At 39.3% G+C, this 126,190-nt stretch overlaps 1 protein-coding gene and 1 pseudogene across 5 annotated transcripts; one reads left to right on the forward strand and one right to left on the reverse strand.

Annotated features, from left to right (window-relative positions):
- The first annotated feature begins 7,076 nt into the window (after positions 1–7,076).
- On the forward strand, positions 7,077–7,192 carry LOC115896299 (annotated as a pseudogene).
- Positions 7,193–29,913: 22,721 nt separating this feature from the next.
- Positions 29,914–121,686, reverse strand: USO1 (USO1 vesicle transport factor). 5 transcript variants are annotated; one of them, XM_010377114.2, is made up of 26 exons: positions 121,323–121,686; positions 97,118–97,204; positions 96,974–97,038; positions 89,370–89,446; positions 86,674–86,685; positions 74,887–74,987; positions 74,499–74,601; positions 74,286–74,341; positions 70,944–71,064; positions 61,844–62,022; positions 58,279–58,419; positions 54,685–54,773; positions 54,128–54,282; positions 50,833–51,044; positions 49,408–49,428; positions 44,416–44,526; positions 43,674–43,792; positions 43,335–43,516; positions 42,938–43,059; positions 39,877–40,015; positions 38,848–39,011; positions 37,566–37,652; positions 34,822–34,920; positions 33,333–33,440; positions 31,614–31,829; positions 29,914–30,918 (listed from the first exon to the last, which is right to left on the reverse strand). In XM_010377114.2, the coding sequence occupies exons 1-26, from the start codon at positions 121,386–121,388 to the stop codon at positions 30,829–30,831; spliced, it is 2,922 nt and encodes a 973-aa protein (XP_010375416.2). In that variant the 5' UTR covers positions 121,389–121,686; the 3' UTR covers positions 29,914–30,828. The 5 variants fall into 5 exon arrangements, with proteins under 5 accessions (XP_010375416.2, XP_010375417.2, XP_010375418.2 ...); XM_010377115.2 differs by lacking the exon at positions 86,674–86,685; XM_010377116.2 differs by lacking the exon at positions 49,408–49,428.
- Positions 121,687–126,190: the final 4,504 nt, after the last annotated feature.

Here is a 126,190-nt window from a genome sequence, read left to right on the forward strand (position 1 = left end):
TCTTAGCTCACTGCAAGCTCCACCCCTCCCAGGTTCACGCCATTCTCCTGCCTCAGCCTCCCGAGTAGCTGGGACTACAGGCAGTCCGCCACATTGCCTGGCTATTTTTTTTTGTATTTTTTTAGTAGAGACGGGGTTTCACCATGTTAGCCAGGATGGTCTCGATCTCCTGACCTCGTGATCCGCCCATCTTGGCCTCCCAAAGTGCTGGGATTACAGGCTTGAGCCACCGTGCCCGGCCTATCCTTTTTTTTTTGAGAAGGAGTCTCGCTCTGTCACCAGGCTGGAGTGCAGTGGTGTGATCTCAGCTCACTGCAACTTTTGCCTCCTGGGTTCAAGTGATTCTCCTGCCTCAGCCTCCTGAGTAGCTGGGACTACAGGCGGGCACCACCACATCCAGCTAATTTTTGTATTTTTAGTAGAAATGAGATTTCACCATATTGGCCATGCTGTTCTCAAACTCCTGACCTCATGATCCACCGGCCTTGGCCTCCCAAAGTGCTGGGATTACAGGCGTGAGCCCGGCACCTCCATCTTTCTGTGTGAAACCTGACCATAAAGAAATGATCTGACTTACCTTGTTTGACTGTAGGTCATAAGACCCCCATTCCAGAGAGGGTTCTGCCCCACCCCCAGCAGGAAGGAATGTATGCACACAGAGGCCAAGAAGAATCTAAACAGACAGGCCTTAGTACGTTTCCCCACTCAGTCTATTGGCATTGGATCTACGCTTTTTGTTCAATCAGATTTCTACACAGCTCTCTATACTTTGTTGAACCTAAGCATAAAAATGGACAATGTCCTCTCTATCTTTGGGTCTTCATTCTGAAGCCTTCTGTGTAAATTTGTATGCCTTTTCAGTGAATCTTCAGATGGTAAACGGGAAGTTTTCCCTTGGCCTCTGCATATCTATAGTTTTGTAAAGGAGAAACAAAAATGAATTCACAGGAAAACTAGAGTCCTAGAGAATAGAGGTGAAAAGAGACTTACTGTTCTTGTAAATCCTTCCTTTTCCACAGCCTATCATTATTTCAATTAATTCTTTTTCTTTTTTTTTTTTTGAGAAGGAGTTTCACTCTTGTTGCCCAGGCTGGAGTACAATGTTGCTATCTCGGCTCACCGCAACCTCTGCCTCCTGGGCTCAAGCGATTCTGCTGGCTCAGCCTCTTGAGTAGCTGGGATTACAGGCATGTGCCACCACGCCCAGCTAATTTCGTATTTTTAGTAGAGAGATGGGGTTTCTCCACGTTGGTCAGTCTGGTCTCGAACTCCCGACCTCAGGTGATCCGTCTGCCTCAGCTCCCAAAGTGTTGGGATTACAGGCGTGAGCCACTGCGTGCGGTCCATAGCCACTTTTAAATAGCAGAATTAAATAACCTGCTTTTCAACATAGACATCCTGGTAAAAACAAATGGGTTAATGGTGTCAACTTTCTTTATGAAATTCTAATAGAATGTCTTTTCCTACAATCAGAAACACACTTCTATTTGCTTCTATCTTTATAATTTAAATAACAAATTGAATCTGTTCCTTGCTCCACAAACCTTGTAATGGTGCTTGGCTTAAACAATGCAACTGTAACCTGAAACTGTAGCTGCTGTTTGCTATTAGGAAAAGTAGCACTTTAGGAGTTGTTTGGTATATCATAAGAACAGATTCCTAAAATTCTATTTTATTTACCCAGTAAACATGTCATTGGGCTAAAGAAGCCACCACTCAAGGGCAACAACCTCTAATTCAAAGTTTTTGCTTGAAGAACAATGTAGCAAGAGTACATGAGTAATCAGGGTAAAACCATTCTTTTTAGTTGTGAAACAAAAATTCTGAGGTAGGAGATGCCTTGTGATTTGAGAAGTGCCCCATTGTTGGAGCCATTTTTAACACAGTTTCCTTCTCTCTACTTAGGGAATAGCAACTTTATAAACTCCTCCACCCTTTTAGGAAATTTAGAAAAAGATACTTGAAAGAGAGTAAAATAGAAAGGATTGAATTCAGTGGTAAATAAAATTTAAGGGAGCCCACTGTTTTTGACTGAGCTCCTGCACTTGGCCCCAACAGACCAAACCAAAATGGAGTCACTCACGTCAAGCACCACACAATCAAACTGAAACTTTAAAAAACAGAACAATTTCCAGATAGGTAGTATTCCCAAAAACCAAAGAGATTCACAGCAACCAATTGTAATGGTCCCAGTTAACCTGAGCAGACATGGTAAGGAAGCCCCCTCTGCTTTAACCCATCAAGGAAAGTAACCTGAAGTAGTAACCTAATGTCACTTTTTGCCCTATGCTGTTTCCTTGTTCTTGCTCAAGCTACCTTATAAAAACCAACTGTTCTGCCATGCCCAAGGGAGCTCCCTCTATTTTATAAACAGGATGCTGCCTGATTCATGAATTGCTAATAAGTGTCAGTTAGTTCCTTAAATTAAATTCACTGATACTTTGTTTTTTAATGCAGTATTGTGAGAGTCCGAAGTGGGAGTAATTTTAGGCAAAGATATTCTCACATTCAAAGAAAGCTTGATCTATTCTCTCATACGATTGGCCAAATTTAAAAGATTACCTAACTGAAAGTCATGGGAAACCAAGCTCTGAATCTACTAAGTGACATAATAATGTTTTTAATATTTATAAGGTCAGAAATTAATGTCACTTTTGGCATCGTAAACACTGCTAGTGGCTGGGTGTGGTGGCTCATGCCTATAATCCCAGCACTTTGGAAGGCCAAGGAGGGTGGATCGCTTAAGCTTGGAGTTCAAGAACAGCCTAGGCAATATGGCAAAATCTTGTCTCTACAAAAAATACAAAAATTACCTGGGCGTGTGGCATGTGCCTCTAGTCCCAGCTACTCGAGAGGCTGAGGTGGGAGGATGACGGCTTGAGCCTGGGAGGTGGAGATTGCGGTGAGCCGAGATCATGCCACTGTACTCAAGTCTGTGCAACATAGTGACATCCTCTCAAAAGAAAAGAAAAAAAATAAACGTTGTTTATTTTGGTTTTGTTTTCTAATCAGTTTTCTCTTGTCAGTCATGTATAAAATGACTTTGAATTTCCTAGCATTTTGTGAAACATTTTCCACAATTTTTAATATATACTGTGAGAGTGCCCCATTTTCCTGCTCTTCTAATTATATAGATGGATGTGACCAACTTGTCTAGTAGCATGGTCTAAAAATATGCTGAATTTATTTTCCAAGTCACAGTTGCCAATACCAGATGAGTTCGTGCCTTTAAGTTATTTAAAAATACTTTACAAAATATTAAAATATATCTTCTGGCAATCTTTCTTCACAACTATTTTTTTTAAAACCTTCTAGATACTTTTACAAAATGGCAATAGACAAGAGGTGAATATTACAGCCCAATGTTCAGTGAGGCCAGTTAGAGAACTGAAGTTCAGACTAAAGTATTAATACTTTGAAGCACAAATAATTGAATTTTTTTTTTAAATAATTGAATTTTTATAGACAAAGATATTTTCCTCGGTATTTATCCAAATTTGTACACTTTTATGTCACCTGAATCTAGTAAAAATGTTTCTAACGTCTCAGGATAAAGGTTTACTTTGCCAAGCTACTGTGAGGGTAGTTAGCAAAGCTGATCAGACACTGGATTTAAGATTAGTTGTAGCTTTGCCACTTTGTCAGAGAGCAGTGGTTAAAAATGACTTTGAACTATATGGCCAGAGCAGGATTCAAATATTGGAAGTATTATCTTTGGAATTGTAATTTTTGCAATTCCTAAGTATATTGATTTTCCAGGGTTGAAGTAACCACAAACTTGGTGGCTTGAAACAATAGATGATTGTTTTGTACTTCCAGAGGCTGCAATTCAGAAATCAAGGTGTCAGCGGGGCCATGCTCCCTCCAAAGGCTCTAGGGGAGAATCCTTCCAGCCACCAGAAGCTGCAAGGAGAATCCTTTCTGCTTCTGGTGGCTCTTGAGGAGCATAACTTGTGGGAGCATAACTTCAACCCCTGCCATTTTCACTTTTTTTTTTTTCCAGAGTCTTGCTCTGTCACCCAGGCTGGAGTACAGTGGCATGATCTCTGCTCATTGCAACCTCTGCCTCCTGGGTTCAAGAAATTCTCCTGCCTCAGCCTCCCAGGTAGCTGGGATTATAGGTGCGCACCACCAAACCCGGCTAATTTTTGAATTTTTAGTAGAGATAGGGCTTCACCATGTTGGTCAAGCGGGTCTCGAATTCCTGACCTCAGATGATCCGCCTGCCTTGGCCTCCCAAAGTGCTGGGATTATAGGCATGAGCCACCATGCTAGGGCATCCCCTACCATTTTCTTATCCATTATTTTTGTTGCTATAACAGAACACTTTAGACTGGGTAATTTATAAAGAAAAGAGGCTTATTTAGCTCACAGTTCTGTAGGTTGGGAAGTTCAAGATTGGGTAGCTGCAACTGGTCAGGGTCCCATGCCACTTCAACTCATGGAAGAAAGAGGAAGGGGAAGCAGGTGTGTGCCAAAAGATCACATGGCGAGAGAGGAAACAAGAGAGAGAGTCTAGGAGGCTGAACTCACTTCTATAACAACCTGCTCTTCAGTAATTAATCCAGTCCCACAAGAATGAGAACTCACTCCACTGGGAGGGCATTAATCTATTCATGAGGGATCTGCCCCATGACCCAGACACTTCCTGTCTCCCAATACTGCCACACTGGGGATCACATTTCAACAGGAGTTTTGGCAGGGACAAACCACATCCAAACCATAGTAGCCTCCTTCTTCATATGACCGTCTCCCCTGTTTCTTTGGGTCTCAGATCGCACTCATTGGGTTAAATCCAGCATTATCTCATTTTGAGATCCTCAATTGTATCTGCAAAGACCTCTATATCCAAATAAGGTCATATTCACAGAAAGGGGAGTGAGGTAGTGCATATCTTTTGTTGTTGTTGTTGTTTGAGACAGTCTTGCTCTGTCACCCAGGCTGGAGTGCAGTGGCACAATCTCGTCTCACGGCAACATCTGCCTCCCAGGTTCAAGCGATTCTCTTGCCTCAGCCTCCCGAGTAGCTGGGATTACAGGCACCTGCCACCATGCCCGGTTAATTTTTGTACTTTTAGTAGAGAAGGAATTTCATCATGTTGGCCAGCCTAGTCTCAAACTCCTGACCTCAGGTGATCCACCTGCCTCGGCCTCCCACAGTGCTGGGATTACAGGTGTGAGCCACCGTGCCCAGCTGAGCTTGTGCATATCTTTTGGGGGGACACAATTCAACCTACTGCACTGACCAAGTTCCATGGATTATACTCACCTTTCTCATCAGTCACGTGCTTCTTGGACTTGATGGTATGCCAAGCCATAAGCTAAACATGATACATTTTCTGAGACTATCAGTTTTTTCAAAATTTTTAAGAAAAATTTAAGAAATGTAACTGCTAATTTAATGTTAATATTATAATAAATATAAATTGTGGCATAAAATCCAAAATTCACATGAAATTTTAAGACAAAATGTGAGACTCCAGCATAGCTTTTAGTTAGGCAATGACTTTTTTTTGCAAGGCCTCCAGAAGAATGAATGGCATTTACTCTTTTGCTGACAGGGTACCTCAGGGTGAAAATCTGGAATTTATCATCAGCTCTCATTATTTACAAGCAAACTAGAAATCTCTGACATGTGGTAATTTGTCATTTTATCTAGGTGGAAATTTCAATCATGTGTTGCCATAGGCTGCTTTCTAGGAACAAATTACCTACTGAGTCTTTCCAGTTGATCATATAGCTTGGGCTCCTGGGCTCAACAATATTTTTCTCTGGTTTGCACCTATTCTATGGGAGATATGATAAAATACAGAGTCATATGTGAATTTTATAATTTGCACAAGTGATTTATTCAACACATATTTATTGTTTGATTGTATGGGGATACAGGAGTGAACCCCCAAAAGAACCAATTCTTGTTCTCTCCAAACAAGTAGATAGTTATAGACATTATATATAGATATAAACAAACATAGACACAGATATGTCATAGTACAGGTCTACCACATATCTAGAATGTATGTCAAAATAGGCGGCCTCCCTGCCATCAGTGCCCCTGCTTGATCAGGATAAACATTGCCAATTGATCTTGGTGCTCTTTCCTGCAGAATCCTGTTACGGCTTCAGGAACAAAAGACAGCTGTGCTTCCTGAATACCTTTCTTCACAAGACTGGTATCAAAAACAAGAGTACTATATATTGCTTTAACCACTGATTTTGATAATGTTATGTTTAGAGCAATGCTTTTTATTTATGTTTTTTTTTCCATGAGATGCTTCGGCATCATCATTCACTTAAATTCATCCGAAAAATGAGACAGCATTAAAGGTAACTCAGTGGTTTTCAAAGGTTGCCTAAAGGCTTCACTGTGTTTACTCGATGGCAGATGTACAGCCCATCACCAATATCCATTCTCTTTTCCATGGCAGACATCGTTAAGGGAGCAGGACATCTTGCCCCACTGAGCAAAATGTGGTCTCATAATCTCAACCAAATTGCACCAGTGCACCAAGTTGTCATACAGGTAAAATCTGCTAGCCAATCCTGGCCAAGGCAAGTCATCAAAAAGACCTAGAATAAATGAATTCTGCTAAAAAACAAGCAAAAATTTCACAGTGTTACAAGAAACACACCGAAATGATCTAATCTGCCACTGAAGAAAGTAATTGGCTGTTGAAAGTCAAATGACTTTGGGAGGCTGAAGCAGGAGGGTTGTTGAGCCCAGGAGTTCAGGACCAGCTTGGGCAACATAGTGAGACCCCATCTCTACAAAAACAAAGTTTTTAAATATATAGTAAATATAAATATGCCTGGTGCAGTGGTTCATGCTTGTAATCCCAGCACTTTGGGAGGCCAAGGCAGAAGAATTGCTTGAGCTCATGGGTTTGAGACCAGACTGGGCAACATGAAAAAACCCCATCTCTACAAAAAATAGAAAAATTGGCTGCGCTTGGTGTGGTGTGCCTGTAGTCCCAGCTACTTGGGAGGCTGAGGTGGGAGGATCACCTGAGCCCAGAGGTTGAGGGTGCAGTGAGCTGTGATTGTGCCACTGCACTCCCAGTGACAGAGTGAGACCCTATCGCTTCTTGGCCTTTTGGCTAAGACCAAGTGTAGTATCTGTTCTTATCAGAGTGAGACCTTGTCTGAAAACCAATAAATAAATAAAGTCAAATATATGGCTGCAAAGACTTCAAAACTAAAAGCCATTGCTGCACACTCTAATTATAAAAATTTTCATCTAATACTCAAGGGCTTGGAAAAGATCCTAATGGTTATTTTATCTCCATTAAAGGCAATTGGATGTGCTTGTGCCCAAGTGGAGACATTTATATTTCAGGGCTTTTAAAAAATTACCATAATTTAGACATAGTCAGTAGGTACTTGGTGAGACTTTAATGCAGTAATAAATGCCAAATAGATAACCTTCTCCATCTGTACTTCCTTAATAACAGGAATAGAGTTCAGTGTGCAGATATCTGCGATACAACAATTTGCCAAGGTCATTGCCTATTCTAACATTATTTTGACAATGACTAAGACTTTTTACTCGTGTAGACATACAATTCTCTCACTTGGTAATATTAATTTAATCAGTCTGAGCAATTTCAGTTATATAAAGTAGGAAAGATAGAAAATGAAGACCAACGCCCCGTTTTTTAAAACACAAAGAATGATAAAAAATCAGATGGGTGGAATGATGACTCAATTATTATGTAATAGGCTGTACTAAAACATTCAAAAACAGTGACTCACAATGGGTCCATTTTCATCCAAGTTTCCACAAATCACTTCTTAGAATGCTTTCAAATCAATTTGAATAGAAGTAACTGCCTTTCTTAACAAAAACCAGAAAAAAAATTACCAAATTATCACAGAAGTGTAGGCATTATACAAAACTACTGAAAGTTAGAAAGAATTGTCAGGGCCAAGGGAAAATTTCCTCTTTACCTTCTGCAGGTTCTCTGAAAAATCATGGACAAGAGCCAGATTAATAGGAGAAAAGGTATATTAATATGAAAAAAGGAGAAAATTTATTATTAACATGTGCACAGGAGCCTTCAGGACCAAGACCCAAAGATACAGGGGACAGTGTCCATTTTTACGCTTACATTCAACAAAAGTATGGAACGACATGTAGAAATATGACTGGACAAAAGAGCATGATCCAATGCTACTAGACTGAGTGGAAACCCAGCAAGGGCTGTCTGTCTAGATTCTTCCTGGTTTCTCTGAGCAGCATTCCTACGTTCCTTCCTTGAATAGGGGTCTTGTGACCTATAGTCAAACGAAGTAGGTCAGATAATTTCTGTTTTTTGTTTTTTTCTTTTCTTTTTTTTTTTTTTTTGAGATGGAGTTTCGTTCTTGTTGCCCAGGCTGGAGTGCAGTGGCGCAATCTTGGCTCACTGCAACCTCCGCCTCCCCGGTTCAAGCGATTCTCTTGCCTCAGCCTCCCAAGTAGCTGGGATTACAGGCACCCACCACCACGCCTGGCTAATGTTTTGCATTTTTAGTAGAGACGGGGTTTTGCCATATTGGCCAGGCTGGTCTTGAACTCCTGACCTCAGGTGATCCGCCCACCTCAGCCTCCCAAAGTGCTGGGATTATAGGCGCAAGCCACTGCAACTGGCTAGATAATTTCTTTACGGCTAGGTTTTACACAGACAGGCAAAGTAAAGTTAAGAGTGAAAAGGTGTTCTGGTTTCTGTGACTTGTCTTGGGAAAGAGGGATTCTAGTTTCTAGCACTAGCTTTGGGGGATAATGGGACCGCGAGACAGGAGGGCAGAAGGTCAGAGAAAAATTTTTGCTTCCGAAGCTGCTGCTGAGGACTTCATTTTGGAGTAGTGTTTTCTGAGTCCCAACAGAATAAAGAAAAAGTATGGAGAATACAACTCAACGTAATTTTTTTTTTTTTTTTTTTTTTTTTTTGAGGCAGAGTCTCACTCTGTCCCCCAGGCTGGAGTGCAGTGGCGGGATCTCAGCTCACTGCAAGCTCCGCCTCCCGGGTTTACGCCATTCTCCAGCCTCAGCCTCCCGAGTAGCTGGGACTACAGGCGCCCGCCACCTCGCCCGGCTCATTTTTTATATTATTTTTAGTAGAGACGGGGTTTCACCGTGTTAGCCAGGATGGTCTCGATCTCCTGACCTCGTGATCTGCCCCTCTCGGCCTCCCAAAGTGCTGGGATTACAGGCTTGAGCCACTGCGCCCGGCCACCACAACTCAAAGTAATTTACATAAAAGAGGAAATAAGGAAAATGTTTCCATTTTTAAAATAAAAAGAATTTTTTTTTTTTTTTTTTTTTTTTTAGAGATAGGGCCTGGGTCTGTGTTGTCCAGGCTGGAGTATAGTGGCTCAATCATAGCTCACTACAGCCTCAAACTCTCGAGCTCAAGTGATCCTCCTACCTCAGCCTCCCAAGTAGCGAGGACTACAGGTGAGTCACTACACCTAGCTAGCTAATTTCTTTCTTTTTTTTTTTTTTTTTTTTTTGTAAGAGACAGGATCTTCCTATGTTGCCCAGGCTGGACTCAAACTCCTAGGCTCAAGTGATCCTCCCACTTCGGCCTCCTGAAATGCTTGGATTATAGGCATGAGCCACCATGCCTGGCCATGGCAAATATTTCTCTGCCCAGATAAATGTAAATACAGTGGAACACTTAAGGATCCTTGGTTTTGTAGTGAAGACAGGACCCAGCTACCACTGACCCCCATATTCTGTCCCTTGAGCCTTCCTCATTATGAACACATTTTCTACAAAGCTAAATATAGATAAAACATTGTTGAAGATACTGCTGCATCATTTGAAAATGAGTTCTCTAAAAACAATGGTATCTTCACAAATGGTCTATTTGTATCTTTCACACACACACACACACACACACACACACACACACACACGGGAAAAAAAACTCAAAAACAAGGAAACTCTGGAAACAAATGGGCACACTAAATACATTTATTTTTAAATTTTGATGACTACTTACATTCACTAAATCGTAATTTAGCCCATAGAAAAATTTCTCATCTAGAGGAGATCAAACAAAAATGAGCCATACAGATCCACACTACTCCTTAATTAAGATGGGAAACTGCTTATCTCCATATTAACAAAGATTAAATACCTAACTAGAAAAAAAATTTGGTTGGGCGCGGTGGCTCACGCCTATAATCTCAGCACTTTGGGAGGCCGAGGCAGACAGATCACCTGAGGTCAGAAGTTCGAGACCAGCCTGGCCAACATGGAGAAACCCCATATCTACAAAATTAGCTGGCGTGGTGGCTCATGCCTTTAATCCCAGCTACTCAGGAGGCTGAGGCAGGAGAATCGTTTGAACCCGGGAGGCGGAGGTTGCAGTGAACTGAGATCATGCCGTTGCACTCCAACCTGGGCAACAAGAGTGAAACTCCGTTTCAAAAACAACAACAACAACAACAAAAAAAAAAAAAAAAAAAAAAAAAAAAAAAGAAGGAAAAATACTTGTGATCAGAACAGATTTATCAAGAGCAGGAACTTGGTGGATAATATGAGAAAAATTTTAGTCTATTACTATAAATTGCACAAAATGCCCATGTTAATTGCCTGCTTTTAAAGGGCATTCCTTTGAATATTTTGGAAGGTAAAGGCAATTTGAAGGAAACTTCTTCTGGATAAATAATGTTCCATAAAAGTCACACATAAAACCAAGCAATCATGTGCCTTTGGATTTCATAACAAAGACAGGAACAAACCACGAGAGCCCCCTCTCCTTTTTTTGAGGGCTCATCATTATAATTCATGGGAGTGGTTGGGAGATATCATCCTAGATCATTCTACATGATGGTTGGTGAGGTTTCACACATTATTAGCTGTCTTGAAGGGATGCTCCACTAAAAGTCATTCCATGTAGTTAAAGTCTTATCATTTTTAAAGTCTCAGACTTCATATCCCTACTTCTGTTAAATTCGCAATAACTCAAAGCAGGTAACAAGATCTTTGAAACAATAGGACAGAAGCTCTCAAAATTTTAATTTGACTGTGGAGGGTTGAGAATATACTACCCCAAAATATGGCACCCTGGCATACTGAATATTTTAAGCTGAGGGATTTGAGAAATGGCAGGTGCTGGAAGGACTCTCTGAGCTTCCTTTGAAACAGCTTACAAGACCCTCATGTGATAGGTGTCCTCCCGATATCTGCAGAAAAGGAGCATCCTTATCTTCAAAGATGGAAGACTGCTGAGAGGAACCCAAACGAATGTGCCTTGCCCCAGTTTACCACTCTTAGCTCATACCCCTTTTGGTCCTATCACATTTTCCCACGATTTTTCACTCTTCATCAAGCTCGAGTTTCACCATTTCTTTGGGTCTCCATTTCCTTGCGAAGGCTCCCACAACATGTCAATTTTGTATTAAATCAATTTGCATACTTTTCTACTTATTAGTCTATCTTTATTCAGTCTAATTTACTGGGGCCTCAGCCAATGAATTTAAGATGGATAGAAGGAACATAATTTTTTCCTCCCCTACAATTGTGAACACGTAAATAGAATTCATTTATTCGGCCAATGTTTATGGAGTGCCCACTATATACCAAGCATTGATTGAGGTCCTGGGAATTCAGTGGTAAGAAAGACAATCTTCCTGCCCTCATAGCACTTACATTCATTCCTGTGGGTGTAGAGACACAAATAAATAAATAATCAAATATTTTTAGAGAGTAATTAGTGTTACCAAGTGAATAAAAAAGTGGGATAGGATGGCAACTGTTGGGGGTATTGGTAGTAGGGTTGTCCTCCAGCCCCTGTCTCTCTCCCATCCCACCTTGTCTCTGCTTCATCTTACTCTGCAGACACACATTCTCTACCTCTCTCTGTACCCATGTGGTGAAGACAGCTACTCCACAGCCTCTCAGCTCACATCTTCCTGGTTAAAGAAGCCAGACCGGACTGAAAAAGAATACAGGTATGAATTCCCCTAGTCTAGTCAACTATAGCCAAGACAGAAACACTTAGAAAAGGAAAGATACAGTTTACGTACAAAGAAAGAGGGAGTTAGACTTTGGAAAAACAGACTTTTCAAATTAGAAAACAAAAACATTATATATATATATATATATGTGTGTGTGTGTGTGTGTATATATCTCTCAAGAACAGGAACTTGGTGGATAATATGAGAAAAATTTTAGTCTATTACTATAAATTGCACAAAATGCCCATGTTAATTGCCTGCTTTTAAAGGGCATTATATATATATATAATATATATATATATTTTTTTTTTTTTGACAAGGTTTCACACTGTTTTCCAGGCTGGAGTGCAGTGACATGACCATGGCTCACTGTGACCTCAAAATCCTGGGCTCAAGCAATCCTCTTGCCTCAGCCTCCTAAGCAGCCGAGACTACAGGCATGCCCCACCACACCCGGCTAATTTTTGTACTGTTAGTAGAGACAGGGTTTTGCCATGTTGGCCAGGCTGGTCTTGAACTCCTGACCTCAAGTGATCAGCCTGCCTTGGTCTCCCAAAGTGCTGGGATTACAGGCATGAGTCACCAAGACCAGCCCCAAACAAACATTTAAAGGAAAAAAACCCCTCAAAATTCCAAAGATTATAATAGTTACATTGGCCAGCTTGTGGTGGTGAAACAGCACCATTCCCACATGATTAGCATTTTCACAAAGGTTATGATGTGTCTTCAGACATTCCTTAGCAAAAATCAGGGGTAAAATTATTTTGGTTAGGGAGTTTAGGTTTACAAGAAATAAGTCAAGATTTTCTTATTTTGGAGATCGGAACTAGTCGGGTGGTTTTGGTTTATCTCAGGGTGCAAAGCTTTGTTTGTACTGAATTTGTGAAGTGCTCAATCATGTTGGAAACGGATGAAGTATCAGCTTTTGCTTCTACAAGTTATAAGGTACAAGCATAGCAGCCAGAGCCCATCCCCGCTAAAGGAAGCAGTTAAGGAGGTCCCACTGAACTGGAGAGGCTTCCAGAAGAAAGTACTTGCCACTGGCTGGACATGCTAAGCCCGGTTAAGCCTAATTACATAGCCATAGACTTCTATACTGCAGATTCCTGAGTCTCCTCCACATTTGACCACTGCTTTTCATAAAGCATTTTCATGCCTGTTCATACAGCCAATCCTCTCATAGCCTGTGAGAATAGTTAACACTTAGGAAGCACTTTCTCTATGTGCCAGAGTTAATGAACCTTTGTTAAGCACTAGGCACTGTTCTAACAATGTTATATGTCAACTGTTAATCCATTTAATTCTCATACTATTCCTATGAAGGTAAGGTATGATTATTGTCCCTGTGTTATGGATAATAAAATCGAAGTTAAGTAATTTGCCCAAAGTCATACAGTTTGAAAGTGGTGGAGTTGGAATTTGATCCAAGGTAGTCCAGTTCCACAGTCCATGCTTTCAACCATTGTCCTGAGTGGCCTCTCCAGAAACGAGTGTTATTCCAGTTTTACAGATGAAGCAAGTAAGTGGTTTGCAGAAATTATGTAACTTGCTTAAAATCACTATTAGAATTATAATGCGACCGGGTGTGCTGGCTCATGCCTGTAATCCCAGCACTTTGCGAGGCCAAGGTGGGTGTATCATGAGGTCAGGAGACCAGCCTGACCAACATGGTGAAATCCCATCTCTACTAAAAATACAAAAAAAATTAGCCAGGCGTGGTGGCACGTGCCTGTAATCCCAGCTACTCAGGAGGCTGAGGCAGGAGAATCACTTGAACCCAGCAGGCGGAGGTTGCAGTGAGCCAAGATTGCACCATTGCACTCCAGCCTGAGGGACAGAGCGAGACTCCGTCTAAAAAAAAAAAAGAATTATAATGCTGAGATTTTACATTAGTTCTTTTGACTTCCCACCAGGTTTCCTTCAATAATGACAAGAGCAATAACAAAGTTAACACTTTCTTTTTTTTTTTTTTTTGAGACGGAGTCTCGCTCTTTCGCCCGGGCTGGAGTGCAGTGGCCGGATCTCAGCTCACTGCAAGCTCCGCCTCCCGGGTTTACGCCATTCTCCTGCCTCAGCCTCCCGAGTAGCTGGGACTACAGGCGCCCGCCACCTCGCCCGGCTAGTTTTTTGTATTTTTAGTAGAGACGGGGTTTCACCGTGTTAGCCAGGATGGTCTCGATCTCCTGACCTCGTGATCCGCCCGTCTCGGCCTCCCAAAGTGCTGGGATTACAGGCTTGAGCCACCGCGCCCGGCCAAAGTTAACACTTTCATGTAAGGCTTACCATGTACTATGTACTTCACTTACATGGACTCATTTCATCCTCAGCTCTGTGGCACTGGTATTATTATAACTGCCATTTTACACGAAGAAGCTGAGGCATAGAGAGGTTAAATAACTTGTCCAGAGCCACACAGCTGGAAAATGGCAGAGGTAGGATTTGAACTCAGGTAGTCTGTTCTCAGAACCTACACTCTTAATTATGACATCACACAGCCTCTCCATGCTGTACACTTGTGTTTCTCAGGGGGAACCAGTAAGGGAAAAGAGGAAAGGGAAGGACACTAACATTTATTGGTTATGCTTCTATATCCTCTCATAGATTATATTATTGTTGACATTTTCACTGCCCCTCCATATCAGATGTGTCCTTGTGGGATTATGCTTTGCATTGATATTAGTTCAGACATGACTTGCTTTGGTGAATGACATGTGAATGGAAATCATGCCATTTCTAAGCAGAAGCTATAAATGCCGCTGTGAGATTCTGCCATCTCTCATTTGCCTCTGTCACAAGATCTGCCTTTCCCAGAGAGAAGTTGCTGCCTTTTTTTTTTTTTTTTTTTTTTTTTTTTTTTTTTTTTTTTTGAGACAAGGTTTCACTCTGTTGCCCAGACTGGAAGGTAACGGCATGATCTCTGCTCATTGCAATCTCTGCCTCCTGGGCCCAAGCGATCCTCCCACCTTAGCCTCCTAAGTAGCTGGGACCATCGGCAAGTGCCACCACTCCTGGCTAAGTTTTTATATATATATATATATATATATATATATATATATATTTTTTTTTTTTTTTTTTTTTTTTTTTTGTAGAGATGGGGGTTTTGCCATGTTGGCCAGGCTGGTCTCCAATTCCTGGGCTCAAGTGATCCACCGGCCTCACCTTCCCAAAGTGCTGGGATTACACGAATGAGGCACCACGCCCGGCCAGAAGCTGCTTCTTCAGTGTTGGTCTTGAAATGAAGATCTGGAGCAGAGCCACAGCTGGTATGCCAAGGATATGGACGTGTACAAGAAGTACCTTTGGGTAAGCCACTGAAATTTGAGACTTGTTTGTTTCTACAGCCTAACTCAGCCTAAGCAGACTTTTATGTGTATATTAAAAATTTAAGGCCGGGTGCGGTGGCTCATGTCTGTAATCCCAGCCCTTTGGGAGGCCGAGGCAGGTGGATCACTTGAGGTGAGGAGTTCGAGACCAGCCTGGTCAACATGGTGAAACCCACTCTCAGGCTGGACGCAGTGGCTCACGCCTGTAATCCCAGCACTTTGGGAGGCTGAGGCAGGCAGATCACAAGGTCAGGAGATCGAGACCATCCTGGCTAACATGGTGAAACCCTGTCTCCACTAAAAATGCAAAAAAATTAGCCGGGCGTGGCGGCAGGCACCTGTAGTCCCAGCTACTTGGGAGGCTGAGGCAGGAGAATGATGTGAACCCGGGAGGCGGAGTTTGCAGTGAGCCTAGATCATGCCACTGCACTCCAGCCTGGGCGACAGAGCAAGACTCTGTTTCAAAAAAAAAAAAAAAAAGAAATCCACTCTCTACTAAAAATACAAAAATTAGCCAGGCATGATGGCAGATACCTGTAATCCCAGCTACTCAGGAGGCTGAGGCAGAAGAATCGCTTGAACCCGGGAGGCAGAGGTTGCAGTGATCCGAGATTGTGCCACTGCACTCCAGCCTGGGCAACAGAGCTTCCATCTCAAAAAAAAAAAAAAAAAAAGATTAATAATTTTAATATTCACAGTAACCCTATTAGGTAGGTATAATTAGCTCCAGGAAGAAACTAAGATTCTTAGAAGTTTTGTAATTTGCTCAGAAATTTAAAAGTGTAGGAGCAAGGGTTTGGGTTTCCTTCTTCCTAACATAACCCTTGTTTTGTTTATGTATCTATCACTCACCCCGACAAATAAGTGTGTTTTAAGAGGTGCTGCCCACTCACCTACCAAGGCCGGGAGGGTGAGCGACTAACTGCAATTAGTCAAGGCAATCATGGTGGTCTCATTTCCTTTGACAGTAATAGGTTTGCCAGTAAATGGGTCTGTGGGCCAATTATGACCATAAAACAGGAAGATAAAAATTGAGGATTCGAATGCCAGTCGTGCTTCAAATACAATTCTGTCCCTGTCAGCACCAGTCACAGGTTTTGGTTACCAGTAAAACTCATATAACAGACTTCATTCTAATACTTCATTTTTTAACTTTACAGAGTGATACAATACAGGAATAGGGAGTGCATAGTATCTTCATGTTATCTGGAGGTTCAGAGGCTACTATGTATACATTTTCTTGGCCTCCATCACCTTCCTGGGGTGTATATAGCTCCTGAGGAAGAATGAAGTGCCTGGCTTCACTTGGTAGGCCTCTCATCAGTTGTCTGTCTGGGTGCCAGTTCATAGCTCTCCCAGTTCATGTGCAGATCCACAGATAGGGGATTTCACAGCAAACAAGGCAAGTGGTCAGCTCCGAGCACAAAGCATTCTTCAACTAGCTTAACTTGGTAGTTGCCAAGGGAACAGTGCCGTGAGAAGGCAGACCCAAGGTCACCTTCCCAGGTAGACCTAAACATTTTCAGAGATGTTAACCCTTACTGATAGGCAGTTGGCTGGAAGCTTCAAGAAAAGATTTCCAGGCCCTCAAAAAAGAGACAGAGACTATCAAGTCTCACTCCTCTGGACGTTTTTGTGTCTGAAGTTGATGCTTGGAACTACATTTTCCTGGCCCATTCAGTTTCCCACACTCCACTCTAAGACATCTATCTTTATAATTTCTCCACTTTCGTCAAACTTCTTCCCCAGTTCTTACTTTCAATGGGTATCTTGCTTCCTGTTTAAATTAGAAAATGGAAGCAATGAGATAAAATTTCGACACATTTCCACCACCACAGACCCATCAATTTCCTTTTTAATCTATATTCTCCACCTTCTGTCCTGTTACTATGGATATATTGTTTATACACCAATCCAAGGTTTCCCTTGCCACTGTGCTGTAGACCTCATCCCCAAGGACGACTCTAGCACTGTAAACACCTCCTCTTTTCTAGCCAACCATTTCCATCAGTGTATTTCCTTTAGTATTTCCTATTTTAAAATATGTCTCCCTCTTGACCCCATATTCTAATCCAATTTTTGGCTCATTTCTCAACTCTCTGTGACAGCAAGATATCTCACGGGAGTTTTCTATGCTCATTTCCAATTCTTCTAGTCTCACTTATTCTCAATTAGGTTTTCTGTTACTTGTAACCCAAGTTACCTTAAATATTATAATCTTATAAACTCAAAAATTTTCCTTTGAATACTGATTGTTACTATGACTCAAGATTATTAAACTGGGAGAAAGAGTGCTTTGATATGAGAAATTTGTCACTGAAATGACAGCATATTGTTAGCACCCTTCAAAAATGACCAAAGAGAATAAGGATATGCTCATATCGAAACTTGAACAAGGAAGATACTGCTTTGAATTTAATATCTACATAATTTTTGTCATAATCTATTCATTTACTTGTCTTAATATGAAAGTTTTGAGAGATTATGATTTAAGACAAATTAATACTGTACTTTTGTACTTTTTTGTACAAAAAATTATTTATTTTGTAATAAATACTTGCTTTGTATTTATTAACAAGAAAAATACCAATTATATAAGATTAGAAAATTTTAAAGGTATTTAGATATATGAGGTTCAGAATCCTATGATCTTTATTATATGTTTATTCTGTATCTTTATTAGATATCTAATAGCACTTCTAATCCATAAGCAATCTCAATTATATAATGTATTATCATTGATCTTAAATAAAAACAAAACCTGAAATTTTATGAGTTTTCCACTGCATGAGCATATTGAATTTTGGCAATAACATGGTGAAGTCCACAGGGTAAAACAATTACTCCACCAGTTTTTTTCTTTAGAGATGGAGAATATGAAGTGTTTATGATAAAAGTCAGAATATAAAAAAGAGCCTGAAAGGCTGCAGCAATGTAGGGAACTTTGTAAGTTGAAATTTAAACCGGAGCGTCCTTGGGAGTCAAAAAGAACAGCTGCTCAAATACAAAACTGCTTAACAACAGCACCTGTGGAAAATAAGCAGGCAACAAGTCCAAGTCTGCAATGCTACAATGTCTCCTAAAAAGCTACTAAAATATTGGACTACATTGAAAACATGAATTTTTTTTTTTTTTTTTGAGATGGAGTTTTGCTCTTGTTGCCCAGGCTGGAGTGCAACGGCACCATTGCGGCTCACTGCAACCTCCACCTCCTGGGTTCAAGTGATTCTCCTGCCTCAACCTCCTGAGTAGCTGGGATTACAGGTGCATGCCACCACACCTGGCTAATTTTTATATTTTTAGTAGAGACGGGGTTTCCATGTTGGCCAGGCTGGTCTCAAACTCCTGACCTCAGGTGATCCACCCTGCCTTGGCCTCCCAAAATGCTGGGATTACAGGCATGAGCCACTGTGCCCGGCCTGAAAACATGATTTTAATAGCCAACATTTACTGAGCACCTTACCAGCCTTGCTTCGCATGGAGTAAGTGGCTTTCAGACAAGGAAAGTATTCAGAACATGGAGGTGATTGTCTTTTCTGCTCAATCTGGGTACAATATACACAGACAGAGTTTATTCAAGAAACCACCAAGGAACACTTGAAAAAGCAGGGAAGATTGCCTAGAGAGCAGGCACAGAGGGTACCTGCTTGCTGTTTAAGACTGTAGGATCATAACAAAGCAAACTACAATCAACAAATAGAGCCACAGGAAAGTAGATTTCATCCCAACACATAAGGTAGAAATTTGTAGTGGTAAAAACTACCAAAATTGTGAAAGAGACATTAAAAAGAAAGGGGGAAGGGTGCAGTGGCTCATGGCCTTCCAACACTTTGGGAGGCTGAGGTGGGTGAATTGCTTGAGCCCAGGAGTTTGAGACCAGCCTGGGCAACATAGTGAGACTCCTGTCTCTAAAAAAAAAAATAAAAACAATTTAAAAAAGAGAACTACGTACTATGTACTACTACCTCATATGTATTTGTTATTCATTAATGCAAAATAAATTATCTCCAAACTAAGTGGCTTAAAACAACACACACCATCTCCCAGTGTCTGTGGGTCAGAAATCTGGCATGGCTCTGCTGGGACCTCTGCTTCAGGGTCTCTCACAAAGCTATAATCGAGGTGTCAGCCAGGGCTCCAGTCAGCTCATGTTCAGCTGGGGCAGGAACCGCTTCCAAGCTCAGTTAGTGGTTGTTGGGCAGGTTGAAGCTCTTTCTGAGTGGCTGAACTGAGAGCTTCAGTTCCTTGCTGACTGTTGGTGGGAGGCTGCCCCAGTTTCTTGCCAAGCGGCCCTTTCAGTTAGAGCAAGTGCTTAAGAGCCAGGAGAGAATACCAGGACGAAGAAGAAGATGGACAAATATGAGAACTTTTTAGGCATTCAGACCAAAACTGAGGTAGTTATTAAAGATGAGTCTGAGCTGTCTTGTTTGTGCAATTGGATAAAAGATGGTGCCAAATTACTGATATAAGCATAAGAGAGGACTAGATATGGGGAGGAGAGGAACATGAATTTGATTTTTAACATACGTGAGATGTCTTTCAGATACTAGAGACAACAAAGTGGAAATGAAGGTCAGAGAACTGACCTGAACATACAAATTTCTAAGAGACTAATATCTAAATTGTGGTTGACAGCTTTACACTATTACATCTCTCTATGCTGTTACATTTCTCTCTCTCTTTTTTTTTTTTTTTTAAGACAGTCTTGCTCTGTTGCTCAGGCTGGATGCAGTGGCATGATCTTGGCTCACTGCAACCTCCACCTCCCGGGTTCAAGCAATTCTTGTGCCTCAGCCTCCCCAGTGGCTGGGACTACAGGTGCACGCCACCACACCTGGCTAATTTTTGTATTTTTAGTAGAGATGGGGTTTCACCATGTTGGCCAGGCTGGCCTCAAGTGATCCGCCTGCCTTGGCCTCCCAAAGTGCTGGGATTACAGGTCTGAGCCACCACGCCTGGCCACTGTTACATTTCTTATTGACTAAATGATAGGTACTTTGACCTATTTAGTTGTCCATTTGCAAGGATCTCAGTCTGAAACTAAATAAGGTGGGTGGGGTTTCACACAAACATTTGTGTTAAACATATCAACTGTACCTCCCCAGTTCCCCCTACCCCTACATTACTTTGAAAACATCTTGAGACTAATAATTAGGGTTCAAGAAAATAAAAGTATGTGGCAACTTATGATCTCTACTTCTGGTATTCATGCCTTTGTGTGATGCCCTATCCTGACTGTGGGTAGGACCTGACTGGCTTCTAACCAATAGAATATGGCAAAAGTGATGGGCAATCTCTCCCATGATTGTGTTACATCATATGGTAGGGTGATGGATGTCACCCTGTGATCACATTACATTGTATGAGACTCAGTCTTGCTAGCTTCATGAAGCAAGTGAGCATGTTGAAGAAGCCCATTAGGCAAAGAACTAGGGGTTCGAGGGCCCTTAGTAGCTGAAGGCCCACTTCAGTCAACAGCCAGCAAAAAACCGAAGCCCTCAGTTGTACAGCTATAAGAAAATGAATTTTGCTAACAACCTCAGTGAGTTTGTGGAGCAGATTCTCTCCCAGTTGGATCTACAGATGAGTACACAACCTGGCTGATACCTTGATTGTGGCCTGTGACCAAGAGTGACATGACATACCACCTTCTGAAGTGCTGAAGGAAAAAAAAAACTTTTGCTATAGAATAGTAAATCCAGTGAAAATATCCCTCAGACATGAAGGGAAAATACTTTCCAAGACAAACAAAAGCTGAGGGATTTAATCAACACCAGACCTGTCCTACAAGAAATGCTAAAGGGAGTACTTCAGTCAGAAAGAAAAGGATGTTCATAAGCAGTAAGTAACCACCTGAAGGTTAACAGAAAAACACAGACTATTATAACACTGTAATTGTGGTGTATAAACCACTCTTATTCTAAGTAGGAAGACTAAATGATGAACCCATCAAAAATAATAACTACAACTTTCCAAGACATAGACAGTACAGTAAGATATAAACAGTAAGTTAAAAAGTGGGGGGAGGGCTGGGTGTGGTGGCTCACGCCTGTAATCCCAGCACTTTGGGAGGCCAAGGTGGGTGGATCACCTGAGGTCAGGAGTTTGAGACCAGACTGGCCAACATGGAGAAAACCTGTCTCTATTAAAAATACAAAAATTAGCCGGACAGGGTGGCGGGCACCTGTAGTCCCAGCTACTCAGGGAGGCTGAGGCAGGAAAATCACTTGAACCCAGGAGGCGGAGGTTGCAGTGAGCTGAGAATGCCTTACTGCACTCCAGCCTGGGTAACAGAGCAAGACTCTGTCTCAAAAAAAAAAAAAAAAAAAAAAAAAAAAAAAAAAAAAAATAAATAAATAAATAAATAAATAAATAAAAATAAAAAGTTGAGGGAAACAAAGGTGTAGAATTTTTTTTTTTTTTTTTTTCTTTTTTTTTTTTTTTATTATACTTTAAGTTCTAGGGTACATGTGCATAACGTGCAGGTTTGTTACATATGTATACTTATGCCATGTTGGTGTGCTGCACCCATCAACTCGTCAGCACCCATCAAGTCATCATTTATATCATGTATAACTCCCCAATGCAATCCCTCCCTCCTCCCCCCTCCCCCCTCCCCATGATAGACCCCAGTGTGTGATGTTCCCCTTCCCGAGTCCAAGTGATCTCATTGTTCAGTTCCCACCTATGAGTGAGAACATGCGGTGTTTGGTTTTCTCTTCTTGTGATAGTTTGCTAAGAATGATGGTTTCCAGCTGCATCCATGTCCCTACAAAGGACGCAAACTCATCCTTTTTTATGGCTGCATAGTATTCCATGGTGTATATGTGCCACATTTTCTTAATCCAGTCTGTCACAGATGGACATTTGGGTTGATTCCAAGTCTTTGCTATTGTGAATAGTGCCGCAATAAACATACGTGTACATGTGTCTTTGTAGTAGACTAATTTATAATCCTTTGGGTATATACCCAGTAGTGGGATGGCTGGGTCATATGGTACATCTAGTTCTAGATCCTTGAGGAATTGCCATACTGTTTTCCATAATGGTTGAACTAGTTTACAATCCCACCAACAGTGTAAAAGTGTTCCTATTTCTCCACATCCTCTCCAACACCTGTTGTTTCCTGACTTCTTAATGATTGCCATTCTAACTGGTGTGAGATGGTATCTCATTGTGGTTTTGATTTGCATTTCTCTGATGGCGAGTGACAATGAGCATTTTTTCATGTGTCTGTTGGCTGTATGAATATCTTCTTTTGAGAAATGTCTGTTCATATCCTTTCCCCACTTTTTGATGGGGTTGTTTGTTTTTTTCTCGTATATTTGTTTGAGTTCTTTGTAGATTCTGGATATTAGCCCTTTGTCAGATGAGTAGGTTGCAAAAATTTTCTCCCATTCTGTAGGTTGCCTGTTCACTCTGATGGTAGTTTCTTTTGCTGTGCAAAAGCTCTTTAGTTTAATGAGATCCCATTTGTCAATGTTTGCTTTTGCTGCCGTTGCTTTTGGTGTTTTAGACATGAAGTCCTTGCCCATGCCTATGTCCTGAATGGTACTACCTAGATTTTCTTCTAGGGTTTTTATGGTATTAGGTCTAACATTTAAGTCTCTAATCCATCTTGAATTAATCTTCGTATAAGGAGTAAGGAAAGGATCCAGTTTCAGCTTTCTACTTATGGCTAGCCAATTTTCCCAGCACCATTTATTAAATAGGGAATCCTTTCCCCATTTCTTGTTTCTCTCAGGTTTGTCAAAGATCAGATGGCTGTAGATGTGTGGTATTATTTCTGAGGACTCTGTTCTGTTCCATTGGTCTATATCTCTGTTTTGGTACCAGTACCATGCTGTTTTGGTTACTGTAGCCTTGTAGTATAGTTTGAAGTCAGGTAGCGTGACGCCTCCAGCTTTGTCCTTTTGACTTAGGATTGTCTTGGCAATGCGGGCTCTTTTTTGGTTCCATATGAACTTTAAAGCAGTTTTTTTCCAATTCTGTGAAGAAAGTCATTGGTAGCTTGATGGGGATGGCATTGAATCTATAAATAACCTTGGGGAGTATGGCCATTTTCACGATATTGATTCTTCCTATCCATGAGCATGGTATGTTCTTCCATTTGTTTGTGTCCTCTTTGATTTCACTGAGCAGTGGTTTGTAGTTCTCCTTGAAGAGGTCCTTTACATCCCTTGTAAGCTGGATTCCTAGGTATTTTATTCTCTTTGAAGCAATTGTGAATGGAAGTTCATTCCTGATTTGGCTCTCTGCTTGTCTGTTGCTGGTGTATAAGAATGCTTGTGATTTTTGCACATTAATTTTGTATCCTGAGACTTTGCTGAAGTTGCTTATCAGCTTAAGGAGATTTTGGGCTGAGACGATGGGGTTTTCTAAATATACAATCATGTCATCTGCAAACAGGGACAATTTGACTTCTTCTTTTCCTAACTGGATACCCTTGATTTCTTTCTCTTGCCTGATTGCCCTAGCCAGAACTTCCAACACTATGTTGAATAGGAGTGGTGAGAGAGGGCATCCCTGTCTTGTGCCAGTTTTCAAAGGGAATTTTTCCAGTTTTTGCCCATTCAGTATGATATTAGCTGTGGGTTTGTCATAAATAGCTCTTATTATTTTGAGGTACGTTCCATCAATACCGAATTTATTGAGCGTTTTTAGCATGAAGGGCTGTTGAATTTTGTCAAAAGCCTTTTCTGCATCTATTGAGACAATCATGTGGTTCTTGTCTTTGGTTCTGTTTATATGCTGGATTACGTTTATTGATTTGCGAATGTTGAACCAGCCTTGCATCCCAGGGATGAAGCCCACTTGATCATGGTGGATAAGCTTTTTGATGTGCTGCTGAATCCGGTTTGCCAGTATTTTATTGAGGATTTTTGCATCAATGTTCATCAGGGATATTGGTCTAAAATTCTCTTTTTTTGTTGTGTCTCTGCCAGGCTTTGGTATCAGGATGATGTTGGCCTCATAAAATGAGTTAGGGAGGATTCCCTCTTTTTCTATTGATTGGAATAGTTTCAGAAGGAATGGTACCAGCTCCTCCTTGTACCTCTGGTAGAATTCAGCTGTGAATCCATCTGGTCCTGGACTTTTTTTGGTGGGTAGGCTATTAATTGTTGCCTCAATTTCAGAGCCTGCTATTGGTCTATTCAGGGATTCAACTTCTTCCTGGTTTAGCCTTGGGAGAGTGTAAGTGTCCAGGAAATTATCCATTTCTTCTAGATTTTCTAGTTGATTTGCGTAGAGGCGTTTATAGTATTCTCTGATGGTAGTTTGTATTTCTGTGGGGTCAGTGGTGATATCCCCTTTATCATTTTTTATTGCATCTATTTGATTCCTCTCTCTTTTTTTCTTTATTAGCCTTGCTAGCGGTCTGTCAATTTTGTTGATCTTTTCAAAAAACCAACTCCTGGATTCATTGATTTTTTGGAGGGTTTTTTGTGTCTCTATCTCCTTCAGTTCTGCTCTGATCTTAGTTATTTCTTGCCTTCTGCTAGCTTTTGAATGTGATTGCTCTTGCCTCTCTAGTTCTTTTAATTGTGATGTTAGAGTGTCAATTTTAGATCTTTCCTGCTTTCTCTTGTGGGCATTTAGTGCTATAAATTTCCCTCTACACACTGCTTTAAATGTGTCCCAGAGATTCTGGTATGTTGTATCTTTGTTCTCATTGGTTTCAAAGAACATCTTTATTTCCGCTTTCATTTCGTTATGTACCCAGTAGTCATTCAGGAGCAGGTTGTTCAGTTTCCATGTAGTTGAGCGGTTTTGATTGAGTTTCTTAGTCCTGAGTTCTAGTTTGATTGCACTGTGGTCTGAGAGACAGTTTGTTATAATTTCTGTTCTTTTACATTTGCTGAGGAGTACTTTACTTCCAATTATGTGGTCAATTTTGGAATAAGTGCGATGTGGTGCTGAGAAGAATGTATATTCTGTTGATTTGGGGTGGAGAGTTCTATAGATGTCTATTAGGTCCGCTTGGTGCAGAGATGAGTTCAATTCCTGGATATCCTTGTTAACTTTCTGTCTCGTTGATCTGTCTAATGTTGACAGCGGAGTGTTGAAGTCCCCCATTATTATTGTATGGGAGTCTAAGTCTCTTTGTAAGTCTCTAAGGACTTGCTTTATGAATCTGGGTGCTCCTGTATTGGGTGCATATATATTTAGGAGAGTTAGCTCTTCCTGTTGAATTGATCCCTTTACCATTATGTAATGGCCTTCTTTGTCTCTTTTGATCTTTGATGGTTTAAAGTCTGTTTTATCAGAGACTAGGATTGCAACCCCTGCTTTTTTTGTTCTCCATTTGCTTGGTAGATCTTCCTCCATCCCTTTATTTTGAGCCTATGTATGTCTCTGCATGTGAGATGGGTCTCCTGAATACAGCAGACTGATGGGTCTTGACTCTTTATCCAGTTTGCCAGTCTGTGTCTTTTAATTGGAGCATTTAGTCCATTAACATTTAAGGTTAATATTGTTATGTGTGAACTTGATCCTGCCATTATGATATTAACTGGTTATTTTGCTCGTTAGTTGATGCAGTTTCTTCCTAGCCTCGATGGTCTTTACATTTTGCCAAGTTTTTGCGATGGCTGGTACCGGTTGTTCCTTTCCATGTTTAGGGCTTCCTTCAGGGTCTCTTGTAAGGCAGGCCTGGTGGTGACAAAATCTCTAAGCATTTGCTTATCTGTAAAGGATTTTATTTCTCCTTCACTTATGAAACTTAGTTTGGCTGGATATGAAATTCTGGGTTTAAAATTCTTTTCTTTAAGAACGTTGAATATTGGCCCCCACTCTCTTCTGGCTTGTAGAGTTTCTGCCGAGAGATCTGCTGTTAGTCTGATGGGCTTCCCTTTGTGGGTGACCCGACCTTTCTCTCTGGCTGCCCTTAAGATTTTTTCCTTCATTTCAACTTTGGTGAATCTGGCAATTATGTGTCTTGGAGTTGCTCTTCTGGAGGAGTATCTTTGTGGCGTTCTCTGTATTTCCTGAATTTGAATGTTGGCCTGCCCTACTAGGTTGGGGAAGTTCTCCTGGATGATATCCTGAAGAGTGTTTTCCAACTTGGTTCCATTTTCCCCCTCACTTTCAGGCACCCCAATCAGACGTAGATTTGGTCTTTTTACGTAATCCCATACTTCTTGCAGGCTTTGCTCATTTCTTTTTCTTCTTTTTTCTTTTGGTTTCTCTTCTCGCTTCATTTCATTCATTTGATCTTCAATCGCTGATACTCTTTCTTCCAGTTGATCGAGTCGGTTACTGAAGCTTGTGCATTTGTCACGTATTTCTCGTGTCATGGTTTTCATCTCTGTCATTTCGTTTATGATCTTCTCTGCATTAATGAGTCTAGCTGTCAATTCTTCCACTCTTTTTTCAAGATTTTTAGTTTCTTTGCGCTGGGTACGTAATTCCTCCTTTAGCTCTGATAAGTTTGATGGACTGAAGCCTTCTTCTCTCCTCTCGTCCAAGTCATTCTCTGACCAGCTTTGATCCGTTGCTGGTGATGGGCTGCGCTCCTTTGCAGGGGGAGATGCGCTCTTATTTTTTGAATTTCCAGCTTTTCTGCCCTGCTTCTTCCCCATCTTTGTGGTTTTATCTGTCTCTGGTCTTTGATGGTGGTGACGAACTGATGGGGTTTTGGTATAGGTGTCCTTCCTGTTTGATAGTTTTCCTTCTGACAGTCAGAAGGACTGTCTGTTGGTCTGTTGGAGATTGCTTGAGGTCCACTCCAGACCCTGTTTGCCTGGGTATCAGCAGCAGAGGTTGCCGAAGATAGAATATTGCTTAACAGCGAGTGTACCTGTCTGATTCTTCCTTTGGAAGTGTCCTCTCAGGGGTGTACTCCACCCTGTGAGGTGTGGGGTGTCAGACTGCCCCTAGTGGGGGATTTCTCCCAGCTAGGCTACTCAGGGGTCAGGGACACACCTGAGCAGGCAGTCTGTCCGTTCTCAGATCTCAACCTCCGCGTTGGGAGATCCGCGGCTCTCCCCAAAGCTGTCAGACAGAGTCGTTCGCGTCTGCACCGGCTCCTGCTACTTCCCCTGTTGGTCTTCAGCTGTGCGCTGTCCCCAGAGGTGGAGACTACAGAGACAGGCAGGCTTCCTTGAGCTGCTGTGAGCTCCACCCAGTTCGAGCTTCCCAGCGGCTTTGTTTACCTACTTAAGCCTCAGCAATGGCGGGCGCCCCTCCCCCAGCCTCGCTGCTGCCTTGCGGATAGATCGCGGCAGACTGCTGTGTTAGCAGTGAGGGAGGCTTCGTGGGCGTGGGACCCTCCCGGCCAGGTGTGGGATATATTCTCCTGGAATGCCTGTATGCTTACAGCGCAGTATTGGGGTGGGAGTTACCCGATTTTCCAGGTGTTGTGTGTCTCAGTTCCCCTGGCTAGGAAAACGGATCCCCTTCCCCCTTGCGCTTCCAGGTGAGGCGATGCCTCGCCCTGCTTCAGCTCTCGCTGGTCAGGCTGCAGCAGCTGACCAGCAACGATTGTCCGGCACTCCCTAGTGAGATGACCCCAGTACCTCAGTTGAAAATGCAGAAATCACCGGTCTTCTGTGTCGCTCGCGCTGGGAGTTGGAGACTGGGTGTAGAATTTTTATTAGATTTATTCTTGTGTGTTTACACTCAGAATGTAAGTTATATGAGGAAAGGGACTTTGTCTTTTTCACCGTTATGTTCCCAATGCCTATAGTTAAATGATTTAATACATTTTGCTGTACCAGTGAATATCATAGTTCTGATGAGCATCACGACACCCTTAACTGGTTGTAAGGAAACTATGAAACATTAAGGGGTTTGATTTTTGTTAGCATAATTTCAGACCAGTAACTCAACCCATTAAAATGTGGGCTGTCGCTTTACCTCTTTTAGTAACTTTGGGTAATTAGTCTTTTCTTTTGGGGGTGCTAGAGGTATAAACTACACTTGAATAAGTTTCAAATCATAAGGACAAGGTTTCATGCTTTATGATTATTGCTCCACTACTGTAGCCCTTGCTACACGGACGCCGCCTTTAATGAGAGGGCTGACCCAGAGGAAAGATATGTGCAAAAGCGAAGTGAGAAAGGAGAAAGCTGAATTTATGTCATCTGTCATGTCTGTTTGGAATGCTGTAACAAAATACCATAGATCAAGTGGCTTATAAACAAGAGAAATTTACGTATCCCAATTCTGGAGGTTGGGAAGTCCAAGATCAAGGCATTGGCAGATTTGCTGTCTGGTTAAGGCCCACTTCCTCATAGACCGCTATCTTCTCTCTCTACTTTCACATGGTGGAAGTGCAAGGTGTCTCTTCAGGGCCTCTTTCATAAGGGCACTAATCCCATTATTGAGACCTCTGTCCCCAAGACCCTATCATCTTCCAAGGGCTCCATTTCCTAATACCAACATCTTAGGGGTAAGAATCTTATCTACTGTACTAAGGACTCCAAACAGTTGGCACCTGCCATAGCTCACTGTGGTGAAGATGGAGAATGGTGGGAGCATGGGGTACGAGTGGTAATAACCTGAATGGAGACAGAGAGATCAGTTTAGGAGACTAGAAGCAATCCAGGCAAAAAAATTACAGCTGGAGTTAGGAAGATGTCCCTTTTGGCTCTGGGCTGAACTGTGCAGCTATGAGGCCTCCTGTCTTCCCTACTCCAAGCCATCCTGAGTGACTGGGTTCGGCACAGCAGCACTGATTCTGCTGATGTTTCTTAATGAAGATCTTTGGTATTCTGTATTTACAAATTCTCACTCCTGATCCATTTTTCTTTAACCGTACATTAGCCTGAAAGGTAGTCATTAACTCATGGTTCATTATGCGGTATCAACTTTAGGAAGACCTCCCCTATCTGAGCTGGTCTGGTGATAGTAATGTAGTTCTTTTTCTGATGGCAATAGTGGTGGAACGTGGGCACAGTGCAGCATTCACAAGTGCTCCGTAATATACGGTTGTCTCCTTCATCAAGACAGTGATATTCCTTCTCTTTCAAAAGTTTGTGTCCTATAATCCCAGCACTTTGGGAGATATCCCAAAGGCAGATAAATGTTATTTTCTAGCCCAGGTTATCTTGTCTTTAAGTAAACCCACTTCTTTAACAGGAACTTCATTGCCAAGAACTCCAGTGCTGGATTTAAAAACATCCAAACCCTTTTCCAACCTCTTCTACTTCTGTACTTCAAACTAACCCCCTCCAATCTTTTTTTTTTTTTTGAGATGGAGTCTCGCTCTGTCGCCCGGGCTGGAGTGCAGTGGCCGGATCTCAGCTCACTGCAAGCTCCGCCTCCCGGGTTTACGCCATTCTCCTGCCTCAGCCTCCCGAGTAGCTGGGACTACAGGCGTCCGCCACCTCGCCCAGCTAGTTTTTTGTATTTTTTAGTAGAGACGGGGTTTCACCGTGTTAGCCAGGATGGTCTCGATCTCCTGACCTCATGATCCGCCCGTCTTGGCCTCCCAAAGTGCTGGGATTACAGGCTTGAGCCACGGCGCCCGGCCACCCTCTCCAATCTTAGGGAATCATAATCATTGGTTTTAAAGAAGATTGTTTTTAACATTCAGTTATACTTGTGTACCCCTAATAAGAGAAGTTGCCTCATTTTCACTGGCCTTTTATTACGAATAAAATACTTTTAAGATGTAAAAAAACGGGAACCATGACCAAGGATTAAGTGAACGTATCTATTTTTATTATGAAACATTAAATTTTGACACATTGCCTCATTTACTTTTTTAAAATCTATTATCTGACTTACACCTATTCAGCAAAAATGCCAATAAATTATATAAATCATAGTTTGGGTCTTTTTAAAACTAGGAACATAATATGTTTTATGATAAACAATAATACGAAATCTGAGTTGTATGAACTGTTAACTTGAAATTTGTTTTAGATGTTTAGCTTAAAACAAAAAGAAAACCAATCACATTAATACATTGTTGCAAAAGTTTCTCCGGAACGCCCTCCACATCACTGTGTGTCAGCATCCTTCGGCTTCTTCACTGAGGTACGGAATGCAGCCATATGTAGGTGTCAAGGCACTCATTCTAAGCTGTCCTATCCTGCACATCTTAGCAATCACATTAGATGGAGGGCTGATGATATACACTAACTCCCAGCCCAGGCTATCTTGCTTTTAAATAAACTAATTTATTTAAAAGAAAATCATCAACTAAGGACTCAAACGCTGAATTTAGAAATAATTCCAATTCAATACACATTCAATCAAATGTGTTAGTACTTAAAAGTCACAAATTTTGCAAAGTAAACAACCAATGAACTAAGGCAAATAGCATTGCCACCACATGCCTTAAAACGGTATATTTTTGGTGTCTGAAGCTCTTTGCAAATTATATTTTGGGACAGTTCAGATGGATTTAAATAAAAGATGTATGTTCTACATAAATTTAGTTTTAAGGTTTTCAACATGGGTGGCAACATTACAAAAATATATCAATAGTCTTAATAGTGAATGTTTTCCACCTGGTTTCTAAATCTTTATTTTCCGTGGAGGTAAACCAAAGTTTAGATTCCATCTTCGAAGTTATGATATAATCTCTACCGTTCCTAGAGATTTTAAAGCTAGATATGATCTAGGTCCTTGCCAGGATCTTCACTTTCATCATCCTCATCCTCTTGGTCTCCAGATTCAAGTTCATCCTCTTCTTCAACCTAGAGGAAAAAGATGTATTTAATATTGTGAAAATCTGTTCATGTCACATTCAACATTTAACAATATATATTATTGATAATTTTTTTTTTTTTTTTTTTGAGACAGAATTTTGCTTGTCACCCAGGCTGGAGTGCAATGGTGCGACCTCAGCTCACTGCAACGTCTGCCTGCCGCGTTCAAGTGATTCTCCTGTCTCAGCCTCCCAAAGTGCTGGGATTACAGGTGTGAGCACCACGCCTGGACAAATTTTGTATTCTAGTAACTACATTAGAATATAAGCCATCTGATTTCTTTGATTTGATGCTGAAGGCTGTCATTTCTAATATGAATGAGACGTATCAGTTAACTTTGCTGATAAATGGCTACACCTCTTTACACACAAATCTGAACCAAACATGGCAAAAGATAATGACACACGTGGGTGACAACAGTCTTGTTATCAATCAAATCAATTCACTTTCTAGGCTTAAGGTCCAAAAGAAAATAGTCTATAAGTACTGAAAACTGAACCTAATCTGTGTATTAAGTAAATTCAATGAAAATAGTGAAAACAGTACAGATGGCACCACATTCATGAACCTACATATCCATTACTATAATATAGGCACAACTTTTCCATGCTACATTAAAAATCTTTTAAATGCATTACACTAAAACATAATACAAATCATTTTTGGAGACATTTTAATCTTACTGGATGACCAAGATCCTTGAGTTTATTCTTCAATGACAGTATTTTCTGATCTTGATCGGCCAAGAGCACCAAGAGATCATCCTGTTCTTTTTTAGAATCTGTAATTTCCAACTCTAGTTTGTCTTTCTCAGTTTGTAAAATGGCAATAGTACTATTAGATGAATCCAGCTGTTCTTTAATGGCAGTTCTTTCCTCAGACAGAGCTTTAATTTCATTCTAGGAAAAGAAAGGTGAAAGGCAGGAATCTAAAATTAGCACTCACTTTCCTAGAGTTTTTAACAAATAGTTTCTTTCTATGACAAATCACTGTACTTGTTCAACCTAAGGAATTTAGGGGTGGAGGTTAAGGGTATAGGAGGTTTAACACACACAGTAACATGAATTTGTTAGACTGTTCATCAAAAATGGTTATTGCCAAAAAACAGCTGAACATCCAAAAAACAGTTTTAGTTAGCTATTCCTCAAAAAACCTTTAAGAGACTTAAAAAAAGTATTACCGGCCGGGCGCGGTGGCTCAAGCCTGTAATCCCAGCACTTTGGGAGGCCGAGACGGGTGGATCACGAGGTCAGGAGATCGAGACCATCCTGGCTAACATGGTGAAACCCCGTCTCTACTAAAAATACAAAAAACTAGCCGGGCGAGGTGGCGGGCGCCTGTAGTCCCAGCTACTTCGGAGGCTGAGGCAGGAGAATGGCGTAAACCCAGGAGGCGGAGCTTGCAGTGAGCTGAGGTCCGGCCACTGCACTCCAGCCTGGGTGACAGAGCGAGACTCCGTCTCAAAAGTATTACCATTTCAGATAATCAGAGGAGTAAACAGAAATACAAAGCATTTTATAGCACAAGTCTGATTAGCACCAGAATTTTAGAACTCGAAGCTCAAGTTAAAAAAATTTTTTTATCCCAACTTCAAGCATACAATTAAATGAAAAGAAAATAGCTTCAAATAAAAATCTATGGTTTAAAAATAAAATAATTTGGCCACAATCCAAAAAGCACAATTATACATTATTTTCCTTAATGTGACCTCATTCCTTTCTTCATGTTATTTATTCTGATGTCTCTTTCATACAATAATATGCTGACAGGATTTAATGTTCCTGTGTTCCACAGCTTATGGAAAATCTACATGTGGCTTGTGAATTAGCTAAATTTGTGCTCCTTGTTTTGTTATTGTGATTAGATATTGATCTTAAAAAGAAAACACAGGCTGGGCGTGGTAGCTCATGCCTGTAATCCCAGCACTTTGGGAGGCTGAGGTGGGTGGATCACCTGAGGTCAAGAGTTTGCGACCAGCCTGGCCAACATGGCGAATCCTCGTCTCTACTAAAAGTACAAAAATTAGCTGGGTGTGGTGGCCGGTGCCTGAAATCCCAGCTACTGAGGAGGTTGAGGCAGGAGAATCGCTTGAACCTGGAAGGCAGAGGTTGTGGTGAGCCAAGATCATGCCACTGCACTCCAGTCTGGTGATAGAGCGAGACTCCATCTCAAAAAAACAAACAAACAAACAAACCCCCCCCCTCCCCGCAAAAAAACACCTGAAACAAAAAAGTCTTCATTTGTGTCATCTTAAATCATCAATATAGGAGTGAAAATATTATGAGATAAAATTACACATTATTAGCTTTCTTCATAAAACTAAGAATTTGAAAGACATATAACATTTCCTAGAGTTCATTTCATATTATACACAGTAAACAAAAGTTGCACCAAAAACAAACCTTTAACTCTTTAGTCTCTTGTAATAATGCTGACAGTCTTCCTTCTACATCAGTAGTTTTGGTGGCTATTACAGTCTGGGTCTCTCCTTGCACCTCAACTGATTTTGCCTGAAATTAGAAATGGAAAAAAAGATGTCTCTTAAACATTACAATCAACATGAACTCCCAAAGTGGTTATTTAATTTGTTTGCCATTTTGATATTTTACTTTCAATAACAGAAAATATAATTCCTCATGTATTTATGTGCAACAAAGTGCTCTCCACTGTCAGACAAGCTGTTCCCACATGGAAGAGCATCAAACCTCTTAAGAGTACGAGGAAGGCTGGGCTAAGGTGCCTCAAGGTAATTAAGCCAAGAAAAGTAATCAGCAAGTCAGCTCTAATGTAACTGTAACTCAGCATTTAATAAACACAGATTATTTTTCAAAGCCTTTCCTTCATAAATTTCCTGAAAGTCCATACTATCATCCTAGATAGGTAGATAAATTGAGCCAAATATCATTATTAGTGAAATGCAAATCTTTTCTCAAGTGCTAGAGAAGGCACTCCTGAATAGCAGTTCTTCAGTCTTTCCTTGTCTTTTTTTCTAAAATACTAGGAAGTGGGGTGTTGACACAACAAATATCTAAAAATGTGGAAATAGCTTTGGAACTGTGTAATGAGTAGAGGCTTTAAGAATTTTTGAGGTGCATGGTAGAAAAAGCCTATATCACCTTGATGAGACTGTTGGTAGAGATATGGATTAAGTGACTCTGGTGAGAGCTCAGAAAGAAAAGAGCAGAGTTGGAGAGAAGCTTCATGGTCATAGTGAGAAGAATGCTGGCAGAAATATGAATGTTAAAGGTGCTTTTGGTGAGGTCTCAGATGAAAACTAGGAACACATTACTGGGAATTGGAGGAAAGGCAATCCTTGCTATAAAGTGGCAAATAACTTGGCCAAATAGCGTTGCAGTGTTTTGTGGAAAGCAGAACTTTGTAAATAATGAATTTGGATATTTTGCTGAGGTTTCCAAGCAAAGTGTTGGAGTGCAGCCTGGTTTCTTCTTGTTGCTTAAAGTAAAATGTGAGAGAAGAGAGAATAAATTGAAGAAGGAATTGCTAAGCAAAAAAGAATCAGAATTAGAAGATTTGGAAAATTGTCAGTTTACCTATATTGCAAAAGTATGAGGAAGCATGTTCTGGAGAAAACAGTAAGCGTTTTTGAATATTTTATGACAGCAGAAAAACTGCCAGCTTGGACTGAAAGGACAGAAATAGAATGTGATACCAGCAAAATAAACTCTTAAGTACCTGAATAAACTAATCTGGTGACTGACTATAAAAGGACTGCCACCATGAATACAAAGCCGATGTTACTAAACACCGGCTAGTAAGTAATCTAAAGAGAAGATGCTATCTGATGAGCTTGTTTCTTTTTCATTGTGGCTAAGAAATAATACATCAACCTTGTGTTTATTACCTTCCAGAGGAAAAACAGAAATTACTTACAAACACTTCTGTTTTCTGTAACAGTTCCTGCTTTTCTGTCTGTAGTTTGGTGATCTCCACAGATTGTGAGTTTAACTGAGACTTTAAAGTTGCCAGTTCCTAAGAAACAAAAATAGTTGAGTCATAACATTAAATGTTATTAATTTCATCAAGGAAATATTTACAGAGACATCTAAAATATGATTTACAACTTCCTAGTTTTAATATCTAACTCTAAAGAACTATTCTTGAACTTTGGGTTCAAGATGGAAAATTCAACACATTCATTTACCTCTGCTCCCTCCTGAACCCCCATGCCAAAAAAAAAAAAATCATAAAGAGAGGAAGGGAGGGGAGAAGGAAGAAAGAAAGGAAGGATGGCAGGGAGAGAGGAGAAACCTACACAAACAAAAACATATATTGCTCTCTTATAGACGAGAGCAATATAATTGGGGAATTTGAGAAAGCCAGTAACAGTGGTAACTAACTCAGCACACCTGAGAAAGCTGAAAGCTAGGATGACCACTGAGAAAGTTAAGATAGTACCTGACTTACACTGAATGCATTAACTACCAGAAAGGTTGGGAACTGGTATCATTAGATACCTCCGGAAGTACAGATAAAAATGAGGTTAAAAACTGGAGGGCTGGTTAAAAGACTATTTAAGAAATAGATCATCAGATCCCTGTCTCAATCTTAGGCATCAGGCAACTGTTCCTCCTTTCCTAGATGAAGACTTGAGGTTTATTATGTGACTGGGCAAAACAGGACATCTTTAGGGACCACCAAACATAGATGAATGTATCAGTACTATAATGAAAACCAGGGTATTAATTGAAAGTTTTTATTAATGTTGAATTTCCAAACTTCTCACTCTCTCCTCCCTCCAAAAAAGTACAGGCAAAGAAAGGCAATTATAAAAATGGCTGTCAGCAGGAGTGATTTCTCCCCATATCCCCCAATCTCCAAGGACATTTGGTAATGTCTGGAGACACTGAGTAAGTGGTGGGACAATGGCAAGTTAAAGGCTCTTTTCTTTTGGTTCTCTTTAAAATTTCTATCATGTACATTTATGGCTTTTCTAATTAATTATTTGTTTAGTTATTAAAATGAGTTATAGTTTTCTGTATATAGTATTTTACTATATATTATAAAAAACAAAACTGTCACTTAAAAAATACATTTTTTTTAAACAATCTAAAGTTTATAAAAGTAAGTAAACTGGAGTAAGTAAAATAAAAGGCAATTTGCTTTCTATAAAAATATCTAATTAAAGTTTCACTGGGAAGCATAATTAAATAGCTTATTTTTACTTAGGATTTACAAACTAAGACTATGTATTAGTAACTTAATTCCCTTTAATTTTAATACAGTTCTAGTATCGGGAGACTTAATAAAACCAAAAGAGCATATTAACCTTCCCACACAAATAAAACATTGTGAACAAATACTGGAGACCTGAAAATCCTCAATGATAAGTGATTCCTTTTTTAAACAAAGGTCAGATATTTAGAATCTACTCTGAGGTACATGGACATTATCAAAATAAGACAAAATTTCTCTATGTTCAGTCATTTCTCTTTCAAAGCAGCCATGTCAGTGGACTAGGGCCAGTTGATTAGTGGAGGGAGAAGGAAGTCAGTCAGTCCTAGGTTAGTAAGGATGGTCACGTTTTTAGTATTGCTTGGATTTAAAAAAAAAAAAAAAAAGTATGCATTTCTTGGCCAGGCGCAGTGGCTCACACTTGTAATCCCAGCACTTTGGGAGGCCAAGGCGGGTGGACTGCCTGAAGTCTGGAGTTCAAGACCAGCCTCGCCAACATGATGAAATCCTGTCTCTACTAAAAATACAAAAAATTAGCCAGATGCAGTGGCAGGCATCCGTAATCCCAGCTACTCAGGAGGCTGAGACAGGAGAATCACTTGAACCTGAGAGGTGGAGGTTATAGTGAGCCGAGATGGTGCCACTGCACTCCAGCCTGGGCAACAAGGAGAAAGAAAGGAGAGAAAGAAGAAAAGAGAGAGAAGAAAAGAGGAGGAAAGAAAAAAACCCCAGAACCTGTTTGGGGATAATATACTCTAGAGTTTTCTTCTAATTGCTACATTATTTAATTGTAAGTGTACACAGTTCATTTCTCTTTTTTGATTCTTTTCTTGAACAGTACGTTTAAATTTTTTCATTGGATAAAAGTAAATCTGTATGATCTAGTTTAACAGGAATTTATAAATACTATAAGCAAGTAGAAAACAGTTTAATTTGCTTTTCTAGATGTTATAAATTACCGCAGAAAAAGTTTATTTTACTTTTTAGCTGGAGTCATTTAATTGAGATATACATAAGTTTACCTTTTGTTTTTCTCTTTTTCAATTCTAAAATTCAGTATTTTTTAGACAAAACAGTTTAAAAACCCCATACATTCAGTCAAGCAATTATCATAGTATATGAAAATTAGGCATAAGATTTTACATTTTCATATTTGCAAGTCATAAATTTAAATTTTTCATTGTTAGTTCACTGATAATCTATAAATAACACGGGTGAGATGCTGAGATTTTTTAAGAAGAATATCTCTGAAAAAAACACAATAAAAAGCAAAGTACCATTATTATATAAATAGAAATAGCTTCTGGATTTTCAAATGGTTGTCTTAACTTAAATTTTACTTACATCTGCTAATACAGTTCTAGATTTGTGAAACTATAGGGCTGTTATTCTAGTATAATTAAAACATGACAAAGTAGAATTGGATCAAAGTGGAAAATTACCTGTTTTAATTCTGCAACTTGTTCAGAATCTCTAGCTGAAACTATTGCTGAAGACTGTTCATTTGTGCCAGATGTCTGGGAAGATTTCTACAAATAGCACAAAAATAAGCTATAAAATATACACGGTATAAAGAGATGAGAAAGAACAAAACAGAACTGTACACATATAAACTATATCATACGTGTGCTTACCAAAAAATTCACATCAACATTTTAATTTTTATGCCCAAGATACAAATTCAACACAGCACATATTGTCTACAACTTTTTAATGGCTAAAAATCCATTTGTAGGCCAGGTGTGGTAGCTCACGCCTGTAATCCCAGCATTTTGGAAGGCCGAGGCAGGAGGATCACGTGAGGTCAGGAGTTCAAGACCAGCCTGGGCAACACGGTGAAACCCTGTCTCTACTAAAATACAAAAAATTAGCCAGGTGTGGCGGTGTGAGCCTATAATCGCAGCTACTCGGGAGGCTGAGGCAGGAGAACTGCTAGAACCCGGGAGGTGGAGGTTGCAGTGAGCAGAGATCGTGCCACTGTGCTCCAACCTGGGCAACAGAGCAAGACTCTGTCTCTAAAGAAAAAAAACAAAAAAAAATTGTAATTTATTAAATCTAAGCATTTACCTGCGTTCATATGGAGAAAGAGCATAAAAGTAGACATTTATTAAATAATTTCTATGTATTAGAAAGTATTTCACTTAAATCTCACAACAATGAACTAGACATTACCACTACCATTTTAGAGATCAGGAAGCAAGTTTAAAGAGGTTAACTAAATTGCTTAAATTCAATGAGCCAGGAAGCATTGAAGCTTAAACAGTTTGACTCCAAAGCTCATCCTGTAAAATCTTTTTTTTTTTTTTTTTGAGACAGAAAATCTCCCTCTTGTTGCCCAGGCTGGGGTGCGGTGGGGTGATCTCGGCTCACTGCAACCTCTACCTCCTGGATTTAAGAGATTCTCCTGCCTCAGCCTCCCGAGTAGCTGGGACTACAGGTGCCTGCCAGCATGCCTGGCTAATTTTTGTATTTTTAGTAGAGGCAGGGTTTCGCCATGTTGGACAGGCTAGTCTCGAACTCCTGACCTCAGGTGATCTGCCCACCTCAGCCTCCCAAAGTGCTGGGATTACAGGCGTGAGGCACTGTGCCCAGCCCATCCTGTAAAATCTTAACATATGATATTCTGGCCTAAGAGATCCAAGGAAAAAAAAGAAAGAAAAAAAAAGGCAGTATAATGAGAACCACTCCTGAACTCTTATTTTAAATTTTTAAACATTTACTTACCAAATTTTCAATCACAGAGTCCTTTTCAGTCAGCTTGCTCTGTAAAAGTTCCTGATTATTTTTTAATTCTTCTATCTCTTCTCGCAATCTACCAATTTCTTCTGGTTGAACGCCATTCATCTGAGCCCCCTCACTGTAAGAACCTTGATGCTGATTGTCTTTTCCTGTTAGACATAACATTTTAAAAGCCAATGGGAAACTTAAGCTTTTCATTTTTGAACTAGAAGATTCAAATATATAATTTTCTTAATTCAATTACTTTGGCAGCACTTTTGCAATCACATTTCATCTTTGCAGAATGGTATATTGATAAAAATAGTGAACTGATAATATTTTCTGGATTCTGGGAGAAAAAACAGCACAGCCTTGACTAAACTGCATGGCCTGGTGATCTATTATTAAGAATTACAGTAATTTTAATTCCAATTCTGTCAACTGAATATGAGAAAATAAAATCCCTTTAAAAAATCTTCACAAGCACTGTAGGATAATACTATTTACAAGCAGTGGAGCTCTTGCCATTTTCCAGGCACAACTTAAATTTTTCATTTATTACTTCATTTAGTTCTCAAACGTTATTACTATCTCCATTTTGCAGAAGAGGAAACTGAAAGATTACATCAGTCATTCTTAATCAGCTATACATTAGAATCACCCGGTGGGCTTGTACTAGTTAGTGATCCCTGGACCTAACTCCAGATTAATTAAATCAGAAACACTATTGTGGTATCAGCATCGGTATTTAAAAACAAAAAAAAGCGTCTCAGGAGATTCTAATATACAGCCATGGTTGAGAATCAATGGGCCAGATAAACAGGTAGCAAGAAGCTTGGACTTCAATCTCTAAAGGTCCAGTCTTAACTACTCTTAACTATCATGCTATTTTGCTTTAAACTCCGATTTACATTTTTTGTCACCATGATTAAGGTTAGAAGAATACTAGTCCACAAAAATAATCTTTTACTTTGTCCAGCTCTTGAGGAAAGAATGACCTGGGTGCTATCACTGTGATGGCTCAGCTACACTTACCTAGCTGTATTTTAAGAAGATTATACTGGTCTTTGTGCTGCTGGATCTGAGATACTTGCTGTGTGACTGCCGTCTGGAGCTGTTCATTTTGACATTTTAATGTGGAAACCTGCTGCTTTAATTCCTCAAGTTGCAGATCCTGTGGAACAAAACATAATTCATGTGTTTTAAATTCATACTAGTTAGCATTAAGAAGGTGAACACTTTAAAAATTAGAGGTCACATTTTGGGAGAGTATGCGAAAGTGCTCAACACTTCCAAAATGATTCAATAATTAAGCAACTTGGTGTGTTAATATATCCATCAAGGCCAATTAACATGCAGTAGAACTACAAGATTTCAAGGAAGGCTCCATTAATAAACACCATGGCACAGCTTGCAATTATAGTGGAAAATACAATGAAAAAACTCCATTTTATGGTCACAAAACCATTTAAAAATTTACATCAAACTAAGAAATTTAGTATATGTATATATACATATGCATCTATATTATTTTTAATATTAAAAGACAATGAGAAATACAGGAAATTGATAAAAGAGCTTCCAGCTTTTACCATCATAATAAAACTATAGTTGGAATTTGACGTCCTTTCATTTTCTTTTTTGTTTTGAGACGGAGTTTTGCTCTTATCGCCCAGGCTGGAGTGCAGTGACGCGATCCAGCTCACTGCAACCTCCGCCTCCTGGGTTCAAGCAATTCTCCTGCCTCAGCCTCCTGAGTAGCTGGGATTATAGGCGCCCGCCACCATGCCCAGCTAATGTTTTTGTATTTTTAGTAGAGACGGGGTTTCATCATGTTGGCCAGGCTGGTCTCAAACTCCTGACTTCAGGTGATCCACCAGTCTCAGCCTCCCAAAGTGCTGGGATTACAGGCGTGAGCCACCGTGCCCGGCTGGAATTTGATGTATTTCTTTATTTTCTTCTAATTTTTCCCCAATCCATGGTTTAAAATTTGTCATAATCGGTCTATATATAATTATGTAGCCTTTAATTTACTTAACATTCTATCATAATTTCCCCATATTGCTACACAGTCTTCAAAACATAATGTTTAATCCTCACTAATTAAGTAGATGCAATACAATTTATATTCAATGTTTTTGATGCTAAGGTTGCGTTCCATTTATCTTTTCTTTCTTTTTTTTTTGAGACAGAGTTTTGCTCTTGTTGCCCAGGCTGGAATGCAATGGTGTGATCTCAGCTCACTGCAACCTCTGCCTCCCAGGTTCAAGTGATTCTCCTACCTCAGCCTCCTGAGTAGCTGGGATTACAGGCATGTGTCACCACGCCCAGCTAATTTTTTGTATTTTTAGTAAAGACGGGGTTTCTCTATTGTTGGTCAGACTGGTCTCGACTCTCGACCTCAGGTAATCCGCCCACCTCAGCCTCCCAAAGTGCTGGGATTACCAGCATGAGGCACTGTGCTTAGCCACTGCACTCCAGCCTGGGCAATGAGAGTGAAAGTCTGTCTCAAAAAAAAAAAAAAAAAAAGAAAGAAAGAAAGAAAGAAAGAAAAGAAACATGGAAAGCAACCTTAGTGCCAAAAACACTAAATATACATTGTATTGCATCTACTTAACATTGCTTTCCATTTTTCAAAGTGACAAATTTCATTACAATAAATATTTTAGTTCATATAACTGTTTCCTGAATTTTGGAGAATTTCCTCAGGATGAACTATCAAATGTCATTCAAAGGATATAAACATTTTATCGTTCTAGATGCTTGTGGCCTAATACCAAATAGCATTTTAAATGGTAAGAATATTTAAAATGAACATTTCTAAAGGAGTTATTAGAGTAACTGTGTCAATCATTTTTTTGTTTTGCCAAATCAACTGTATTTGCAGCCCCAAGTATAGACTCTGTATCACATTCCAACAATTTGTTTTTCATTACTTGCATTGTGTTGCATTCATTTTTCACTGTTCCAAAGATATTATTACATTTTACCAACTGGAAATGACTCCATCTTTGTACCCAGGTATAGATGAAAAATCCTAATAACCATGGGTAGTTTGATGATTCAAATTTTACCATTCTAAGATTACAATTTATTGATTTACTTTCAAACTGAAAAGCTCAGAATGAATGCTAAATATACCACAACATTTTCATTCCTTCTAAAATTTTAATCTCAGTAGGTTGGGCGTGGTGGCTCACGCCTATAATCCCAGCACTTTGGGAGGCTGAGGCAAGCCGATCTCCTGAGGTCGGGAGATCAACACCAGCCAACACGGTGAAACCTCATCTCTACTAAAAATATAAAATTAGGTGGCATGGTGGCACATGCCTATAATCCCAGCTACTTGTGAGGCTGAGGCAAGAGAACTGCTTGAACCTGGGAGGCGGAGGTTGCAGTGAGCTGAGATTGCACCACTGCACTCCAGCTTGGGCGACAAGAGCAAGACTCTGTCTAAACAAAAAATAAACTAATTTCAGTAATGTAGATTGTGAGGAAGAAAATAAGATATAAACAGTTGTCAATTTAAAGGGTTCCATGTATGCCTTTATAGGGTTTATGGCACACCTGCCATAAACTGTGCACAATTAGTAGACAGGTGTGGACAGCAGTAGAAGGAAGGGGATAAATCTGTCCCACAGGGTCTGCCACTACTGTATTTTTTTATGACACTGGAATTTTAACAACATTAATAACCTCATTTTTCAGCACTTTCTAGAATTCCAATCAAGGTAAATATCATAAGAAATTAAATGAGAGTAAAAGTCAAGAAAACATTTTGAAGGAATGTTATGAAAGGTTTAGGGTACTCAACACAATGCAAGTAATGAAAGTTCACTGGTATCCTGGAAAGAAAATGTCAACTAATGATCCTGCAAATGTAGTTTCATCTTTATCCACTCATCATTATCTAATAAATCAGCTGCATGGTGCTTAGCACATATTAAGCACTCTGTTGAATACTCAGATGCTTCGAAAAATAATGAGTTTTGCTTTCTATATCCTCTTTCATTTGAAATGCCAGAAAGAAATTCTTCCTGAAAGCAGAAAGTGCCTATTGCTAATCAGAAGGTCTATACAATTCATCAGTACTTACTTGCTCTCGAATCATATTTTTGTAGTGAGTCACAATATTGTCATGCTGTTCTAATGTTTTTTTCACCTCTTCTTCTTTTTTATCTTCTTCACTGGACTTATAAATAGCCTTAGTTATAACACCTATAAAAGAAAGCTTCTTTAAAATTTGTTTTAAACGTTTTAAATACTATTTTACTATTAAGACTTAGTAAAAACATATAACCTAACTCCATGATAGGTAAGAATCTTTTCAATCTTACTGAAAGCCAAATGTCCTTCAATGGGCTACAGATCAAGAGCTAGGAAAAAAATATACCTTTAGAGTTATTATATAACCTGCATGTATCCAGAATATACATGTACAATATAAACATAATTACTTTCCATCAAATATCAATATAAATCTTCAGTCTTACCTTCAAGTTCTTTTACCAGCTTCGTAAACTCATGATCAAATATCATGTATTCTGGACTGGGAAAGTTTGGCTGGGGTTTCTGAGATGCTCTGGAATATAACTCATGTTTGCTAATAAATCCTAGTTTCTCTATGAAATTCTCTTTGCCAATCCTCTTTTCTATTAGTTGTTTTAGTTTCTCTCTACAGAGATAAACATATTGAGATGCTTTAAAAAATAAAATCAAAACAAAACATAAAAGCTTGATCTACATAATGCTTTGGCAAAAAAAAAAAAAAAAAAAAAGCATCATTATTTATTGATGCCATTAAGAGAGTCATCTTCCAAGGCCTTACTTACTTCTTGTAGCTCTCAAGTGAATTATCATTGAAATAAATCGAAATGCCCAACAAAAGGGCACATAAGCCTTGGACCAACTGCTCTTCTTCTCCAAGATTTTCTGCAATTTGTGCTGTAAGCTGAAATCTTTGTTAAGGAGGCTAAGGATTGATAATATCTAGTATATTTTGCAATTGGAATTTGACATACATTAATACTTCACATAAGAGTTCCCATAAGAAATTCCACATATAGGCTAGGTGCGGTGGCTCATGCCTATAATCCCAGCACTTTGGGAGGCCAAGGTGAGTGGATCACCTGAGGTCAGGAGTTCGAGACCAGCCTGGCCAACATGGTGAAACCCTGTCTCTACCAAAAATACAAAAATTAGCTGGGTGTGGTTGCGCATACCTGTAATCCCAGCTAACTCAGGAGGCTGAGTGAGGCAGGAGAATTGTTTGAACTTGGGAGGCGGAGGTTGCAGTGAGCTGAGAGAGCCACTGCACTCCAGCCTAGGCGACAGAGCAAGACTTGGTCTCGAAAACAAAAAAAGAAATTCCATATATATTCCAAGCCAGCATAAAACAAACCACACACACACACAACTTAGGCATCATTACAACCTTAACAGTTTAAAAAGTCGCAACACAGATAAGATAGTGGAGAATTCAAGTATTTTGGGCGTAGAGCTACTTCTAATTGAGAAGAAAAACTAAAAAAGATATAAATACTTACATGTACGTTACTAAAACATAAAGGATACAAATGGAACATTGGCTGAATTGTGAAGAAAATGTGTTACTGCAATGGGACAACTGCTTAGCCAGGTACAAAGCAACATTAATAATCCAACTCTTGTTTGTATTTTGCTTCCCTGCAACAGATAAATTGGTAGAAATCTTTCCATTCATTTTATATTTTTTAAACTTAAAGTTGCCCTAAGATCCCTTCCATTTGCATGAAAAGAACTTTAACATCTTATAAGAGATGAGCCAGAAATCCAGTTTTAAAAAACTAAACAAGAGAATAAATTCTTGTATGCACCAAAGGCTGCACTTCCTAAAATGAACAGAGTGCAGAAATCAGAATTGATCCATGTTCAGAGGCATATACTGGGTTATTTAAAATACCATTAGTTTAAAAACCTTGTCTGCTAAGGAAAAAAAATTATAGTGTGGAGGCTTTAAAATATCTATTAATCCCAAGACACTTTACAATGAATTTGCCAAGCAAATCTATGATATTTCAGTCACAAGTTTAAAAACAAGTGCGTGATAAAAGGAAAATTCTACTTCTTTCCAAAAAAAAAAAAAAAAAAAAAAAAAAAAATCAAGAAAAATACAAAAAATAATCCCCTGAATCATTTAGTCAAATTCCATGAGAGAATATATTTTCTAACAATAAATAAACCATACTACAAATTCAGTGATCACACACCAGATAAGAGGAAGATTTAAATTAGCCAAGTGCCCCAAACCATTAACTACTGCCAAGTATAGTTAATACTGAAAATAAGCATATCCAGCAAAATTAGTTTTCAAAATTTTAATACAACACATTTACATCTCCTAGGTAGAATAATCTTAGTTCATCATATTGACAGTGCCCATATTTATATTCCTATAACCTGTATCTTCAAAAAAAACTTGTTTGAAATAAAATAATGAAAATCAGAATAGTGGCCGGGCGTGGTGGCTCACGCCTGTAATCCTAGCACTTCGGGAGGCCGAGGCGGGTGGATCACCGGAGGTCGGGAGTTCAAGACCAGCCTGACCAACATGGAGAAACCTCGTCTCTACTAAAAATACAAAATTAGCCAGGCATGGTGGCACATGCCTGTAATCCCAGCTACTCCGGAGGCTGAGGCAGGAGAATTGCTTGAACCCAGGAGGTGGAGGTTGCAGTGAGCCGAGATCGCACCACTGCACTCCAGCCTGGGCAAAAAGAGCAAAACTCCGTCTCAAAAAAAAAAAAAAAAAAAAAAAAAAAAAGAAAATCAGAATAGTAATGCATCACTTTGGGGAAAGTCTCATAAAATGAACAAAATATAATTCAAATATCTAGACAAGGAATGAATTTAAAGTAACCATCACTATGTTCTGAAAAATTTCTACCACCTAGACTATTCTAATTTTGCAAATCTTGATGCCAATATCTTGACTCTTCTATAATCTATTTTTAGGTATATTTAATATTGAATTAAGTTCAAACAGGACCTCTTCAAATGATCTGCCATGTAAGCACTGACACAAATTTAATTTTTACATGGTGCACTATTTTTACTGTTTCCTTGCCTCTATGTCATTACCATGCCCACAATATAACTTCAAGTCATCCACGTAAATTGGAAAGTTAAAAAACAGTCATTCTCAACCGACCATGTGCCACAGAAAACTTACAACTACTTGAGTTATAAATGCAAATGTTTTGTTCATCTACCTGGTTATATATATAAGTTCATTATTACTTAGAATAACCATTTGCAGGTACCAAATATACCCACATTGTATATATAAGAGCATACTATCAAATCACTGGCTGATGTATAATTAAAAAAAACAGAATAAGATTTAAATCAGAATCTTCTAAAAGTATGGCTTTTGGGATCTAATTGAAGGATAAGAAGAGCAAAGTCAAATATAACCAGTTAAAAGACAGAATAAAACATTCCATTTATTATAGAGACAAAAAAAGATAAACTACTCAGGAGTGAACCTAATCAAAATGGTATAAAATGTAAACAAGGAAAATTTTAAAACACTCCTAAAGAGCACAAAAGTGGACATAAACCAATATAGAAAGCCACCATGTTCTTAGATAGGAGATTCAACATCACAAAGATATTAATTCTAAGTTAATTTATAAAATTAATGTGCCTGTAATCCCAGCAGTTTGGGAGGCTGAGGCGGGTTGGATCATCTGAGGTCCGGAGTTCGAGACCAGCCTGAGTAACATGGTGAAACCCCGTTTCTACTAAAAATACAAAAATTAGCCAGGAGAGGTGGCAGGCGCCTGTAGTCCCAGCTACTCGGGAGACTGAGGCAGGAGAATCGCTTGAGCCTGGGAGGCGGAGGTTGCAGTGAGCCGAGATCACAACACTGCACTCCAGTCTGGGCAACAGAGTGAGACTCCAAAAAAAAAATTAATTAAGTAATTAAAAATAAATAAATGATAAAATTAATATGATTCAAATAAAAATTACAAAAAGGTTTATTTTTTTTTTGCTTCTTGAACAAAACAGCATGATTCTGAAGATCATATGAAGAAAGTGAGATTAACTAGGGACACTGTAAAAAAAAAGAGAATAATGGATCACGAACAAGCAGGAATCAAGAGACAGAATATAAAAATCCAGAAAAATGGGCCCATATACAAATGAGAATTTAGTATATGAAAAGGGTAGCATATAACCATCAGTGAGTTACAAATAGATTTAAAAGATTTTGGGACAACTAGACAGCTATTTAGAAAAAGAACAGTGGAGCTGTATCTCATAAAGTTCGTTGAGAAAAACAGAACAAAGAATTAAATGCAAAAAAAAGAAACCAGAAAGTATAAGATAAAAAGAGAAGTATAAGGCCGGGCGCGGTGGCTCAAGCCTGTAATCCCAGCACTTTGGGAGGCTGAGACGGGCGGATCACGAGGTCAGGAGATCGAGACCATCCTGGCTAACATGGTGAAACCCCGTCTCTACTAAAAAATACAAAAAACTAGCTGGGCGAGGTGGCGGGCGCCTGTAGTCCCAGCTACTTGGGAGGCTGAGGCAGGAGAATGGCGTAAACCCGGGAGGCGGAGCTTGCAGTGAGCTGAGATCCGGCCACTGCACTCCAGCCTGGGCGACAGAGCGAGACTCCGTCTCAAAAAAAAAAAATAAATAAAAATAAAAATAAAAAAAATAAAAAGAGAAGTATAAATGCCTTAAAGTCTTTTCTCGGGGGAGTGGGAACCGAGTCTCGCTCTATCAGACTGGAGTGCAGCAATCATAGCTCACTGCAGCCTTGAACTCCAGAGCTCAGGCAATGCCCCCGCCTCAGCTTCCAAAGTGCTAGTATTACAGGTGTGAGCTACCATGCCTGGCCTAGTAAATTCCTTAAAATCTGAACATGGAAAGGCCTTTTCTAAGTATGACTTAAAATGCAGAAGCCATAAAATAGAAGTCTGAGAAAAAAAAATCCAAAACAAAACATCAAGGTCAAAAGACAAATGACATACCAGAAAAAAAAATCTGTAACATACTAAAAACAAGGGTTAAGTACATTAATATAAAATGGGCAGAGGATATGAATAAAAGGAAAAGTACACACCTCTTTCCAGAGCCCCTAGAGTGTGTGAACCATTGAGGAGATTTGAGAAAACAAATGGAGGCTAAAACTCTAATTTGAGAGCATTCTCAGGGGTGATTATAAATCACAGATTTTACAGGATAAAAGAGAACTACAAACAAAATATTTGAAGCTGAGGGCTGGGTGCAGTGTCTCACACCTGTAATCCAAGCACTTTGGGAGGCCAGGTGGGTGGATCACCTGAGGTCAGGAATTTGAGACCAGCCTGGCCAACATGGTGAAACCCTGTCTCTACTAAAAATACAAAAATTAGCTGGGCGTGGTGGTGTGCACCTGTAATCCCAACCACTGGGGAGGTTGAGGCAGGAGAATTGCTTGAACCCGAAAGGCGGAGGTTGCGGTGAGCCAAGATCGTGCCATTGCACTCCAGTCTGGGCAACAGAGTAAGACTCCATCTCAAAAAAAAAAAAAAAAAAAAAAAAAAAAAGAAAAGAGCATGATGGAACTTTCTGGGATTATGAAAATGTTCTACATCTTGTTTTGGGTGGTGTTTACAGAGATACACTCAAACACCAAAAATCATCACATGAAACACAGAAGGTCTGTGCATTTTATGGTATATAAATTAATACCTCAAAAAAATTACCTTTCAAATGACTGACGTATACTTATAAAATACTTTCCCTGATATAAAATTATTCAAGCTAAAGCTGCAAAATATGTATGTATGTGTGTGTGTAAGTTAATGACACATGTTAAATCATGCTCATACACAAAGATACAATTCATAACAGGACCTCATTTATTACTACCCATATTATTCAACTGAAACTCATGCCCAAACACAGATATTAAGGTACACTCCTTTTCTGCCAAATATTCACACAAAACAAAACAAACGAAACAAACAAAACAAAAATAGCACTTTCCCTGCACACAGCAAAAACTAACCCTCAGTGGTGGCTGTAGCACATGGATTATATACAGAATAATCCATAATATTTCATTTAAAATATTTCAAATTACAAAATTATACTTACTATTGTACATTTTAAGTAATCTAGTATAAAAATAATCACATTCTTTCATATGCTGATTGATTAAAGACAAAATTCTTAATCCTGAATTCTACTTCCTTTGAAATGGCTTCAGAGAAAATAAATAGGCAAGCTTGGAGAAAAAACACAAAAAACCAAAACCAAGGAAATCCAAAAAGTGCAAGCATCCCCAGAAGAAGCACAAGTACAGATTCAGATTCTCATTCCCACAGTGCTTAGTAACACCAATACAATATCCCATGGAGAAAAACTGGAGAGTCATTTATCATAGAAATAAATTGGTTGACACACAAAAGTGTAAGTAGAATGTAACTTCAAACAAGCGGTTAAAAAAAACCAATCAGCAAAACCCAAGACAGAGAAAAAGCTTTGCTGTAAGAGGAAAATGCCTAAGCTTAATCAAGTGATACATACCCGTCTGTCGATCTTATCGCCCTGCAAATTATACATTACAAATTATTCAAACATGTTACTACTTCAGAAAAGTCTTTAAATCTGGAAAAATCCCTCAAATACTTTTTCATAGTCTCTCTACAAACTCAAGCCAATAATTTGGGACAGGATAGTTCTAATGATACTTCTTTTATACAATAAAGTTAGAGGATACATTTAGAGGATACATATTTTAGAAGATAAAGGTAAAAAAAAATAAACAAAAAAAACAAAAACAAAAATAAAAAGAAGATAAAGGATAATTTTATAGCACTGTGATTACTTCAGAATGGGGAAGACATCACCATCTTTAGCACTTCTCATCATGCATTCATTGTAATTTCAATGTTAAAGTGAAGTTTGTGGTGATGGTGATTAGACAGATAATTACTGTTTGACTTTTAAAAAAAAACTGTTGTTAACAGATAGCAATGTGAGAATGCCAAGTAATAAATAAGTAAAGATACAAAAATTTGGGGTAGTTTTTTTAATTTCTAAGAGATAAGTGTTAAGACAAAATAAGCTTTCAATCAAAGTAAGCCAATTTTAAACTTTAACTTCCTTTTCACTATAGTTACTTTTTAAGTTTTCATTTATAATTTCTATGGATGGAGCTACTGTTTCTTTAAAATGTACAGAACAATTTTAGATTTAGTCACATTTTTACTCTCCCTGAGTGACTTTAAAATGTCAATGACTTTAGAGTTTTGCTAAAGCATGAACTTGAACTGTTCAACAGCAAGGCTGGTACATGTGGGCAAATCATTTAACAGAAAGTGACATTCCTAAATGCCTAGCACCTACACTTCAATAAAGCTTTGTTGTTCTCATTAAGAGTCTAAGACACACAAAAATTTTTTGTTATGTTTTCCTACATCTTACTAGGTAAATGATATGCACTGGGGACTTAAGGATTTAAGAACTCACGAACCTCAAGGGAATATACTGTATAACTATATATACAATGGACCACTATTCCACTGTTTCTAGATGATCAATTGCTTTGGGAAGAGAAAGAGGGAAATATACAGCTATGAACTACTTTATTCTATTCCCTCCCATAAACTAACCTGAATTCAGTTACTGAGAAGAAAGAGAAAAATGACATGCATGAACACTGTGGATAATTTAAAAGCAAGACAAAACCCTCAAAATACCTTTCTGGCCAGAACATGTATTTTCATCATGATGCAGACCTTATAACAATTTAGCAAAACTATTCCTCTAACAGTATTTACTGCTTTTTCTCCACAGAACTGTTTCTGATTATGATGAACTAATAAGCAGAGTAAGTCTTCTCTGTCCTTTTTCATCTGTATCTTCTAAAGACATCCTTAAATCCTGTATCACTGACATCAAAATGTACAGAACTTTTTCCCCTTAGAGAAGTTTAATGCAAAACTTTACCTGTGAAAGGATATTGGTGCACTGTTGAAGTAAAGAAACTGGAGGGTTGCCAATACTTGTAGCAAGTTGAACCCTGAGCAACTGTTCTTTCTGGGTGGCATTTTCTTGCAAAGCATGGGCAAGGGCCACAGCAGCACACCAGTTTGAAAGTGAATCAGTAGAAAACAAACCTCCACATAATAACTGGCCAGCTGAAACTGAATTACCTGTTGCTACAAAGATGGCAGGCAGACAATAAAAATATATTAGATTTTTATGTAAACCAAATTTTAAATCAACTGTTTTCTGTACACATAAAATAGTGTGAAATACCATTAAATATAATCATTAAACATGTGTTAATTAGTAGTATTAAATATACTTTCAAAATGATAAAAATCTGCTTTTCAAAGCAAAATGAACAATGAGAGAAAGTTATCTTGGAAGAAAAGTAACAGAACAAAGAAATACAGGTTGAGGCTGGGCATGGTGGCTCACGCCTGTAATTCTAGCACTTTGGGAGGCTGAGGTGGGAGGATCCCTTGAGGCCAGGAGTTGGTGGTGCATGCTTGTAGTCCCAGCTACTCGGGAGGCTAAGGCCTGAGGATCACTTGAGCCCAGGAGTTTGAGGCTGCAGTGAGCTATGGATCGTGTCACTGCACTCCAACCTGGACAGGAGTGTGAGACCCTATCTTAAAAAAAAAAAAAAAAAAAAAGAGAAAAGAGAAAAGAAACATAGGTTGAGTATCCCTTATCCAAAATGCTTGGGATCAGAAGTATTCCAGAAAGAAAATGTGGTACATACACACAATGGAGCACTATTCAGCCATACAAAACAAAGAGATCCAGTCATTTACAACACAGATGAACCTGGACATCATTATGTTAAGTGAAATAAGCCAGGTATGTAAAGACAAACATTTGCTCTCACTCATTTGTGAGAACAAATAAAAATTAGAACTAAATTATTTACCATCAATGGTAGAAGGTAAAATTATTTATCTTTATTTGTGGAATCTAAAAATTTGTGGGAATTCATGGACACAGAGATTAGAAAGACGGTTATCAGAGGCAGGGCAGGGTAGTGGGAAGTTAGAGGGAAGGTGGGGATAATGCATACAAAAATATTGTTAGAAAGAATGAATAAGGCTGGGCGCGGTGGCTCATGCCTGTAATCCCAGCACTTTGGGAGGCTGAGGCAGGTGGATCACGAGGTCAGGAGATCGAGGCCATCCTGGCTAACACGGTGAAACCCCATCTCTACTAAAAAACACAAAAAATTAGCCAGGCATGGCGGCGGGCACCTATAGTCTCAGCTACTCTGAAAGCTGAGGCAGGAGGATGGCGTGAACCTGAGAGGTGGAGTTTGCAGCGAGCCAAGATTGCGCCACTGTACCCCAGCCTGGGAAACAGAGGGAGACTCTGTCTCAAAAAAAAAAAAAAGAAAGAATGAATGAATAAGATATACCATTTGATTGCACAACAGGGTGACTATAATTTTAAAAAAAGGGTATATTTTATTTTTAATTTTTTTTGGAGACAGGGTCTCACTCTGTTTGCCCAGGCTGGAGTATGGTGGTGTGATTTCAGTTCACTGCAGCCTCAACCTCCCAGGCTCAGGTGATTCTCCCATCTCAGCCTCCCATGTAGCTAGGACTACCGGCGTGTGCCACCATGCTTGGCTAATTTTTTTTTTTTGAGCTGGAGTCTCACTCTGTTGCCCAGGCTGGAGTGCAATGTTGTGATCTCAGTTCACTGCAACCTCCACCTCCCGAATTCAAGTGATTCTCCTGCATCAGTCTCCCCAGTAGCTGGGATTACAGGCGTGAGCCACCAGGCCCAGCCTAAATTTTTGTATTTTTAGTAGAGATGGGGCTTCGCTATGTTGCCCAGGCTGGTCTTGAACTCCTAGACTCAAGCAATCTGCCTGCCTTGGCCTCCCGAAGTGCTGGAATTGCAGGTGTAAGCCACCATGCCTGGCTTAAGTATACATTTCAAAATTACTTAATGAGTGCAATTAGATTGTTTGAAACACAAAGGCTAAATGCTTGAAGAAATGTTTAAAAAAAAAAGCATTTCAGATTTCACTTTTGGGATGCTCAACTTGTATTAAAATATTTTCGGCATCAAACTGATGATGGTAACATTCCAAAAACTTACCTTAATTAAAAACAACATTTCTAAAACAAACTTAAGGAAATGCCACATTTTGATCATTCTACTACATCAGGGTCTTATTTTCATTAATGTTCAATAACTTTTTTAAGGTAATAAATTTTTTTTTTTTTTTTTTTTAGGTAATAAATTTTTTATCAAATTTTTTTGGTAAATATAATTAAACAGACTTAAATTCTAACAAAAAACCTCAATGTATGTAATTAAAATGAGTTTTATTGATGTTTCCAATTACCTTTATGAAATTGCTCTTAAAGTTTAAAGTTAATAAAGGTAATTATTTAAAAAATTTATCTTAGGTAAGATGAAACATTTAAAGAACCCATAAAAAGGTTAATGACTCTAACCTATACTAGAACAACAGACTGAAAGTTAAATGTGACCTAATGGTAAAATTCATCTTCTTTTTTAAATTTTTATTTTTGAGACAGAGTCTCTCTCTGTTGCCCAGACTGGAGTGCAGTGGCACAATCTCGGTTCACTGCAACCTCTGCCTCCAGGATTCGAGGGATACTCCTGCCTCAGCCTCCTGAGTAGCTGGGATTACAGGCACCTGCCACCACGCCTAGCTAATTTTTGTATTTTTAGTACAGACGGGGTTTCACCATGTTAGCTAGGCTGGTCTTGAACTCCTGATCTTAGGTGATCCGCCTGCCTTGGCCTCCCACAGTGTTGGGATTACAGGCGTGAGCCACCGCACCCAGCAAAATTCATCTTTAGAATGACGATTACAATTAACAGTAGATTCTGTTTACTGGCATCTATACATGCTAAGTTTTGGAGTGAGTACTTTATGTAATGTAATGCATGTAACTGCATTTATCCTCACAATGTTCCTAATGGGGTATTATGCCCACATAGAGATGAGTATTATTATCCCCCATAACTCAGTAAGGCTCAAGTTAAAAAGTTATACAGCAAAAGTTATACAGCAAAAGTGAAAATTCTACAATGTAAACTCTTGTCTGACTCCAAAGCCTGTTGTCTAAATTTACCTGCAGGCTTTAGAATTCAGGTGTTTTTTTTTTCCTCCTAAGCATGCAAAGTATTTTAGGCTAAAGCATAGAAAGAAAGATTCAATTAAAAGTTTGAAAGACAATGATTTACTTTTTCCAATAAAAATTAGAACTAAATTATTTACCATCAATGGTAGAAGGTAAAAGTGTTGACACGATTTCTCCTTGTCCTTTTTGGTTTTTATACAAGAAACACTGGAAACAATAGAGAACAGCACAGCGCAAAACAAATGGCTGCCTTTCATTAACCATGGACATGAGAAGTACTACAATTGCCGGTCTGTTGCATTTAAAAAGAAAAGAACAAAATGAAACAATGCAACCCAAGTATACAAGTCAATAACTAGTCATTTTTGTTGACTGAAGAATCATAACCAGAACACCAGCAAGTTAATATTTCTATCTCTATTTCACAGAAAACTGTAGCTGACAGAGTGAAGTGACTGTTTGCTTAAGGCATACAGCTAGGATGTGAACGACATGATGCCTGAATCTAAGTATCTAAATTCCAAAAATTACCAACCCTTTTAAAATTCCAGTGTCATTTATCTTGCAAGATAATTTCTAGTTTCAAAACATACAACTAAACTTCTTTAAAAACAGTAAGATGTGTATACGAGATACATTAACAACCCAAAATTTTTACTTCCTCAGAGTAATCTCAGTATTTCCCTTTCTCTACCTTGGTGGGTTTGAAGGTGCATTTACAGACGCAAAGTAGTCTTGGTTTACTTGGTAGCCTCGAATAACTTCTGATACCGTATTTATGGTCTGTTAAGGGGAAGAAAGAAGAAGAATATTTAGAGAAATTAAGCCAAGAAGGAAAATCTGTTTCCAAGAGAAAAAAATCTTATATTCCACTTTTTAAGGGCCAAAAGCACCAAAACATCAATGATAACATTGTAATCTTGTAACACTTTCTCAAGGTAAAATTTTAAAGCATCAAGCATGGATCTCCAATAAAACAACACTTGACATGCATTTTAAATCTCAAAAACTATAATACTATTCTCTAGGAGATAAAATATCTATTTATATAAAAACAGAAAAAAGGTTTTAAAATAATCAGAGAACAAAGTTAAAAGATTAAAAAATTCAAGGATAAAGTTAAAAAATAAAAAGACTATTTCAAAACATGTTATAAAAGATATATACCACTTTAATTTGTTAATTAAAAATTAATTTTTAAAAAGACAAATTACCCAGAAAGTCTACTAAGAGAGTTGCAGAAAGAGAACAGAAAAGAGGTCAGGCACAGTGGCTCATGTGTGTAATCCCAGGACTCTGGGAGGCCCAGGTGGGTGGATCACTTGAGGTCAGGAGTTTGAGACCAGCCTGGCCAACATGGTGAAACCCCGTCTCTACTACAAACATAAAATTAGCTAGGCATCGTGGCATGTGCCTGTAATCCCCATTACTTGGGAGGCTAAGGCAGGAGAATTGTGTGAACCCGGGAGGTGGAGGTTGCAGTAAGCTGAGACAGTGCCACTGCAGTCCAGTCTTGGTAAAAGGGCAAGACTCTGTCTCAAAACAACAACGACAATGACAACACCACTACCACAAAACAGAAAAGAGAAAATTATCAAGGAATGCCAAAAATACCCTCAGAACTGAAGGATGTATGTTTCCAGCTGAAAGTGCTCAGTGAATGATAAAAATAACTGGGGAGGCAAGGGAGTGGGGAAACGGTCCACAGGAAAGCACATCATCAGTACATTACAGAAAACCAAAAAAAAAAAAAAAAAGATCTCAAAAGTTTCTAGAGAGAAAAAGATTACGTTAAAAAACAACAACAACAACAACAACAACAACAACAACGAAAACAGAGTAGGATTATAATGGCTTCAAGCTTCAAACTTCCTAACAGCAACAGTGGAATGATGTTCTGAAAGTTGAGTATTAGTGATTTCCAACCCTGAATTCCTATCTAGCCAAACATTAAATTAATTCTGAAAGTAGAGGAATGACATTTTCAGACATGAAAGAGCCAAAAATAAAATAAATCCTCCTGTTATTTACTCTTTTTTTTTTTTTTTTTTTAAGAAAACTAAGAAAAATAATGGCCGGGTACAGTGGCTCATGCCTGTAATCCCAGCACTTTGGGAGGCTGAAGTGGGCGGATCACTTGAGGTCAGGAGTTCGAGATCAGCCTGGCCAATGTGGTGGAACCCCCCTCTCTACTAAAAATACAAAAAATTAGGTGGGCATGGTGGCAGGCCCCTGTAATCCCAGCTAGTTGGGAGGTTGAGGCAGAAGAATTGCTCAAACCCAGGAGGTGGAGGTTGCAGTAAGCCGAGATCATGCCATTGCACTCCAGCCTGGGCGACAAGAGTGAAATTCCATCTCAAAACAACAACAACAACAACAAAAGAAAATTAAGAAAAATAAAGTTAATGAACCAAGGGATAGAGGAAAAAGATACGTGATCTAGGCCAGGAGCATTGGCTCATGTCTGTAATCCTAACATTTTGTGAGGCCAAAATGGGTGGATCATTTGAGGTCAGGAGTTCAAGACCAGCTTGGCCAACATGGTGAGACTGCCTCTACTAAAATTACAAAAACTAGCCGGGCGTGGTGGGGGGCACCTGTAATCCCAGCTACTCAGGAGGCTGAGGTAGGAGAATCACTTGAACCCCGGAAGGCGGAGGTTGCAGTGAGCTGAGTTCATGCCACTGTATTACAGCCTGGGCAACAGACTGACACTCTGTACCAAAAATAAAAATAAAAAAAAATAAGGGATCCAGATAACCAAGGAGTCTGTCAGGAGAGAAGTAAAGGAAATCCTAGGAGGATGGCATAAGTCCCAGGACAAGAGACATGGGGCAGAATTAGAGCCCAGATTGGAGCAGGAGAAGGGAGGGTCTGCAGGTGGCCTGCGGTGGGGAACGAAGTGTTAACATATGATTATTAAGCATATATACCTCTGCATATATAGAGTAACAGTAAAATGAAGAACACAGTTATGACTCATGGATGGGAAAAATATATATTTAAAAAAGGATATAGGGCTCTATTTGGCTTAGCAGGAATGGTGTCAATAATTGTAAAAATATAAACCCCAACTATTGATTTAAATATAAATTCCATAAAATAATTATGGGGCAACATGAGGAAGTGGGACTTACAGTAAGGACAAGTGAGGCTGAAGGCAGTTATTTTTGTTATAAAACTTTTATTATTTGTACTTTTGATATTGCACGTTGATTTGAGAAAAATTTTATTTTATTTTTTTTTTGAGACGGAGTCTCGCTCTGTCGCTCGGGCTGGAGTGCAGTGGCCGGATCTCAGCTCACTGCAAGCTCCGCCTCCCGGGTTTACGCCATTCTCCTGCCTCAGCCTCCCGAGTAGCTGGGACTACAGGCGTCCGCCACCTCGCCTGGCTAGTTTTTTGTATTTTTCTTTTTTTTGAGACGGAGTCTCGCTCTGCCACCCAGGCTGGAGTGCTGTGGCCGGATCTCAGCTCACTGCAAGCTCCGCCTCCCAGGTTCACGCCATTCTCCTGCCTCAGCCTCCCCAGTAGCTGGGACTACAGGCGACCACCATCTCGCCCGGCTAATTTTTTGTATTTTTTAGTAGAGACGGGTTTTCACCATGTTAGCCAGGATGGTCTCGATCTCCTGACCTCGTGATCCGCCCGTCTCGGCCTCCCAAAGTGCTGGGATTACAGGCTTGAGCCACCGCGCCCGGCCTTGTATTTTTTAGTAGAGACGGGGTTTCACAGTGTTAGCCAGGATGGTCTCGATCTCCTGACCTCGTGATCCGCCCGTCTCGGCCTCCCAAAGTGCTGGGATTACAGGCTTGAGCCACCGCGCCCGGCCGAGAAAAATTTTTTAAAAATGTAAACAAACTGAACTTTTCTTCAAACTAACTTCTTTCTCTTATAGGTAAGCAACAGAAAATGCCACACAGGGGAAAATAATTTACTATTCAATGAATCTACCGGTTGAATAAGACTAAGTCACATGGTTCTCAAAATCAAAATGTAAATCATACTGTGCACTCCTGTTGAATGTAATAAAATTAATGAGAAATCTTTGTAGATGGATCTGAAAAACTTTAACATTATTATTTATGTACTATAAAACTTGAGGGATGAGTATATCTTTTGGAATCAATACCTTTATCATTATGTGAATTATATTTTAGTAAGATCACTAAAAATTTTAACCTAAAAAATGGTTAACTATTACAGTTTTTCCCTCAGCAAATACCTAATTCTTCCTAGGATTCAGGATTTCAACTTCCACAGAGTTAGTTTTGACTTCATTTGCTTTACCTCAGTCAGGATATCAGCAGGAACCCCAGTAGCCATTAGGATAGTACAAAGCTGCTGCAATAACCCACACTGGAACATAGCCTTCTGGCAGCTACTGGTAGCACCAGGAGGGTTGGTGGGAGATACCAGTACACGAACAAGCTGTGAAAGAAAGAGAAAACAAAATTTGTCTCTTAAAGATTTGAAAAGGCTTGAGGCAAATCTGATCTATGTGAACAAGAAACTCTGCATGAAGTACTCCCTTAGCTGCTCAGCCACATTTAAGTGCTCTTTCTTTCGAGCTCCCACGGCAATAGTTCTGTGACAGTAATATTGCATTATGCCTCTTACTTAAGGTTGTCTCCTTCAGGTGACTGTGGACTCCCAGAGAGAAACTGCCTTGGTCATTTTTGTTTCTCAAACATAGTACTTGTAACAGTACATATTCAATAAGTAAATGGATGAATAAGTTACAGAGTGGCAGATTTCTTATCAAAGTTAACAATGAATTAACTATTAAGACAGCAGGTCTGAAAAGAGAATGACCTGACGGGTGATAAATTTCCCTTCAACTGGAAATATTTAAAGAGAGGCTAAAACCAACAACTGGAGAGATGGTAAAAGATTCATGTATTAGGCATGGGGTGGGCTGCACTGATTGCTAATGCCAATTAAATCCCTATGATTCTATACTTGGACTATAAACTTAAAATTTCAGAAACATGAAAAAAAGTCATCTCAAATAACTAACACAGTTATGTCTCCAAATTAAAATATTTTATAACTAAAAAACTTTTCAAAAGACGTTTTGTTTAAATTTAGTCTGCAAAATTTGAATTAAAACTCTGCAAGCAGATCAATTTGTGTTTTCAATGGCTCAGAACACAATCATGATAACCGTGATGATGAATAGTTCCAATACAGAATGTGTATGTCCAAACAGGAAAACAATGATGCATTTTTATTTGGCGTATGACAGAGAACTTAAAATACAAGCAACTCTAAATAAAGTTATACATAAAGTATTCCAATAGGTTCTAACAGAATAGCAGAAGATAACTCCTGGCCTGTAAAGTCATGAGTGAATCTACTATTCAGTATTGCAGGTGAAGAATATATTAAAATGAATTAAAGTCAGTTCCTTTGCTTTGGAGTTTATGGTCTTCACTACAAGTGTAAGAAAGAAAAGCTTTACTAAGCTACAGAAAGCCAGTTTATTCACTTTTGAAAAGTAAAGAATTCTTTTTTTTTTTTTTTTTTTTTTTTGAGACGGAGTCTCGCTCTGTCACCCAGGCTGGAGTGCTATGGCCGGATCTCAGCTCACTGCAAGCTCCGCCTCCCGGGTTCACGCCATTCTCCTGTCTCAGCCTCCCGGGTAGCTGGGACTACAGGCGCCGCCACGTCGCCCGGCTAGTTTTTTTGTAGTTTTTAGCAGAGACGGGGTTTCACCGTGTTAGCCAGGATGGTCTCGATCTCCTGACCTCGTGATCCGCCCATCTCGGCCTCCCAAAGTGCTGGGATTACAGGCTTGAGCCACCGCGCCCGGCCGAAAAGTAAAGAATTCTTAAAAGAATCAATTTGTTATATAATGAGAATACTGTATTTTTCTGTTTACATGCTGTACTCTAATAATTTTATTTATTTATTTTTTTTCTGAGATAGGTTCTCACTCTGTTGCCCAGGCTGGAGTGCAGTGGCATGATTATGGTTCAATGCAGCCTCAACCTCCTGGGCTTAAGTGATCCTGCTCCTCAACCTCCTGAGTAGTTGGGACAATAGGTGGACACCACCACACCGGGCTGATAAAAATCATGTTGCCCAGGCTGGTCTCAAACTCCTGAGCTCAAATGATCCCCACCTGCCTTGGGCTCCCCAAGTGCTGGAATCACAGGTGTGAGTCACCACACCTAACCTACTTTACTTTTTAAACAGTGACACTTCCTTCAGAATAATTCTTTACATAGTACTCTAGACCATAAAACATGTTTAGCTTCCTCAAACAATTTAACTTTTCACTGTTTGATACGAAATACATGCTTTTGCACATCATCAGATTCTCTCACCCTCTCCAATCACATTTTGGAAGTTACTTTTCTGGAGATACTTTCTTATTTAAGAAAGCAGTGTAGGCTGGGCATGTGGCTCACACCTATAACAGCAGCACTTTGGGAGGCTGAGGCAGGAAAATTGCTTGAGCTCAGGAATTCCTGACTAGCCTGGCAATATAGTGAGACCTTATGTCTACTAAAAATAAAAAATCCAGTCAGGAGTGGTGGCTTGCGCCTGTAGTCCCAGTTACTCAGGATGCTGAGGTAGAGGGATTTCTTGAGCCAGGGAGGTTGAGGCTGTAATGAGCTGTGAGGATACCACTGCACTCAGCCTACACAACTAAGTGAGAACCTGTCTCTTAAACAAAACAAAACAAAGCATTGTTGAACAAAGCTATCAAGCTTACCACTTGGTGACACTGGTTCTAAAACATTAAAAAACTATTAACTTCTTGAAATGTATAAAACCAACAATTGAAAACAGAAATGATAAGCTGGGAGTACAAATAGACTCTGTGACTAAGTTCTCCTGTAAAATACTTTTCTAACAGTTTTTAGGCATATTCTAACTAGGGTAACTGCATAATTTATAATCCAAATGAGGACACTTTTGAAGTGAAAGAGGACGCTATTAGTAATTACAAAATGAATACTGTACTGGCAAACTGGGGCACAGATTACCCTAACTATCAATCAATCCTATGCAGGCAACTTCCATGGCATGGGACAACATTCAGACTCTAATTATTAGAGGAGCTAACCATCTAGTTAGGTCCAAAACTTCCGAGAGACACAGGTATAATTCAGAGACATTCAAAGGCCCACAAGAATTATGAGTTCATAAGTGAGGAGACCAGTATAAACTTAAAGAGTTTGGAGAAGGAGGATTCAATAAAGGAGTAAGTAACTTCAAAGAACTTCAAAATTTTCTCTGATGAGGAAATAATTTGGGATCCTACTGTCCTCACTTTTATTATTACCACTAAGCTTTCACCATAGAGCATCAATAAATCACAGGTGGTCTGTCAATTTAGCATGCACTGGACTTAAAACTCAGACTATCATCTTTGAGGGCAGGACATGATCATTCATTTCCTAGTATCCAGTGTCTGGCTCTCAGTAAATGCTTACTGAATGAATTTATTTGAACTTAATATTTTGAATATTAAAATTTATCCTATCAGAGCCCTAAATGAAGAAAGCAGGTTTTTAAAAATTCAAATCAACAATCTAACCTATTATTCCCTAATGTAAAATCCATCAGGAAACTGTATGTCTGAATTTGCTTTAAAATCATACAGCAAAGAGAGGAATAAACGATGAAACAAAATTGCCAGATGTTAATAACCGTCAAAGCTAAGTAATGGGTAGGCAGAATCTCTAGCTGGAGGATAACTCCAAATTTCCATATTAAAGTTTTTTTAAGTCAACCTGAAACCCATCAAATATTCTGGATTTATCAAATACAAGCAATTTTCTTTCCTTTGTAAATATCACTGTCAAAATTCTTACCACATTTACGTCTAAGGATAGTATACCTGTAGCATTAGATGTAGATTGGTCACTTTCTGTGCAGACCAACCAGAATTTTCATCTCCAACTTCAAACCAAGGTTTCATACGTTGAATATATGAGCCTTCTTTAAAAAAATTTTGATTGGAGTTGTTGTTTTTTAACAAGTTTTGGAGCAAAATCAAACAATCTTCAACTACTATACCTGGGGAAATAATGTAAAACACAAGTGTTAAGGCTGATAAAACCTAATGCAAAACTCTCAAACATTTTTAAAAAGATAAATCTCCATGCTCAGCATCTCTTCAATATGGCGAGACAGACAGATAGTCTGTTCTGACACCTGATGGCCACAGGCCATAATCTGCATGCTCTTTCTCAGGTACCCTAAAGATCTCTTGACTTCTACGTCAAGTACCCAGTTGCCTTAGTAACTCATCGTTTATCTTCAGATCCCAGCTTAAACACCATTTCTTCAGGAATGATTACCAAGACTACGGGAATAGGTTAGTGTCACCAGTTACATGCTCTTACAGTAGCCTACTCCTTTTATTATTAGTTAGTGTTTGTCTTCTCCACTAGATTATAATTCACAAACGCTTATAAACAGCCTACTTACTTCTGTATCTTTAGCAGAGGCAGAGGCATGATATCATATATATACACAGTATTTAACTATTAAACATTTGTTGAATGAATCAACCGTATCTTATCTGATTTCCTTTTTTTTTTTTTTTTTGAGACTGAGTCTCGGTCTATCACCCAGGCTGGAGTGCTGTGGCCGGATCTCAGCTCACTGCAAGCTCCGCCTCCCGGGCTCACGCCATTCTCGGGTAGCTGGGACTACAGGCGCCGCCACCTCGCCCGGCTAGTTTTTTTGTAGTTTTTAGTAGAGACGGGGTTTCACCATGTTAGCCAGGATGGTCTCGATCTCCTGACCTTGTGATCCGCCTGTCTCGGCCTCCCAAAGTGCCTGGGATTACAGGCTTGAGCCACCGCGCCCGGCCAATCTTATCTGATTTCTAAGAAGCTCTTAACATTGTCTCTTCCTTGAAACTTCCCTTGGCTTCTAAAACATTACTCTCTCCTGATTTTCCTTACAGCTCCGCAGGTTCTCAATCTTTCACTGTTTCTCTCCTCCATGGTTTTTACCCTTTTTCTTCTTTGTTTATAGCATATACTCTCCAGGACAGTTTCATCCACACTACAGCTTTCACTATTATCACAGTGAAAACTCTCCAATTGATCTCCACTTTACCAAGTATTATAATAGATTAACCAATGACCACCATTTCTTCTGATAAACATATTGACTGATGCTGGACGCTGTAAGTAACGACGAGTAAGCTCATCTGGTACATCAACACTTTTACTCCTAATAGTTGAGCTGTATGTTGACAAAAAATCAATTATTTTTTTTAAAAAAGACTCTTTTTTTTTTTTGAGGCGGAGTCTCGCTCTGTCGCCCAGGCTGGAGTGCAGTGGCCGGATCTCAGCTCACTGCAAGCTCCGCCTCCCGGGTTTACACCATTCTCCTGCCTCAGCCTCCCGAGTAGCTAGGACTACAGGCGCCCGCCACCTTGCCTGGCTAGTTTTTTTTTTTTTTTTTTTGTATTTTTTTAGTAGAGACGGGGAAAAGACTCATTTTTTAGAGCAGTTTTAGGCTTATAGAAAAAGTAAGTACAAATGGAGTTTCTCTACACAGACATCTACTTATTGGTTCTAGACTTCTGTAATAAAGCAAATATCACAATAAAGTGAGTCCCACAAATTTTTTGGTTTCTTAGTGTATACAAAAGTTATGTTTACACTATAATGTAATTTATTAAGTGTGCAATAGCATTATGTCCAAAGAATGTACATACCTTAATTTAAAAATATTTCATTGCTAAAAAATGCTAATGACCACCTGAGCCTTCAGTGAGTCATTTTACTCCCAGTAGAAATTCTTTCAAAATTGGAGTCAATTCTCTCAAACCCTGACACTGCTTTATCAACTAAGCTGATGTAATATTCTAAATCCTTTGTTGTCATTTCACCAATGTCCACAGCATCTTCACCACTTTCTTTGCTTATCCATAAGTAATAACCTCTCATCTGTTAAAGTTTGATCACGAGATTGCAAAAATTCAATCACATTTTCAGGCTCCACTTCTAATTCTCTTGTTATTTATACCTTATCTTCAGTTGGTTCCTCCACTAAAGTCTTTAACCCCTCCAAGTCATCCATGACGGTGTTGGAGTCAGCTTCTTCCAAACTCTTGACTTCCCACGAATTACAAATGTTCTTAATGGTATCTAGAATGGTAAATCTTTTCCAGAAGGTTTTCAATTTACTTTACCCAGATGCATCAGAGAAATCACTGTCTATGGCAGCTATAGCTTTATGAAATGTATTTCTTAAATATTAAGACTTGAAAGTCAAAATTGCTGGGTGCAGTGGCTCATGCCTGTAATCCCAGCACTTTAGGAGGCTGAGGTGGATGTATCAGTTGAGGTCAGGAGTTCGAGGCCAGCCTGGCCAACATGGTGAAACCCTGTCTCTACTAAATTACAAAAATTAGCTGGGCATGGTGGTGCATGCCTGTAATCCCAGCTACTTACGAGGCTGAGGTATGAGAATTGCGTGAGCCAAGATTGTACCACTGCACTCCAGCCTGGGGGACAGAGTAAGACTCCATCTCAAGAAAAAAAAAAAAAAAAAAAAAAAGGAAGTCAAAATTTCTCCTTGATCCAGGGGCTGCAAAATGCATGTTGTGTTAACAGCATGAAAACAATATTATTGGCCGGGCACAGTGTCTCACATCTGTAATCCCACCACTTTGGGAGGCCATGCAAGCGAATCACAAGGTCAGGAGTTTGAGACCAGCCTGGCCAACATAGTGACACCCCATCTCTACTAAAAAAAAAAAATACAAAAAATTAGCTGGGCACAGTAGTGGGTGCCTGTAATGTTAGCTACTCAGGAGGCTAAGGCAGGAGAATCACTTGAACCTAGGAGGCAGAGGTTGCAGTGAGCCAAGATTGCACCACTGCACACCAGTCCAGGTGACAGTGCGAGACTCCATCTCAGAAAAAAGAAAACAATATTATTCTCTTTGTACATCTCCATCAGAGCTCTTGGGTGATCAGGTGCATTGTCAATGAGAAGTAATATTTTGAAAATCTTTTTTTTTTTGAGACGGAGTCTAGCTCTGTCGCCCAGGCTGGAGTGCAGTGGCGCGATCTCGGCTCACTGCAAGCTCCGCCTCCCGGGTTTACGCCATTCTCCTGCCTCAGCCTCCCGAGTAGCTGGGACTACAGGCGCCCGCCATCTCGCCCGGCTAGTTTTTTGTATTTTTTAGTAGAGACGGGGTTTCACCGTGTAGACCAGGATGGTCTCGATCTCCTGACCTCGTGATCCACCCGTCTCGGCCTCCCAAAGTGCTGGGATTACAGGCTTGGGCTTAGAAAAAAATGCTCTTAAATAGATGTGTAAGAGATGTGTGTTCAGTAAATGTGTGTTCAGTAACTCATGCTCTTACATAGATGTGCTGTCTTACAGGCTTTGTTGTCCATTTATAGAGCACAGGCAGAGTAGATTTAGTATATTTAAGGGTCCTAGGATTTTCAGAATGGTAAGTGAGCACTGGCTTCAACTTAAAGTCAACAGCCGCATTAGCTCTTAACAAGAGAGTCAGCTTGTCCTTTGAAGCTCTGAAGCCAGGAGGTGACTTCTCTCCAGATACAAAAGTTCTAGATGGCATCTTCTTCCAGTAGAAGGCTGTTTTGTCTACACTGAAAATTTAGCATAATTCATCAATTATCTTTTTTTTTTTTTTGAGACGGAGTCTTGCTCTGTCGCCCAGGCTGGAGTGCAGTGGCCGGATCTCAGCTCACTGCAAGCTCCGCCTCCCGGGTTTACGCCATTCTCTTGCCTCAGCCTCCCGAGTAGCTTGGACTACTGGCGCCTGCCACCTGGCCTGGCTAGTTTTTTGTATATTTTAGTAGAGAGGGGTTTCACCGTATTAGCCAGGATAGTCTTGATCTCCAGACCTCGTGATCCGCCCGTCTCGGCCTCCCAAAGTGCTGGGATTACAGGCTTGAGCCACCACACCAGGCCAATTAATCAATTATCTTAACTAAATCTTCTGGATAAACTTGCTGCAGTTTCTACATCAGCACTTGCTGCTTCGCCTTGTACTTTTGTTAGGGAGACAGCTTCTTTCCTTAAATCTCATGCAGCAACATCTGCTAGTTTCATGCTTGTTAATACAACATCCTTTCTTCTAACTTTCCTTGTGCAGCTTGTTCACCTCTCTCAGTCTACAAAGAATTGAAAAGTCAGGGTGTCACTCTGGATTAGGCTTGGCTTAATGAAGTGTTGTGGCTGGTTTCATTTTCAATGTGGACTACTAAAACTTTCTCTATATCAGCAATAAGCCTGTTTTGCTTTCTAATTATTCATGTGTTCAGTGGAGTATAACTTTTTATTTTCTTCAAGAACGTTTCCTTTGCATTCACAACTTGGCAATTTGGTGCAAAAGGTCTAGCTTCTGGCCTCAGTTTTTAACATGCCTTCCTCTGTATCTTCAGCAGAGAAAGCTTAATCATTTCTAGCTTTTGATTAAAAGTGAGAGATATACAACTCTTCTTTCACTTGAAAACTTAGAGGCCACTGTAGGGTTATTAATTTGCCTGATTTCAATATTGTTATGTCTTAGGGAATAGGGAGGCCGGTCGGGGGGAGGGGGAAGAGTCGGGGAGAGAGAGAGGATGGGCCAGTCTGTGGAGCTGTCAGAATGCATATAACATTTTTGCTTAAGTTTGCCCTCTTATATGGGCACTGTTTGTGGTACCCCAAAACAATTACAATAGTAACATCAAAAATCGCTGATCACATCACTGTAACAGATATAATAATGCAACGTTTGAAATATTAATTGTAACAGAGACATGAAATGAGGGCGTGCTGTTGGATAAATGGAGTCAACAGACTTATGTAATGCAGGGTTGACACAAGCCTTCAGTTGGTAAAAAATATACTCCCCGGGAAATGCAATGAGACAATGTATGCCTGTACTTTCCAGTTCCCCCATCATTAATATATTGCATTAATATGGTACATTTCTTACAATTCATAAATATTAATACACTATTATTAAAGTCCACAGTTTACATTAAGGTTCACTCTCTGTGCTATAAAGTTCTATGGGTTTTAACAAAAGTATCATCTCTTATCTCCACCATTACAGTATCATACAGAATAGTTTCATGGCCCTAAAAAATAACCTGAGTTTCACCTATTCATCCCTTCCTTCCTCTATCCCCAAATCCCTGGCAACCACAGATCTAAATATTTATGGTCCACATAGTCTTGCCTTTTCCAGAATGTCACATACAGCCAACTCTTGAACAGCTGGGTTTGAACTGTATGGGTCCACTTATATGTATGTTTTCTTCCTCTCTGCCATCCCTGAAACAGCAAGACCAATCTTTCCTTTTGTTCCTCAGCTTACTCAACATAAAGATGACAAGGATGAACACCTTTATGATAATCCACTTTACTTAATGAACAGCAAATACATTTTCTCTTCCCTCTGATTTTAATGCTTTCTTTTTTCTACCTTATTTTACTATAAGAATAGAGTATATAACACATACAACATGCAAAATGTATTACTTGACTGCTTATGTTATTGGTAAGGTTTCTGGTAAACATAGTCTACTAGCGGTTAAGTTTTGGGGGAGCCAAAAGTTAAAAGTAGATTTTCAACTGTCTGGGGCATTGGTGTCCCTAAACCTTAAGTTATTCAAGGGTCAACTATAGTTGGAATAATACATCATGTAGCTTTTTCAGACTGGTTTATTTTACTTAGCAATATGCCTTTATGCTTCCTTTATGTCCTTTCATGGTTTGATAACCCTTTTCTTTTCATTGCTAAATAACATTCCATTGCATGGATGTAGTACAGTTTATCTATCCATTCAATTCCTGAAGGACATCTTGGTTGCTTCCAAATCTCGGCAATTACGAACAAAGCTGTTGTAATATTAATGTGCAGGTTTTTGTGTGAATGTGTCTTAAACTAATTTGGGTAAATACCAAAGAGTGTGATTGTTGAGTCGTAAGACTGTTTAGCTTTGTGAGAAACCACTAAACTGTTTTCTAAAGTAGTTGTACCATTTTGCATTCCTATCAGCAACAAATGTGTTTTTGTTGTTCCACATCTTCACCATCATTTGGTGTTGTCAATGTTTTCTTTAGTTTTCCTCATTCTAAAAGGTATGTAGTGATATCTCATTGTTTTAATTTGCAGTTCCCTAGTGACATATAATGTTGAGCATCTTTTCATGTGGTCATTTGCCACGTGTGTATCTTTTTGGTGAGATGTCTGTTCAGTTCATTTGTCTATCTTTAAATGGGGTTATTGTTTTCTTATTTTTCAGTTTTAAGAGTTCTAAATATATTTTCGATACAAGTCCCTTTTCAAACATGTGTTTTGCAAATATTTTCTTCCAGTATGTGAAATGGCTTTTCATTCTCTCAACAGAATGTTTTGCAGGACACAAGTTTTCAACTTTAATGAAGTCTCATCTATCAATTTTTTTTCTATGGATCACACTTTTGGTATTGTATCTAAGAATCAATTGTTTCATTCACAAACCTAACATGCTATTTGCACTGGTTATTAATTAAATACTATATAAAACTACCAAAATATGTGTGAAAACAGTTATTTTTCTGAAAATTAAATTTAAGTCTTTGGCAAAACTCAATGAAAGGAAGTCACTAAAAATACAGCTGCTAAATTGGATAATATAATTCTAAAAGAAAGAAAAGTAATTTTAAAAACCCAGAAATATCCTGCAATCTATTTTAAAGAAATCAAAATGCAAATCCTACATGATGTATTATAGGTGTGATGTATGCAAGAAAGATGATGAAAAACTTTAATCAGCATACTCATATTCAAAGTAGTAGTTCTGGCCCTATTCCAAAAGATGAGTACATAAATATACACCTTTATTTTATTACATTTAACTTTAAAATGCTTAAGGTGTACATTTTAGATGCTTTTAAAGAATTCTTGATTTAACCAGACCTAATCTCTCCAGATTAGAGGCTTCCTTACCTCCTATTGATGAACCACGTGGCTCCTCATCTTATGAGGGAGGAACCACCCTATCTGCCTCTTAGGTAGGACCATAAATATCTATTAAATTATTGTCTGCATTAGGACCATCGGAAGGCTTTGAAGTAAAAAGTATGTCAAAAGCCCTCACTACAACTAGCAGGCCTTCTTTCCAGCATGCATCTTAGTGAACCCTAGAGCCTTAATGGCCACTGATCACTTACAATGAGCCACTGAGACTTATCTTAGCAATTAGGAAAACTTAGCAAATTCTACCTTTCCTTAAACCCCTATTTTCTTCAATTGCCTCCAAAAACGTACAACCCTCTGTTCATCTCCGCTTTCCCAGTTTTTCATTTTACAATAGATTGCATTTCCCCTCTCTTGTTTAATCTCCTTTCATATTCTTTCATGATGCCACTGCCAACTCTCAGATATTGGTTACTAAAACACGCTATAACCTCAATTATATCTTGAAATGCTCCTTTTCTTTAAAGAATCTGCTTTATCTTGCAATGTTCTCAAGTGAAAGTAATTCATGTTCTCAATCCCATGTACCTTAGAGTCAATATGTTGAATCTATGACCCTCCCAGTCCAGTGTAGTTTCGAGAGACCATAGTTCCTCTACTCTCATAAAATACTCCTGTTCCCTCGAGGCTTGGCTATATGGCTGTACCATCTCTTACTACTTCTCATCACAGATATGTAACAAATTCATAGTCACCATCCTTTGGTCACAGAAAACATCACTGGCATCTTGCTCAAAGTCTTCTTTCTCTAAGCTCTGCTGTCATACTTAATTTTAATTTCAACAGCAACCTAATACCTAGACCACTCAGTTTTTTTGCCTCATCTTTGGCAATAATCCTCTCTTACTAAAACCTTTTTTTGTGGCTCAAGTAATTTCAACACATTTTTTTCTGTGGCTTCCTTGAATCTCTCAGTCCATCAACCAGATGCCTTACTCCCTACTTTTAGAAACCCCCTTCTGTTTTTATTTCCTTCCCTATCTAGCTTAGATTATAGAGATCTTCATTTCTTCTACTCTACAGGAGTGGAATATACTCTGTTCTCTTGTCTCACTGTCTTTTCATAGCACCTTCCCAGAAAAGGCCCAACCCTGTGAAAAACTATGAGTTTTGTTTCTATATTTGCACCTAGGCAGCTGAGTGCTGCTAGGGGAGAAAATAAATTACATACTCAAGTAGTTCGTGCTGTTGTAAAATCATGGTGAATACCCTTAACGGGGCCCTTATCCCCTGCTTTTTCTTTTTTGAGGCAGAGTCTCATTCTGTTACCCAGGCTGGAGTGCAGCGGTATGATCTCAGCTCACTGAAATCTCCACCTCCCGGGTTCAAGTGATTCTTGTTTCTCAGCCTCCCAGGTACCTGGGATCACAGGTGTTTACCACCATGCCCAGCTAATTTTTGTATTTTTAGTAGAGATGAGGTTTTGCCATGTTGGCCTGACTGGTCATGAACTCCTGGCCTAAAGTGATCCACCCGCCTCGGCCTCCCAAAGTGCTGGCATTACAGGTGCGAGCCATCAAGCCCAGCTGGGGTCCATATCACTTTGAAAATCTTCCTAATTATAATAGTTAACTAGCTCTCCTATTCTCCAAAAGACTATTTCTAAACTTTCCCATTAATTGTCAATTGTGTCTTCCCTATTCACTCAGTATATAATTCTGCCTTCAACTCAACTCCCTATCACCAAATCTGCAAAAGGACGTGCATAATAATCTATAGCTTCAGAAAAATAGAAGAAATGTAGCAATGCAGTGTTTGAGGAGATATAGGTGAGATTTTCTAAATGAGGAAAGACGCCAACCTAGATTGCAAAAGCCTAACAAACATGAAACAGGACAAAGAGAAACTGATAGTCAACATGCTATAGTGAAAGAAAAAGAGTATAAATAAGAGTTCCCATCTCTCCCTCCAACTATACTCCCTATACCCTAACAATTTAGTGAGTACAAAAGGAATATCTTCAAATTTCTTCATACTATACCTCCATCACTATTCCCCTCCTCTGAAATAATGTCCAGTAGTCTCTCAAAAGCATTTTCAAAAGCAACAATTTTCTGGATTGCACCATTGCTTCTTGTTAGTGCCTGCAGTAGTAAGACGCCCTATACAGAAGAAAGAGAATGTTTAGTGTAGTACAACATTTATGAGACATTTTAAAATTACTTCAAAAATCACAGAATTTTAGAACTGGCAGGGATTTTGCAAGTCCAACTCCTTTATACATAAGGAAAACAAGAACAGAATAGTTAAGCAATTTGTCTACCTAAGGTTATAAATCTCAAAGAGACAGAGACTAGACTAGAATTCTCATCTAACAATTCCTAGGTCAGTTATCTTTCAACTTTACGATATAAATATGCTAGAATTCCTTTATATTCATTAACCACTACATAGCTTTCATTGCAGCTTAAGAGTTGAGTATGAAAGTATCTGTCTCAGGAATGTCACTGCACATGCTTCACAATAGTAACAATGAAAAACTTGCAATTCAATAATATAAATCAACGAACACCACCAAATTCTAGTAGAGAAAGTTCAGAAATTCTTGTAAATATCTGGCCTCCAAATCCCCAAAACTTGATTCTAAGTCAAAAGAAAAAAGGAAGACGAAAATTGATGCTTTACGAATGGCATGTCCAACACAAGACAATTCACAGCAGGCTTTGCCTCTGGCTTCCAGTTTTTCTCAGCTCCTGGTAAGCTGGATATAGTTTACATATTTTATAATCTCTTTATCATTCAAGAAAAACTCACTATTACCCATTTTTGCTTATTTTGGTATTAAGCAATTTATGAGCCCCTAAGTGTTAAATAATAGCATGATGGTAAAACAGACAAGAAATATTTTACGAAAAAAAGCACAGATATTATTGTAGAGGAAGAAGAATAGCAAATAGGTAATAAAAAAGTCCCACAGAGGCAAACCAGCTGTTGGCTATCAGTACTAAGTAGGTAAGTATTCATACAAGACAAAAAATGCCCATGACTTTATTGGGCTTATTCCACTCATTTTCTTGTCAACTTTCAACATTAATATGGGAGAAAAAGGTGAAAACAGTTATTTTTGGATGTCAAATTCTCCCACTTAATGCTGCCAATTTCAGTTTAACTACTAACAAAGAGAAGAAGAAATACAGTGGAGAAAACATTTAGGCTCTGAGTTAGATAAAGTGGGTTTAAAAACTAGTTGCCCAAACACTGCCTGTTCCCCAAAAACTATTGAAAAAAAAAAAAAAACAAAAAACTGCTTGCCCTACTGACTAGTTGTGCCAACTTTAAGAAAATTACATGAATTTATAGTATGCTCATGTAATATCTTTGTCACAGGTTTTTATAAAGACTCAAGGAGATAAAATAAGTTCTACAGAACCCATTAGCTTTCAAGGTCTTAGAATATTTTAGTTTCTTTTCTCTTTATCCTCTTGAATAGGTTTATTAAAATAAAAACATATGGGTTACAAAACATGTAAAAACCAATAATCTAAACATTACAACAAAAACAGAACTTAATCTGCGATCATAAAATTAATAAAAACCAATATAAATAGACACTTATTTCTCTGTCTCAAAAGTTGAGGAAAAAAGGTTAGGAGCAGAATAAAAAGGTAAAGAGTTAAAGGAAAACAGGAGATTTCAGAATTAATTCAGTTATTATTATTATTTTTTTAAGACAGAGTTTCTTTCTTGTTGCCCAGGCTGGAGTGCAATGGCACAGTCTCGACTCACTGCAACCTCTGCCTCCCAGGTTCAAGCGATTCTCCTGCCTCAGCCTCCCAAGTAGCTGGTATTACAGGTGCTCGCCACTTTGCCCAGTTAATTTTTTGTATGTTTAGTGAGACGGGATTTCACCATGTTGACCAGGCTGTTCTCAAACTCCTGACCTCAGGTGATCCACCCGTCTCGGCCTTCCAAAGTGCTGGGATTACAGGTGTGAGCCACCACGCCTGGCCTAATGCAGTTATTTTTAAAGAGCACTTTTATATCTGAAAAGGAAAATAAGTGGTAACGAAATTAAAAGATGTGGGGAGATGTAATTTATGATTTGCATGATATCCTCTTAAACTGCGGGACATGAAAAGAATAGAAGCTTTTAAAGATACACAATCAGATTTTAGTCAAGGAAAGATATCCCAAATTCCTAATAGATAGATAACTATTTAAATATGACAATTCTTAAAACATGACATTTAAATACTAAAGATTAAAAAATGTCCTTCTCGTAAGTTACATACTATATATTAAGTTCACTACCTATAATACTGAATCAATATACATATTAAAAAATTTTAAGTACAACAAATTTTAAAAACTGTATCCACAGACTAGGAGTTAAGAATGCTTCAGTTTTGTCTCTGCTTTGTCATTAACCAGTTACAAGGCTAAGAGCAATCCAAATGATATTTACTAAGACTTATGATGAAAAAGTCGTAGGGCTAATACCATAAATAAAAAGACGAGTAAGATATGGCTAACAAAGAACACTTAACTTCACTTGGTTCTGTGGGTCTTGGGCATTTCACTATAAATATGGAGACTTAATTAGCTTGATATGATCTCCTAGCTCCAGAATTTAATTTTTCTAATTGCTATTTTAAGTATCACAGAATTTTTATCAAGTTATAGGTAACAATAGAGAAAAATGCTTATGCAACAAAACATACAGCATCAATACAAAAATATTCAAACTTATATGCAAATATAAAATAAATCAGAATGGAAAATAAGTCCAGAGCAAATCATGCTCCATGATTAACAAGGCAAATCCTTAGAAATACACACTCAATCAAACAAGGGCGAGGATTCCAAATGTAATGCTTTGTTGGGTTTACACATACACAGTTCAATGTCTGGAGGTATCTCCTCTACTCTTTAGGAGGAAAAGGAAATTCTGGAGGTAGAGTTTGGTGTCAAATACAACCTTTCAACAGATAGTATAAGAAATCCTAAACTAATGAAAGAAAGAAATTTGAACGGCAAAATGGTTTGTCTAACCCAAAATACTGGATAGCCAGAAAGGAATGAAACAATGTGGCCTTGTATACAACTTTAAAAGGTCATTACTCCAGCCAGGCTCAGTGGCTCATGTCTGTAATCCCAGCATCTTGGGAGGCCGAGACGGGAGGACTGCTTGAGCCCAGAAATTCAAGACAAACCTGGGCAACATAGAGAGACCCCCATCTCTAATTTTGAATTAAAAAAAAAATTTTTTTTTAAAGTCATTACTCCAACTTTCTAACTCTAACTTCCTAAAACTCAACAACAAAGATATGCGAGAGAAAAAAAAGCCATATATTTTTGTATTTCTTTTTCAAATTTAACTTACATCATTACGTATAACTTCCCTGGAATCCGCTAGTAAGTCCATCAATCTTGAAACACCTAGAACATACAACCGTGTGAAAAATGCTGGCAGACCAAAAATACAAATAGTGACTCAAATTATTAACAATTTACTAACACACCATTTCAGTCCCTTTCTCTAGGAAATGATACTCATGTTTTAATCAAAATAATATAAAACAGGTAAGTCACTTACCCATAGGACTGACTAAAATAATTTGTTGCACCTGAGGCCCTAGTTGTTTTAAGAGAGAAGTAAGGAGCTTCACACCAGGCCAGCGGACATGGAAATCAAACTCCTGCAATATGAGAATTTAAAATATTTAACATCTATAATTCACATTTTCAAGAAAAACATCTTTTCCACTAATAGTAACTTGTACCAGAAATTACAAGTAAAACATGCAAGTTTAGCATACTTTAAGTGATTACATAGTTCTTGAAACATGCATGTGGATCTCTTGCTATAATACAATAAACTTCACTACCTTTAAAGATATATACATGTTATTTCCTCAATAACAACCAAAAGGCAACAAAAGCAGCTTATTAAGATGACAAAAACATCAAGGTTCCCTATTTACCTCCAATAAAGATAACAGAAGAGTGACATTTTCTTGCTGCTTAATGAAAATTTCTGTAAATTGGCTTCCCAAATCTTCACTCTGTCTTGTGGAATTTTCTTCTGTAATATTCAAAAATAAAGAATCTCAATTTAATAGTAGGTTATTTTAAAATATCTTTTCATTGAAGAGTTAAGCGTAAATGATAATTTTCCTGGTAAACAATTCAACACTGGAACAGTGTGGCTGGCAGCAATATCACAATTATTATGTAAAGCTATATCCTTAAAATAATGTTCAAATTCATTTAAATACATTTTATTGGTTAAATATTTAAATATGATATCTAAAAAAAGGATATTTAAATATTCATATTTTCTCAAGGGCATTTTTAGGTTACCCTTCTATTAGCGCATAAGGAAACAACTTGGGATAGAAATAGTCTATCTAGAATGTGGTAGTGGTTACACTTTTGTATACTTCTGCCCAAACTCAGACTACAATTTAGACTCAATTTTATTGTATATAAGTTTATCTCAAAACCCTTGTCCCCAAAATAATATTGAACATATAGTCCTTGCTGATTGTTAGTGTTACTGCGTTAAATAATTTAATTATGAAATTAAACCAATCTACTCCAGATTTCTCAGTATCTTTTGCATATATATAGCCTACAAAATTCTTTGGCAATAAAATCAGAATTTGACATCTAATTTCTTTCTTTCTTTTTTTTTTTTTGAGACGGAGTCTCGCTCTGCTGCCCAGGCTGGAGTGCAGTGGCCGGATCTCAGCTCACTGCAAGCTCCGCCTCCTGGGTTTATGCCATTCTCCTGCCTCAGCCTCCCGAGTAGCTGGGACTACAGGCGCCCGCCACCTCGCCCGGCTAGTTTTTTTTTTTTTTTATATGTTTTAGTAGAGACGGAGTTTCACCGTGTTAGCCAGGATGGTCTCGATCTCCTGACCTTGTGATCCGCCCGTCTCGGCCTCCCAAAGTGCTGGGATTACAGGCTTGAGCCACCGCGCCTGGCCTGACATCTAATTTCTTTGTTGTTTAAAGGATTTTACATTTGTCTTTAGTGTTTAAATGTCTTTTAATTAAAGTATTTGTTGTTTCAATGTACTACGTCAAAAAAAAAAAAAAAAGGATCACAAAAAATGAAAGCAACAACTGACAAAGCAAATTACTTAAGATCTGCCTGTATTATAAACTCAAATTAGAGATGCAAGCATACTACTTCCCATTCTCTCACTCACACCAGACACAGCTAATTAATCACAGCACTGGCTGAGCATCAGAATCCTTTTCCATATAGTACTCCAGTAAGTGACTATAAGCCAATGGAGCTGGCAGTCAAGATCAAACCCATTATCCCTCAGAAAGTTCTTTTCTAAATGTGAGGAAAAAAACCCAGCAGATGACAGGAAAAGCAACAATCCAAGATTGACAGTCATAATCCCATCTAATTGTTTATAGAGGAAAAAGAAGAGATCAAAAGTAGAAATGAAATGTTTTCCAATTGATTAATTACCTAAATATGCTGGGTTTATCCTTCAGAAACTCCAAGAAATATTTCTCAAAGAATTCACTGCTTTTGAGCCTGAAAACCATATTATTTAAACAACAACAACAACAACAACAACAAAATACTTTAGTTTTAAAAGGATTACTCTGGTTGCTATGCTGAGAACAGAATGTCACTGAGTAAGGAAAACAGGGAGACAGGTCAGGAAGCATTACCAAGATAAGAGTCACGTGAAGGTGGCTTAGACCTTAGACGTCATAATTTTTATTACAAGGGAATATGATTTGCTGACATGTTGCACAGAGGAGTGTGGAGAGTCAGGAAGAAAGAAAAGGAAGAGTGATTCCAAGCTTTTGGCCTAGAGAACTAGAAGGATAGGGTTGCCATTTACTGAGACTGGAAACACCATGGGAGAAGCAAGCTGGAAGTATACAGAGAATCAGAACTCTAGTTTTGGACATATAAAGTTTGAGATATCTTATAAAAATCCAAGTGGATATACCAAGTAAGAAGCTGGATAAATACTAACATAGGTATCAGTGGAGAAGTCTGTGTTGGATACACACATTAGAGTGGTAAACACACAAATGATATTTAAAGTCACAAGACTGGATGACAAAGTACAACTACAAAAACCTTACAGCTAACATCATACTTAATGGTGAAAGACTGAATGTTTTCCTCTTTAAGATCAGAAGGAGGCAAGAATGTCCAATCTCATCAATTCTAGTCAACATTGTAATGAAGATCCTAGTCAATGTCATAAGGCAGGAAAAAGAAAAGGCATATAGATTAGAAAAGAAGAAGTAAAACTGTCTTTATTTACAGATGACATGTTTGTCTATGAGGAAAGTATTATGGAATCTACAAAAGAGCTAATAGAACTAATAAGTAAGCTTAGCAAGTTGCAGGGTAAAAGGTCATACACAAAATTAATTGTATTTCTATTAATAGACACTAGTAATAACAATTAGAAATTAAAATTCAAAAAACAGTTCCACTTACAATAGCATCAACAAAAACATTTGACAATAGGTGTGTGCTACTTATACTCTGAAAACTCCAAAACACTGCTGAGAGAAATTAAAGAACAGGCCAAGCACAGTGGCTCCCACTTGTAATCCTAGAACTTTGGGAGGCTGAGGCAGAATTGCTTAAGCTCAGGAATTCAAGACCAGCCTGGGCAACATAGTGAGAACTTGTCTCTATAAAAAATAAAAATTTAGGCTGGCATGGTGGCACATGCCTGTAGTACCAGCTACTGGGGAGGCTGAGGTGGGAGGATCCCTTGAGCCCAGGAGTTTGAGGCTGCAGTGAGCTATGATTGTACCACTGCACTCTAGCCTGGGTGACAAAGTAAGACCCTGTCCCAAAAAAGGAGAAAAAAAAAATAAAGAAGACCTGCAAAAATAGAGATATACTGTGTTCTTGTACTAGAAGGGTACAATATTTTTGTATCAGTTTTTCACAAATTGATCTACAGTCAACAGAATCGCAATCAAATTCTCAGTTGGCCTTTTCTGTACAAATTCACAAGCTGATTCTAAAATTGGTATGCAGATGCAAAAAACCTAACAGTAAAAACAATTCTGAACAACAAAGTTGGAGGACTTAACACTACATAATTTCAAGATTTATTATACAGCTACAGTAATCAAGATGATGCCACGTACAGATCAATAGACGAGAACAGAAAGTCCAGAAATAAATCCATTAACTCAAAATGGATGATGGACCTAAGTGTGAAACTTGAAATTAACTACAGACCTAACTGTGTTATAAAACTTATTTTTTTATTTTTTATTTTTGAGATGGAGTCTCGCTCTGTCGCCCAGGCTGGAGTGCAGTGGTGCGATCTTGGCTCACTGCAAGCTCCTTCTCCCAGGTTCTGGCCATTCTCCTGCCTCAGCCTCCTGCGTAGCTGGGACTACAGGCACCCGCCACCACGCCCGGCTAATTTTTTGTATTTTTAGTAGAGATGGGGTTTCACCATGTTAGTCAGGATGGTCTCAATCTCCTGACCTTGCGATCTGCCCGCCTCGGCCTCCCAAAATGCTGGGATTACAGGCGTGAGCCACCGTGCCTGGCCAAGAGTTATAAAACTTTTAAAAGAAAACATAGGAGAAAATCTTAGTGACCTTAGATTTGGCAAGGATTTCATAAATAAGATACAAAAAGTCTGAATTATAAAAGGAAAAATTGACAAAATGGACCCAATCAAAATGTTATTTTTGCTATTCCAAAGAAAGAAATGTCACAAAGAAAAAAAATTTGTGAAATATATGTCACAAAGGACTTGAAAACAGAATACATAAAGAACGATTATAACTCAAGTGTAAGACAACCCAGTAAAAGGCAACAGATCTAAATAAAACACTTCACCAAAGAAGAAAGATATATGGATGACAAAAAAAAAAAAAAATTCACATACGTTGTTCGATATCTACATTCATTAAGAAATTACAAATTAAAACTACAATGAGAGGCCACTACACATATATTAGAACAGTTAAAATTTTAAAAAGTTAATCACGCCAAATGTTGGAGAGTATATGGAAGAATTGAGACACAACCACTATGGGAGGAAATGTAAAATGGTACAAATACTTTGAAAAATGTTTTAGCAGCTTTATATAGTCAAACATAAACCTACTATATCACTTAGCCATTCTCTTCTGAAGAGCAAGAAAAACATATTCACACATGAATAGTAAGTAAATGTTTATAGCATTCATAAACAGAACATAAAAAGATTAAATTACAAAATAAAATATTTGGTAAAAATAGACCCAATCAAAATTTGATAACCAGAAACTGGAAACAATCCATATGCTAATAAGGATGATACAACAAAATTCTACTCAGCAATAAAAAAAGAATGAACTACTGATAAACAACATGGAATAAATTCAAAATAATTACGCTGAGTGAAAGAAACCAGATGTCCCCCCACAACCAAAAAGAGAATATACTGTATCATCTCACTTACATAAAATCCTCGAAAAATACCTGTACAGACTAATCAGCAGTGACAGAAAGCAGATTGTGACTGAAAGGGGGCCAAAAGGAGAAGCTGTGGATTACAAACAACTTTTGGATGGGTTCACTATTTTGGTGGTGGTGACGTTGATGGTTCCATGAGTTTATACATACATCAAAAGTAATCAAATTATTTACATGTTTGTTAGTGTACATTAATTAGATGTCAATAAAGCTGTATGTGTGTTGGGGGGTATCTAAGTAAAGATATTGAGTGAATATTAGAATATACAATGATGAACTTCAGTGGAGAGGTCTGGGTTGGACATACACATTTGAGTGGCAAGCATATAAATTACATTTGAAGTTACAAGCCTAGATGAAATCAACAAGGGAGGGAAGAGGGAAGGGAAGAAATCTGTGCCTTGTGGCATTCCAATGTTAAGAGGTTGGGGAAATGAGGAGGAAAACTGCGAAGGAGACAAAGAGTAACCAATGAAAAAGGAAGAAAGTCAGGAGACTTTGGAGACTGACAAACAAATGAAGAAAGTATTCAATGAGAAAGAAGTGACTGACTGTCAAATACTAATGATAGGTAGAATCCCCTCTGAACTTAACTTCAAGAAATGGAAGTACATTACTAACACAGGTAGAGGTAATTTCCATTCATTTACAAAATGACTAGGGTTGAGTAGTTAAATACTTTCCTGAGTAGCAGTACCGTATAATGGAAGAAGCTCACAAAGATTTTTGAGTAAGACCAGTTAAACTCACATTCAACCACTTAATAGCCACGTTACTTTGGGCAAGTAGCCTAACTCCGTCAAGTCTCGGTTTCCTTATTTGTAAAATGGAGAAAACGTCTTCACATGGGGTTTTCTGTGAGGATTTAGAATAAGTAAAACATCTAGCATAGGGCTTGGTAAATAATGTGCTCAATAAATAGAAGCATCGTCATCATCACCATCGTCAAAATCATCATCCCCAAGACAGGATTTCTCAACCTTGGCACTACTGACATTTCTGGCCAGGTAAGCCTTTGTTGTACGACCTCCCCATGCAGTTTAAGATGTTTAGCACTGTCTCTGGCCTTACCCACTAGACGCAGTAGCACTCTCTTACTTCCTCTTAGTGTGACAATGAAAAATGTCTCCAGACATTGCCAAATATACTAGGAGTGGAGTGGGGTAAAGGAGAGTAAATTGCCCTCACTTGAGAACAATGGTCCTAAGATTTACAACATAAGCTCTATATGTATTACTAAATTTTCAAGTGAAACAGAACCTAACAGTCTTCCTTTGATGATTCAGAATTTTGGATTCTTACAAGGTTACCATTAATAAGTATTATCACCAAGATGCAAAAGATAAAAGAAAAAGATATCCTGTATTTCCAGAAAGTTGTCTGTGAATAAGTCTTGATATTTTACCTTATAGTTTTCTGTTTCTCATAAAAGTTATATGCAACCTATCAAAAAAAGTAACTGAGTTTATGATTGGACTCTAAATAAAAGTAAACCGATTGTATTTTAATTAAAGTTTTATTTTTTAGGTTAGTGGTGGCTTCAGAAGAATTACATTAGGAAGCAGTCACTATTTCCACTTCAGGAAAATAGGTAGAGAGGATAAAAGGATAAAAACGCAACAAAACAAAACCACCAAAAGTACACTTGAAAGCTATCATGTTACTACATAAGCACAGATATATTGAGGGTATTGAGTTAAGGTGGCAGAGGGTTGATGCTACAAAGGCCTGATAATAATCATGAGGAAGCCTAATACTCAAACATAACTAGAGTGGATTTAAGGGACATTCTCTGCTACAGATCTGCTTAAAGGATTTCCTGTTGTTCCTTTGTGAGCTGATAAAATTGTGTCCTAATTACTTACACATGCTTGAAGGTAAAATCTTGCTTGGTAAATTATGATTTTCAACGCTCAAAGGTGAACTTATGAATGGAGTTGAAAAACAAACAAACAAACAAAAAAACTGGTACCAGATAAGTAGCAAGAACTGCACAACCTTCCCATTTTATTTTATTTAATTAATTAATTTATTTTGAGACAGAGTCTTGCTCTCTCTCCCAGTCTGGAGTGCAGGGACGTGATCTCAGCTCACTGCAAGCTCCGCCTCCTGGGTTCACACCATTCTCCTGCCTCAGCCTCCCAAGTAGCTGGGACTATACGTGCTTGCCACCATGCCCGTCTAATTTTTTGTATTTTTTTTTTTTTAGTAGAGATGGGGTTTCACCGTGTTAGTCAGGATGGTCTCGATCTCCTAACCTCATGATCCACCCGCCTAGGCCTCCCAAAGTGCTGGGATTACAGGCATGAACCACCGCGCCCGGCCACCACCCTTCCCATTTTATTTACAAGTTGACAGAATGATGGAAAAGGAGACTGTGAAAAAATTGGAAAAGATATGGGAACTTGGGAGCTGACAGAATCTTTTGAAAACTTTCATCTTTAGAATCGGCTATGAACAGAAGTCCTGATTGCTACAGTATGGTAAATGCTACGTACCCAATAAGATGTCACAAAAGGTAGTGGGCTAATGAGCCTACCTTGTTTTTTAAGCCACCCCAGAACCCTAACAAATCGTGGTGATGTTAGCCAAATTCTAGTGAAACTGTATAGACAAAAAAGCAGATAAAGAAATTATACAAAAAGGGCCCATGGGGAATGCATGTCAAATGCATTGCTCTCGAAATACATCAGAAATCTATGTTCAAAGGACAAGTAATACTCTCTCTCAGAATTGTCTCCCTCTAGAAATTAAAATCACAGCAATATTAACTTAGTCATGGGTGCTTTGTAGGGCTATTTTCCGTTTGCATATAGTCATATTTGTTGAATGGGATATATAGCTTAAAAAATCATACGTTTGAAAATAATTTATAGTATAAGTATTTTTATCTCAGTGATGTGAAGATAGTAGAGAATGAAAACTTGACTATAAACAAAAGACAGTAACGGGAGTGAGTGAAGCAGGCTAACATTAGAGGATGGGGAGTATATGCCCTATCTAAGGAAAACAGCAGTTACTTAATTCCAGCTGCCTGTTGCCATGTAGGAATGCAGATCCAGGTATTGTCAATCTTCAGGTTTTTAAAAAATAAAGTCTAAAATACAAACATTGACACAAAGCTCCCAATTTATAATACTGGCAACTTAGTCACATTACTTAAAATACTATATGGGTCAAACAGCCTTGCTTATAAGACAGACAATGCCCTTGGGTCAAAAGTTTGTGACCTCGTGAGAAAAGCTAAAAATTATAGTTATTGACATTTGGGAAAACATTAAAAATTATAAACAAATCTAAAAAGGAAGAAAAAAAACTATATATAGACTTGATGGATTCTTCCCCTAAAATGTATTTTAAAATGCTGAAATATTTTTATGTATGTAAACACAAGCAATTAACCAAGCCTTGGTTAGTATATTTCAAAACAAAGGATAGTGTGGCACGTTAATAAGTATGTGGCAGAAGTAAGCCCCTGTGGACAAATATATTTGGATTAAAGTTGAACAGGTTTCTTCACTGCAGGCTTCTCAGCACTTACTAGACCAGTGTAAACTTTATGAAGCTTCAGAGGGGAACACAGTATTTATGTTTATTTAACTATGAACCCATTTTAATACAGAGCACTCTCTAGAACTTCTGTGCTATGCTTCAAGGAAGTCAGGTCTAATACCAGAAAAAGTTTAATTCAGTGTTTGCACTGGGCACAAGCAAATAACTCAGCAAGAAGCAGAGTTAATATTTTTCATTTATTCTGTAGCTATATTGTATAATATGCTGTAGCTTATTGGTATAGAATTAAAATTTACATTTTGAATTGAACTAGTAAAATATGGTCCTATTCCAAGGATCAATTGTTCCTTCTGGTTTAACACTGTCAGTTTTAAAAAGTGTGAGACATACGCCATTTCTTTTAAGTTAGTCATAAGACAGCACTTCTGCACTTTAACGAAGTATCCCCAAATTAGCTAAGCAATTAAGGTAATACACAAAGCTTTCAGTGTAGCAGTAAATTAAGCTACAACTACTATAAACTACTACACTAGTATCTAAAAGTTGTGAATAAAAACTAGAACCATGAGAAATTGTACCTATTATACATGTAAGCAAAGGCATGAAACAAACCCATCTTCCCTCATCAGTAATCATTAGATTACAATCTTTAGAGCTAAGTTTTTTATAGCCTACAGTTTATATACTATATTGTGTATTTATAACCTGTAAAAGTAAATGACCATTTATTGTAAGGTAAATGAAAAAAATAAGATAAAAATGAAATAGCCCTTTGTTACCATAGTAAAAATAAATTTAAGATAGGTATGTAAAATAAGAAAATGCCCATTTGAAGTACTTACACAGATGCTCCTCAACTTACAATGGGGTTATGTCCTGATAAGCCCATCATAAACTGAAAATATCATAGGTTGAAAATGTATTTAATGTTTAACCTACTCTAAATGTGCCCAGAACACTTACATTACCCTACAGCTGGGCAAAACATAACAGAAATCCTATTTTATAATCAAGTATTGACTATCTCATGTAATTTGCTGACTACTGTAGTGAAGGTGAAAAAACAGAATGGTTGTATGGGTACTCGAAGTATAGATTCTACTGAATGCATATTGCTTTCACACCATCGTAAGTCAAAAAATCGTTAAGTTGAACCATCATCTGTATAGCTCTGGATAGTTTTCAGGCCTGTTCATATGACTGGCATTTAAGTACACATGCATAGATACATTTACTCTTAAAATGTATTTCTAGTAGTACTTTTTCCAGAGGTGTAAACAATGTTTAAAAATATTTGGATCTTCTCTTTGGAATTCTACTTTATACTAAGTTCACAACCTATATTATGAAAAAAGGAAATTGCTTTATAAAAGGAGATATCCTAATAAAAACAGTCCTAACTCAGAGTGAAGAAATATCAAATAATCTTCATTTATACTGGTAGTTAATCGAACAGGTACACGTATACTTTTTTTTATTTTTTGAGAAGCAGTCGCCCAGGCTGGAGTGCAGCGGCGTGATCTTGGCTCCCTGCAAGCTTCGCCTTCCAGGTTCATGCCATTCTCCTGCTTCAGCCTCCTGAGTAGCTGGGACTACAGGCGCCTGCCACCACGCCTGGCTAATTTTTTGTATTTTCAGTAGAGACAGGGTTTCACTGTGTTAGCCAGGATGGTCTTGATCTCCTGACCTTGTGATCCGCCTGCCTCGGCCTCCCAAAGTGCAGGGTGAGTCACTGTGCCTGGCCAGGTACACGTATACTTTTTTAACATTTATCCGAATATTCTATAAACTAGTTATGTGAATTATATGATTTAATAAAGAACCCATTTAGAAAAATAAAGAAAAATTGGCCATAATTTATTGAATTAAAAATCTAAGAAATACTTAAAAAAAAAAAAAAAGGAAAAAATGTATTAAAAAATATTGTTCTGGCTGGGCACGGTGGTGGCTCACACCTGTAATCCCAACACTTTGGGAGGCCAAGGAGGGAGGATCACAAGGTCTGGAGATCAAGACCAACCTGGCCAACATGGTGAAACTCTGTCTCTACTAAAAGTACAAAAATTAGCTGGGTGTGGTGGCGCACGCCTGTAATCCCGGCTACTTGGGAGGCTGAGGCACAAGAATCGCTTGAACTCAGGAGGCGGAGGCTGCAGTGAGCTGAGACTGCACCACTGCACTCTAGCCGGCAACAGAGGGAGACTCTGTCTCAAAAAAAAAAAAAAGTAAAATTGTTCTTCTACTTACTTAATGATACCATATGTTACATCATCGCTGGGCTTCCATTTTCTCATCTTTAGAAAGTAGAAAAATACCACCTACCTTACTGGCTGCTATGAGGATTACATAAGATAAACATGAAAGCACTCGATAAGTTTTAAAGCTCTCTATAAATATGATATCACAAAAATAGAAACAACTACTGATCTTTACCACCCAAAAAGGAAACAGCTTGACACGAGTCAAGGCACAATGCTCTGGTATCATCTGAGGTCAAACAAAGGATTCAAATGTCACAAAAGGTAATGCTTCATACTTTAATAAGTTAGTTTTTTTGTTAGTATTTTTATTATATATAGGTAACTTTGTTATATACCTTTTAAACACTGCTTTAGGTAAGAATATTTCCTTCTTCTTTTAAAAAAAGTTAAGCACCTCAAGAAAATTGGTAAAACAAAACAAACCAAAAAAATTTGGTTACTTTAGTTATGAAGAAAACAAATATCAATGTTAAAAGTAAACGAAACTTGAAAGAGATTAGAGAGAAGAAAATAAAAAATTAGTGAGTTCTATGAGTTAATGTAAGAAATGTCAATAACTAAAACATCAATTTTAAAGGGACAATATCAATATACATTCTCTGAACTAGAATACCTTCCAGTTCTTACGGAATATAGGTAATATGGGTATACATATTCAAATATTACTTCTAAAGATTTTTATTTTTATTTTTTTTAGAGGCAGGGTTTCACTATGTTGTCCAGCCTTGAGTGCAGTGGGTATTCACAGGTGCAATCATTGCTCACTGCAGCCTCGAACTCCTGGGCTCAAGTGATTCTCCCACTTTAGTCTCCCGAGTAGTTGGGACTACAGGCATGCACCACTGCTCTTGGCAAGTATTTTTAAATGAACTGTCTAAAAACTTTTTTTCCAGGAAGTACACACAAAGTAATTTTGGATATATTGTCCTACCAGAGAAAAAGCTTTAATTTTTATTTATTCTTTTTTTCTTTTTTGAGACGGAGTCTCACTCTGTCACCCAGGCTGGATGGTGCAGTGGCACGATCTCACTGCAACCTCCGTCTCCTGGGTTCAAGCAATTCACCTGCCTCAGCCTCCCAAGTAACTGAGATTACAGGCACCAGTCACCACACCTGGCTAATTTTTGTATTTTTAGTAGAAAGAGGGTTTCACCATGCTGGCCAGGCTGATCTTGAACTCCTGAACTCAAGTGATCTGCCCACCTTGGCCTCCCAAAGTGCTGGGATTACAAGTATGGGTCACCACGCCCGGCCAGAAAAAGCTTTAATTTTATTTAAAGGTGCCCTAGAATATTTTATGTGTTCTGGACAGTAAACAGATTTAGTAGCTGTAGAAATAATAGTAATGTAAGTTTATTAAATATTTCTTTTCAATTAAAGAATTCTTACATAGTAAAACAAATTTCAGATTTTTTACCAGCCAGAAGAAACAGTACTTGACAGTGTCCTTTTATATTATCAGAAACTATGCCTAAAAGCACCATGCATATGTAAATGCAATCTTTTACCTTCAACGTCATCTGAAAAGGTAGACAAAAATAAATAAATAAAAAGCGGGTGATAAAGACAACAGTTTTTTAAATATAGTAGTATACACAGTAAAATAGTAGCTTAAAATTAAAATGTTTAATAAGCTACATAACCCTTTGGAAGAACAGATCCATATTTACTTTGGTCAAATACCTCAGATATACTAAAAGAGATTAAGCATATGCTATATTTTTAGGACTAGGAGACAGATTTATCATTAGAAGGTTGTAAAATAGTCATACAGAACTCCAAAATGTAGTTCATTATGTCAGCTAAGAATTACCATTTCACAAAGCAATAAAAGCAAAGTATCAATAACAGAACTGAAGGACATGTCTTAATGTCTGTTTTTATTTTATTTTATTTTTGAGACAGAGTCTTCCTCTGTCGCCCAGGCTGGAGTGCTATGGTACAATCTCGGCTCACTGCAACCTCCGCCTCCTGGGTTCAAGTGATTCTACTGCCTCAGCCTCTTGAGTAGTTGGGATTACAGACGTGTGCCACCATGCCTGGCTAATTTTGATATTTTTAGTAGAGACAGGGTTTCACCATGTTGGTCAGGCTGGTCTCAAACTCCTGACTTCGTGATCTGCCCGCCCTGGCCTCCCAAAGTGCTGGAATTACAGGCGTGAGCCACCACACCGGCCTATTTTGTTTTTTTTTTTTTTAAGACAGAGTCTTGCTTTGTTGCCCAGGCTGGAGTGCAGTAGCGCAATCTTGACTCACTGCAACCTCTGCCTCTCGGGTTCAAGTGATTCTCCTGCCTCAGCCTGTCAAGTAGCTGGGATTACAGGTGTGCAACACCATGCCCGGCTAATTTTTGTGTTTTTAGTACAGACGGGGTTTCTCCAGGTTGGCCAGGCTGGTCTCGAACAACCCCTGACCTCAAGTGATCCACCCTCCTCGGCCTCCCAAATTGCTGGGATTACAGGCGTGAGCCACCGCGGCCACCCCAATGTCTACTTTTTAATTGACTCTTTCAGAATGACTACATTTTCAGGAAAAAAAAGGTCCTCAATAAAATTGATTCTATTACTGTTTATCCAAAGGATCATTTTTGGATGCTAAATTAAAGAGCCTAAAAACACAAAGAAAAAATGAAACAGGTGGGCTCTAAACACGATTATAACATGATTTATAACAAAGAAAACCACCTAAAAAATATTGTTGCTACAAATTTTTTTTAAGAACAGAAAAAATTACTCCAGCAAATTAACTAGAAAAGAGTTAAATTTTTAATCTGAAACAACTAAGGGGGATAAAAGGAAAGAAAATAATGTAATTTTTAAAATGTGTTTGAATAACTGTGTTGTATCTAACTTTCTCATTGTAGAAATAACTAGGGAAAATAAGTATCTTTTGCTTCAAAGTATATTCTTGAGTGTTTTGTATATATGTATTGTCATGTGACTGACAACCTTTTTTCCATGGGTACCAAATTACATTTACTAAATATTTTTCACCCTTAAGAAATTAATAAAGTTAAGCTATAGGATGGATAGATATGGAGAAATTGGTTAAAACAATTTTTTTTTTAATGAGATGGGGTCTCACTTATGTTGCCCAGGCTGGTCTCAAACTCCTAGGTTCAAGCAATCCTTCCACCTCAGCCTTCCAAAGTGCTGGGATTACAGACATGAGCCATAACACCCAGCCAAAATAAAAGTTTTTTTAAAAATAATATTTATGTCTAAGAAATTGTGACTATGCAACATGATCCAGTTTCAGATGTTCTCAATACTAGTATTCTGTGAAGTTAACATTGACATATATTCCTGCTCTATCTTTATTTTAATAAAATAAGAGCAAGGTCAATATGTATCTATACTTCTTTATTATCTGTCTTCTCAGAATTTTGAGAGATCATATAATTTCAGTCTAAATTAGATTTATAAAATGTATGAATATATCCACTGTTCTGACTTTACAGAATAATGAAAAATCTACTGTGTCCTACTGTAACCGCCAATTTGATATGACAAATACACTCTTCAACAGAACTGTGAAATGTTACTGCATATGTTTTGCAACATATAGAAAATGTACACAGGACAAAATGTATACAGACCTCAATCAAGCTTCACACAGTGACAATAAATAAAAACAGACAACTTTATGTTAAGTGTGCAGGCATTTAAAAAAAAAAAGAAAATGAATATGCCAAAGAAACGTGTGGATTTCAAACTGACTCATATCATTGTTCACCAAACAGACATAATGTAAAGAAAAAAAATCTAAATTTAATAAATTGCTGCACTTTATAAATTATAAGTCCTATGTAAAAATTTAAGTATTTATTAGGAAAAACCCTAATTTTATATTGCTCACTAGATAATAATATATATTTTCAATCAATAGCCATAAATAATTATTTAATCCAGAACTGGCTAATATGCATACTGCCTAACTAAAACCAAACACAAGTGGGGAAAAATATTACTTACAAAGAAGGATCTTATTCCATCTCACTATAATGTTCCGATTTACACACAAAGCAATCATCCTAAAGACACTTTTCTAGATCTAAGCCTATGTGTTTATTAAATTCTTTTAATGAAAAAAGTAAAAAACCTTACACATTTATAAAATAAGTCCAACTTTAAAACCAGCAAAATTAGCACAACCCAGTTAATTTTATGTACAGAAAACACAGTAAAAATAACCGGAAACTTACCTACTTCTTCTTCTTCATCATTAGATATTATATTATATAGTGTGTCCAAAGCATAACCTATTATTTCAGAATCCGAACTGGAAAAAAGAAATTATTACACTTATACACTGCTGATGAGAGTGTAAACTGTTACGACCATTTTTAGTTATTTAGCAATTTTAGAAAATTCCATTTCTAAAGGCCTACTCTAAGAAAATATCAGAGTGCAAACTGTAAAAAATGTGTAATTAACATCAAAAAGTAAGTAAGTAACATCAAAAAGATTAAAACACTTGACAGTAAACTTTATAAAGAAGTATAGGACTACTACATTGAAATGGCCAATAATCACATGAAGAGACCGTCAACATCTTCAGTCATTGGGGAAATGCAAATCAAAACAATTAGAAAACGAGGCTGGGCTGGGCGCGGTGGCTCACACCTATAATCCCAGCACTTTGGGAGGCCGAGGTGGGGGGGATCACCTGAGGTCAGGAGTTCGAGACCAGCCTGACCAATATGGAGAAACCCCGTCTCTACTAAAAATACAAAAAATTAGCTGGAAGTGGTAGATGCATGCCTGTAATCCCAGCTACTTGGGAGGCTGAGGTAGGAGAATCATTTGAACCCAGGAGGCAGAGGTTGTGGTGAGCCAGATTGCACCACTGCACTCCAGCCTGGGCAACGAAAGGGAAACTCCATCTCAAAAAAAAAAAAAAAAAAAAAGAAAATGAGGCAGGGTGCAGTGGCTCACACCTGTAATCCTAGCACTTTGGGAGGCCAAGGTGGGCAGATCACGTGAGGTCAGGAGTCTGACAGCAGCCTGGCCAATATAGTCAAACTCTGTCTCTACTAAAAATACAAAAATTAGCTGGGTGTGGTGGTGCATGTCTGTAATCCCAGCTACTGGGGAGGCTGAGGCAGGAGAATCACTTGAACCCAGGAGGCAGAGGTTGCAGTGAGCTGAGATCGTGCCACTGCACTCCAGCCTGGGCAACAGAGAGAGACTCCATCTCAAAAAAAACAAAAGAAAAGGAAATTAAGAAATACCACTTTATATTTTATATTTACTAGGATGGTCACTTTTTTTTTTTTTTTTTGAGATGGAGTCTCGCTCTGTCACCCAGGCTGGAGTGCTGTGGCCGGATCTCAGCTCACTGCAAGCTCTGCCTCCTGGGTTCACGCCATTCTCCTGCCTCAGCCTCCCGGGTAGCTGGGACTACAGGCGCCGCCACCTCGCCCGGCTAGTTTTTTGTAGTTTTTTTTAGTAGAGACGGGGTTTCACTGTGTTAGCCAGGATGTTCTCGATCTCCTGACCTCGTGATCCGCCGGTCTCGGCCTCCCAATGTGCTGGGATTACAGGCTTGAGCCACCGCGCCCGGCCGGATGATCACTTTTTAATAAAGGTTAATAACAAGTGCTGGTAAGAATACAGAGAAATTGGGACCTTCACACATTGTGGGTGGAAATATAAAATGTTATAGCCATTTTATACAAGTATTTATACTCTGTAGTGAACAGAGTTTGGCAATTCCTCAAAAAGTTAACTTATCCCATGACCCAGCAACTGCACTGCTAGATACAGAACACAGTGAAATGAAAACGTATGTCCTTACAAAAATCAGTACATGAATGTTCATAGCAGCATTACTCATAATAGCAAAAAAGTGGAAATACCCAAAATGTCTAACAATTGATGAATGGGTAAACGAAATGTGGTATAACTACACAAAAGATTATTCAGCCATAAAAAAGAATGATGTACTAATACATGCTGCAACATGGATGAACCTTAAAATATTATGCTGTCGAAGAAGCCAGAAACAAGGGCCACATATGGTATAATTCCATCTATATGAAATGTCCAAAACAGTCAAATCTATAAAGACAGAAAGTAGATTAGTGGTTGTCAAGTATGCCAGAGGGGGTGGGGGAGGAAAACAGAAAATGACAGATAATGAATATGGGATTTCTTTTTGGCATGATGCAAATGTTCTGGAATTAGAGAGAGTGGTGATGATTGTACAATTTTGTGAATATATTAAAACCACTAAAATGTACACTTTAAAAGAGTGAACTTTATGATATACAAATTATATCTCAATTTAAAAAAACCATTGAGGTATCATGGTTTTGAAAACGTCAGTGAGAGACAAGTTTTGGGCCCTGAGTATGGGAGTTAGGAGAATGAGTGGTCTCTCCTTAACATGGTTACAGGGGGCTGGGCGTGGTGGCTCACACCTATAGTCCCAGCACTTCGGGAGCCCGAAGTAGGCAGATCACCTGAGGTCAGCAGTTCAAGACCAGTTTGACCAACATGGAGAAACCATGTCTCTACCAAAAATACAAAATTAGCTGGGCATGGTGGGGCATGCCTGTAATCCCAGCTACTCGGGAGGCTGAGGCAGAAGAATTGCTTGAACCCGGGAGGCAGAGGCTGCGGTGAGTCGAGATCGAGCCATTGCACTCCAGTCTGGGTAATAGGAGCAAAACTCTGTCTCGGGAAAAAAAAAAAAAAAAAAGGATGGTTATAGGGAAGCAGACCCCACAGCCAGATGGGGTTTAAGGTAATGTCAAGAAAGGGAACAAAACTTTGTTTGACATAGCTGAAGATGAAGAGGGTTCAGTGTAAGGATTCTCAGCATTAGTTGTATAGGTCAGGAGAAGAAAGATGAAACAGTAATGAAGATGAGAATGTGGAGAGGGGAGATGGTTGTAGAATATAGACCTCTGAGGCCGGGCACAGTGGCTCATGCCTGTAATCCCAGCATTTTGGGAGGCTGAGGCAGGCGGATCACGAGGTCAGGAGATTGAGACCATCCTGGCTAAGATGGTGTTACCCCATCTCTACTAAAAAAATAAAAATAAAAATACAAAAAATTAGTTGGAGTGGCATGTGCCTGTAATCCCAGCTACTTGGGAGGCTGAGGCAGGAGAATCACTTGAACTCGGGAAGTGGAGGCTGCAGTGATGCAGTGAGCCGAGATCGTGCCACTGTACTCCAGCCTGGGCAACAGAGTGAGACTTTGTCTAAAAAAATAAAATAAAATAAATAGACCCCTGCATTCAATTAAATTTAAAAAAAATCTTCAGAGAACACTCTGAAAACAGGAAAACAGATAAGTACCACAGGCAAATGGAAAGGGAATTTAACACAAGAAAGGGAATGAAACACAACAAGGCTATTATATGTTTTTCTTTGTTATTATTGTCTGAGAATTAAAATAAAACATTCAGCAGCCCCTGATGTGATACAATTATTTGTTCACACATTCACAAGACCATGTGGTATACTCTACTTCTAAGCATAATGCCTAACACAGTAAATGTGCAATAAATTTTTTTAACCTATTACTTAACCTTTATCAAGAGTATCTACACACTTCTGCTGTGTGGCAAAAATGACAATAGCTGGGTGCAGTGGCTCATGCCTGTAATCCCAGCACTTTGGGAGGCTGAGGCGGGCAGATCACCTGAGGTCAGGAGTTCGAGACCAGCCTGACCAACATGGAGAAACCCCATCTCTACTAAAAATACAAAAAATTAGCTGGCCGTGGTGGCAGGTGCCTGTAATCCCAGCTACTTGGGAGGCTGAGGCAGGAGAATCACTTGAATCCAGGAGGCAGAGGTTGCAGTGAGCCGAGATCATGGCATTGCACTCTAGCCTGGGGAACAAGAGTGAAACTCTGTCTCCAAAAAAAAAAAAAAAAAAGACAATAAAGACCACTTTACATTAGAGATGCTAATCATTTCATCATTAACTTTATACGACTTGGTAATAAAATGTGCGTGTGATTTCACACTCATAGAATAAAAAAGATTATAAGTATGTATAATCAGCACACTAATCTGCTCCTTTTTTCCAGCTCTTCTAAAGGCCACCCACATTCCCTGGCTCATGGCTCCTTCTCTCCATTTTCAAAGCCACGAAGAGCAGGTTGAGTCCTTTTTTTCTGTCACAGGACTCTGACCTCCTCTTCTGCATTCCTGTTCTACTTCTTTTTTGTTTTGAGACAGAGTCTTGCTCTGTTGCCCAGGCTGGAGTGCAGTGGCGCCATCTTGCCTCACTGCAAGCTCTGCCTCCTGGATTCTTGCCATTCTCCTGCCTCAGCCTCCCGAGTAACTGGGACTACAGGTGCCTGCCACCATGCCTGGCTGATTTTTTGTATTTTTAGTAGAGATGGGGTTTCACCGTGTTAGCCAGGATGGTCTCGATCTCCTGACCTCATGATTCACCTGCCTTGGCCTCCCAAAGTGCTGGGATTACAGGTGTTAGCCACCACGCCCGGCCTTTTCCTGTTCTGCTTCTAAGGTCCCTGTGATAACATTGGGTCCACCAGGGTAATCCAGAATAATTCTCTCATCTCAAAGTCCTTAACTTAATCATATCTGCAAAGTCTCTCTCACTATCTAAGATAAAATTCACAGGTTTTGTTGATTAGGATGTAGGTATCTTTGGGAGACCACAATTCTGTCTACCACAGTTACCTACTATGATGTTAATAACACAGAGAGACCTGATGCATCCAATTCACTTATTCAAATACACTAGACTTACTGGCTTTGAAAAGGTAGTCAATTTGAGTTACACTGTCTGGGGAGAAGAAAAAAGGTCCTAACTGGTATGGAAAAGCAGCTGGGCATAACTGAAATATAACTGAAAATGAATCTATGAGGTTAGACAGGCAGTACACAGATCTTTTAAAAGCATTTATATTTTGCTTTGTTTGAGAAACATGAACTTTACATTTCACTGAACTGGTGAAATGCATTAAATGGGAGAAAGACTGAAGATGTGCATTTCAGAAGGATAATTCTTGCAATATATAGACTGAATGGAAATACAAAGAGATTGGAGAAAAATAATACTTTGGAGATGATGATTGTTTTCAACTATTGTCCAAAACTTTTCGATTCAGCTCCTTTCAAAAAAGTGAAGCCTAATTCTCCTCTCCTTAAGTATAGACTGTACTTATTAACCTGCTTCTAACAACTAGAATACGATGGGATTGCCAGTACATGACTTTGGAGATTGAGTTATAAAAGGCATTGTGGCTTTCTATTTGTTATCTCTCTAGGATAGTTTGCTCTGGGAGAGCAGCTGAGATACCAAACAGCCCCACTAAGAGAGAAACATGGTGAGGAACTGAGGCCTCTTGTCAACAGTAATGTGAGTAAGCCATCTTGGAATCAGATCCTCCAGCCCCAGTCAAGCCTTCAGATGACTGCAGACCTAGCTGATGGCTTCATGGCAACCTCATGAGAGACCCTCAGCCCACTTAGCTAAGTTGCTCCTCAATTCCTGATCCACAGAAACTGTGAGATGATAAATATTTTATTTTGAACCACTAAGTTTCAAAGTAATTTGCTACACAGTCAGATAACCAACACAGAGGTTATGGAAATTATTTAAGTGATTGACATTGAGCCAGAACTAAGGCCAAAAAAGGAAATGGAAAGAAAATAATGGACTCTAGCTGTTTTTTGGCCTGTGTAGGCATGATGAGTTCAGGAGAGGAATGAGTTCCCTAAGAATCCTCCAGTTTCTCACTTGAATGGAAAGATGCTCATGACTGAGATGAACTTAGGGTAAAAGCAGTTGAAGGGGGCATGGAAAGCCTAGAAGGAGGACCAGAGAAAAATTAACTTTGAATATTTTGAATTTGAAAGGCTTATGAAAGATTTCGGTAGGGTAGAAATGTATGATGTGCAGCTAAAGCTTATAAGACACATTCAACTGTAGCTAAGATCTGGAAGCTATCTATGCACAGTTAATGAAAACCAAAGATGGAGATAAAATCTCTTAAAAAGAAATTGACGGCCAGGTGTGGTGGCTCACACCTGTAATCCCCAGCACTTTTGGAGGCTCAGGTGGGCGGATAACCCGAGGTCGGGAGTTCGAGACCAGCCTGATCAACATCGAGAAATCCCATCTCTACTAAAAATACAAAATTAGGCAGGCATGGTGGTGCATGCCTGTAATACTAGCTACTCAGGAGGCTGAGGCAGCAGAATCGCTCGAACCCGGGAGGCAGAGGCTGCAGTGAGCCTAGATTGCACTATTGTACTCTAGCCTGGGCAACGAAAATGAAACTGTCTCAAAAAAAAAAAAAAGAAAAAAATTGAAAGAGCTAAAAATAGGCTAAATGATGCTTCTTTTTCTTTTTTTTTTTTTTTTGAGATGGAGTTTTGCTCTCGTTGCCCAGGCTGGAGTGCAATGGCGTGATCTTGGCTCACTGCAACCTCTGCCTCCCAAGTTCAGGCGATTCTCCTGCCTCAGCCTCTCTAGTAGCTGGGATTACAGGCATGTGCCACCATAACCGGCTATATTTTGTACTTTTAGTAGAGACGGGGTTTCTCCATGTTGGTCAGGCTGGTCTTGAACTCCCGACCTCAGATGATCCACCCACCTCAGCCTCCCAAAGTGCTGGGATTACAGGCATGAACCATCGTGCCCGGCCGCTTCTTTTTCTTTAAATTTATATTTATTTTTTCAAGACAAGGTCTCACTCTGCTGCCCAGGTTGGAGTACAGTGGTATGATCATGGCTCACTGCAGCCTTGACTTCCTAGGCTCAAGTGATCCTCCCACCTCAGCCTCCCGAGAAGCTGGGACCACAGGTATGTGACACCACACCCAGCTAATTTTTATTTTATTTTATTATTTATCTTTTTTGTTTTTGTGAGACAGAGTCTCGCTCTGTTGCCCAGATTAAAGTGCAGTTGCTCGATCTTGGTTAACTGTAGTCTCCATCTCCTGGGTTCAAGTGATTTCTCCTGCCTCAGACTCCTGAGTAGCTGGGATTACAGGCACACACCAGCAGGCCTGGCTAATTTTTGTATTTTTAGTAGAGACCAGGTTTCACCATTTGGCCAGACTGGTCTCGAACTCCTGATCTCAAGTAATCCACCTGCCTCGGCTTCCCAAATTGCTGGGATTCCAGGTGTGAGCCACCATTCCTGGCCTAATTTTTATTTTTTATATTGCCCAGACTAGTATCGAACTCCCGGGCTCAAGCAATCCTCCCACCTCAACCTTCCAAGGTGCTGGAATTTCAGGCTTGAGCCACCATACCTGGCAATCTTTCTCTTAAGACAGGCTCATATTTAACATTTAACTCTTATTACTGCAGTTTATTTCTCTTAAAAAGCAAGTCTGAATACCAAAATATGTATATTATATGTAAATGAATATCTACTTGCTCAATGTAAATGAATACCACTTGCTCAATTCAAACTCAAAATCTCAAGCCTCTAAATGAAAGAGTTGCTTCATCCCATTTTTATGTCTGTTCTATGCTTAACACAGTGGCTTGTACTCAGTGTCCAATAAATATTTATCAAAATGACAACTGAAGTAAAAACTTCATAGCTTTAGTATGTCAACAACTTTTGGCGCCAGGTGCAGTGGCTCACACCTATAATCACAGTACTTTGGGAGGCCAAGTTGGGCAGATCGCCTAAGCCCAGGAGTTCGAGACAAGCCTGGGCAACATGGCAAACCCCATCTCTACCAAAAAATACCAAAAAAAAAAAAAGCAATCTTTTGGAATAGTGATGCTGACTCTAAAACAAATTAAAAGTTCAAGAAAGATTAGGGAAAAAAATCATTACATAGAGACTTACCGATCTGTTTGTAAAACATGAATAAGATGTTCCATAGCTTGTATACCCACTTCCAAGCGATATTTCTGCACATAAAAATAAAAATGTTACTAAAGTAACTAATATCCAACTTAAGAAACTTAAAACATTTACAAAGTTACAAACCTTAGATAATGATTTGAGAGCACGTACGGCATTTCTTCGATCATCCAATAAAGTAGATGAAGCTACTCTGTCACAAAGCTTTTGAATCTGTCATGAAAAAATAAAATGGCATTAAAATAATTTTAAAAAAACATGAAATTTTTATCCCCTAAATGTATGCCATGTAATTAAAAAAAAAATTCAGCACACGGGATGTAACAGAAATAGTCTTTCAGAAATCTATCCATTTAGTAGTAGTATAACCTCATTACAGAGATCAAATAGTTTTTTTTTGCAGAGACCTAAAAAGTGGGAGGGGCTGAAAGAGAAGTCAAAATAAAGCATATAAATTAAGGAATTAAAAGAAATAATTGGTAAAATCATAGCTTTCTAATCAGGTCCATTATGACTGTTTGAACCACGAGGGGAGCATAATCCAATATGGTTATGATAGAAGATAGACAGTTATTTAAAATTTTTAAAATAGTAATTGTTTACATCATAACTTTTTCCTGACATTTTCATCATATATTTGAAGAAGAAAAGTCAAAACTTTATATCAAAACTTTTATGTTTTAAGTGTGCCTCAAAATGTACAAGGATGAAATGCTTCATTATACAATAATTTATAGAAACCAAAAACTTTTTTTTTTTTTTTTGAGACAAAGTCTCGTTCTTGTCCCCCAGGCTGGAGTGTGACAGGGTGATCTCAACTCACTGCAACCTCCGCCTCTTGGGTTCAAGGGATTCTACTGCCTCGGCCCCCTGAAAAGCTGGGATTACAGGCACCTGCCACCATGCCCGGCTAATTTTAGTATTTTTAGTAGACAGGGTTTCACCATATTGGCCAGGCTGGTCTAGAGCTCCTGACTTCAGGCGATCCACCCGCCTGGGCCCCGCAAAGTGCTGGGATTACAGGCGTGAGCCACTGCGCCCAGCTGAAACCAAAATTTCAACTAAATTTTAAAACAAATCTTGGAACATTATTAAAATAGGAAAAAACAAATAACAACATGCTAATACAATTGTAATACATTCTTTGATGGAACGCCATGTAGGTATTCAAAAGAATTAACTACTGATATGAAAATACCGTGGTACAGTAATGAGAAAAAAAAAAGCAAGTTATAAAACTAAATTTAAATTACAGATTCAGTAAAGCAAAAGTACCAGATTGTGCATATAAAATTACATTTAAAAATAATGTGGAAACCTAAAACTATAAAACTTCTAGAAGAAAGCATATGAGAAAATCCTCGTGACCTTTATTTAGGCAAAGACTTCTAAGATGCCACATTCATAAAAGAAAAATTAGAATGGGCACAGTGGTTCACACCTGTAATCTCAGCACTTTGGGAGGCCAAGGCGGGCGGATCACAAAGTCAAGAGATCGAGGCCATCCTGGCCAACATGGTGAAACCCTGTCTCTACTAAAAATACAAAAATTAGCTGGGTGAGGTAGTGCGTGCCTGTAGTCCCAGCTACTCAGGAAGCTGAGGCAGGAGAATCGCTTGAACCTGGGAGGCGGAGGTTGCAGTGAGCTGAGATCGCATCACTGCACTCCAGCCTGGTGACAGAATGAGACTCTGTCTCAAAAATAAATAAATAAGAAAAATGTAATAAATTAGATTTCATCACTTCTGCTTTTTTTTTTTTTTTTTTGAGATGGGTTCTTGCTCTATCTCCCAGTTTGGAGTACAGTGGTGCAATCACAGCTCACCGTAGCCTCAACCTCCTGTGCTCGAGCAATCCTCCCACCTCAGCTTCTCGAGTAGCTAGGCCCACAGGCACACAACCACAACCACACCTGGCTAATATTGTAATTTTTAGAGACAGCGTCTAACTATGTTGCTCAGTCTTCTCTTGAACTCCTGGTCTCAAGCGATTCTTCCACGTTGGCCTCCCAAAGTGCTGGGATTACAGATGTGAGCCACTGCACCCAGCCCCGCTTCTGCTGTTCAAAAGACAGTATGAAGAGACTGAAAAGGTAAACCACAGACTGGGTGAAAATATTTGGAAAACATCTGATAAAGAACATAGTTTAGGCCAGGCATGGTGGCCTGTAATCCTAGCACTTTGGGAGGCCGAGGTGGGCAGATCATGAGGTCAGGAGATCGAGACCATCCTAGCTAACATGGTGAAACCCCGTCTCTATTAAAAATACAAAAAAAATTATCTGGGCATGGTGGCAGGTGCCTGTAGTCCCAGCTACTCGAGAGGCTGAGGCAGGAGAAAGGGGTGAACCCGGGAGGCGGAGCTTGCAGTGAGCCGAGATCACGCCACTGCACTCCAGCCTGGGCGACAGTGCAAGACTCTGTCTCAAAAAAAAAAAAAAAAAAAAATGAACATAGTTTAAAAAACACTTGGGTCCTTTCTAGTTCAGCCAATTCGTATTTTAACTTTTCTTTTTTTTTCAAGACTATCATAAAACAACAAGTATTTTAACTTATTGAAGAACGTACTTTAGGCCAGGAGTATGAGACCAGTCTGGGCAACATAGTGAGACCATGTCTCTACAAAAAATGAAATTAGCTGGGTATGATGGTGTGAGCCTGCAGTCCTAGCTACTCAGCAGGCTAAGGCAGGTGGATCACTTGAACTCAGAAGTTAGAGTGAGCTATGATCACGCTAATGCACTCCAGCCTGAGCAACAGTGAGACCTTGTTTCTCCATTAAAAAAAAAAAAAAGGAAAGTATAAGTTTATTACATTCTTTAAAGATTCTGTATATTAAGATTTTGGCAATGCAAATGTTTGCACCCTACATATCTGAATTAATGGTGTTCAAATACATATAGCATTTCCCAAAATATGTTTTGCAGATTTCTAGTGTCCCAGAAGATATTAATAGATTCCCTACGATCACAGAACAAGTGGGAAACACAAGGTTATACGAAATTAACTCGGTTTGTGCACTGCAGGATTTCTAAGAGTCTTTACAACTGCTGATTTGCATTTCTTCATACAGCAGATATAGCAGGATAACCAAGCCTAGCTTTACATTCTTTATTCATTCTAACTGTTCACATTTAAAAATCATTCCTGGAAATAATATAATTTTCTCTTTCTTAAATAACTGGTTGATACTTTTCTTACTATATATATACACACACACATATATACACACACACATATACACATATAGACACACACACATACACATATATATATATATTTTTAACCACTTAGAAAAACTACTTAGTTATCTCTTAAAAACTTGAATCTCATTACTCTCAGCTCAAAGAATTTCTTGGGTCAAAACAGTTTTCCAAAGCAAGAATGCAATTGCCTTTACTTAGGTCTTATACATCTTTTGCTCGTTTTTTTAAGGTAGCTTATAGTTGATACTATGAATGGGAATTTTTTTTTTCCAGGCATTTTCTGCTTCTTCTCAGTCTTAAACCTCAAGTACTGGTTCTAGATCTGGGATTCTTATCTACCTTGAGGTTCTTAGTCCTAGTACCATGCAGGGCTGGAATCTAGCCTCAATCTTACCTTTGGTTAGTGTATAGAGGTACTTGTCTCAAAATATAAATTTCCATGTCTGGATGCTCTTCAATCATTACTTGCTAAATGCAGAAATATAAAAGCTGTTCGATACTGGTAGAGAAACTTAGCTTTAGAAATACTGGAAGATGGCTGGGTGCAGTGGCTCACACCTGTAATCCCAGCACTTTGAGAGGCTGAGAGGGGTGGATTGCCTGAGCTCAGGAATTCAAGACCAGCCTAGGCAATGTGGCAAAACCCCCTGTCTACTAAAACTACAAAAAACTAGCCAGGCATGGTGGTGCACGCCTGTAGTCTCAGCTATTCAGGAGGCTGAGGCACAAGAATTGCTTGAGCCTAGGAGGTGGAGGTTGCAGTGAGCCAAAATAGCACCACTGTACTCCAGCCTGTAAAAAAAAAAAAAAAAAAAAAAAAAAAGAAATACTGGAGGGTGGCTGGGCATAGTGGCTCATGCCTGTAATCCCAGCACTTTGGGAAGCTGAGGTGTGAAGACTGCTTGAGGCCAGGAGTTCAAGACCAGCCAGATCACACAGTGAGATCCCCATCTCTACCAAATAAATAATTATCTGGGCATGGTAGTGTGTGCGTATAGTCCCAGGTACTTGGGAGACTAAGGTGGGAGGATTGCTTGAGCCCAGGAGTTCAAGGCTGCAATGAGCCTTGCAATGACTGTGCCACTGCACTCCAGCCTGGGTGACAGACAGAGACCCTATCTCAAATAACAATAATAATGACAATCACCTCAAAAAAAAAAAAAAAGAATTAAGGTATAAGTAGTGAATGAAATGATTAGTAGTAGTTCATGAGACAATATGAGAAAGGAGGAGAAAATAATTTTGCAATTGTTTGTACATTTTTAAATGTAGAAATCAGCACTTTTTATTCAGAGTAAGAAAACTGGTCTATTTGAGGGTTTTATTTTTTTTAATCTTTGGAGACACGGTTTTGCTCTGTCGCCCAGGCTGGAGTGCAGTGGTGCGATCTTGGCTCACTGCAACCTCTGCCTCCTGGGTTCAAGTGATTCTCAGCCTCAGCCTCCCAAGCAGCTGGGATTACCGGTGTGTGCCACCACGCTGGGCTCGTTTTGTATTTTTAGTAGAGATAGGGTTTCACCTTGTTGGCCAGGCTGGTCTTGAACTCCTGGTCTCAAGTGATCCACCAACTCTGGCCTCCCAAAGTGCTAGGATTACAGGCGTGAGCCACTGTGCCTGATCTCTATTTGAGTTTTTAAGCTTTATATATTTTATTTTTTAGAGGCAGCATCTCACTCTCTCACCCAGGCTGGAGTACAGTGACATGACTGTGCCTCACTGTAAACTCAAACTCCTGGCTTCAAGCCATCCTCCCACCTCAGCCTCCAGAGTAGCTGGGACTATAGGCACAAGCCACTGTGCCCAGCTAATTTTTTTTTTGTAGAGATAGGAGGTCTCACTATGTTGCCCAGGCTGGTCTTGAACTCCTGGTCTCAAGCCATCCTCCTTACCCAGTCTCCCAAAGTGCTGGGATTACAGGTATGAGACACTGTGGGGCCAGTCACTTTATATATCTATGAATCAAAACGATAATGTTTAATTTATATATATTCAAACACTCATATACATATATAGGTACTATTAAAATACACTAGGAGGCCGGGCGCGGTGGCTCAAGCCTGTAATCCCAGCACTTTGGGAGGCCGAGACGGGCGGATCACGAGGTCAGGAGATCGAGACCATCCTGGCTAACACGGTGAAACCCCGTCTCTACTAAAAATACAAAAAACTAGCCGGGCGAGGTGGCGGGCGCCTGTAGTCCCAGCTACTCGGGAGGCTGAGGCAGGAGAATGGCGTAAACCCGGGAGGCGGAGCTTGCAGTGAGCTGAGATCGGCCACTGCACTCCAGCCCGGGCGAAAGAGCGAGACTCCGTCTCAAAAAAAAAAAAAAAAAAAAAAAAAAAAAAAAAAAAAAAAAAAAAAAAAATACACTAGGAGAGACCTTCTAAAACATAAAAACTTTGCCTTTTAAAATACTTTTAAATGCCTAGTATCTCTGGCAATGATGACTGATTTAAAATAATGTGAAAAAAAAAAAGAATATCCAAGATTTAAACTGCTAAATAAAAAAAGTTTTCCTAATGAATTTCCTTATCTGCTTCAATGGGCTCTGATTAATAAGCAAATAACTAATTTTTTTGGTAGTTGCAAAATATACCCTAAAAATATTAAAATTAATAACTATTTTAAAGTGTATTGTTTTTACATGTAAAAAATGAAATTCATCATTCTTGAGTTGGGGTAAATATGTATCAAGACTATTTTTGAGAACATAAACATACTTTTTATCTTTTAAATCTGGTGTGGTTTTTAAAAATACATGGATGAATCACTTTTATTCTTAAATAAAATATGTTGAGTTTTAATGTTAAGTAAAGTAAATCTCAATTGGGGATTTTAATGAGAACTTTTCTACTAGTGACTTAAAATAACTAAACCCAAATCAGTCAGCCATATTACAAACCTTTAAAAGTCAAAGGTGAATATAAGAACAACTTATGGCTGGGCATGGCGGCTTACATCTGTAATCCCAACCCTTTGGGATACTGAAGCGGGAGGACTGCTTGAGGCTAGGAACTCAAGCTCAGCCCGGGCAACATAGTGAGATCCCATCTCTACAGAAAATTAAAAAATTAAGTGGGTGTGGTGGTATGTTTGTAGTCCTAGCTACTCCAGAGGCTGAGGCAGGAGGACTGCTTGAACCCAGAAGTTTGAGGCTACAGTGAGCTGTGGTTATGGATGCGTCACTATACTTCAGCCTGGATGACACAGTAAGACCCGTCTTAAAATACAGCAATAATTTTTAAAAGAACAACTTATTTACCTAGCACCATTAGACTGAGCTCTTTCAGATACCTCTGTCAAGCACCAAAATGGTCTTTTCATTTTAGTGATTTCTGATGGTAATCTGAAATTAGTTACATGCTTCTCTGTCTTCATAAAGAAGAATGTAATTATGAGCTTTCTTAGCATATAAACCTAAATCCTCCTCTATATGATATAGAGGATGTCTTAGATATTAAATGAAAGAATGCATATAAAAGGCTTTATATAATACCTGGCACCTATGAATCTTCAATAAATGTTAGCAAATTTTATTATTATCAAGCTTATGATTTCTTTGTATTATTCTTCCTTGTATTACTATTTTATCCTATCAGGCTTTTGGCTATCATTTCCATCACTTATGCCTCTAATGGACCACTCAAATATTGCAGATTTAAATTTGCTACTAAGCAAGGTACTAATTAAGTTCAATAGTAATACATCTATACCCCAAAATTACTCAAGCTTGAAATCAAGATTGAGAACACAGACTATGCAACTTTTACTTTTGCTACCTTGAGGCCTTATTACCTCTCAACAATATTCCAGATGGTTGAAGTTTCTGAAAAAGTGATCTCTCTATAAGAAAGTGGTGTGTTTGCTACTCTTTACAGACAAATGAAGCCAAATGAAAGGAAAACATATTACTTATGTTCCAAACCCTACAAAGACCTAGTCATATTTTAGTCTATACATAAGTCTGTATTTTTCCGTTGATATTTACCAAACAAAAATTCTGTACACAAGTATGCTTAGTTTCTATTAAGAAATTGTAGATCTCAAAACTATTATTCCATTTATTTCCTACTTGAAAAACCAACTCAGTGCAGTATAATTGTGCCACATTGTCCATTCTATCCTTCTACCTTTCAGTTATTACATGTCTCTGTGCTTTAGCTGGGCACATGGCTGTCCACGTACACACTATTTTCAGGCCTTCCTTGCAGCTAGGCATGGACAGAAACTGTAATACATTCTGGCCAATGAGTTGTGAGTATCTTTAAGTTCATATTCCTAAAGGAAGCTATTTGTTCTTCATTCCTCTTTCTCCATCCCCTGGCCTAGAACTTGAAGCTGCTGGCGATTAGGCGCCTTTAACAACTCAAACTACAGCAAGGGGAAGGGGACAGGAAGATGGCAAAATAAGATTAAAAAAATTGTTTTTAAAGAATTTGGTGTAGCCTTAAGTGTATAGTGTTTATAAAGTGTACTTTATATAATGTCCTTGGTCTTCACATTCATTCACCACTCACTTGACATCCAGAGCAACTTCCAGTCCTGCAAGCTCTATTCATGATTAAGTGACCTATATAGGCATACTATTTACTATCTTTTATGCCACATTTTTACTGTACCTTTTCTATGTTTAGAGGCATACATATACAAATATTTACTATTACATTATAAATGCTTACAGTATTCATTACAGTAACGTGCTGTACAGGTTTATGGCCCAGAAGCAATAGGCTACACCATACAGCTTAGATGAGTAGTAGGCTATAATATCCAGGTTTGCTTTAAGTACACTCTAGGACATTTGCACAACAAAACTGCCTAATGATGCATTTCTCAGAATTTAGCCCCAACACTGAACTACCAAGAACTATCACAGTTACAGATTTTTTTAAACAAACTCATTTGTGTAAATATATATATTGGTAAATAAAAAAGAGAACACTCTGGAAGGATGTACACCAAACAGATTACTTCGAGTGATGTGAAGTAAGATTGTGAAGGAAGAAAGAGGCAATTTTAGACTATACACTGATTTGGATTATTTACAACAAGCATATTTCCCTATTGCTTCAATAAAGAGAAAAAGATAAATTTCCATAATAGATCTTGCTTTTATTACCTACTCTAAAATACCACCTGATTGACTTACTATTCGTCTGCTTTAAAATACAACTGTTTGTTGCTATTTGCAGTAGCTATGTTTTATAAAGTTACCATGAACACTGAACTAGTGAATACTAAACCACTGCTCCTAGGCCACATGCAGTAGCTCACATCTGTAATCTCAGAGTTTTGGGAGGCCGAAGAGGAGGATTGCTTGAGGCCAGGAATTTGTGATCAGCCTGGGCAACACAGCTAGATCCTGTCTTTATAAGAAATTTAAAAATTAATTAGGCATGGTGGCGAGTACCTGTAGTCCTAGCTACTCAGGAGGCTGACGCAGGAGGATCGCTTGAGCCCAGCAGTTTGAGACTGCAGTAAGCCATAGATAGTCGTGCCACTGAACTCCAGACTGGGAAACAGAGACCCTGTCTCTAAAAACAAAATCCATTGCTCCTGGAGAAAATACAGGGTTAGTTTGCTGCAAGGCTCTGATCACATTTTCATCAAGTGATCAATATAAAACCTTTTATGTGTATTTCTGCTTAAAGACACCTTTTAAAAAATTTTTTTAGAGATGAGGTGTCACTATGTTGCCCAGGCTGATCTTGAGCTAGTGAGCTCAAGTGGTTCTCCTGCCTCAGTCTCCCAAAGTGCTAGGATTACAGGTGTGAGCTACTGCATGTGGCCAAAGACATCTTATTTAATACACATCCTTGACCATTAATATTGATTTCATGGCCAACAGCACTATAACTCAGGCCTCAGTGATGCCTACCTAATATACATATCATCTCTGTAAGAAACATCACAGCCTTCTTGTGCTGAGGAACACTAGACAACACAACACAGGGTCTATTTTTAATAGGGAAATCCCAAACAAAACAAATCAAAGATGAGGCTGGGCATGGTGGCTCACACCTGTAATCCCAGCACTTTGGGAAGCTGACGTGGGTGGATCACTTGAGGTCAGGAGTTTGAGACCAGCCTGGCCAACATGGTGAAATTCCCTTTCTACTAAAAATACAAAAATTAGCCAAGTGTGATGGAGCACGACTGTAAATCCAGCTACTCAGGAGGCTGAGGCAGAAGAATCACTCAAACTCGGGAGGCAGAGGAAGAGGTTGCAGTGAGCTGAGATCACTCCACTGCACTCCACCCTGGGTGACAGGGTCAGACTCTGTCTCAAAAAAAAAAAAAGAAAAAATACAAAAATGCAAAAAGCGTAACACTAAACAGACCATGAAAGGACACATTTACAGTATGAGAACTGAAACAAGAAGGCAAAGCATCACCTTCTTTGACTTCAGTTGAAGATGTTTATGTTGGGAGAATCGAATTTTTCACTGCTCTGTACCATCTACAAATAACCATAAAGTGCTCCAAGTACTGATTTGTGCGATACAAATTATTTTAGTGAGTAGGTGAATTTGCAAATAAGAAACTGACAAATAATGAGGATGGACTGTCCCTTAAATATAATCTTTTCAAGTAAAATTCATTATCTGCAAAATGTAAAGATAAAGTAAAATAAATCTAAGGTTACTTAAAGCTCAAAATTTACAACACTTTAAAAAAACTTGGCCGGGCGCAGTGGCTCACGCCTGTAATCTCAGCACTTTGGGAGGTCGAGGCAGGCGGATTACGAGGTCAGGAGTTCAAGACCAGCCTGGCGAACCTGGTGAAACCCTGTCTCTACTAAAGATACAAAAAATTAGCTGGGCATGGTGGTGGGCACCTGTAATCCCAGCTACTTGGGAGGCTGAGGCAGGAGAATCACTTGAACCTGGAACGTGGAGGTTGCTGTGAGCCCAGTTTGCGCCACTGCACGCTAGCCTGGGCAATAGGGCGAGACTTCAAAAAACAAAACAAAAAACAAAACAAAAACAAAAACAAAAACAAAACAACACTTGGCCAGTCAGGTCCGACAGAACTTAAAGGATTAAAAAAAAAAAAAATTGGCCTGGCACAGCAGCTCTCACCTATAATCCCAACACTTTGGGGAGCTAAGTCAGCAAGACTGCTTGAGCCCAGGAGTTCAAGAACAGCCTGGGCAACATGGCGAGACCTCTATCTCCATAAAAATGTTGAAAAAATCAGCCAAGCATTGTGTTGTACGCCGGTGGTCACAACTACTCAGGAGGCTGACATGGGAGGATCACTTAAAGCCAGGAGGTTGAGGCCACTGTAACCCATGTTTACGCCACTGCACTCCAACCTGCAAGACAGACTGAGACCCTGTCTCAAAACAAACAAACAAAAAAACTTAATTTTCTTTTTTTTTCTTTTTTGAGATGAAGTCTCACTCTGTCGTCCAGGCTGGAGTGCAGTGGAGCCATCTTGGCTCACTGCAACTTCCACCTCCTAGGTTCCAGGAATCCTCCTGCCTCAGCCTCCCAAGTAGCTGGGCTTACATGCAGGTGCCACCACGCCCAGCTAATTTTTATATTATTAGTAGAGACAGGGTTTTACCATGTTGGCCAGACTGGTCTTGTACTCCTGACCTCGGGTGATCCGCTGGCCTTGGCCTCCCAAAGTGCTGGGATTACAGGCATGACTTACTGTGCCCGGCCCCCAACTTAATTTTATAGAATTAAAAAAAATAATAGTGCATTAGCCGGGCACAATAACTCATGCCTGTAATCCCAGCACTCTGGGAGGCCGAGGCAGGCAGATCATGAGGTCAGGAGTTTGAGACCAGCTTTGCCAACATGGTGAAACTCTGTCTCCACTAAAAATACAAAAATAAAAAATTAACTGGGTGTGGTGGCACATGCTCGCGATCCCAGCTACTCAGGAGGCTGAGGCAGGAGAATCGCTTGAACCTGGGAGGCAGAGGTTGCAGTGAGCCGAGATCATGCCACTGCACTCCAGCCTCGGCGATAGAGCAACATTCCGACTTAAAATAACAATAATAATAATAGTGTATTATATTTACTATATTATTTGAAAAATCTATTTGATTCATACAGCATTTAAAACAAATTTTAAGCCAGCATTTAAAAATTCAGATTTCTATGTTTTCTTTACTGTTCTTTTTTTAGAGTCAAGATCTTCTTGCTCTGCTGTACAGGCTGGAGTGCAGTGGCACTATTCATAGCTCACTGCATCCTTGAACTCCTGGGCTCAAGCAATTTTCCCACCTCAGCCTAACAAGTAGCTGGGACTACACTCATGCAACACAGAGCTCGGCTTCAAATTTGCATCTTTTCTTGAAAAACATCAGCCTGACAGCTAATGGTGGTAGCCAACACTCTTATTTTGTACAATTGAAGAAGCCATCAATTTTAAGACCCCCCCCCGCATCTTTTTAATGAATCACGAAGAAAAAAGAAATACCCCCGATTATAATTACAAGATGTATCCTGATTTCAAAGAGGTTTAAATGCTAATGTGCACCTCAAAGTTGGTAAAATGTGGTATCTATGCCAATTACTATGTGCTAACTCTGTCCTAATTTTTTATTACATTTTGAAATTCATTTAATCTTCACAAAAAAATAAGACAGGCACTATTACTATTTATATTTTAGAGATGAGGAAACAGAGGCACAGTGATTAAGTACCTTGTCCACATTTATAAAGTTAGTAGTGGGATAGCATTCAGCCAAGTAGGCTGAGTGCTTTCCCACTACATTAAATTGGTTTTCTGGGCCACCATTTCATGAGGCAGCAACTGGCTGGATTTGAGCACTAGCCACATCCTCACATCAGGATATGCAGGCTCGAGTATCATCCCAAACCTCTGCCTTCTCTATGACCTGACCACATTCAAGCTCCCCAATTGGACTCCCCAATTTGTGACCCTTGTGTTAAACAACAGAATACTATATATTAACAAAAAAAGCGGAAAAAGAAACATATTTGAGTACAATTTAGCCCACTGTTTTCTTTAGAAGGACCAGAAAGGAATGATAGTAGAAAAAAGAGACAGAAGTTTGACTAATTTATATTATGCTAACTAGGTATTAGGTGCTCTGAGAAACATAATAATGATTAAGACATGGATTCTATTATCAAGAAGCTTTTACAGTCTATTAGAAGAGACTGTAGTGTAATTAACAAAAGTAACTGAAAATCTGGTATTTTAAAGTACCTCTGTATGCTTTAACATGGAAAGATCTCCAAACACATCAATGAAAAAGGTAAGCTGGCCAGGCGCGGTGGCCCACGCCTGTAGTCCCAGCACTTTGGTAGGCCGAGGTGGGTGGATCACATGAGGTCAGGAGTTCGAGACCAGCCGGGCCAACATGGTGAAAGCCCATCTCTACTAAAAATGCAAGAATTAGTTGGGCCTGTAATCCCAGCTACTTGGGAGGCCAAGGCAGAGAACTGCTTGAACCAGGAGATGGAGGTTGCAGTGAGCTGGAATCGCACCAGCCTGGCAACAGAGTGAGATTTCGTCTCAAAAAAAAAACAAAAAGGTAAGCTGTAGAACACAATAAAGAGTATACCATTTATGTAAAAAATAATAAATATGCTAATACAAATATATAATTCTATATTACACAGAGGCATGATTACGTATAAAGGTCTGGAAGGATTTATGCCAAACTAGTATCTCTGGAAAGAGAACTGAAATTGGAGACAGGAGTAAAGAGAACTTAAACTTTACTCATTTTGTCTGCCATTTTGTAAAATCAAAAAATGATAACTGCTACATAATGTTCACAATTTCACTTACCAAGCGAAACATGAAAAGGACAAATAATCTATTTAACAACTGGTAAATTGGGCATAATCAGAATTACAGTCAATTAAAAAAAACATTTTCTGCTAGCCATTAGGGCTATTTATTTACATTCACTGCTACACAAAAACGACCAAAAGAGACACAATGGAAACAGGAGTGACTAGGAAAGAAAAAATTGAGATGAGGAATGTGAAAATGAAAAACTACTGGCTGGGTACAAGGGCTCATGGCTGCAATCCCAGCACTTTGAGAGGATCACTTGAGTCCAGGAATTCAAGACCAGCCTGGGCAACATAGCAAGATCCTGTCTCTACAAGAAAATTAAAAATCAGCCAAGCGTGGTGTCTTGTACCTGTAGTCCCAGCTACTTAGGAGGCTGAGGTGGGAAGGTTGCTTGAGTATAGGAGGTTGAGGCTGAAGTGAGCCGTGATCACACCACTGCACTCCAGCCTGTTCAACAGAGTGAGACCCTGTTTCCAAAAAAAAGAAAAACTATCAAAAGATTAAAAAGAAGACAGCACAGAAATAGGATGGTGAAAGTACACTTAAAATATAAAGGAGGAAGTCCTAGTCAGAGCAATCAGGCAAGAGAAAGAAATAAAAGGCATCCGAATAGGAAAAAACGACAAATTATCTCTTTGCTAATAATACGATTCTAAACCTAGAAAACCCAACAGATTCCACTAAAAGGCACCTAGAGCTGATAAACGACTTCAGTAATGTTTCAGGATACAAAATCAATGTACAAAAATCAGTAGCATTTCTATACATCAATAACGTTTAAGCTGAGAGCCAAATCAAGAATGCAATCCCATTTACCCTAGACAGACACACAGACACACACACCAAAACCTTGGAATACCTCTAACCAAGGAGGTCTCTACAAAGAGAACTATAAAACATTGCTGAAAGAAGTAATAGGTGATAACAAACCACTGGAAAAACATCGCATGCTCATGGATCAAAGAATCAATAATGTTAAAATGGGGCCGGGCACGGTGGCTCATGTCTGCAATCCCAGCACTTTGGGAGGCCGAGGCGGGTGGATCACCTGAGGTAAGGGGTTTGAAACCAGCCTGGCCAACATGATGAAACCCCGTTTCTACTAAAAATACAGGGTGGGCACAGTGGCTCATGCCTGTAATCCCAGCGCTTTGGGAGGCCGAGGCAGGCAAATCACCAGGTCAGGAGATCGAGACCATCCTGGCTAACACGGTGAAACCCCGTGTCTACTAAAAAATACAAAAAATTAGCCGGGCGTGGTGACAGGCGCCTGTAGTCCCAGCTACTTTGGAGGCTGAGGCAGGAGAATGGCGTGAACCTGGGAGGCCGAGCTTGCAGTGAGCCCAGATGGCGCCACCGCACTCCAGCCCCGGCGACAGAGCAAGACTCTGTCTCAAAAAAACAAAACAAAAAATTACAAAAATTAGCTGGGTGCGGTGGCGGGCACCTGTAATCGCAGCTACTTGGGAGGCTGAGGCAGGAGAATCACTTGAACCCGGGAAGGAGAGGTTGCAGTGAGTTGAGATCACGCCACCGCACTCCAGCCTAGGCAACAGAGCAAAGCTCTGATTCAAAAACAAACAAATAAACAAAGCAAGCCATACTGTCCAAAGCATCTACAGATTCAACGCTATTCCTATCAAACTACCAATGTAATTTTTCACAGAATTAGAACAAACTATTCTAAAATTCATATGGAACCAAAAGAGCCTGAACAGTCAAAGCAATCCTAAGCAAAAATAACAAAGCTGGAAAAATCACACTACTCCACTTCAAACTATACTACAAGGCTATACTAACCAAAACAGTATATTACAGACACAAAGCAATGGAACAGGATAGAGAATCCAAAACTAAAGCCACACACCTACAACCATCTGATCTTTGACAAAATTGACAATAACAAGCATTGGAGAAAGGACTACCTATCCGATAAATGGTGCTGGGATAACTGGATAGCCTTATGCAGAAGAATGAAACTGGGCCCCTACATTTTACCATATACAAAAATTAACTTAAGATGGATTAGAGACATAAATATAAGACCTAAAACTATAAAACCCGAGAAGAGGCTGGGCATGGTGGCTCATGCCTGTAATCTCAACACTTTGGGAGGTCAAGGTGGGAGGATCACGAGGTCAGGAGATCGAGACCATCCTGACCAACATGGTGAAACCCTGCCTCTACTAAAAATACAAAAATTAGCTGGGCGTGGTGGTGTGCATCTGTAGTCCCAGCTACTTGGGAGGCTGAGACAGGAGAATTGCTTGAAGCCGGGAGTCGGAGGATGCAGTGAGCCAAGATCACACCATTGCAGTCACTCCAGCCTGGGTGACAGGGCAAGACTCCTACCCCCAAAAAAAAAAAAAAAAAAAAAAAAAAACCTAGAAAACCTGGGAGATATCATTCCAGACATTGGCCTTGGCAACGAATTTATGACTAAGTGCTCAAAAGCAATTGCAACAAAAACAAAAATTGACAAGTGGGACCTAATTATACTAAAGAGCGTCTGCACAGCAAAAGAAACTATCAACAGAGTAAACAGACAACTTATAGCCTGGGAGAAAACATCTGCAAACCATGCATCCGACAAAGGTCTAATATTCAGAATCTGCAAGGAACTTAATTCAATATGCAAAAACCAAAAACTCCATTGAAAAACAGGCAAAGGACATGAACAGACACTTCTCTTCTCCAAAGCAGACATATACATAGGCAAGAAATATACGGGAAAATGTTCCACATCACTAATCATCTGAGAAATGCAAGTCAAAACCACAATGAGATACCATCTCCCACCAGTCAGAATGACTATTATTAAAAACAAAACAAAACAAAACAAAAAAAGAACAGATGTTGGACAGGTTGTAGAGAAAAGGGAATGCTATATATTGTTGGTGGGAATGTAATTTTAGTTAAGTCACTGTAGAGAGCAGTTGGGAGATTTCTCAAAGAACTTAAAACAGAACTACCACTTGACACAGCAGTCCCACTACTGCATTTTTTCACCGAATATCTGTCATGCAGCCAATACAGACTTAATTTTATTTTTTTTAATTATTCTTTTTTGAGGCAGTATCTCACTCTGTTGCCCAGGCTGGAGTGCAGTGGTGCGATCTCGGCTCACTGCAACCTCCAATTCCCTGGTCCAAGCAATTCTCCTGCCTCAGCTTCCTGAGTAGCTGGGATTACAGGCACAGGCACCACCATGCCCAGCTAATTTTTGTATTTTTAGTAGAGATGGGATTTCAACATGTTGGCCAGGATGGTCTCAATCTCCTGACCTTGTGATCTGCCCGTCTCAGCCTGCCAAAGTGCTGGAATTACATGCTTGAGTCACTGCGTCCAGTAACTACGACTATTTGTTGTAAGACTAAAATAATTCATGCTAACAGTCATTTCAATTATAATGTATTTAATGAAATAAAGGAAAATAAAGAAAAATGAATCATTCTGTCAAAAAAAGCCATGTGCACTTGCATGTTCACTGGAGCACTATTCACAACTGCAAAGATGTGGAGTCAACCTAGGTGTCCATCAATGGTGGACTGCATAAAGGAAATGCAGTACATATATACTATGGAATACTATGTCGCCATAAAAAAGAACAAAATCATGCCCTCTGCAGCAACATAGATGCAGCATTATCCTAAGCAAATTAATGCAGGAACAGAAAACCAAATACTGCATTTCCTCACTTACAAGTGGGAGCTAAACAATGAGTAAGCATGGACCTAAAGAAGGGAGCAGTCAACACTGGGGACAACAATGGGAAGAAGATGGGACAGGGGGCGAGAGTTAAGAAACTACCCATCAGGTACCATCCTCACTACCTGGGTGATGGTTATACATCAAACCTTAGCAACAGGCAATTTACCCATATAACAACCTGCACATGTAACCTTCTAAAACTTTAAAGTTAGGGGGAAAAAGTGTTTAGAGAAATGTTTATTTTCATAAATAAACACATTTACATATGAAACAATACTAATGTATGTTAATAATTTATAAAAATTTAATATAAAAGCAAAAAAATTAAAGGATACTAGAGTAATACAGCTTGCAGTATTTTTTCACAATTCTTTTAAGTATTCAGTAACTACTTAACTGACAGGAAAAAATAAAGAATAGGAATGGCAATTAAAATGCTAACTCTAACCAATCATTTATCTAACAAATATTTGTCAAGCACCTAATATTGATTTAATTTTATGATATAATCTTACCTTGATGAAGTTTAAAACATAGTTGTAACTTCCTAAAACAGAATGTCCCCAACTATGACTATTTACTGTAAGACAAATAATTCATGCTAATAGTCAATTCATTTATGTTTTAAATTAAAATATTACTGTTTTAGATTACAAAAAAAGAGTCAAAAAAATTTTTTTTTGAGATGGAGTCTCACTCCACTGCCCAGGCTAGAGTGCAGTGGTGCGATCTTGGCTCACTGTAACCTCCACCTCCTGGGTTTAAGTGATTCTCTGCCTCAGCCTCCCTAGTAAGTTGGGATTACAGGCACCTACCACCATGTCCAGCTAATTTTTGTATTTTTTGGCAGAGACAGGGTTTCACCATGTTGGCCAGGCTGGTCTCGAACTCCTGATCTCAGGTGATCCACCCGCCTTGGCCTACCGAAGTGCTGGAATTACAGGTGTGAGCTACCACGCCTGGCCCAGAAATTTGTTTTAAATTTAACTCTGTTACTGAGAAGGCTTTATTAAAAAAGCAAAAGTGAATCTTATCTTCATATGACCTAAATTATTATAATCTATAAAGAGATGTGGGAACACTAAAAAAATCAAACAGAAGTCTCTTTGTAGACAAATCCAATGAATCCATTTCCATTAAAATTACCTTAAGTCAGCCAAGTAATATACTGCTTCATTTATTCTCCATGCTCTCTCCAATAAATGAACTATGCTCTTCAAAAGGACATCCTTTTAAGCAAGGGGTCATAATGAAACATGTCTACCAAATAACCTATCACAAATGCTAGCATCTCAAAATCTAACATCACAGAAGTTTTCATGTAATCCCAGCACTTTGGGAAGCTGACAGGAGGATTGTTTGAGGCTAGGCATTCAAGACCAGCCTAGGCAACATATTGTGACCTTGTCTCTTAAAAAAAAAAAAAGTTTTCAAATTAATGGTAAATAACTTTTGACACAAAAAATGTTTATGGCACTTCCACCTGAGGTATAAACATAATAAGCCAGACTTTATTATACCTACAACAGACAAAAAGCAGAGTACAAAGCAGTAATATTAATAATAAAAGGTAAATACATAAAAAAAGAGGAACAGTATTTGCTATCAATAAATGTATATAAGGAATTATAATATTCTTTCCTAATTAGATTGAAGAGTAATGTTTTTAATGAAATAAAGGAAAATAAAGAAAAAGGCATCAGAATTATATATCCTCTTGGACGATTTTTCCCTAAGTATGCTTCTCAAAATAATAGACAACAAAGTTCCCTGGAGGAAAAAAAAAAGGGTCTGGTCAGATAAATTTGGCAAACACAGCTTACTTTTTATCTACATTTTAAAAATATCTGAAACTATGACACAGTGCCTGCTTACAAAAGCTTGCATAAATATTACAGGTTTTTGCTTTGTTTTTGGTCATTGCACACACTTCTTTGCTGACAAAATTTTTTTCTTTTTCTTGAGACGGAGTCTCGCTCTGTCGCCCAGGCTGGAGTGCAGTGGCCAGATCTCAGCTCACTGCAAGCTCCGCCTCCCGGGTTTACGCCATTCTCCTGCCTCAGCCTCCCGAGTAGCTGGGACTACAGGCACCAGCCACCTCGCCCGGCTAGCTTTTTGTATTTTTTAGTAGAGACGGGGTTTCACCGTGTTAGCCAGGATGGTCTCGAACTCCTGACCTCGTGATCCGCCCGTCTTGGCCTCCCAAGCCTGGGATTACAGGCTTGAGCCACCGCGCCCGGCCGACAAAATTTTTTTCATGGACATCCATTCAAATTTTTTGAAGCACACCTTGGTAACGCTAGGGCATGTAAAATTTAAATGATTCTAGCTTTTAAATCAACCCTACATAATCTACATAATTAACCTTCCAAAAAGCCATGTAGTATTCAATAGGCCCTACTTAAAAAGAGTGCTTGGATATATACGTGACCAAAACACAAATCATCATTACAGTTCTCTCCAACATTGTTATTGCAAAACAGGCCAAGAGAGAAAACACATTCCAGTTATGACATTGACCTGGTTATTAATATAGAATACATCAACCCAAATAGGAATTTCAGACTACACATTTATAGTAACATGGTATAAAATGTGCTTGACTAAATGAAAACTATGTCTAAATTTAAGTCCACACTCTTTGATAACAATTTTTATTGAAAGAAAGTATGGCTGTGTTTATATTGCTAGCCCTCTTGCTTTCTGAGACAGTTGATGCAAGTTCGATCTGGAAAGAGACCCCGTAACAATGGTCTAATTCTGTATACTTTTTATGGACATTAGCAACTTTCATGTCTCGGGGTCCAACCTGAGAACAGAAAATGCATCTATGATTCATCATCAAATGTAGTTAACATTTGCTTGGAATTTATAAGAAACTAGCTTTAAAAAAGGTACAAGTGGCCGGGCGCGGTGGCTCAAGCCTGTAATCCCAGCGCTTTGGGAGGCCGAGACGGGCGGATCACGAGGTCAGAAGATCGAGACCATCCTGGCTAACATGGTGAAACCCCGTCTCTACTAAAAAATACAAAAAACTAGCCGGGTGAGGTGGCGGGCGCCTGTAGTCCCAGCTACTCGGGAGGCTGAGGCAGGAGAATGGCGTAAACCCGGGAGGCGGAGCTTGCAGTGAGCTGAGATCCGGCCACTGCACTCCAGCCTGGGCGACAGAGCGAGACTCCGTCTCAAAAAAAAAAAAAAAAAAAAAAAAAAAGGTACAAGTTGGGGGCCGGGCGCAGTGGCTCATGCCTGTAATCCTAGCACTTTGAGAGGCTGAGGTGGGCAGACTGCCTGAGCTCAGGAGTTCAAGACCAGCCTGGGCATCACAGTGAAACCCCGTCTCTACTAAAATACAAAAAAATTAGCCAGGCGTGGTGGCGTGCGCCTGTAGTCCCAGCTACTCAGGAGACTGAGCCAGGAGAATTGCTTGAATCCAGGAGGCGAAGGTTGCAGTTAGCCGAGATTATGTCACTGGACTCCAGCCTCGGCGACAGAGCGAGACTCCGTCCCCCCACCACCCAAAAAAAAGGTGCTAGACGGAAGGCAGATATAAAACTAAGCACACGTAAGCATTCAAAAGCATGAAGTTCCTGGTGGTCTAGTGGTTAGGGAAAAAGAGAAAACTAAAAAACAAAAGCACGAATAGAATTTTTACTCTGATAATGTTAAGTTGCACCCAGCAAACTGTGTTAAGGCTAAAGAGGCTTCAATCACCAGAAATCAGTGTCAAGTAAAAAAGAGAAATGAAAATTTAAAAGTACATGACTCTAAAACAGAAAAAGTTTAATGTGGATGAAATTCTGGATTTAAAATATCCAGTACTTTATAGAATTGACTATCGTATGATAAAATATTCACTACTTGACAGGTTCTGAAGAACATCTTTCTTTTCCAGACAGTCTCGCTCTCTCACTCAAGCTGGAATGCAATGGCGCAATCTCAACCACTCACTGGTTGCTCACTGCCAACCTCTGCCTCGATTCTCCTGCCTCTGCCTCCCGAGTAGCTGGGATTACAGGCATGTGCCACCACGTCCAGCTAATTTTTGTATTTTTAGTAGAAACAGGGTTTCACTATGTTGGCCAGGCTGGTCTCAAACTCCTGACCTCAAGTGCTCCACTTGCCTTGGCCTCCCAAAGTGCTGGGATTACAGGTGTGAGCCCCCTGCCTGAAGAACATCTTAATATCAGTGCAAAGTTACCCTTAATTAAGAGTATGAAAAGCTAGATACTATACAATCGATCACATAACTCTCACACAATTAAAAGATATGTAAATTCAATAAGAAAAAAAAAAAAACAGGAAAGCAGTCGAAGCATTTAGTAAATATGAAAAATCCCTTAAGTAAAAAGCTTGACACAATGAACTTCATTTGAGAACTTCAATTTCTAGTCTTTATAAAGTATTGTTTTAGTACCTAATAATGTGTAAGTTGCTACGATTACAGATCTGTGATTTCTTTCAAATAAAACTATAATTCATTTATTTCACAAGTACTTACTGGGTATCTACTACTGTGGAAAAACAAAAATTAAAATACATTATGAACCCTGCCCTAAAGACACTTTAAGAGTCTAGAAGGAATAAGATATATGCACACTGTAGTTAAAATGTAAAGGTATCTCAGAAAGGAAAAAGTATCTGAAATGTGGTGGGGGAAAAGTACAGATTAGGGAAGGCACTGATGATGAATTTAAATAACAGGTCGAATTCAGACAAAGAAAAGAAGCCTTCCATTGGAAAAAGATGTTAGAAAAAGCAAGAAAGATGGAAAGCCACAATGAAAAAAATTTAATTTTGCAGAAATGGAAAAAACTACAAAATAATAAATGATAATATAGAAGCTAGGGGTTCCAAGCTCTAGTAACTCAAATATCCTGGCCAGACTAAATCACCAATTAAAACATCTAATATTGTATATACACTCTACTGATGCTCTATAAATACTTCTAAATTAGTAATCCATGACCCCTTTTACCTGTTGTACTTCCTGGTGGAATGAAATAGTGAAACAAGTTTTATTCATACTGTACCTCGGAATAATTATTTTCAGAAGGCAAATTACTTTATTGGGGAGGTGATTAAAAAGAAAAAAATAGAAGACAAATTACTTTTCCAATTTTGAATGTACATACTCAAAGTTAGGCAAGAACAAGAAAGGACCCTTTCAGTATATGCATACAACATACACAAGTGATACTCAAGCTTGATTTTGAAATTGTGATATAAAAACGATGTTGTTCCATCCACAGTGGCAAGATCAAAATGTTCTAGCTCCAACTCTTCAACATTGTGCAAGCTGCTCTAGCGCTCTGTGCCTATAAAATGAAGAGCCTCTATCTGGGACTTTCTAGCTTTAAAATCCTATACACTCTGAATTCCATTCCATCTTTTCTACAGAAGTCACTGTCACAAGGCCAATAACAACAAAAACAGGAAAGGGTATTCTTCGTTCAACCCACACATAGTAAAAATTACCCCTTATTATATATCTACTAAGTGCCAGGCTCTTTCTACTTATTTCACTTAATCTTCATCAAATCCTGAAGAGCAGGCATTTTCTTCCTTTTACTTAGAGGGTATTAGCTATCTCTTACATATCCAATCCAATCAGGGGTGGAAAGCCAGGATTCAAATCAAGGTCTAATTCCACAAAGCAAGCTGTAATAAACCATATTTCATAACCTGATGCCACAAACACAAATATCAGATAAACAAGTGGTGGGCTGTGATTATGGTATGACCATGTTAATCCAGACAGAACATGATCTTCTAGTAGGGTAGCTCAGACTGCCTTGTTGCCAAGTGGGAATGGATAAGTGAAGCCAAATGTGTGCGTGTGTTGTGTATGACAGCGAGAGACAGAAGTGATTTTCAAATGAAAGAAACATATACCAGCTTTCATCTTACGCTTTAAACAATTCTAACCAGACCTGTGCAGTTAATTTTTTTTTTGAGATGGAGTCTTTTCATGTTGCCCAGGCTAGTCTCAAAAACTTCTGGGCTCAAGCGATCCTCCTGGCTTAGCATCCCTTTAGTTGGGATTATAGGCCTGTGTCACTGCAACTAGCTGCAGTTAATTTTAATAATATTATATAAAGTTCTCAAAAAGTATTGAAATATAAGCATGAGCAATAAAGTGTAGGCTTTGAAGTAAGGTACCTCTTGGTTGAATCCTGGCTCTATTACTAGCAGTATGACATTAGTCAAGTTACTTCACCTCTCTCTCTTTTTTTTTTTTTTGAGACAGTTTCGCTCTTGTTGCCCAGGCTGGAGTGCAATGGCGCGCAACCTCCGCCTCCCGAGTTGAAGCAATTCTCCTGCCTCAGCCTCCCGAGTAGCTGGGATTACAGGCATGTGCGACCATGGCCGGCTAATTTTGTATTTTTAGTAGAGACGGGGTTTCTCCACGTTGGTCAGGCTGGTCTCGAACTCCCGACCTCAGGTGACCGCCAGCCTCAGCCTCCCAAAGTGCTAAGATTAGAGGCGTGAGCCACCACGTCCGGCCTACTTCACCTCTCTTAGCCTCATTTTTTGACTTTTAAAGTGAGAATACCTATCTTGCAGGGTCGTTAACGATGAAAGCAGAATGTGGAATATAAAGAGCTCAGCACAGTACCTAGCACAAGGTAAGAGCCTGAAAAATGAAAGCTACTATATTATCCCTCAGGATCCCATTAACAAAGTTGGCCATTAAAGTGTTCTACCTGGTCACTTTAATGTAGATCTAAAATTCTTCTCAAATAAAAAGTGTATTTCAAAAAGGCATACACCCTCGGTTCCACTAAACACTAACCAAACTTCAAAATAAGTATATTCTAAACCTAGAATCTAAGCAACTATTAAATACCGTTTTCAGTGGCTAAACTTTGTTTTTTTTTTCTTTTTTTAAATAACGCTGCAAATCTTGTCATTACGAGTTCAGGCAGAAAGCGATGGATGTGTCCCCAAAGAGGTTTGAGCGCGAAAGATCCCCACTACGTCCAAGGTAGCATTTGCCAAATGATATATATTTGGGTGAGCCCGAAAAGCGGGATCTGAACAAATAACACCAGGCAGAACGACCGCTCTTCCAGTTGATGGGACAGGAGCAGGTGGATTTGTGCTTCAAAGAATATCGTTTTATTCTTAGCCACATGCTCTCACCAACAGCTGGGTTTTAAACCTTCTCGTAGTCTTCCCCAACGCCCCAGTTTCAGACTGCAAGGGAGGGAGCAGGACTTCAGGCTCCTCTCGGCCAGTGCAGACACAGGCGAAAGGGAAGGAGGGAGGGGCCCAAGGCCCCGAGGGGCGTGGGAGGCAGTTCGGGCCAGCTCGGCCCCGGAACCGTCCCTTCCCGGGCGGTACCACCTGCGGACCACTCTCCTAGCCCGACCTTCGGGGCCTACAGAGCTGTGGGGCGCGGCTGCCGTTAGGGCGGCCGAGCCGCAGCAATGGGGAGGGAGCTGGGGGCGTCAGTGAATAACTCTGGGATTTCAGGAGCGGAAGGAGGGCAAAGGGGGAGGTGGCATGTGGATCCCCCTCCATGGTGGGACGCTGGAGGTGACCTTCGGGTCTCCCAGTGCTCCGTCCCCGTCCCTGCCCGGACCCCTTCCCAAGTCCCAGACCCGCTGCTCCTCTCACCGTCTCGGCTTCTGTGTGCTGGGGTCCGGCACTCTGACCCCCCATTACCCCGCGGAGGAAATTCATCTTGCCGTTCAGCCACCAGGTTTACCGGCCCCTCCGGAAAAAAAAACGAAGACAACTTCCCCCGCCCTCCGCAGGGCCTGGCCCCCAATCCCGCACTCTACACTCTCCTACTGCTGCCACCACCGCCTCCAACTCGGCGGCCACTCCAGCCCCCTAGGCCCGGAAACAGCCGCCACCGGCGGCCAAGATGCGCATGCGCGGGGACGTGGCATTACGTGGCGGCCCGAAGGTTGAAGGCAAAAGGGGAGCGGAGGCGAAAGGAACCTCTTAGCTAGGTTCCACCGAAGCCCCACCCACTTCGCAGGCCCCGCCTCCCGCCGCAGGGGCACGCCTCCTCCCGCCCTTCGCGGATTGATCCTGCTGGCCGCAGCCACCCACGTGGTCGAAGCCCGGCCCTGCAGGCTGGAGAGGATTTGATTAGACTACGCGTTTCGACTTGCAGGGTGTTTAATTGTTGCCAAGCGGGACTTACTGCAAGCTATCAAATCTGAGGTCTTATTTTGTTGAGTCGAAAGTGAAATTTTTCCTTCGGCCGACGTGACAGGTAAGGGTTCCTGGCCCCTGGGAGGGTTCGCTTGGTTTGACGGTTTACTAGTACCAGCATTGTGGCTTTCTGATCCCAGTAAATTGCATTTATTTACAGGGCTTTGTTTGGTGGTAAAAAGGGTTACTAGACACCCCTCATTCCACTGCCACTGGAGGGCGCATTTCTCAGCTCTTTCTCTTCAAACCTGCTGAAAGGAATTCCTAGATCTAAACACCAGGTACACCTCTATTTTCAAGTGTCATCAGGAGGAAACCCACCAAACTCCACATTTAGCTTGCTAGAGAAATACATTGTTCTGCTGTGTCAGTTCGGCGAGTAACATAATGTTTTGTTATTAACTCTCAACCCCTGTGTTTTCCATTTTTTTTTTAACATGAAAAAATGTCATTTTCTCTAATTGATATGCCTGTTCCTTTGGCAGTGAGGTTGTCAGTACACACGCTTCTGGAATTGTCTTGTAAATTTCTTGAGGCTAAAAAGCACAGGTCTAGTTAGCTAACTGACTCATGCATCTCTCCCCTTGGATTCCCCACGGGTCTCAGATTCAGCATTTAAAATTGAACTCGTCATCTACCCCTGCCTCCCTTAAAGAAAAAAGTCAATATGCTCCTTCTACTGTGTGCGTGCCGTGCTCAGTAGTACCACTGTCCAAATAATTGCCTAAGCTAGACAGGAAGCTGGGAAGAATCTTAGACTCTGGCTTTCTACCCACACGTGTCCAATCAATAGTCATGTCCTATCATTTCTGTTTATAGAATATTTCTCAAATAGGTCCTCTGCTCTCCATCCTCGATGCCTGTGACATAGATTATGTTCTTCTCATCATTTCTCGTTGAGATTACAGCAACAGCCTCCTAACTAGTTTGTCTGCATTCAGCCCTGGCTTCCTTCCAGTCCAATCTCCAGTCCATCCTTGGGTGAGACTAACAACAACAAAACATCTGTTCATGTCAGTCCTCTTAAAATCCTTCAGTTCCCCATTCTTTCCAGAATAAAGTCCAAACTCTTTAGTTTGTCATACAGGCCTGTTATGATCTGGTTCCTGCCTACTTTTTCAGCTCCTGCCTCCCCCACATACTCTGGGCATTTTTCTCAGACCTGGATATGCCCTTCCCCTCCCTTCTCTTCATCAAGCAAACTCCTGCTATTCCTTAAGACTCACCTCTGGCATCATTCTTGAAAGCTTTCCCTAAAATCTAGGTACATATCTTTATGTTAGCACTTTGCAGTTATTAATACTGTATATGGTGTACAGTTCAACAAATGCTTGCTAAACCAAACTGTTAAGGGCAGGACTATTTTATTCATTTTATATCTCTGTTGCTTACCACTGTCTCATAAAAGCTGATATTGATGGATAAATGAATAAATCATTTAAAGAATATATGAATATTATACTAATGAGGAGGTTCCCTTTTTTTAATCTGTAAAGTGAAACTGTAGGGAACACATCATAGGCAATGTGTTTCCTAGGGCCAGCGTTTTAAGCCTGGGCAACTTGGAGAATGGTGGGGTCATACTGCCAAAAATACTGTGCACTAAGCATTGTCCTCTGCTTTAAAACTACACACTTGACATTTTACCTTAGACATTTTCCATGGGAGCATTTTGTTGCAGCCTAAAAAAGTAGTAAATTACTCAGCATTTTTATTACTAAGAAATGCATGCAAAGAGCTTCACTTAAGCCCCTAAGCTTCACCCCTCCCTGAACCTCACTTCACCTTCTCCCTGAACCTCACTATACCCCATCATCAGGAATGAGGCTTATAGATGGAGTGGGCCACAAATGTCTATTACTCCTCTTATTTAATAATTAAAAAGAGTGCCTTGACATTTTAGCAAAGTTGTTTAAAGGCACCAGCCTTGTCAAATGTCCTGTTTTGTTTTAAACTTTGGTGGGTACAGTAGGTTACTGTACTTCAGTGAGTAAAGTAGGTTACGATACTTGAGTGAATATAGTAGTAACAGCTTACTATGAGTTTTCCCTGCATTTGACCTGTTTTCTTCCCTAGCAGCATCCCCTGCACAGGAGTGATGGACAGTTGGGTTCAAAGGTGATGAAGGTGGGATCCCGGAGGCATTGTCACTAGAGAACAACCATGAGATGGACTCCTTATTTTAGAGGAAGAGTTACATATTAATCCACTTCTACTTATTTTGTAGAGTGAGAAAAGTCAGGGACTGTGTTGTATTACTGTTTGCACCCTTTAATCATCTAGTATAATTCCTTTAATATGGTAGATGCTCAGGAACTACCTGAGTTAATAAAGGAAGAGAAAACATGAAAAAATTGTGACGGCCTGACTTGCACTGTTATACGTCTGGCTTTCATAAATCTAAACATTCAGGATGAGAGTCCCATGAATCATTAAAATACACATAATCAAAAGTAAGAATGATTCTTCTTTTTCCAAACCAAACCTGACAGTAGATCAACAAACAAAATTCATTGGTTTGAAATTCAGTTTTTCAAATCGATTTTTTCAGTGGCCCACTATTTCTATCCTTTCTTACTTTCTAGTGGAAAACGCAGCAAAAACAACGAAATATAATTGCATAAGATTGTTTTTTAGTTGGGGTGGTAGTGAGTAGAATGTTGTCTATGCCTGCTTGGGAGGATAACTATAAATGATCATTTGTATTTGAAATCTATCATAGATAGGTTTTTATTTATTTATTATTTTGCTAGGTTATAAGCCCCTTCAGTATCGTATATAGGTTTTTAAAGACATGACTCACACCTGTAATCCCAGCACTTTGGGAGGCCAAGGTGGGAGGATCACTTAAGCTCAGGAGTTCGACACCAGCCTGGGCAATGTGGCAAAACCCTGTCTCTACAAAAAATAAAATGTTAGCTGAGCATGGTGGCACGCGCCTGTATTCCCAGCCAGTAGTCCCACTTACTTGGGAGGGTGTAGGAGGATCTCTTGAGCCTGGGAGATCGAGGCTGCAGTGAGTCATGATTGTGCCACTGCACTCCAGCTGTGACGATGGAGTGAGACCCTGTCTCAAAAAAAAAAAAAAAAAAAAAGACTAGTTGAGGCTGGGCGAGGTGGCTCACACCTGTAATCCCAGCACTTTGGGAGGCTGAGGCGGGAGGATCATCTGAGGTTGGGAGTCCAGACCAGCCTGACCAACATGGAGAAACCCCATGTCTACTAAAAATACAAAATTAGTTGGGCATGGTGGTGCTTGCCTGTAATCCCAGCTACTGGGGAGGCTGAGGCAGGAGAATTGCTTGAACCCAGGAAGTGGAGGTTTGCAGTGAGCAGAGATTGCGCCCTTGCACTCCAGCCTGGGCAACAAGAGTGAAACTCCATCTCCAAAAAAAAAAAAAAGAAAAAAAGGCCAGGCATGGTGGCTCACGCCCACGCCTGTAATCCCATCACTTTGGGAGGCCGAGGCGGGCTGATCACGAGGTCAGGAAATCGAGACCATCCTGGCTAACACGGTGAAACCCCGTCTCTTCTAAAAAAATACAAAAAATTAGCTGGGTATGGTGGCGGGCGCCTGTGGTCCCAGCTACTCTGGAGGCTGAGGCAGGAGAATGGAGTGAACCCAGGAGGCGGAGCTTGCAGTGAGCCGAGATCGCGCCACTGCACTCCAGCCTGGGCGACAGAGACCGTCTCAAAAAAAAAAAAAAAGACTGGTTGCTGGAAAATCAGTCACAAACATTGGTGATACAATTAGGCATTATATTAATTAACCAAACAATGTATAGCAAAATTAATCAATGATTTCAATTTATAGGAAGCAGCACTGAAAATCCGTGACTAATCAGTAACCGTATCAGACACATAGTGCTTTCATTTGCTAGGCTTTGTTCAAGGTTCTTTATATAAAATAATTTGCTTAATTCTCACAACAATCCTATAAGGTGGGTAGGTTATTAGCCTTATTTTGCAGATGGGGAAACAGGTCAAGAGAGTAACTTGACCAATATCATATAAGCTAGGAAGTGGCACGGCTGGGGCATAAATTGGCAATCTGGCTCCAAAGCTTGCGCTCTTATGTAATACATTATCCTACCTTTCTAGACACAAGACAATGATTATGCACTAAGTAGAAATGTGGCCTGCAAGTCCATACATAACCTGGCCCTTACCTCCCTTAGCTCATCTCCTTTGCTTCATTCCGTCCCACTTACTCCTCTCCAGCCACACTGCCTGGCTTCCTTGGTGTGAGACTTTCTCCCCTCTTTATGCCGTTTGCAATTGTTGTTTCCTGTATTTGGGATGCTTGCTTCTCCATCCAC

Source organism: Rhinopithecus roxellana, chromosome 2, assembly GCF_007565055.1.
Source record: "Rhinopithecus roxellana isolate Shanxi Qingling chromosome 2, ASM756505v1, whole genome shotgun sequence".
Lineage (NCBI taxonomy): Eukaryota > Metazoa > Chordata > Mammalia > Primates > Cercopithecidae > Rhinopithecus > Rhinopithecus roxellana.

Excerpts from the sequence above, each read along its gene's own strand:
- USO1 (XM_010377114.2), bottom strand. The coding sequence starts at position 121,388 with ATGAATTTCCTCCGCGGGGTAATGGGGGGTCAGAGTGCCGGACCCCAG. Across the intron at positions 44,527-49,407 it reads GCGATAAGATCGACAGACGG|GGAAGCAAAATACAAACAAG; the intron begins GTATGTATCACT and ends TATCTGTTGCAG. Across the intron at positions 39,012-39,876 it reads TCTTCTTAAAATACAGCTAG|GAAAAGACAATCAGCATCAA; the intron begins GTAAGTGTAGCT and ends TATGTCTAACAG.